Source organism: Taudactylus pleione, unplaced genomic scaffold, assembly GCF_031769625.1.
Source record: "Taudactylus pleione unplaced genomic scaffold, aTauple2 ptg000619l, whole genome shotgun sequence".
In the NCBI taxonomy this organism is placed as follows: Eukaryota; Metazoa; Chordata; class Amphibia; order Anura; family Myobatrachidae; genus Taudactylus; species Taudactylus pleione.
The window spans coordinates 4184055-4328233 of NW_028285021.1; the positions used below are offsets into that span (position 1 = coordinate 4184055).

Below are 144179 nucleotides of genomic sequence, written 5' to 3' on the forward strand. Positions count from 1 at the left end.
CAATTGTGCTGTTAACTAGTCGCATATTAGCGAATGCATAAGACCCCGAATGAAAATGCTGTTTAGTAACTAAATGCGCACGCAACCCCACCAAGTTAACTAGCGTCCTTATATCAAACCCCGCATACTCACACATTACATATTCACATACAAGGTTTCATAAGCTTTAAGGTATAAGATTTAAGTTGTTCATTAGTATAAATGCTATGAAATAAAGATTGTTTGGTATCTAAGGTTTTATACATGCTAAGTAAGCCATGTTTGGTTTTGTACTGATGCGTACTCTTTCCACAGTATTCCAGTATTATCGGTGGGGAGATCGCATCATGCATTCTCGAGTTATGGACCGCAGAGACTTCAAGCAACGAAATGTATATGATATAAATAACTGTTAGGATGTTGCATGTGGCGGGAATCTAGGGACCCTCAGTTGTCGGAGGCTGGGTTGTGTCCATTTGAATCAGCCTGTTAAATGCTCTGTAACAGATGGATCCCCCTTGGGAACCAATAGCATCAGCAACAAACGTCTCTATTGTTTTGTCTATTCCTGGGGGGTATAAATATGTGTGCTCCAACACTGGGTCTTTAGTCTTCGTGCTGAATGCTGATAGACGAGGGGTTTCTTGCTGATGCCTAACATCTGGTCCGGAAGAGCTGCGTATGTATACTGTACTTGGGTCTGTATAATTCCTTTGCGCCGAATTGTGTCTGGATCAATAGCGTATTACTGACTGTACTTTTACTTGAATAATACTTGTGCTTTGGAACCACAGATTCCAGGTCTTAAGTCTTTATTTACTGTATGACTGCGTACGCAAATTAGTGTCATCTTTAGAAGGTATAGGCAGTATATTAGAAGGCATAGGCAGGATATTAGAAGGTATAGGAAGGAGTGTATAGAGGTTCTGATCCAGTATCGTTACTGTGTATGTAGTTATATAGATTTGGTTAGCTAGAATTACTGAATGATCAATAGAAGTTACATTTTCCCATATGTCAGTTATTTTGTTTTGACGTGTTTGTTTAAATTGCTCTTTTGTTCTGTACTTTACCACGCACAGAGGACCTGATTCAACAGTGCACACTAGTTGTTTGGGAATCTGCGCAGGACCCATTCTGTGCATGTGTAGAACGGGTCCTGCTATATCGCACAGGCACCTGTATGCATCTGCCTGATTGACAGGCAGAGGAGTTTGCGGGGCAGAGATGGACTGCGTTGTTGCCTGTTTTCTGCATTCCCGGAAATGGGGGCATGTAGCTCCCGTACTCCGGGAGTGGCAAGGCTAGGATCTGCATCCATGGACACAGACTTCCTGACCTTGCAGGATGACAGAACACGGCCAGCTTCTGTTACCGCAGCCTGACCAAAGGTGCAACCATCGCGATCGATGGTTGCAATGGTGATCCCAGACTGCAAACTCCGTCGCAGCCTGGGATCGCAGATGCAGCAAGGAGATTTCAAGCCCCTTCTGCTGCATTTGCATTTTAGCAAGAACGGAATTACAAAGCTGCTTGTGTGCGACTTTGCAATTCCGTCCTATGTCGAATCAGGCCCCGAGTGTCCTCCTGCGCTTTACTTCGCACAGTGGAGTCTATTCGTAGAGCAGGCAAAAGTCATGCTTTGCAAAAATTGATATTTATTTTAATAAAATGAACAATAAACAATAACGTTTGTGGTTTTCATTAAATTACCCCCACACCAGTACCACCATATTACGTTGGGCTTATGTTTTGGGCTTTATAGGATTGGGCTTGTTTTGGGTTTGTTTTTCACTGAAGAGTTGCTTGTTTCTCATTTCAGAGTTGGCAACAGTGCCGGACACCTGCGCCAACGTGGGACTCCGGAGAGGTAAGTAATATTATAGGTGCAGGGTGTGCGGTGCGGGGCCCTCCTGGACCCGCACACCCTGCACCCATTATAGATACGCCCCTGCCTCCATAAGATTAGACTGTTTATTCTTACACCAGTGTTGGAAAAGACTTTAAGGAGGGATTCATCGGTTTGGACAGTATTCTGAAAAATTGCTATAGGAGTGCAGGGAGAAGCCAATGGGGATTTGCTCAATGTTTAAAAGTCAAAGCTGTTTTCTTGTTTCAAAATTTTTTTTACAAAAAAAAGCTATCTTACAAAGAAAAATGTCAAGTAATTGTTTATGGCAATACAGAGAGAATTGACATTCAGTAACACAGTTATTACTACAGGTGGTCAAAACGTTGAATTCTATTGGTACAGTTAGCAGCAGCTCCTGCCCTCTTACCTGAGCGTGGCTACCGCTGTTGCTGGCTGTGGCGCAGCGCATGTGCATAACACTGGCTTCTGGGGGCTACATTGACTGCAGCCCAGAGAAGCCATGTAGGGCTGCCCGAAAGGCAGAGCAGCGGCTTCCACTGGAAGCTGCTTACTGCTAATCGCAGCCCAGACTGGCAGTCCCAGGGGGAGGAGACACCTGCCCCTGGGACTGTCTGTCCTGTGCCTGACTGGCAGGTGGCGCTTCGAAAGGGGAAGCCACCTCCAGTCAAAGTGTAGCCACTGAAGTGGCTGATTTTACTGAGCGGACCGCAGCCCCTAGATAAAATCCGTCACTGACAGTTAGGGGTAAATTTACCAAAGTGAGAGTTTTTAGAAATGGAGATGTTGCCCATAACAACCAATCAGATTCTAGCTATTATCTTATAGAAGGTGCTTTTTAAAGGTTATGTAGAATCTGAATGGTTGCTATGGGCAACATCTCCACTTTTGCTTTAGTAAATTTACCCCTTAGTATTTAGACCTACAGGAGATTTCAAGATTTTGAACACTAGCAGATGATTTTCAGAGTAACGAACATAAGAGGAGAGATTCTACCTGAGGGACCTATAGTAGCATCATTTACAGACAGGGCTGTAAGTTATGTCACAGTTTACAGGAGAGATAATTACTTCAATGAGGAATTTACCTCCATGCCCTGTATTTTTTTTCTTACTGTTTGATAGAATCTGTAGGCTAACCCCTGCTATTATAGTTACAAAATGTATCTAAATTGGTCATATATTCAATATTTTGTTTTGTAAACTAATATACATTGTTGTAAGTTAATTACAGTATGCTCTAATGCTCTAATGTGATGTTGTAGCAATCAATTGTAAAGTGCAATGGAATATGCTGTCACTATATAAGTACATGTTAATAAATATAAATATACTTCCCTATGAGTATATGATATGCTACTCTATTAAATGGATGTTATAGGACTGGAAAGCATATATGCTATGTAAATCATTATGTGTGAGTACACTTGCCATGGCCGTAATGACAGGTGCACACACCTCTCCGCTGTCTGACCAGTCTGATGGTTTTTAACCAATTGATTCATGAAGGTTCTCTGACTGGTTTAGATACTAGGCCTGATTCATCACTGATAGCAACTGCAATTAGGCACGCGATCGGCCGATTGATAGGAAGTGAGCATTTGTGGGTGGTGATGGGGGGTGGTTGGCGAAACACAGGTGTCTCAGTGCGTTTAACTGCCGTTACAGGGGTGTGCATAAATTAGCCATTGCGATGCCATACGTAGCTTGGGCTTTCACTGCTTGCGATGAAGTTGGTGATCGGGTATGCAAACACAGCGGACACGCAGCGGCACAAATAAATGATTGACAGGAAGCACCATTTGGGGATGGAGAGGGGAGGGTGATCGAATGAACGCAGGCGTACCAGGAGCGTGCATAATTAAGCCCCTGCGATGGCATACGCAGCCAGAGGTCTAGACGGCGACAGGATGTTTTGCAGTTTATGAATCAGGGTCAGCTCAACCACAACTGTGGTCCGATGTTACTTGATGTTACCGATGTTTTCGCTGACTTGCGGATGTATTTAATGGGAAGTGGTAGGCTTTATACAGTGGTGGGCGTCTTGGTATAGTGCTGCGGTTGCACTGCAATCATTCATTTGCATATTTTTGCAGAGAGCGGGTGCGTGCGATTGCAGACTTGCGTTCCGTAATTAGTCAGACCCTAAGTAGGCGATGAAATATATTGGCAGTTATATATAGGTAGCTCATTTTATAAATGATTATTAGGGCTAACTATTCCATGTAGTATTATTATTATTTATTATTATTAATAATAATGATATCACTATGATTATAGGTGGGGAAAGTATATGTGGCTACTGTAGGGTAGAAGCAGGTGCTAATGATAAAGCAGCCATTGGCTGCTGCGACTTCCCTGCAGCTACCGCTGTTGTGGTACGGTTGGAATGAGGAGATACACTGGAGACAGACACATAAAATTGAGTTGTGGCAGCAGCTTCAACAATCAAGGAGGTAGCAGAGATAAGCAGAGAAGCAGCAGCTCCAGTACGTAAAATCAGGATGACACTGCAGGCAAATAGAAGTTACCAGTTATTTATCTCCCTGGTTTTCTTTCAGTTATACTTGTTGATAATGAAGCTGCTTTAATCCACCAAGATGGAAAACAATGCACACATCCAAGATTAGCAGCACCGTAATACAGCTAACAGTAACTATGTGGCCTCATGTCACCTCACCACTAATAACACCAACTACACCCAGAGAGCACACAGAGACACGAGACAACGCATCACTTTCCTCCATGGATGTTTTACCTATTCTGCCTACATTTCTGGGGAGCATTCAATATCTGCTCCATGTGCCTTGTCTGTCTCCCCATAGCCTGCTGCCCCTGTTACTGGTCTGTACCACTATGTCTGTGCTCTATATTTCCCCTCTGACTCTCTACAGCTGAGCCCCAAGGGCCCTTGTATCCATAAGCTGTTGTGTCCACTACTATCCCTGTTGCCTGAACATTGTTGGGTCTATTTATTACTGGAGGAAAAGCCTTATTTCTGGCAAAGCGTGGGTTTATTTTATTATCAGTTAGCAGAGCTCTGGATGGAAGTATGCTGTGTCGAAGCTGAATAATTGGCTGAGACAAGTTCAGTTTAAAATTTAATCGCGGCGACGCCATCTTGCGAATGGCCGCAAGACTCCATTTTGGAAATGAGATCGCAAGACACCATTTTGTGGCCAGCGTCAATTCAAGTTATAACTCAGGAGCTAAGAACAGATGGCAATGTTTTTGTTAATCTACCAAGGGCAACTGGAAAAACAAGCTTTCTGAGTAAAAGTAAATAAGAATAGACAATGGGTATTTTTACATACAAATTGGGAATCCCTGGATGCAGATAAAGTATAGTTGTGGCAATTGTAATATAATCCAGGCATTGATCTACACAATTGGATTTGTCTGAATCCTAGACAGGATGGCCCCAAACTCCACAGCTTCAGGTGGTAATACATTTGCATTTCACACAAGAGTCTGTGAGAACAAAAGAGGTTTTGTTTTCCTTTGAACACACAACAGGTGGGGGCCTGCTGACAGAGGGCACGTAGAACTACAACCCTCAGCCATCCACACTGCTGGATGTTCACTTCGTGTATGAGAGATTATGCACTTAAATCTCACCCATTAATAACTAGCGTCCTTATACCAAACCCCGAATACCAACAAACTACATATTCGCACACAAGGTTCCATTAGCATCAAATTGTATGATTCAAGTTGGTTAAGTTAGTATAAATGCTAAGAAATAGAGGTTTTTGATAACTAAGGTACTATACATGATAAGCAAGGTGTGTTTGGTTTCGTTCTGATGCGTACGCTTTTTACAGCATCCCGGTGTTATTGGTGGAGAGATCGCATCATGCAAACTCAAGTTACGGATCACAGAACTTACAAGCAACAAAATGTTTAGCTGATGGAATGTTACAGGAGGCGTTACTAGAAAGACCCCTGTTGTCGGAGGCAGGGAAAGTCTATTTGAAACAACCTGTTAAATGTGCCGTAACATATGCTTCTCCTCTGGGAACCAATGAGATCAGCAGGAAGTTTTCCCTTTGTCCTGTTTCAGTCTGGGGGGGAATAAATACATGTGTCCAAATACTGGTTTGCCAGTTCATGCTGAATTTTGGGTGTACTGAGGATATCTAGTCTGAGGTCTATCTCTGGGTCCAGAGGCGCAGCGTATGTATAACTGTACTTGGGTCTGTATTATTTCCTTTTACGCCTAACTTGTGTATGTATAGATTGCGTGTAACTGACTGTACTTTTACCTGAATAATACTTGTGCGTTGGAAACACAGATTCCACTCCTGTCTTTATTTGCGGTTATACTGCGTACGCAATTAGCATTCTGTTTAGAGGTTATAGGCAGGTTTTTGTCTTAGAGGTTCTAGGCAGGTGAATCTTAGAGGTTTATAGGCAGGAATATATTAAAGGTTAATACTGACGATTCAACAGTTGGGGGCTCTTAGGTTTATCACACTATCTGATACACGATAACACTCGGTCAGTTCTCTCTCAGCAAAAGGGTGGAGGCGCCTTTTGAGAGACACATTAGTCTTTCATTACCACAGTGTTGCTGAGAGCGTACTGCCGGTTATTGTGTAGAGGAAGCGCTGATTAGAATCCAGGGACAAGAGAGGAAAAAAAAAGTTTGTTTTTCCTCTGTTGATAGAACCTTGTGTTTAGAGGGGTGCTGCAGTATTGCGTACGCAGCTAAAACGCATTTTTGCGTACGCAGTTAAAAAAGTAATTATACGCTTGTGTGGTAGTCGCATAATTGTGTATGCGGCCGATCGCACAGTAGCGTATACGCACTTCCGGTTCTGCTGCCACGTGTTTGAACAAAGCCATTGAGGTTTACATTTTTTTTTCTATCTACCAATATCTGGGTTAACGTTTATTTTCTGCGCAGGAAAAAGTGTGTAATAGTGAGTGTATTGTTGGTAGGGGTAATTTATTCCCTAAAGTTAAGGGTACCGTATGATCCTTAAGAGTTAGGTGCAAGGGTTAGCCTAGTCGCTCGGTAAGCAGCTTTACCGTTCTAAACACAGTAGCAGGTGTACATGTTGTCTTTGTTGTATAGAGGTGCGTGAGAGTGGCCGACATATAAACTCTCATAGGTCTGGAAGTTACCTTACTAAAGCTTATCCGGGTCTGGAAGTTGCCTGTTTCAAAACTTATCTAGGTGTGGAAGTTGCCTTATCAAATCTTATCCAGGTGTGTGGACGCCGCCGACTTAAATCGTTCACAGGTAAGTGAAAGTATCTTGATTGTCTTTCACCAGCTTAAATTTTTATTGAAAAGTGTAGGAGTTGTCTCAGAATGGGAGCCACGCAAACAGTAGAAATGTTAGGCAATGATGTGCTGCTAATGGAAGCGCCGATCGGGTTGGCCCGTCGTATCATGCATACCAAGTACGGTACTTATGCAATAAGGTATTGTGATATATGGTTTAATATGACGAGAAAGAGTGTTAGACCGTTTCCCAGAATTGGTAGTTTTGACAAAAATGTGTTAGATAATGTCCAGGATCACATCAGTATGGTGCGATCCCGAGAGAAAAAGATTAAGTATTTTGAATGTTTAAAAATATGGCAGCATGAAGGGGATGCTTGGCTTAAAAATGTGCAAACGACGCAAACTAGCGTTGCGAACGCATTGCCAGAAAATACATCCACGACGCTGAGTTGCAATACGGGCGAGCCGCAAATTGGCGCGCACGTGCGGCAAAGTAGCATCATGGAGAGTATTGCCAGCAGTTCACGCTCACCTCCCCCACCTTATGTGGATGGAGACCCAGAGCGAAAAATTAATGGCTGTCAGTATACAAGCTCTGGAGAGAATGACGTTAACATCACAGCCAACAGACACGCTTGCACTTGCACACACACTCATGTCAGAACAAGTTGCTCTCACTAACCCCACTCAACAACAAACACAATTCTATCCCACTAACCCAATGCAACCACAGGTCCCAGGATATCCACCCACGTCTTTTCCCCCACAATACCCTTACCCTCCCTATCCTTACCCATATCCACCACCTTTACCCTCTGCTCAAACTTCACAACAACACATGCTTTCACCTGAATCACGGACATGTTTTAATTGCAAACAAACAGGACACTTAAGTAGAAACTGCACAGTAAAAAGAGTATGGACCCCACATCAAGGAAAATCTGGACATCCCCATAAGGGATATGCACAGAGACCAGCAAATGCTCAGCAAGCACCAGCTTCAATTGTAGCCGTAAATGCTTTATTGGAGAATGGTAGCCAATGCTAGGGGTCAGGTCATACCTGTAGTCTACAGATAGTCAGGTTAACGGGAAGTACTAGGGAAGAACCGGTCTTGATGGTTGATGTAGCTGGTACTGAATATCCTTTTCTTGTAGACACAGGGGCGACCAAGTCAGTGATGAAATCTCCCGTTAATTTACAGGTGACCAACGAGACAATACCAACAATGGGTGTGACAGGTAAAGTGGAACGTTATCCTTTAACAAGGCCCACAGAGGTTAGTATTGGGCCGTTGCATACCAGACATTCTTTTCTTCTGGCTGCCGCGGCTCCTACTAACCTGCTGGGCAGAGACTTGTTATGTAAAATGGGATGTGTCATATATTGCACCCCTGATGGTTCCCTTTGGACAAAAGATGGACAGGACACTGGATTAATGGCAAACGTAAGCCCGGTAATGATAAACTTAAAAAGCGGTAGGCAAGCTCCAAAAATTCCCCAGTACCCACTTAAACAGGAAGTGGAACTAGGGGTGTTTCCAATAATCGAGCGATTATTGCAACAAGGAATTTTAGTTCGTACAGCTAGTGTAGCCAACAGTCCCATCTTTCCAGTAAAGAAGAGTGGTGGGAGGGGTTATAGGCTGGTACAAGACCTTAGAGGTGTTAATAAGGTAGTAGAGAGCCAATTCCCTGTAGTGCCAAATCCAGCTGTCATCCTGATGCAGATCCCACCAAATTCAACCCATTTCACTGTCATTGACCTCTGTTCTGCTTTCTTCTCTGTGCCTCTCCATCCTGACTGTCAGTACCTATTCGCATTCACATACAGAGGTGTGCAATATACATGGACACGATTTCCCCAAGGTTTCATAGACAGCCCCAGTATTTTCTCCCAGGCATTGCATGACTGTTTACAAGCTTTTCAACCTGCCAATGGATCAGTTCTAATTCAATATGTGGACGATTTATTGCTATGTTCTGACTCTTTTATGTCATGTGTGAATGATACTAAACTTTTGTTACTTCATCTCTTTGTTACAGCCGTGCCAGCCCAGAGTAAAATATTTGGGACACTGCCTAACCCAGGGGTTACGACATCTCACAAATGATAGAATCCAGGCCATACAAAACATGACACTGCCGCAGAATCAACAGCAAATTCGTACCTTCTTGGGAATGTGTGGATATTGCCGAATGTGGATACCAGGTTTTTCTATTTTGGCCTTGCCTTTACAGGAACTAGTCTCTTCATCAAAGCTCGATCGCATCATACACACTGAGGAATCAGAACAGGCTTTTCTTAATCTTAAGGATAGTCTGACAAAAGCTCCTGCATTGGGAATACCCGATTATGAAAAACCTTTTGATATATATTGTACGGAAGCCGATGGTTGTGCTGCAGGTGTCCTTACACAAAAACATGGTGATGCCAGTAGGCCCGTAGCATACTACAGTGCCCAATTGGACACGGTAGCAAGATCACTCCCCACCTGTTTGAGAAGTGTAGCAGCTACCGCTTTACTGGTGAGTAAAAGTGAGGACGTAGTATTGGGCCATGATATGATTGTCTACACTCCCCATGCGGTATCTGCCCTGTTGAACTCAGGTCAAACCAGACACGTCTCCTCGGCTAGGTTCACCAAATGGGAATTAGCCCTAATCGCTCCTGCAAATATTACAGTTAAACATTGCAGTACGCTGAATCCAGCAACATACCTGCCATATGTACAACATGATGTACAAAGGGTGGAAGGAGAGGAGTTGCTGGCGGGAGGTGAGTTCGGCAGACATGATGATACTCACGATTGTATGACATATCTTAATCAGACCTTTACTGCTAGACCTGACATACATGACACACCTTTAGAGAATGTGGATGTAACTTTCTATACGGATGGGAGTTGTCATAGACAAACAGACACAGGTGAATTATGTACAGGTTATGCTGTTGTAAATGACACAGACATCATGGAAGCTAAGCCTCTTGGTCCTCCTCACTCAGCCCAGGTGGCAGAGTTAGTAGCACTAACTAGAGCGTGTGAACTGGCAGCAGGCAAATCTGCTAACATTTACACTGACTCAAGGTATGCGTTCGGGGTGGTGCACGACTTTGGGGCTCTATGGCGTCTGAGAAATTTTATGACAGCAGCAGGCACACCAGTTGCACATTCCCGACACATAAAACATCTTTTAGAAGCAATCCAACTGCCCAAAGCGGTGGCAGTGATTAAATGTAAAGCCCATACATGTGAGGATGATCCGGTGTCACTGGGCAACAACAGAGCCGTTATGTCTTTCCAAACAATTGATATGCTGAAATTAATTGAGATGCAAAATTTGTGTTCAATTCAGGAAAAATCCATTTGGAAGTCCAAGGGATGTGGGCAAGAGTCCTCCGGGCTCTGGAGGGACGGACAAGGCAAACCAGTAGCCCCCGAGGCATATTACCCCAGCCTGGCTGAGGCAACACACGGTCTGACTCATCTGGGTAAACAAGGTATGTGCAAGTTGGTGAGGGGATACTTGTGCGCACCAGGTTTTTCTTCACAAGCAGAAAAGATAGCAATGTCCTGTCTGACCTGCTTGAGGAAGAACATAGGGAAAGCAATCTCTACCGAACCGTCCTGACTGATGGACCTTTCCAGGTGATTCAAATTGATTTCATCCAATTACCACCCTGCAGGAACCTTAAGTATGTATTAGTGTGCACAGACGTATTTTCTAACTGGGTTGAGGCCTACCCAGCGGCCACTAATACTGCTGCGTTTATTGCCAAGAAAATAGTTCAGGAATTTGTATGCAGGTACGGTATCCCTAAAATCATCGAGAGTGATAGGGGTACTCATTTCACAGGTGATGTTTTTCAAAATATGTGTAAGCTGATGGGTATTAATAGCCGACTTCATACCCCCTACCGACCGCAAGCCAGTGCCAAGGTAGAGAGGACGAACGGGACTATTAAAAATAAATTAAGTAAAATCATGGCAGAGACTGGACTAGGATGGCCAGAAGCATTACCTTTGGTCCTACATAGTATAAGGACCACTCCTAGACCTCCTCTAAATCTGTCCCCATTTGAAATATTGTTCAGTAGACAGGAAGACCTGAAGGGTAACAACGAGGTAACTGTAAAGTATCTTATATCAATGAGTAAGCAGTTAAAGCAACAGCAGCAGAAACTGAAATTGTTGTCTCATGATATGCCTGAAACTAACTGTCATGATGTTGAACCAGGAGAATATGTAATGATCAGAAATTTCTTGCGTTCAGGTTGTTTGACTGATCGGTGGGAAGGTCCGTACCAGGTGCTGCTGACAAGTACTACATCTTTGAAGGTGGCCGAGAGAGATACCTGGGTCCATTCCACTCACTGCAAAAAGGTCAATCAACTGGTGGAGAAACAAGTCGAAGACAAGGCAGATAGTGTGGACCTGTCGCTCGCGAGCTTGTTCTGGGAGGATTAAAAAGGTTGTAGTGAGATACCTGAACTAAAAGAAACTTGCAGGTTTTGTTGTGACAATGGACGGGCCTGCTGTGTTCATTTTCATATTCTCTTTTAGAGTGTTCACCATCTTGGTCGGTTCGGGAATATCCAGTTTCTGTGATGGGAGACCGATCGAGGAAATGGGAGCTGATGGCAGTGCTGATGGAGTGGAGTCAGGAGGAGTGCAATGCCAATCAGGGGAGTGTCTGACCAATCTTAGTACTGTTATTGTTAAGAGAGCTGTCATTCCGGATACTCGGGGACGGTGTGGAGGTTTATCGTCTGAAGATTCCTGTATTTGTGAGCTATGTGGGTCCCTAGTTGATGTGAACTGTATCCAACGGTGCCAACCTAAATATAACCCGTACTGGGGTGGGTATCCTTTAGAGGATTATCATAGCATGGTAGGCAAAGTGTTAAATCAAACTGATTGCTGGGTGTGTTCACATGTGCCACAGGGACAGCATAATGTAGGGTTGGTGCCATTTCCGCTGAATATCACGGAAATTTTAGAATTACAGAAAGGGAAAACATTGGATGGAAAGTTTCTCTCATCCAAACCACCTCATTTCAAACTCTATCAATTCCAAGTAGATAGATCACTTTTGTGTTTAAACATAACCAACCCCAATAAACCCGGGAGTTGGGAAGTGACGGGGAATAATCAGACGATGACCTTCTCCAAAGAGCTGATGAGTCCATAAACCATGATCTGTTACGCTCAATTAAGTCTGGTGGGAAACATTTTAGGTATCGGTATACATTGAGTTCCACCAAAGAAATTATTGGTAAGGTGCCAAATGGTTATTGTGCTAAAATAATACAGCCAGAAACTTGCATGTACCAGATGGAAGAACCAGAAATAGGATTGTTTGCAAGGGAAATGTGCTTAATGATAATGATGCATACCATTCCTTATGTTCTCCCTGATAATGTATATTTCATATATGGAAGAAAAGCGTATAAATGGCTCTCCCCGAGTTCCGAAGGTTTGTGTTACCTGGGAAGAGTAGTCCCAGAAGTTATGACCCTCACACATGTTGAAATGCTGGGTATACAGAAAAACACACAGTCACCATATCTTCACACACAATATGAACACAGAGGCAAAAGAAATATGATACCTGGTGACGTGCATAAAGCCACTCAGTTAATCAGTGAGACAACTGGCTTTCAAGTTTTAGCCGCATTGGATCCCACCAGGATTGCTCGGGGTACATGATGGATGGGTTTCATGGTTGAACCCAGTAAAATGGTTCTCAAGTCTAGGGGAATGGGTCCAGGAAGTGATCGCTAGCATATACAAATTCTTGATCCTTATACTAATTGTCATCATAATAATTGGCATATGCGTCCGGGGTGTTCCTATTGTGTTGAAGTGTGGAAAATGTAAAAATAGAGTAAAACGCAAGAACGAAACTATGATGGTGGTTAGTAATGACAATATGAATACCGAGGTAAATATAGAACTGCATTACAACCCTGAACTAGGAAATACCATCATTTGATATATTATATTTAGACGTGCATAGAATGTATTATTGAAATGTTATTTTTAGAACACCTCAGATAATGTAAAGTCTCAATTCCCCTTCAAGACTGCTTTTATAAGACTGGCGCATTCCCACACCTTTCACATGATCTTCCAAGATCCGCGGTGTGCATATAATAGTAGTTTTATGTCCCCACCCAGAGACACATTATTGATGGATTAAGAACCACCTTGTGCCATCCCATAATAACACTAAATAATATGTAATTGTAAGCCTAAATTAAATTCAAAGAGTAGATTGTGATAGCATGTTGTTTGCTATCAAAAGGTGGACTGTCGAAGCTGGAAAATTGGCTGAGACAATATCAGTATAAAATTGAATCGCGGCGACACCATCTTGCGACTGGCCACAAGATGCCATCTTGGAAATGAGATTGCAAGACGCCATTTTGAGAATGGCCGCCCAAGTGCCATTTTAGATAAACTCACATTTAAGTACATATGGTGATATTACTATTAAGCACCATGCGAATGCATCTTTCCTCATTTCTCATACACACAGTAATACGTACAATTGTGCTGTTAACTAGTCGCATATTAGCGAATGCATAAGACCCCGAATGAAAATGCTGTTTAGTAACTAAATGCGCACGCAACCCCACCAAGTTAACTAGCGTCCTTATATCAAACCCCGCATACTCACACATTACATATTCACATACAAGGTTTCATAAGCTTTAAGGTATAAGATTTAAGTTGTTCATTAGTATAAATGCTATGAAATAAAGATTGTTTGGTATCTAAGGTTTTATACATGCTAAGTAAGCCATGTTTGGTTTTGTACTGATGCGTACTCTTTCCACAGTATTCCAGTATTATCGGTGGGGAGATCGCATCATGCATTCTCGAGTTATGGACCGCAGAGACTTCAAGCAACGAAATGTATATGATATAAATAACTGTTAGGATGTTGCATGTGGCGGGAATCTAGGGACCCTCAGTTGTCGGAGGCTGGGTTGTGTCCATTTGAATCAGCCTGTTAAATGCTCTGTAACAGATGGATCCCCCTTGGGAACCAATAGCATCAGCAACAAACGTCTCTATTGTTTTGTCTATTCCTGGGGGGTATAAATATGTGTGCTCCAACACTGGGTCTTTAGTCTTCGTGCTGAATGCTGATAGACGAGGGGTTTCTTGCTGATGCCTAACATCTGGTCCGGAAGAGCTGCGTATGTATACTGTACTTGGGTCTGTATAATTCCTTTGCGCCGAATTGTGTCTGGATCAATAGCGTATTACTGACTGTACTTTTACTTGAATAATACTTGTGCTTTGGAACCACAGATTCCAGGTCTTAAGTCTTTATTTACTGTATGACTGCGTACGCAAATTAGTGTCATCTTTAGAAGGTATAGGCAGTATATTAGAAGGCATAGGCAGGATATTAGAAGGTATAGGAAGGAGTGTATAGAGGTTCTGATCCAGTATCGTTACTGTGTATGTAGTTATATAGATTTGGTTAGCTAGAATTACTGAATGATCAATAGAAGTTACATTTTCCCATATGTCAGTTATTTTGTTTTGACGTGTTTGTTTAAATTGCTCTTTTGTTCTGTACTTTACCACGCACAGAGGACCTGATTCAACAGTGCACACTAGTTGTTTGGGAATCTGCGCAGGACCCATTCTGTGCATGTGTAGAACGGGTCCTGCTATATCGCACAGGCACCTGTATGCATCTGCCTGATTGACAGGCAGAGGAGTTTGCGGGGCAGAGATGGACTGCGTTGTTGCCTGTTTTCTGCATTCCCGGAAATGGGGGCATGTAGCTCCCGTACTCCGGGAGTGGCAAGGCTAGGATCTGCATCCATGGACACAGACTTCCTGACCTTGCAGGATGACAGAACACGGCCAGCTTCTGTTACCGCAGCCTGACCAAAGGTGCAACCATCGCGATCGATGGTTGCAATGGTGATCCCAGACTGCAAACTCCGTCGCAGCCTGGGATCGCAGATGCAGCAAGGAGATTTCAAGCCCCTTCTGCTGCATTTGCATTTTAGCAAGGACGGAATTACAAAGCTGCTTGTGTGCGACTTTGCAATTCCGTCCTATGTCGAATCAGGCCCCGAGTGTCCTCCTGCGCTTTACTTCGCACAGTGGAGTCTATTCGTAGAGCAGGCAAAAATCATGCTTTGCAAATATTGATATTTATTTTAATAAAATGAACAATAAACAATAACGTTTGTGGTTTTCATTAAATTACCCCCACACCAGTACCACCATATTACGTTGGGCTTATGTTTTGGGCTTTATAGGATTGGGCTTGTTTTGGGTTTGTTTTTCACTGAAGAGTTGCTTGTTTCTCATTTCAGAGTTGGCAACAGTGCCGGACACCTGCGCCAACGTGGGACTCCGGAGAGGTAAGTAATATTATAGGTGCAGGGTGTGCGGTGCGGGGCCCTCCTGGACCCGCACACCCTGCACCCATTATAGATACGCCCCTGCCTCCATAAGATTAGACTGTTTATTCTTACACCAGTGTTGGAAAAGACTTTAAGGAGGGATTCATCGGTTTGGACAGTATTCTGAAAAATTGCTATAGGAGTGCAGGGAGAAGCCAATGGGGATTTGCTCAATGTTTAAAAGTCAAAGCTGTTTTCTTGTTTCAAAATTTTTTTTACAAAAAAAAGCTATCTTACAAAGAAAAATGTCAAGTAATTGTTTATGGCAATACAGAGAGAATTGACATTCAGTAACACAGTTATTACTACAGGTGGTCAAAACGTTGAATTCTATTGGTACAGTTAGCAGCAGCTCCTGCCCTCTTACCTGAGCGTGGCTACCGCTGTTGCTGGCTGTGGCGCAGCGCATGTGCATAACACTGGCTTCTGGGGGCTACATTGACTGCAGCCCAGAGAAGCCATGTAGGGCTGCCCGAAAGGCAGAGCAGCGGCTTCCACTGGAAGCTGCTTACTGCTAATCGCAGCCCAGACTGGCAGTCCCAGGGGGAGGAGACACCTGCCCCTGGGACTGTCTGTCCTGTGCCTGACTGGCAGGTGGCGCTTCGAAAGGGGAAGCCACCTCCAGTCAAAGTGTAGCCACTGAAGTGGCTGATTTTACTGAGCGGACCGCAGCCCCTAGATAAAATCCGTCACTGACAGTTAGGGGTAAATTTACCAAAGTGAGAGTTTTTAGAAATGGAGATGTTGCCCATAACAACCAATCAGATTCTAGCTATTATCTTATAGAAGGTGCTTTTTAAAGGTTATGTAGAATCTGAATGGTTGCTATGGGCAACATCTCCACTTTTGCTTTAGTAAATTTACCCCTTAGTATTTAGACCTACAGGAGATTTCAAGATTTTGAACACTAGCAGATGATTTTCAGAGTAACGAACATAAGAGGAGAGATTCTACCTGAGGGACCTATAGTAGCATCATTTACAGACAGGGCTGTAAGTTATGTCACAGTTTACAGGAGAGATAATTACTTCAATGAGGAATTTACCTCCATGCCCTGTATTTTTTTTCTTACTGTTTGATAGAATCTGTAGGCTAACCCCTGCTATTATAGTTACAAAATGTATCTAAATTGGTCATATATTCAATATTTTGTTTTGTAAACTAATATACATTGTTGTAAGTTAATTACAGTATGCTCTAATGCTCTAATGTGATGTTGTAGCAATCAATTGTAAAGTGCAATGGAATATGCTGTCACTATATAAGTACATGTTAATAAATATAAATATACTTCCCTATGAGTATATGATATGCTACTCTATTAAATGGATGTTATAGGACTGGAAAGCATATATGCTATGTAAATCATTATGTGTGAGTACACTTGCCATGGCCGTAATGACAGGTGCACACACCTCTCCGCTGTCTGACCAGTCTGATGGTTTTTAACCAATTGATTCATGAAGGTTCTCTGACTGGTTTAGATACTAGGCCTGATTCATCACTGATAGCAACTGCAATTAGGCACGCGATCGGCCGATTGACAGGAAGTGAGCATTTGTGGGTGGTGATGGGGGGTGGTTGGCGAAACACAGGTGTCTCAGTGCGTTTAACTGCCGTTACAGGGGTGTGCATAAATTAGCCATTGCGATGCCATACGTAGCTTGGGCTTTCACTGCTTGCGATGAAGTTGGTGATCGGGTATGCAAACACAGCGGACACGCAGCGGCACAAATAAATGATTGACAGGAAGCACCATTTGGGGATGGAGAGGGGAGGGTGATCGAATGAACGCAGGCGTACCAGGAGCGTGCATAATTAAGCCCCTGCGATGGCATACGCAGCCAGAGGTCTAGACGGCGACAGGATGTTTTGCAGTTTATGAATCAGGGTCAGCTCAACCACAACTGTGGTCCGATGTTACTTGATGTTACCGATGTTTTCGCTGACTTGCGGATGTATTTAATGGGAAGTGGTAGGCTTTATACAGTGGTGGGCGTCTTGGTATAGTGCTGCGGTTGCACTGCAATCATTCATTTGCATATTTTTGCAGAGAGCGGGTGCGTGCGATTGCAGACTTGCGTTCCGTAATTAGTCAGACCCTAAGTAGGCGATGAAATATATTGGCAGTTATATATAGGTAGCTCATTTTATAAATGATTATTAGGGCTAACTATTCCATGTAGTATTATTATTATTTATTATTATTAATAATAATGATATCACTATGATTATAGGTGGGGAAAGTATATGTGGCTACTGTAGGGTAGAAGCAGGTGCTAATGATAAAGCAGCCATTGGCTGCTGCGACTTCCCTGCAGCTACCGCTGTTGTGGTACGGTTGGAATGAGGAGATACACTGGAGACAGACACATAAAATTGAGTTGTGGCAGCAGCTTCAACAATCAAGGAGGTAGCAGAGATAAGCAGAGAAGCAGCAGCTCCAGTACGTAAAATCAGGATGACACTGCAGGCAAATAGAAGTTACCAGTTATTTATCTCCCTGGTTTTCTTTCAGTTATACTTGTTGATAATGAAGCTGCTTTAATCCACCAAGATGGAAAACAATGCACACATCCAAGATTAGCAGCACCGTAATACAGCTAACAGTAACTATGTGGCCTCATGTCACCTCACCACTAATAACACCAACTACACCCAGAGAGCACACAGAGACACGAGACAACGCATCACTTTCCTCCATGGATGTTTTACCTATTCTGCCTACATTTCTGGGGAGCATTCAATATCTGCTCCATGTGCCTTGTCTGTCTCCCCATAGCCTGCTGCCCCTGTTACTGGTCTGTACCACTATGTCTGTGCTCTATATTTCCCCTCTGACTCTCTACAGCTGAGCCCCAAGGGCCCTTGTATCCATAAGCTGTTGTGTCCACTACTATCCCTGTTGCCTGAACATTGTTGGGTCTATTTATTACTGGAGGAAAAGCCTTATTTCTGGCAAAGCGTGGGTTTATTTTATTATCAGTTAGCAGAGCTCTGGATGGAAGTATGCTGTGTCGAAGCTGAATAATTGGCTGAGACAAGTTCAGTTTAAAATTTAATCGCGGCGACGCCATCTTGCGAATGGCCGCAAGACTCCATTTTGGAAATGAGATCGCAAGACACCATTTTGTGGCCAGCGTCAATTCAAGTTATAACTCAGGAGCTAAGAACAGATGGCAATGTTTTTGTTAATCTACCAAGGGCAACTGGAAAAACAAGCTTTCTGAGTAAAAGTAAATAAGAATAGACAATGGGTATTTTTACATACAAATTGGGAATCCCTGGATGCAGATAAAGTATAGTTGTGGCAATTGTAATATAATCCAGGCATTGATCTACACAATTGGATTTGTCTGAATCCTAGACAGGATGGCCCCAAACTCCACAGCTTCAGGTGGTAATACATTTGCATTTCACACAAGAGTCTGTGAGAACAAAAGAGGTTTTGTTTTCCTTTGAACACACAACAGGTGGGGGCCTGCTGACAGAGGGCACGTAGAACTACAACCCTCAGCCATCCACACTGCTGGATGTTCACTTCGTGTATGAGAGATTATGCACTTAAATCTCACCCATTAATAACTAGCGTCCTTATACCAAACCCCGAATACCAACAAACTACATATTCGCACACAAGGTTCCATTAGCATCAAATTGTATGATTCAAGTTGGTTAAGTTAGTATAAATGCTAAGAAATAGAGGTTTTTGATAACTAAGGTACTATACATGATAAGCAAGGTGTGTTTGGTTTCGTTCTGATGCGTACGCTTTTTACAGCATCCCGGTGTTATTGGTGGAGAGATCGCATCATGCAAACTCAAGTTACGGATCACAGAACTTACAAGCAACAAAATGTTTAGCTGATGGAATGTTACAGGAGGCGTTACTAGAAAGACCCCTGTTGTCGGAGGCAGGGAAAGTCTATTTGAAACAACCTGTTAAATGTGCCATAACATATGCTTCTCCTCTGGGAACCAATGAGATCAGCAGGAAGTTTTCCCTTTGTCCTGTTTCAGTCTGGGGGGGAATAAATACATGTGTCCAAATACTGGTTTGCCAGTTCATGCTGAATTTTGGGTGTACTGAGGATATCTAGTCTGAGGTCTATCTCTGGGTCCAGAGGCGCAGCGTATGTATAACTGTACTTGGGTCTGTATTATTTCCTTTTACGCCTAACTTGTGTATGTATAGATTGCGTGTAACTGACTGTACTTTTACCTGAATAATACTTGTGCGTTGGAAACACAGATTCCACTCCTGTCTTTATTTGCGGTTATACTGCGTACGCAATTAGCATTCTGTTTAGAGGTTATAGGCAGGTTTTTGTCTTAGAGGTTCTAGGCAGGTGAATCTTAGAGGTTTATAGGCAGGAATATATTAAAGGTTAATACTGACGATTCAACAGTTGGGGGCTCTTAGGTTTATCACACTATCTGATACACGATAACACTCGGTCAGTTCTCTCTCAGCAAAAGGGTGGAGGCGCCTTTTGAGAGACACATTAGTCTTTCATTACCACAGTGTTGCTGAGAGCGTACTGCCGGTTATTGTGTAGAGGAAGCGCTGATTAGAATCCAGGGACAAGAGAGGAAAAAAAAAGTTTGTTTTTCCTCTGTTGATAGAACCTTGTGTTTAGAGGGGTGCTGCAGTATTGCGTACGCAGCTAAAACGCATTTTTGCGTACGCAGTTAAAAAAGTAATTATACGCTTGTGTGGTAGTCGCATAATTGTGTATGCGGCCGATCGCACAGTAGCGTATACGCACTTCCGGTTCTGCTGCCACGTGTTTGAACAAAGCCATTGAGGTTTACATTTTTTTTTCTATCTACCAATATCTGGGTTAACGTTTATTTTCTGCGCAGGAAAAAGTGTGTAATAGTGAGTGTATTGTTGGTAGGGGTAATTTATTCCCTAAAGTTAAGGGTACCGTATGATCCTTAAGAGTTAGGTGCAAGGGTTAGCCTAGTCGCTCGGTAAGCAGCTTTACCGTTCTAAACACAGTAGCAGGTGTACATGTTGTCTTTGTTGTATAGAGGTGCGTGAGAGTGGCCGACATATAAACTCTCATAGGTCTGGAAGTTACCTTACTAAAGCTTATCCGGGTCTGGAAGTTGCCTGTTTCAAAACTTATCTAGGTGTGGAAGTTGCCTTATCAAATCTTATCCAGGTGTGTGGACGCCGCCGACTTAAATCGTTCACAGGTAAGTGAAAGTATCTTGATTGTCTTTCACCAGCTTAAATTTTTATTGAAAAGTGTAGGAGTTGTCTCAGAATGGGAGCCACGCAAACAGTAGAAATGTTAGGCAATGATGTGCTGCTAATGGAAGCGCCGATCGGGTTGGCCCGTCGTATCATGCATACCAAGTACGGTACTTATGCAATAAGGTATTGTGATATATGGTTTAATATGACGAGAAAGAGTGTTAGACCGTTTCCCAGAATTGGTAGTTTTGACAAAAATGTGTTAGATAATGTCCAGGATCACATCAGTATGGTGCGATCCCGAGAGAAAAAGATTAAGTATTTTGAATGTTTAAAAATATGGCAGCATGAAGGGGATGCTTGGCTTAAAAATGTGCAAACGACGCAAACTAGCGTTGCGAACGCATTGCCAGAAAATACATCCACGACGCTGAGTTGCAATACGGGCGAGCCGCAAATTGGCGCGCACGTGCGGCAAAGTAGCATCGTGGAGAGTATTGCCAGCAGTTCACGCTCACCTCCCCCACCTTATGTGGATGGAGACCCAGAGCGAAAAATTAATGGCTGTCAGTATACAAGCTCTGGAGAGAATGACGTTAACATCACAGCCAACAGACACGCTTGCACTTGCACACACACTCATGTCAGAACAAGTTGCTCTCACTAACCCCACTCAACAACAAACACAATTCTATCCCACTAACCCAATGCAACCACAGGTCCCAGGATATCCACCCACGTCTTTTCCCCCACAATACCCTTACCCTCCCTATCCTTACCCATATCCACCACCTTTACCCTCTGCTCAAACTTCACAACAACACATGCTTTCACCTGAATCACGGACATGTTTTAATTGCAAACAAACAGGACACTTAAGTAGAAACTGCACAGTAAAAAGAGTATGGACCCCACATCAAGGAAAATCTGGACATCCCCATAAGGGATATGCACAGAGACCAGCAAATGCTCAGCAAGCACCAGCTTCAATTGTAGCCGTAAATGCTTTATTGGAGAATGGTAGCCAATGCTAGGGGTCAGGTCATACCTGTAGTCTACAGATAGTCAGGTTAACGGGAAGTACTAGGGAAGAACCGGTCTTGATGGTTGATGTAGCTGGTACTGAATATCCTTTTCTTGTAGACACAGGGGCGACCAAGTCAGTGATGAAATCTCCCGTTAATTTACAGGTGACCAACGAGACAATACCAACAATGGGTGTGACAGGTAAAGTGGAACGTTATCCTTTAACAAGGCCCACAGAGGTTAGTATTGGGCCGTTGCATACCAGACATTCTTTTCTTCTGGCTGCCGCGGCTCCTACTAACCTGCTGGGCAGAGACTTGTTATGTAAAATGGGATGTGTCATATATTGCACCCCTGATGGTTCCCTTTGGACAAAAGATGGACAGGACACTGGATTAATGGCAAACGTAAGCCCGGTAATGATAAACTTAAAAAGCGGTAGGCAAGCTCCAAAAATTCCCCAGTACCCACTTAAACAGGAAGTGGAACTAGGGGTGTTTCCAATAATCGAGCGATTATTGCAACAAGGAATTTTAGTTCGTACAGCTAGTGTAGCCAACAGTCCCATCTTTCCAGTAAAGAAGAGTGGTGGGAGGGGTTATAGGCTGGTACAAGACCTTAGAGGTGTTAATAAGGTAGTAGAGAGCCAATTCCCTGTAGTGCCAAATCCAGCTGTCATCCTGATGCAGATCCCACCAAATTCAACCCATTTCACTGTCATTGACCTCTGTTCTGCTTTCTTCTCTGTGCCTCTCCATCCTGACTGTCAGTACCTATTCGCATTCACATACAGAGGTGTGCAATATACATGGACACGATTGCCCCAAGGTTTCATAGACAGCCCCAGTATTTTCTCCCAGGCATTGCATGACTGTTTACAAGCTTTTCAACCTGCCAATGGATCAGTTCTAATTCAATATGTGGACGATTTATTGCTATGTTCTGACTCTTTTATGTCATGTGTGAATGATACTAAACTTTTGTTACTTCATCTCTTTGTTACAGCCGTGCCAGCCCAGAGTAAAATATTTGGGACACTGCCTAACCCAGGGGTTACGACATCTCACAAATGATAGAATCCAGGCCATACAAAACATGACACTGCCGCAGAATCAACAGCAAATTCGTACCTTCTTGGGAATGTGTGGATATTGCCGAATGTGGATACCAGGTTTTTCTATTTTGGCCTTGCCTTTACAGGAACTAGTCTCTTCATCAAAGCTCGATCGCATCATACACACTGAGGAATCAGAACAGGCTTTTCTTAATCTTAAGGATAGTCTGACAAAAGCTCCTGCATTGGGAATACCCGATTATGAAAAACCTTTTGATATATATTGTACGGAAGCCGATGGTTGTGCTGCAGGTGTCCTTACACAAAAACATGGTGATGCCAGTAGGCCCGTAGCATACTACAGTGCCCAATTGGACACGGTAGCAAGATCACTCCCCACCTGTTTGAGAAGTGTAGCAGCTACCGCTTTACTGGTGAGTAAAAGTGAGGACGTAGTATTGGGCCATGATATGATTGTCTACACTCCCCATGCGGTATCTGCCCTGTTGAACTCAGGTCAAACCAGACACGTCTCCTCGGCTAGGTTCACCAAATGGGAATTAGCCCTAATCGCTCCTGCAAATATTACAGTTAAACATTGCAGTACGCTGAATCCAGCAACATACCTGCCATATGTACAACATGATGTACAAAGGGTGGAAGGAGAGGAGTTGCTGGCGGGAGGTGAGTTCGGCAGACATGATGATACTCACGATTGTATGACATATCTTAATCAGACCTTTACTGCTAGACCTGACATACATGACACACCTTTAGAGAATGTGGATGTAACTTTCTATACGGATGGGAGTTGTCATAGACAAACAGACACAGGTGAATTATGTACAGGTTATGCTGTTGTAAATGACACAGACATCATGGAAGCTAAACCTCTCGGTCCTCCTCACTCAGCCCAGGTGGCAGAGTTAGTAGCACTGACTAGAGCATGTGAACTGGCAGCAGGCAAATCTGCTAACATTTACACTGACTCGAGGTACGCGTTCGGGGTGGTGCACGACTTTGGGCCCTATGGCGTCTGAGAAATTTTATGACAGCAGCAGGCACACCAGTTGCACACTCCCGACACATAAAACATCTCTTAGAAGCAATCCAACTGCCCAAAGCAGTGGCAGTAATTAAATGCAAAGCCCACACATGTGAGGATGACCCAGTGTCACTGGGCAACAACAGAGCTGACGAAGCTGCAAAATGGGCAGCGGGGTTAAAAATGCCATCTCCAATTGAAACAATTATGTCATTCCAAACCATTGATATGCTGAAATTAATTGAGATGCAAAATTTGTGTTAAATTCAGGAAAAATCCATTTGGAAGTCCAAGGGGTGTGGACAAGAGTCCTCCAGGCTCTGGAGGGATGGACATGGTAAGCCAGTAGCCCCCAAGGCATATTACCCCAGCCTGGCTGAAGCAGCACATGGTCTGACTCATCTGGGTAAACAGGGCATGTGCAAGTTGGTGAGGGCATACTGGTGCGCACCAGGGTTTTCTTCACAAGCAGAGAAGATAGCAATGTCCTGTCTGACCTGCTTGAGAAAGAACATAGGGAAAGCGATCCCTACCGAACCGTCCCACATTCCACCGACTGATGGACCTTTCCAGGTGATACAAATTGATTTCATCCAATTACCACCCTGCAGGAACCTTAAGTATGTATTAGTGTGCACAGACGTATTCTCTAACTGGGTTGAGGCCTACCCAGCAGCCACTAATACTGCTGCGTTTACTGCCAAGAAAATAGTTCAGGAATTTGTATGCAGGTACGGTATCCCTAGAATCATCAAAAGTGATAGGGGTACCCATTTCACAGGTGATGTTTTCCAAAATATGTGTAAGCTGATGGGTATTAATAGCCGACTTCACATCCCCTACCGACCGCAAGCCAGTGCCAAGGTAGAGAGGATGAACGGGACTATTAAAAATAAGCTAAGTAAAATCATGGCGGAGACTGGACTAGGATGGCCAGAATCTTTACCTTTGGTCCTACATAGTATAAGGACCACTCCTAGATTTCCTCTGAATCTGTCCCCATTTGAAATATTGTTTGGTAGACAACCTCATTTGATTATAAGTCCACAGGAAGATCTAAAGGGTAACAACGAGGTAACCGTGAAGTAACTTATATCAATGAGTAAGCAGTTAAAGCAACAGCAGCAGAAACTGAAATTGTTGTCCCATGATATGCCTGAAATGAACTGCCATGTTGTTGAACCAGGAGAATATGTAATGATCCAAAATTTCTTACGTTCAGGTTGTTTGACTGATCGGTGGGAAGGTCCGTACCAGGTGCTGCTGACAAGTACTACATCTTTGAAGGTGGCCGAGAGAGATACCTGGGTCCATTCCACTCACTGCTAAAAGGTCAATCAACCGGTGGAGAAACAAGTCGGAGACAAAGCTGATAGTGTGGATCTGTCACTCACGAGCTTGTTCCGGGAGGATTGAAAAGGTTGTAGTGAGATACCTGAACTGAGAGAAATTTGCAGGTCTTGTTGTGACAATGGACGGGCCTGCTGTGTTCATTCTCATATTCGAGTGTTCACCATCCTGCTCAGTTCGGGAATATCCAGTGTCTGTGATGGGGGACCTATTGAGGAAACAGGAGCTGATGGCAGTGCTGATGGAGTGGAGAAAGGAGGAGTGCAATGCCAATCAGGGGAGTGTCTGACCAATCTTAGTACTGTTATTGTTAAGAGAGCTGTCATTCCGGGTACTCGGGGAAGGTGTGAAGGGTTATCATCTGAAGATTCCTGTATTTGTGAGTTTTGTGGGTCCCTAGTTGATGAGAACTGTATTCAACGGTGCCAACCTAAATATAACCCGTACTGGGGAGGGTATCCTTTAGAGGATTATCAAAGCATGGTAGGCAAAGTGTTAAATCAAACCGATTGCTGGGTGTGTTCACATGTGCCACAGGGACAGCATAATGTAGGGTTGGTGCCATTTCCGCTGAATATCACGGAAATTTTAGAATTACAAAAGGGGAAAACATTGGATGGAAAATTCCTCTCATCCAAACCGCCTCATTTCAAACTCTATCAATTGCAAGTAGATAAATCACTTTTGTGTTTAAACATAACCAACCCCAATAAACCCAGAGGTTGGGAAGTGACGGGGAATAATCAGACGATGACCTTCTCACAAAGAGCTGATAATGAGTCCATAAACTATGATCTGCTACGCTCAATTAAATCAAGTGGGAAATATTTTAGGTACCGGTATACATTGAGTTCCACCAAAGAAATGATTGGTAAAGTACCAGATGGTTATTGTGCTAAAATAATACAACCAGAAACTTGCATATACCAGATGGAAGAGCCTGAGATAGGATTGTTTGCAAGAGAAATGTGTTTAATGATAATGATGCATACCATTCCTTATATTCTCCCTGATAATGTATATTTTATATGTGGAAGAAAAGCGTATAAATGGCTCTCCCTGAGTTCCGAAGGTTTGTGTTACCTGGGAAGAGTAGTCCCAGAAGTTATGACCCTCACACATGTTGAAATGTTGGGAATACATAAAAACACACCGTCACCATATCTTCACACACAATATGAACACAGAGGCAAGAGAAATATGATACCTGGTGATATGCATAAAGCCGCTCAGTTAATCAGTGAGACAACTGGCTTCCAAGTTTTAGTCACCCTGGATCCCACCAGAATTGCTAGGGGTACATTAAATTTTAGATATATCCAGGAACTTGCTAAATTAATAGATAATATCACCGAGATGTACGATGACACATTCAGGTACACAGGGAGAGAATTGCAAGCGTACAAGAAAGAACTAGTGCAACACAGGCTAGTGTTGAATTATTTAACTGCTGTTACTGGAGGGTGAAAACCTAAACACTCAGCGCTTACCTTTACCTGATTTATGTACCTATACAACCGTAGATAGTGTGTACGTCTACAGTTCTGTATGTAACCAAATGTAATTGTAATATGTAGGAAATAAAAATAATAATAATAATAAGTATAAAGCCAATGATATAATATATAGGATGTCAAGCAATAAGAATTTATGCAAGATAAACCAGCATACGATATATGGAAAAAACTAAATATAAACCATGTATCTGATAAAAGTCAAATTTATTGAAGTTTATCAAGTAAACAGAAAAATATTAAAAAATCCCAAGCATGCAAGGGAATGGGGTCTGTAGCGACAACTATTTCTAATCACAATTATGGAATAGAAATAATAAGGGAGGGGGGGCGTGGCCTGACCGTTAATGGAGGAAGCCGCATCTTGTTAGAGCTCCGGGCCAGTGCAGAGGAAATCTAGCCTCTATAGCCCCATCCCGGTCAGCGGACACCTCCAGACCCTTGCTTACCTTCCCCTGGTTTGTTACTGGCCCAGCGGGTTGCAGCTGCGGAATCGGGAGGCGCAATAGGTGCTTCCACGGGTTGCAGCTGGCCTGCTGCCCTTTGAGCCGGGGACTGGAGCGCGCGGACTGGTGGCTGTGGACTTGCGGCGTCATCTCTGTGGTGTGCGCCCGACGGAGTCCTCTCTGCCGCACATTGCGTGACCCCCCTGCTGCTGTGTCAGGGCTGGTGTCCCTGCTTCTGGGGACTCCCGGGAGACATCTTTGGGAGGAAGCCCCAGTGTTCTGAAGCCTCCGGCGGCCATCTTTGATTCTCTCCCACGCTGATGCTGCTGCTGGTTATTGCTGCCGGGATACTGGCAGTGCAACCCCGCTTGCTGACAGGATTATCTGCTGCCTGTGACTCCCTGGAGTAAGGGGAGAGTGGTGAGTCCCTGAGGGGAGATTATATTATATTGTATTTCTATATCCCACTGCTCCACCTGCTCCATTGTCACGTGACCTGTTGGCCCTTCTCTCTATGTCTGGAGCTCCTATATGACCACCTACACATATCCAGTTTATTTTTCACTAGCCTAACAGGTTCAAACCATATCAGCTACTTAGCTTGCTCTTTCCCTGACATTTTTTACTTTTGTGCTGGTGGATATTTGCCATTTACGCTACGCTGGCTCCCTCTTGTGGTCTTCTGTGATAATTACCTCAAGTACTATTTGCAGCCACAATTAGCGAACCTCCATGTGCTATTATATTTTCTGCCAGCCTTTCACACTCTTTTTTCTGAGGCTGAAGTTCTCCTGGATGGTGCCTCTCTGGAGTTAAAGATGTTTGCTTAATATTATCACCAAACTTGCCTGGACTATTATTGTAGAGCCCTGTGTCTCACCTTTTATACCGTAGTTTGTTTTGTTTTTTTTGTATTATTTCACTATGTCGCAGAGAGGTAAGAAACCTCCACCATCCTCTGCAAATTTCTTCGGATCTAAATCCAAGGGTTCACAGAGTTCGTCATTACCCCCAGAATCTCCCTCCTCCCCTTGCTCATCCGAAGCTGGTATTGATCCTCAAATTCAAGCGGTTATGACTGGTTTGTTGGAGGGAGTTCAATCCGCATTCAAGCAAGAACTGTCAAAGGCTATAACAGAATTTAAATCAGAATTGACATCTCTTGGCAACAGAACGGACGCGCTGGAATCTAAATCGGACGACTTATGCCGCTCCCAAAATCGTCTTGATAAAGAACTCTCTAGACTTCATGATGAGGTGGAGACACTCAAAGAAAGACAAGAGGACCAAGAGAATCGTTCCCGTCGCAACAACTTACGTATCCGTAATATAGCAGAATCAATCCTTGGTCCCTCCTTACCGTCATTTCTAAAAGACTTTTTTCAACACTTAGTTCCAGCCCTTACAAGTGAAGATTGTTTATGTGATAGAGCCCATAGAGCACTCCGATCTAAGCCCTCTCCTACTCAACCTCCTAGAGACGTCATAGTTCGCCTGCACTATTTTCGTACAAAGGAACGGATCTTGTTAGCTACTCGAGACTCTCCAGTGATTCCTTTCCAAGATATGCAGTTACAAATCTTCCAGGACCTGGCTCCCTCTACTATTCAGAAACGGCGGGATCTTCAGCCAGTCACTAAGATTCTACGCCAGCATCAAATCCGATATCGCTGGGGATTCCCCTTTATGCTTCAGGTTTCAGCAAACAACACTGTACATAGTGTCAAGACTCTCACTCAAGGTCAAGATTTATTAGCCAAGCTTAATCTTCTTCCGACACCGACTTCTGATCCGGTGACTGATGCAGCCTCTCCCAAACCTCAACGCTCCCATCCTCCTTCACCGGACTGGACCAGGGTTTCCCGTCACCATGCTAAGGACTGTGACCCCACTTGAACTGTTCGGTCACTCCCTGGTGTATACTCTCTTTATAATAGGGTTTAAGCTCCCTACAATGTTCTTTTTGAATTTTGCTAGGAGGAACAGTCCTCCCCTCGTGGTTCTCTGCGACATAAATAGTTATTATTTGTATGAATATCCCGATGTTTAGATAATTTTTCTCTTTTCCCCTTGTCTTTCCCATTTTCCTTCTCCCTCCCTCCCCCTTTTTTTTTTTTTTTTGTTTCTATATACTGACACAGGTTTATGATCCCTGTTTTACAGGGATTTTTGTTTGATTTGGTTTTAGCCGATCTTATATTTAAGGGTCCAGGCAGTCCTGATTCTATTGGACGGTCCTTTCACTACCCCCCATGCTCCCTTTGATATTTTTGATTAATGTTATGTTGATTGATATTATTGCGGTCCTTGATTGGGACCCAATTTACCAGGGTTGTTACCCGAATGGGTTCTCTGTTTCTCTCCTTTTTTTGTGTGCCTTTCTTTCTCTGTGGCTCTCTTCTGTTTCTTTTTCCACTTTTTTTTTTTTCTTTCTGTCCCTAAGGGTGGCTCTACTTGGGCCAAATTTTTGACTTATTATATCTGTGTGTTATGTCAGTAGCACCTCTTTATATATTTTTCCATGTCTCTTAAATTGCTATCAGTTAATGTAAACGGTCTTAATTCTCCTAAGAAACGTACTGTTCTCTTGGGGGCTTGTAGGAGGGAGAAAGCCGATGTTGCATTTCTACAAGAGACGCATCTTACGGGCCCACATTCTCAGCTCCGAGGTAGGTGGTTTGCCCAGACCTTCTTTGCTTCAGCGAATTGTAAGAAACGTGGGGTAGCCATTTTAATTAGGCGTAATATCCCTTTTGTCCACATTAAAACGGTGACAGACCCAGAGGGTCGATTTCTTATAGTGATCGGTACTCTCCGTACTGAGATTTTCACTCTGGTGTCAGTGTACCCTCCTAATCAAGACCAGCCCCAATTCTTTGATTCTTTGTTCAGGCGTATTAGCAGAGTTGCGCAGGGCCATATTATTTTATGTGGGGATTTTAATACCATTATTGACCCCCTGTTAGACAGATCGAACCCGCCTTCAAACTCCTCGGGGATGTCTCTTCCTAGAGCTTCTCGTACTCTCCTGGCCTCCCTTAAACATTATGGCCTTAGTGATACCTGGCGTCTTAAACATCCTCACAGCAAAGACTATACTAATTTTTCAGCTCCACACCAACATTATTCCAGGATAGATATGATCCACATTTCCTCCACTATTACCTCTCTGGTTACGGAAGCCGGTATTTCCCCCTTTACATGGACAGACCATGCAGGTGTCTATATTCTTTTAGATGTACATCGCTCTCCTCGTAGGAAGCGTAACTGGCGTCTTGATGACTCCCTTTTACAACATCCCCCCGCTCTGCTAAAAATAAAATTGGCGATGACCCGCTATTTTGAGGAGAATACCTCCCCTGATATTTCCTCTAGTATCCTCTGGGAAGCCCATAAGGCTACTATACGGGGTTTTCTTATTTCTAAAACCTCAGCGGTTAGGAAAGCGGCTGCACAAGAAATTACTTCCCTTGAGTCACAAATTTCAGTACTATTGATTCAGCATAAAACATCCCCTAGCGCCTCCGTGCTAACCCAAATTGAGAAACTACGAGGTCAGCTTAATGCCCTTCTGTCTCGTCGCGCTGCGCTTATCTTGCAAAAACTTCATCAACGCTTTTATGATAAATCTGACAAAATTGATTCTTTGTTAGCCAATAAACTGCGTCGCAGACAAGCATTAGGTGCGATAGACAAACTACACTCTCCGTCTTCTGGTTCTCTAACTTATGATCCTGAGGTTATGGCTGAGGAGTTTCAAACCTTTTATAGTTCCCTTTATAACTTATCAGATTCTTCTTATCCCACTTCTGCTGGAGCCGAGGGGGTGCACTCATATTTGTCCTCTACTTTCCTTCCGAGGCTCTCAGAATCCCAATTATCTACTCTCAATGACCGTATTTCAGATGAAGAGACAATAGCTGCTATTAGATCAATGCGTTCCTCTGCCGCCCCAGGCCCTGATGGATTTACAGCCCAATATTATAAACTGTTTGCAAAGGAACTTGCCCCACATCTTACATCTCTATTTAATGATATTTTGGAGGGCGCTTCTTTTGCTCCTGATACAACTCGGGCCGACATTGTAGTGATCCCTAAACCTGATCGTGATCCTACTCATTGTATTAACTATAGACCGATTTCATTATTAAACGTCGACCTGAAAATTTATGCTAAAATTCTAGCGACTCGGTTAGCTCCTTTGCTTTCTTATTTGATACATCCGGATCAGGTCGGGTTTATACCTGGACGTCAGGCATTGGACAACACCAGACGGGCCATTGATCTGATACATTCTATTCATAAAAGGAAACTTCCTTCTCTGATTTTAGCTCTTGACGCGGAGAAGGCCTTCGATCGCATCTCCTGGCCCTTCATATTCGCTGTCTTAGACAAAATGGGATTTTCAGGCAAATTTTTAGATGGCGTTGCAGCACTTTACCGTTCCCCCTCAGCACGAGTTTCGGTTAATGGTGTCTATTCCTCTAGTTTTGGAATAACTAACGGTACTCGGCAGGGTTGTCCCCTCTCTCCCTTAATATTTGCTCTTATTATGGAACCCCTAGCGGCAAAGATCTGTTGTAATAGAGCTATCTCGGGAGTATCCACTGGCCCTTCGATATTTTAGTCTCTCTCACTGACCCAGCTCGATCCCTAAATTCACTTCTAGAGGAAATAAATTCATATTCCCAACACTCGGGTTATAAAATTAATGTCACCAAGACTGAAGTTCTTGATTTCTATATCCCTGCTACCCTAAAGCAAACACTGGAGGCCACGTTCCCTTGTACCTGGCATAAAAAAAAGATTAAATATCTTGGTGTTTTCCTAACTCATCATCATCATCAGCTGTTTCAGGCAAATTTTCCCCGCCTTCTAGATTGTATTAAGTCTGATTTGTGTGACTGGTCCAATTATTTTATTTCTTGGATAGGTAGAATACATTCAGTTAAAATGAGCGTTCTCCCTCGGCTCTTGTATCTATTTCAGACCCTTCCGATCTACATCCCTCCATACGTGTTCAAATTCCTTCAGTACCAAACCTCATATTTCATATGGAACCGGAAACGCCCGCGGATCAGACTAAAGTTGCTTCAGCGGCCTTCTAGGGGTGGGGGTTTGGGAATTCCTGATTTTAAAAAATATTATTATGCTGCGCAGCTCTCTCATTGTGCTCAGTGGTGTAACTTCAGTGCGGGGAGGGGTACTGTATCCTCCCTCTTGTGGATCCCTAAGATTCATCGTCCCCGGACAGTTTCTTCTCATCCTGTAATTTCCCGTTCTTTAGCAATTTGGGATTTAACCAATAGATGTTTTAAGTTAGCTCCGGCCCTGTCCCCTTTGATACCTCTACTTCATAATCCATCTTTTCCTCCTGGTTTATGTAAGTCATCTTTTACTGCCTGGTCATCGAGCAATATCTATTATGTAAATGATATTACTATAGATACTAATTTCCCACAATTTTCTGACTTCCGGGATGGAGCAGCGGTTCCATCCAAAGATTTTTTTCGGTTCCTACAAATTAGACATTTCCACTCCAAAATTAGCTCGATTCTGATTAGCAGACCTTTGACTTCTTTTGAGTCCTTATGTTGGAGAAGACCCTCCACTAGGGGTCTTATTTCTACTATTTATTCCTTACTAGGGGAAGAAGTAAGCTCTAATCGAGACCCTCATGAGTTAGCGTGGGAACGAGATTTGGGACACCCTATAGATGCTGAGGATTGGACGGAGATATGGGACAATGCTGCCACCAGCTCTATTTGCGTCAAAATTAAAGAAAATGTTTATAAATTGCTATACCGATGGTATTATGTACCATCGCGGCTACAAGCAATGTTTCCCGATGCTTCGGATAGATGTTGGAGGGGTTGCGGTGGAGAGGGCAGTTTTTTGCATATCTGGTGGACTTGTCCCAAACTATCTAGAATATGGCAGGAGGTTCTTGCTCTCCTCTCGCACCTCTTTGATATTACGATTCCCTCTGATCCTCAGCATTTTCTACTTCCCTTGGGTCTGCCTTCTCTGTCCCGGTGTCAGAATAGGTTATTCCGACATATAGTGTCTGCTATGACCTGCCAAATTGCAGCGGATTGGAAAAACCCTCATCCCTCTCCGATGCAGGCAATATTATCACGCATCTGGTATATATACAAGATGGAATATATGACAGCTTTATTACGTAATACATCCAAAACCTTTGATAAAATATGGTCTCCTTGGCTGACATACCAAAATGTTTCCTCTCCATTTAACAATTAATTTTTTCCTTTTATATTTTTTCTCTAATATGTTTAATCTGAAAGAAAGTGATCCTATATGGAGTCCGCCCACCCTCTTCTCCTCTTATTCTCCTTTGTCTTTCCTAAAGTCTTTCTTTTCCTTTTTCCTCTTTATTTTTTTCTCTATTTCTTAAACGGATTGCCACACCGTTGCTGCAAGATTTTTCTCTTGCTTCTGTATTCCTTCTCTTTTTTATAATGAGAAAATTTTCTACTATATCATATTATTATTCTGAAATAGTACAGTTCCCATTATAAAAGTATGTTATGTGTTAATCCTTATTTTTGAATATTGGAATGTACTGTTTTTTCTGTGATTTGCTCAATAAAAAGAGTTTACAAAAAAAAAAAAAAAAATAAGGGAATATCCCTTAGTATAGGAGTATTCTATAAAGGGTATAAAATAGGGGGGGGGGGGGGGATCTGACCTAATTTGAATGTCTGTGCAATCCAAAAGACCAGACTATACTGGTACTAGAAACATATCATATAACATATAACATAGATGTATAGAAGACACTGTTAGGCAGTGCACAGGGGGATACGCTGAGTAGCGTTTTACTCACCCTGTAGTAAATATTTACATATACACAGTGAAGAGGTTCAATTGTGTCCAACAGGTGGATAAAGTCCTGTAATGTCCTGTAATGTCTGTGGGGGAATGCCCCTTCAAAGCCAAACCCTGGGGTCCGTAGAGTGTGGAATGGGGATGCGGGTATGATCAGGGTCCTGATCTGCGTGTCCGCTATGGATCCTGGGTAAATTACCTTTCGTTTTGCTCGTGGATGTCTCTCCTGGACTCCGGAAATAAACCAAGGTCCCGAAGTGCTGGGGGTCTGCCGGCAGACTACCAGGACGGCCGCGATGTGCACTGAGCGGCTCGTGCTGGGATCAATGATTCTGCAATCGACACGTTTCACCTGATGGCTTCCTCAGGATAGCAGATAACATGATCCTCCAGCCTGGGCTCTTTTTATGCAGTCTTGCTATGATGCCATTTCGGCCATTTTGAAAATGGGCTATTATAGCGTGTTTAGCCCTTCTCATGTTTGTTCTTATAGCAGTGTTGTACAGGTCGTTTTTAACCAGGTGTTAAAGGCTGTACCTTCTTAGTTAGGAAAGTGCATGTATATATATATATATATATATATATAAAGAAGACATAACTATACAAAGGGGACATTACATAAAACATAGAATGTGTTTAGCACAGAAATAAAACATCAATAAATTTAAAATATTGTGCTATAAAATATTGGTCAGATTTTTTTAAAAAACATCTCATAGAATACGCTCCTAGGGCTAATTAAATAATATATGAAAACTTTGTAGAGAGTACATCCTCCAATCTACAGTGAGGGGGTGGGGGGAGGTAATAGTGCTACTCTTAGCTCTATTGATGGTCTAAAATATTGGTCTAGATCCTTAGGATGGGAGATGACCAACTCCCTGTTGGTGACTAGGATATGTCTAAATCACTAAACCCAAAGGAGGGGGGAGAAGGGGGTTATGATGTATATACGTATAATGTCTATGTGCAAGTATTGGATGGTAATGGCATATCATAGTGCACACACTGACTGTGGAGTAAGTTATATGGAATAGGGCAAGTGGGAGGTGGATAATGAAAAGGTTCGAAGTGAAGAGACCTATAGCAGATAGTATTACCTAAGAAATGGTGCAATTTCCATATCAATATTCAAGCCTCTTGGGGTGAGGGTTCCCATTTCGTATATGGTTCTAGTTTCTTCTCTACTGAGAACTTCATCTATATTCCCTCCTCTCCATGGTGGCACTATCTTCTTCAATCCAACAAATTTTAAATCTTTTGGGTTGCTATTATGCTTTTCTTTGAAATGTAATGGGACGCTGTGATTATCCTTTTTGTTTTGAATATTGCATAAGTGCTCCTGTATTCGGACATGTAACTTTCTTTTTGTTTTGCCCACATACTGTAGGCCACATGGGCATGTGAGCACATATATAACTCCTGTAGTTTGGCAATTGATCCTCTCCTTAATGTTGAAGATTTTATTATTGTGAAAGGATTTAATTTGTTTCGTAATCTGTGTGTTGTTCCACTTTGTCTTCTTGCATGCCGTACACATTCCGCATCTTGAAAAGCCTGTAGTTATAGGGGTCTTTCTAGAACCCGTCTCTTTTAGATGACTCTTGACAAGTGAGGATTTGATGGTGGGGGCTCTCCTATAAATTATCCTAGGGTATTCCGGTAGATGTTTTTCTAGGTCCTCATCTGCTCGTAATATATGCCAGTGTTTTTTTATACTTTTTTCCAGTAAGGAACTCTGTGCGGAATAATTGCAGATAAACATGAGATCTTGTGGATTTTTTCTGGGTAAATCTTTGTGCGTGAGGAGAACTTCCCTATTAATGGCCATGGTTTTCAACCTTTCTTCATCCAGATGTTGACGTTTGTATTTTTTATCAACAAAGTTTTGCATTAATGTTTCCGATTGTACTTCGAAATCTTCTCTTTTTGAATAATTTTGCCTGATTCTCCTCAATTGACCTCCTGGGATGTTTGACAACCATGTTTTATGGTGGTTGCTAGTGGCCTCCAGGTAGCTGTTACAGTCTGTGGGCTTGATGTATGTTTTCGTGTGAATTTGTCCTTCCTCTATATAAATCGTAAGGTCTAAAAAATTGATGGTGTCCTCACTAATCATACTTGTAAACTCCAAATTGACCGTGTTCTGGTTAATCTTCTGTATGAATAATTCCAAGTCTTCTTTCTGTCCCTTCCATATAATAATCACATCGTCGATGTACCTCGCCCATAGTTTAAGCTGTATTCCGTAACTTTCGTCGTTCAAAATATTTTCTTCTTCCCACTGGGACAGGAAGAGGTTGGTGTATGATGGCGCAAATTTGGTACCCATCGCTGTCCCTTTGCGTTGTATAAAGAATGTATCTCCATACCAAAAAAAATTATGACATAAAATAAAATTAATCGCTTCTATAATGAAATCAATTTGTAATATATTAAGCCCTGAATCCTTTTCCATACGTTTTCTCACATTTGTACACCCTTTTTCATGCTCAATGCACGTATATAAAGCTTTAATGTCACATGTCGCTAAAATGCAATCTTTTTCCCAAGTGATGTTCTTCAAGATATTCAGGATGTGGGTGGTATCCCTAATGTGTCCTTGCTGTTGTATAACTAAAGCCTGTAAAAATTTGTCCACGTATCCGGATAAATTTGCTGTAAGTGACCCTATCCCTGCCACTATGGGTCTACCTGGTGGTTTCTTTGTGTCTTAATGCACCTTAGGTAGGTGGTAATATACAGGGATAATCGGGTCTTCTTTTTTGAGAAATTGATATTCCTTGGTGTTTAGAATTTCTGAATCCAGAGCTTTTTTAAGGAGTATTCCCAGTTCTTTTTTATATTCGGTAGTGGGATCTTTTTTGAGTGGTTCATAGGTTGATTTATCGCGTACTTGGTTCAGGGCTTCATCATCATACATTGTCCTATCCATAACGACGATGCCTCCACCTTTATCCGCAGGCTTAATCACTAACTCATGGTTTTCCTTTAAAGATTTTAAGGCTTCTGTTTCCTTCTTTGTTAAGTTTCTTCTCTTCTTCTTTATTTTATTGGTCATGCTCTCTATGTCTTGTTCTACTAATCTTTGAAAGGTTTTTACAAGTGGTCCTTTCAAATATTGAGGATAGAACGTAGATTTTGGTTGTAGTTCTGTGTGCTTGAATATATCCCCTCGTTCTTCTTGTGGGGTATTCGGTGGTTTGTTAGACATCTGGTTTTGGTTAAAATATTTCTTTAAGGTGAGTTTACGTATGAACCTGTGTAGGTCGATAAAGGTGTCAAATTTATTAAGACTATTAGCCGGTGCATACTTCAGTCCTTTTTGTAAGATGTTTATTTCTGTCTCGTTCAGTGTCCGTTGGCTTAAGTTGAATATGCCTTTTGATGCTTTTTCTTTGATTCCCTCCTGTTGTTGTTCCTTCTTTTTGTTCTTAGTTCCTCCTCGCTTTCCTAGCTTGTATTTGAACTTGTTCTTTTTTTCCTTTTCCCCTTGTTCCTCTGTCCCTGGGAACTTTTCGGGATTGCTCCAGCTTGTATATGTGTTCTGTTGTTGCTCTGTACCAGGTCTAAAAAAGCATCCATATATCCTTCCGCTTCATCTTCTTCATTTTCTTCATTCGAGGGCTGATCCCTCCGTGAGTGGAAACTGATGTTTTTTCCATTTAAACAATTCATTAGTGTGTGTTCCGACATCAATGATTCTTCTTCCACATTCCTTTTTCCTTGGTTGAAGCTATTAATGAGTTGTTGTTCACTTGGGTATCTACGTTCTTCCTCTCTCTGTTGTTTGTACATATGCCTGGTGGGATGTCCTTGTTCTACTTGGTGGTTTCTAAAAACTCTTGATTGTGCAGTATGGTTGTATTGCCTGCTTCCTTCTTTTAAGTATGCCTCCCTATTGGTATATGGGTATTGTTGTTCCCTTCTTTTTTGGGGTTGATGTTGCTCCATATTTGGGCGATGGGGGTATCCATATTCCGCATATCTGGTTTTAAATGGTCTTGTACCCTCTTTTTCCCAATTTCGCCAGTAAGGACGTTGTTGTATAAGTGGATTAGGGTTTCTTTTCTCCATATTCCAATTCCTGTAATCTTTTTTGTAGTCCTCTACATCCCTTGCAAATTTCCTCTTCTTTTGTTCAATTACATCTTCTTCAATTTTCCTTAATTTGTTCTTTGTTAAGGCCTCTAATTTTTTGAAATCCTCAAGTTTTTTCAGAGGTTCCACTTTCTTGTTGATTCTTTCAATTTCTTTTCCCAGTATTTTCAGAGACTGTTCTCTGTCTTCTATAACTAACCTCATTAAATTGTGGGAACATACATCCAGAGTCTCATTCCACCTTCTTTGAAAGTCCTCATTATTCGAGTGGAAGGTGGGTTTTTTAATTATTCTTAGTCCCCTAGGAATCATATTTTGTTCCAAATATCTGCTAAGGGTGGTACTTTCCCACCATTGTTTTATTTCGGTGGTTTCTAATCTTTCTAACATCAAATACAAACTGCAGAAATTCTCTTCTGATATTTGTGCATTATCTCTATGTGTTTGTATGTTTGATGGGATAAAAGATTCCAGGTGTTTATATCTTTCTTCTCTATTTAAGGCCATTGGTAGTCTAACCAGTCTTGGGAATCTGTAATAGTTACCAATTGGAAGTGGGGTGGTAATGCTGCTGTCCCCAATGTAGTGCTACAAACAGTATAAAACAAAGGGAAGGGGACTGCGCTCTACCACTGTAGTCAGGTAAAATATTGGTAGCTGCTGTGTGTGGTGAGGGCACTACGTACCTCACTTAAAATATGCACCAATGAAAACCTAAACACTCAGCGCTTACCTTTACCTGATTTCTGTACCTATACAACCGTAGATAGTGTGTACGTCTACAGTTCTGTATGTAACCAAATGTAATTGTAATATGTAGGAAATAAAAATAATAATAATAAGTATAAAGCCAATGATATAATATATAGGATGTCAAGCAATAAGAATTTATGCAAGATAAACCAGCATACGATATATGGAAAAAACTAAATATAAACCATGTATCTGATAAAAGACAAATTTATTGAAGTTTATCAAGTAAACAGAAAAATATTAAAAAATCCCAAGCATGCAAGGGAATGGGGTCTGTAGCGACAACTATTTCTAATCACAATTATGGAATAGAAATAATAAGGGAATATCCCTTAGTATAGGAGTATTCTATAAAGGGTATAAAATAGGGGGGGGATCTGACCTAATTTGAATGTCTGTGCAATCCAAAAGACCAGACTATACTGGTACTAAAAACATAACATATAACATATAACATAGATGTATAGAAGACACTGTTAGTCAGTGCACAGGGGGATACGCTGAGTAGCGTTTTACTCACCCTGTAGTAAATATTTACATATACACAGTGAAGAGGTTCAATTGTGTCCAACAGGTGGATAAAGTCCTGTAATGTCCTGTAATGTCTGTGGGGGAATGCCCCTTCAAAGCCAAACCCTGGGGTCCGTAGAGTATGGAATGGGGATGCGGGTATGATCAGGGTCCTGATCTGCGTGTCCGCTATGGATCCTGGGTAAATTACCTTTTGTTTTGCTCGTGGATGTCTCTCCTGGACTCCGGAAATAATTTGGAGTAAAGTGTTGCACTTATGTCACCAATGATACCAGCGACCCTAAGGAGGTGATAGACCAGAAGATGGATGAGATTCTGCAGCTAAAGTGGGAATTTCGTAAGAAACATAATGCATCAGTGGCTGAAGCAGGGGAAAAGATAGAAGGATGGGTGTCATGGCTGAACCCAGTGAAATGGTTCTCGGGTCTAGGAGAGTGGGTCCAGGAAGTGGTCGCCAGCGTAGGCAAATTCTTGATCCTTATACTGATTGTCATCATAGTAATTGGCATATGCGTCCGGTGTGTTCCTATTGTGTTGAAGTGTGGAAAATGTGAAAACAGAGTGAAACGAAGGAATGAAACTATGATGGTGGTCAGAAATGATAATATGTATACCGAGGCAGATACAGAGCTGCACTACAACCCTGAGCTAGGAAGTACCATCATTTAAATGTATAATATTTAGAGATGCATAGAAGATATTATTGAAATGTTATTTATAGAACACCCAGACAATGTAAAGTCTCAAATTCCCCTTCAAAACTGCTGTTATAAGACTGGTGCATTCCCACATCTGTCACATGATCTCCCAAGATCCGCGGTGTGCGTATAATAGTAGTGTTATGCCCCCGCCTAGAGACACATTATTGATGGATTAAGAACCACCTTGTGCCATCCCATAATAACACCAAATAATATGTAAATGTAAGCCTAAATTAAATTCTAATAGCAGATTGTGATAGCATGTTGTTTGCTATCAAAGGGTGGACTGTCGAAGCTGAATAATTGGCTGAGACTAGTTCAGTTTAAAATTTAATCGCGGCGACGCCATCTTGCGAATGGCCGCAAGACTCCATTTTGGAAATGAGATCGCAAGACACCATTTTGTGGCCAGCGTCAATTCAAGTTATAATTCAGGAGCTAAGAACAGATGGCAATGTTTTTGTTAATCTACCAAGGGCAACTGGAAAAACAAGCTTTCTGAGTAAAAGTAAATAAGAATAGACAATGGGTATTTTTACATACAAATTGGGAATCCCTGGATGCAGATGAAGTATAGTTGTGGCAATTGTAATATAATCCAGGCATTGATCTACACAATTGGATTTGTCTGAATCCTAGACAGGATGGCCCCAAACTCCACAGCTTCAGGTGGTAATACATTTGCATTTCACACAAGAGTCTGTGAGAACAAAAGAGGTTTTGTTTTCCTTTGAACACACAACAGGTGGGGGCCTGCTGACAGAGGGCATGTAGAACTACAACCCTCAGCCATCCACACTGCTGGATGTTCACTTCGTGTATGAGAGATTATGCACTTAAGTCTCACCCATTAATAACTAGCATCCTTATACCAAACCCCGAATACCCACACACTACATATTCGCACACAAGGTTCCATTAGCATCAAATTGTATGATTCAAGTTGGTTAAGTTAGTTTAAATGCTAAGAAATAGAGGTTTTTGATAACTAAGGTATTATACATGATAAGCAAGGTGTGTTTGGTGTCGTTCTGATGCGTACGCTTTTTACAGCATCCCGGTGTTATCGGTGGAGAGATCGCATCATGCAAACTCAAGTTACGGATCGCAGAACTTACAAGCAACAAAATGTTTAGCTGATGGAATGTTACAGGAGGCGTTACTAGAAAGACCCCTGTTGTCGGAGGCAGGGAAAGTCTATTTGAAACAACCTGTTAAATGTGCCGTAACATATGCTTCTCCTCTGGGAACCAATGAGATCAGCAGGAAGTTTTCCCTTTGTCCTGTTTCAGTCTGGGGGGGAATAAATACATGTGTCCAAATACTGGTTTGCCAGTTCATGCTGAATTTTGGGTGTACTGAGGATATCTAGTCTGAGGTCTATCTCTGGGTCCAGAGGCGCAGCGTATGTATAACTGTACTTGGGTCTGTATTATTTCCTTTTACACCTAACTTGTGTATGTATAGATTGCGTGTAACTGACTGTACTTTTACCTGAATAATACTTGTGCGTTGGAAACACAGATTCCACTCCTGTCTTTATTTGCGGTTATACTGCGTATGCAATTAGCGTTCTGTTTAGAGGTTATAGGCAGGTTTTTGTCTTAGAGGTTCTAGGCAGGTGAATCTTAGAGGTTTATAGGCAGGAATATATTAAAGGTTAATACTGACGATTCAACAGCTGGTTTGTGTAAGATGACATATCCATCATGTGTGGAGTGGGTAAACCAGGTCTCTGGTTTATTGACCAGGTAAAAACAGGTGGTTTTAGGCACAGGGTGAAACAGGTACAACGTTATAGTGGCAGATGCAGCCTGGAGCGTATACAATGAGGCCGAGCATTGTAGTGCACCAAGCTGTAACAGCGCATATACCCTATTGGTGTATAGCAGTATGCTCGATGTAAGCAGTGGTGGTATAGGATATTGGAAACTCTGTGGGGGCCTGTATGGTGCTATAATGGAGGAGAGTCTCAGGGCGCATCCTCACATACAGTACACAGTAGTAGGAGAAAGATGCATGGAGAGGCCACGCATGCACAGTAGCGCATATCGGAAGTCGGCCCTCCTGAAGAGCTGCGGTGGCTCTTGGTGGAAGCCGACTCTTACCTTATGGATGAAGACCGCATTGAGCATTCCTCATCCAATATATTTGATCAGCAATAGGGCTTTGTCCTATACATCAACCCCGTAATCTCTTTTTTCTCCACCAAGTGGTATTTCAGTTCCACTGTGCAGGCATGATCCCGCTAACCTGGTCACACATCCATGTGCATATTCCCTTAGACTGGTTTGGCACAGCGGGGAGTAAACCCTTACCACTCTGGGCCAGTATTGCCAAGGCAGCTTAGTATGGTTCAGCTGCTTCTGTGATATTTTATTGATAACAACTAGCATTACCTCTGTATGGTAATAAAAAGACTCCATATGTCTAAAATATGCATACCACATTGTTCATTGCCAGCTTCTGGCTAATGTTACCACTGGTTTATACGTAGCTTAAAATATATTCTAATATATTAGATGGTTCTGTAGACGTCTGAAAGCCATGTATACACATCATTTGTGAACTTCTAATTTAGGGACAGATTTATCAACAAGTGATATTCTTGTTATCACACGTTACTAATCTTAATGGTGCTCCAACCAATCAGCTCCTAACTGTCATTTTTCAAACACATGATAGTTGCGAGCTGATTGGTTGGAGCACCATTTAAGATTACTAATGAGAGATAACAAGAATATAATTCATTGGGAAATCTGGGTCTTCATATGGTCACTTCTAGGAAAATATGAGTCCTGTTATTTTCTGAACACCCACTTACGGCATTAGGATGGCTTAGGCCAACCTTACACATTATGTTGTTGTTAATTCTGTCCCTATTAATCTCAAAAGAAAATCCAAACAGGAAAAGATTTAAAGAGCAAACAGTTTACGTTTGGACAGAGAGAGCTGTGCCAGGAGCTGCGTCGCCCACAACTGTATGCGGTCGCTGGGGGGGGTAGTTATAGGGACAACAAAGTGGATACTGTAAGGAGGGATTATAGAATCACAGGACAGATTTGGTCATTTCGGCTGTGCTGCTCAATGGGTGAAGACAGGAATAAGTAGGACACGGAGTCTGGTGGTGACTGGTGAGCAACCTCATAAAATGACCACTATGAGGATTCTTCTCCCTCAATAAGCTTTCTTTCTCTCTACATTTAATATACAGACATCTACTGCATAATGCGATACACAGATATCTAGACACAACATACCTTTATTGCATCCTTACATACAACGTTGTATGTAAAATAATGTCATAAACTCTTTCCATATAGAGATGTCAGTATCAATACCTGGCACACTGGCATTAATCCATCCCAATATAAGAATTCAGTGTACACTGCCTTAAAAACCCATTTGTACAATGACATCAGGACATTTAACTATGCCTAAAATAGATGTGTAATAGGAAACTAAATAGAACGCAGTTACATTACTAGGGATTATTTTTTTCTCCACTTTGTTGCATTGTTCTTTTTGATGTGTATCAGGGGCTAGAAAAGTATTTTAACATGGGACTTTCAACATTATCTTTCCTCAAAATGTTAATTTTCTATGTTTATGCATTCTCAGCATTACATGTAGTACATATAGCAATCACTTTACATTCAGTAGCTATAAAAAGTATTCACTTTCCCATTTTATGGAATTCAAATAAATTAATTAAGCAAGTGTAACCGTTAATCAACACAAAATACAGTATAAGGTGGAATATATACAGTATATATCAAACAAACTTTTTTTGAAATATAATAAAGTTATGAGGCTTTAAACATGAGGATACTGCATTTTGGGCCTATTCTTGTAGTAGAATTCCAACAGGTTGGATCAAGACTGCCAGTAAACACCAATTTCCATGACGTTCCACAGATTGTCTATAGGATTGAAGTCTAGGCTTTGAATGCATTACTCTAAGGCAGTGGTCCTCAAATTTGGTCCTCAGGACCCCACACAGGTCACATTTTCCAGGTGACCCAGCAGCTACACAGGTGTATTCATTACTCACTGACACATTTTAAAAGATCCAAATGTGGAGCTAATTATTTCACTTGTGATTCTGTGAGGAGACCTGGAAATCATGCACTGTTTGGGGTCCTGAGGACCGAGTTTGAGAACCTGTGCTCTAAGGGGTATATTTGGTGGTGACTTTCCAAAGCCGCCATTTGTCGGTGATTCTGCCCGCGGGATTGAAAATTATAACATATGCAAAATATGCCTGGTTGTGCATTTAATATCTTTGCAGTTTGAAACCCTGCGGGCAAAACTGTCGACAGTTGGTGAGGTCCTTGGTTGTTTGCATGCCTTGGGAAATTGTCCTTCTGAAGCCTCCCAAGTTCTAGGGGAAGAATTCTATGGTTTTGGGCACCGCGATAATTAATGGGCGCCCGTCGGAGCAATTCAATTGTTTGCTGACCAGTGGTATGAATTCCCAAATAAATCAATCTTGATTCCATTAGGCAAGAAAATAAAATATGAGGATGCAGAAGTCAAGTTTCCTTTTTGCAAACAGATGTTATTTTAAACAGATACATTGTTGATGTAGTTAAATTCTTCATCTAGTTAGAAATGGCAATTGGCAAGAAATGAAATCCCAAAGCAGACCTTGTTTGTACTGTAATAAGTGTAATTGTGTTTCGGGTAAATACTCACAGACAGTTCTAAGTACCTGATCCAGAGATGGAGACTATGCAGATATTTATGCAGGTTGAGCGATTGTTTGCCATGGGGTATATGTGTGAAAGCCGCACTGGGAACGCGCAGCGATTGAATTGCAATTACACTTATACAGAGGATTCACTCACAAAGTGAGTGACAGGTAGTCAGCGTTTGGGGGAGGTAAGGGGTGGTGTTTAGGAAAATGTAGGGTGTCTGACCGTTTAAACATGGTTTTCAGTACTGCATAAATTAGCCACGGCGTCCTTGCTCACAGCTGGAGAGCCACTGTGTCTGCGGCATGTTAGACTTATTCAGAAGACCGATGGCCACCTGATCTGCATTCAATGTTTCCGGTTTTGTGCGTGAGCAGCAGATGTGAGATGCTCTCAGTGGGCGTCTCTAAGTACTGTACAGCAAGTGAGTCATTAGTGTATTTTCACAATTGCAATCTGTGAGATATCGCAGTCGTGATGGCGGTAGCGTACATCTCTGAATCAGACCCTAAGGGGCATATTCAATTGGGGGCGAGAAAAGCAATAAACCCGCACCTGCGAGATTTTCCTGCAGGTGCTGGTTTTTTGCTATTCAATTAGGTGCTTTTTTTTTCTTTTTTTTTGTGCTCCGGGAGCTTTTTATTCTCGCACCTCCAGAGCAAGTGTGATTTTTCCTAAAATCGATAATTTTAGGCAAAATCAGCAGGACTTGCTCTGGGACCCCAGCGGCACCCCCCTGAGGACTAATTAAGCAATTGAAAGTTTCCAATTAGCTTAATTAGTCCATAATTACTTACCTTCTGCAGCACTGTCTTCTGCATCCAGCGTCGGAAGCCGGGTCAGTGTGTGTGAGTGTTTGTAAGTGTGTATGAGTAAGTGTGTGTGTGTGTGTATGAGTGTTGTGTGTGTGTGCCTCCCAGTGTGTGTGGCCCCCCCCCCCCAGTGTCTATGTGCCCCCCGGAATGGGCGCTGGGAGAACTACATCTCCCAGCAGCCCTTTCCCCTCCCACCAGCCCCTGGAGCCTCCCAGCAGCCCCCTCTCCAGTGAGAAGATAGAGGGAAGGAGCCACGGAGACCACCGGAGACCCCAGGTATCGGGAGCATGCATAGAGGTTTTTTCCTCACTAAACCTCGCGCCCAATTGAATATGCCCCTAAATCTGCCTGTGGTCTGTTTCCCCACACTGCATCCTTGGTCCATCTGACCCAGCATTTGTTAATGCTGACATTAGTGGTCATAGGAGCTCATTCAGACCCGTTCGCTAGATACACATGCTCGTACCCAGCATATGCAAATTCTGCTAAGTGACAGCATGGCAGGCGATCGCTCGGCAAGGCATAAACACGCCCACTATGTCTTGGCATGCGATTCATTTGTGTATGTAGATGCCCATGAGCGTGTCTTAAGACGCCCACTAGCACACGTCATCTCCAGGAAGTGTATGCAACCATCGGTACATCGAGAACCATCAGAAGTGAACGCAGCGCTTGACTCTACCCTACAGTGGTTGACTCTACCCTACCGCAAGCACTTCAGTGTAAAATACAACCAAGTGACGTGTACAATGATGCATCTTTGCTAATTATGCACAACCGTAAAACTCCAGTTTGATGGCAGACACGCCTGCGTTCACAGCACCACTCCCCCGTTCACAAGCACCTTCCCCTGTTACCACCCACAAACGGCGCTGTCACTCAAAGTAGCGTCCAGTCTGTGTACTACGAGCGCACAATTCCCGATCGCAGTGACTGGTTCGCAGATGCATAGTATGCCGCATACGCAGATGGGCGACTATCGGCCATAGCGTGCGTACGCAGCTTAGCGAACGGGTCTGAATCAGGCCCATAGTGCTAAATCATTCATTATTTTGACTGGCGCTAGTGCTACAGTACTTACATGTTATGTTAAACACACTGCAGACGGCTCTACAACCGCTTGTGTGTACAAACCCACTTTTACAAACAGCCTACAGTAAATTATCTTGGTATTAAATTAATGCACATTTCGAGTTTTCAAAAATATATAATAATAATAATAATAATAATGTACAAATAATGTGATAATTGGTTAGAAAGTGATTGACTAGTAATTATTTCCTGCTCCCATCAGCCATTATATTATTATAAAGTAATATTTGCCATGTACTGTAGTTTTCACACAAACATGAACAAACAGGTTTTAGGATGTCAGTAATTTCTGATATATTTCCGGGGCTCAGGGTAGAGTTTGATGTTAATGGAACAAGTAATCGTAAGTATAAGTACAATTTCATGTACAGACAAGTCTCCTGCAGTATAAATAAATATTCTCATCTATTAATTGCCACCTAATAATCATATATCACAAACGTCCTTTAGTTGCAGGCTTTAAAGACAACAAGGATCTCTTTCCCAAATGCCGTTTTACAGCGTTTAATAGCAGAGTGCAAAGCTTGCCACTAATACCCCTTTCAGACAGAAAAGCAAATCACCGGGTTAAGCATTTCTACTGGTAATTTGCTGATCAACACGGGTCCTTTTTCTGTCTGACAGGGTCCACCCAGATCGAAATTCCCGGGACTTCGGCCCTGGATTTACCAGAGTCAGAGACCCAGTAATTTCGACCCGGGTTGACCCTTTCAGACAGAAAAAATTCTGCTGTTGATCAGCAAATTACCGGGTAGAAATACTTAACCCTGTAATTTGCTCTTCTGTCTGAAAGGGGGTCCAGGCTGGGACCGGCAAAATAACCCAGAACTCAAATGCGGGGTAAAAGCCGTTTTTTGGCAAAAATTCTGTCTGAAAGTGGTATTAGGGATGTGTCGGTATCCAATGAATGGTATCACTTTCCAGTTTGTCTTTTAATCAGTGGCTAGCACAGCACAATACTGTACTTGTATAGTATAGTAAAATATTCTCAGAAAAAGGCAGTTTTAGTTATGTATAATTGTAAGTGGACACATTTATATTATTTTGTTTAATTGGGGCATTTTGTATTTTTAAAGGGGGCAACAATTCTTATTACTTCATTTATGGGGGCACTTAGTATTTACTTAAAATTATAGGCCACATATTTTATTAAATTCATTATTATGGGAGCAATATACTTATACTACTCTGATACCCACAGCCCAGGGGAACCAGGTAGTGCCCAATGCACTACCTGGTACCAGCCTTATCTCCAGGAAAGGAGGATTTGGTACACATTGATCCTGACCCACGTCCTCTCTGATGTGTGCATATTAAACACGCTATATGTCACCATTTCTCACCCTCCAATTTGACAAATATTACATCCAGCAATTTGGAGGCCAAAATCAGGGGGAAAATGTTGCAAATCTATTATGGTGCTGCCCTTGGGGACAATTCAATTATTTGTCATGTGTGCACATCACTCGTTTTACCCAATGGGGTTACAAGGTAAACTGACCAATGTTGTGCCTGCATTATGCCGCCGTTACGAGAGTCCCCGCCCTTTGCCGATGGCACATTGATAGCAATTTTCACAATTGAATTTCCCCATTAGTGTCTAAGTTAACATTCATAGAAGTGTCCATTGGTGTGTTCATAAGTGTTCATAAGCTTGTATGTATTCAGTGGTCTCACAATAAGACACCTCTCAGGGATAATAGCGTAACTGGTGTCATTTTTAAAGTTTTGTATATAAATTGGTAATAACGATTAAAAAAAGGCAGTAGCAATAATAATATAAATGCAATACAGAAAAGCACATAAAAATTTCAGACATTAAAAAGGGAATTTGCAAAAGATGCAAGAGGCTATGCACAAACCTATACATTAAAGCAGTGGCGTAACTAGGGCAGGGCTGCCGGGGCTTATGTCCTGGGCGCCAAGGGAGCAGCGGCGCGGGGGGGGGGGGGGGCGGCGCTGGCCACGGCACAGGCCCGCCCTAGTCACTCAGTGTAGTGCAGACTGCAGTGATTGCGGTCCGCAGTACACAGTTCCACACGCATCGCCGCCGGCGCTGTGTAGTACACTCGTACTACCTGGGGCGGCGATGTGTGTGTTTCAGCAGCCAATGAGAGTCAGACAGACTCTCATTGACTACTGCGCCCACTGCCAGAGCCGGGCTGGAGCTCACTCATGAGCTCCACCTTCCGGTTCCTGCAATGGGTGATGGGAGAGACGTCGTGACATCTCTCCCAAAGTACCGAGCAGGACAAAGCAGGAGGACAGAGGAGAAGACAGCAGCAGGAGGAGCAGGAGCGGGGATTCATGTAAGTTAGTGAGTGTTTTGTGTCTGTCTATCTGTCTGTCTGTTATGCACTACTGGCCAGGGGCACTACAGAAGGCACTGTATAAGGGGCCACAACATATGGGGGATCACTACTGGGGGCACTGTATGCGGGGCACTACTGGGGGCGTTCATAAGGGGGACCACTACTGGGGGCACTGTAAAAGGGGCACTACTGGGGGCCTGCATAAGGGGGAGCACTATTGGGGGCCTGCATAAGGGTGATCACTATGGGGGTACTGTATAAGGGGAACTACTGGGGGCCTGCATAAGAGGGACCACTACTGGGGGCACTGTAAAAGGGGCACTACTGGGGGCCTGCATAAGGGGGAGCACTATTGGGGGCCTACATAAGGGTGATCACTATGGGGGTACTGTATAAGGGGCACTACTGGGGGCCTGCATAAGGGGGACCACTACTGGAGGCACTGCATAGGGGGGACTGTATAAGGATGCCAGACTGGGGGCACTGTATAAAGGGCACTACTACATTGGGAACTACTACAGTGGGTATTGCAAGAGGGGCGCAACTACTTGGGTCATTAAGGTGCATATGTAATGGAAAGGAATGTTCCCAGAGTGACGAGAAAGATGTGTGTGTCATGTTGACATGCCCCATTTATCAGTGGCCACGCCCCTTGTGGCATGTGACCACATCCACTTTTTTTCCCACCAGGGGAGGCTTCATTTTTAATTTCTCTTTCATCCACTAGGGGACACTGGAGGTGCTTACGCTGGGGTATAGAGGCGTGGATAGCTGGAGCTGGCACTTTAATTTATTTATAAGTGTGAAGCTCCTCCCCCTCTATTCCCCACCAGCCCTCAGTTTAGAAAATATGCCCTAGGAGCTGGTCACTACAGGCTGTGCTCCAGCAATACATTTAATTTTATTTATTTAGTTTTAAGCATCTTTTACACTACAGGTACCCTTCGTCACCTATATCAAAGGTGGGGTCCGGGTACTGGGCGCCCTGGTTTTTTAATATGAAAATAAAAATCAGGAAGGACTGCACAGGGCTTATTCTAAAAGCACCTGACAGCTCCTTATCGCCCCAGCAAGCCTTCACACAGCATGAAGCTAAAGAAGAGAAGGCTTTGCTGCATGGAGAGAGAGACTTCAGGGACACGCAGTGAGTAACAGCTGCGCATTCCCCGGCCCCCTACACGCTGCCCGGCGCTGACACAGTTTAGTAAGCTGTGTCTGTTGACATTAGGAAGCGCTGCAGCGCTGCTCCCGGCTCTAATTCCCCGCTTATGCCCGCAGTGTAGCGCGGAGGGGGGAAGATATTGCCGCTAATAGCAGCCATAATGGGAGCCCTTAGGGCATGTAGAACGGGCGGAGTCTAGCCAGGGCGCGCGCTCTCTCTCCAGTACACGCGGCAGAAAGCTGTGTAAAACAGCGTGCCTGTCGTTTTCTTCAATGAATAACTGCACCACCTCTCCCTGGTTCAGGAGGTGTGCAGCATATGTAACAGAAGGCTGGATTATCTTGCTCCAGGCATCCCTAGACTACAGGATCCTTCACAAAGAGGGCTGTGAGTGCTACTGGGGTGCATTTAGTAAAGAGCAGGGAATTTATTGCTGTGGGAGGGTGTCTCCTCTCTTAATCAGCCTTCTGTCTCTGTATACTGTCTGCATCTGTACAAGTATACTGTCTCCTTATTTCTGCACTGTCTGTGTGGGTGATGTATAAATGTCTAAGGCTTCTCAAAAGATGTTTGTTTGTTCCAAGTGTAGCAACAAACAGACCAAGCCACATTTTATGACTCTAGGCAGCCTGGTACAGGTTAGCCTATGGCCACACCACCCTGAACACGCAAATCTCGTCTGATCTTGGAAGCTAAGCAGGGTCAGGTCTGGTTAGTACTTGGATGGGAGACCGCCTGGGGATACCAGGTGCTGTAGACTTAAAAGGGTACCACTGCTACTATTCACTTCACTTCCTACTCAGAGGCGTCCTCTTATAACCGTCCTCCAATCAGAGGATTCGGAAGAGGTACTCCTCGCACATGAGAATACCGAGGAAGGTGAATTACAGGAAGTTTTGAATGATGTCGGTCAAAACTTAGAATCTGCCTCCACGGGGGTGGAACCTCCAATTCTGGCGGCAGGCGGGTCCTTAATGTACCTGAGGATATTGTTCCTGCTTCCCAGGAGTGTGAGTTATTCACTGAACCACCAAAAAGGTCGTCAGTTTTCCCGTTCTCAAAACAACTTCAACAGCAATTTTCAGTGGCCTGGAAACATCAGCATAAGAGGTTCCAAAATTCCTCGTCGATTCCCGTCCAGCTATTCTTTTCCGTCATCTATGATGGAAAAGTGGGAAACCTTCTACCCTGTTGATGCGTCTGTTTCCCGGCTCTCAAAAAAGGCTACGCTTCCAGTACGGGGGGCTACATTGCTGAAGGATCCTTCTGATCATAAGTTGGAGTCAAAGCTAAGGTGTATTTATACTGCAGCAGGGGCTCAGTTTAGACCTATGCTTATTACCGCCTGGGTTAACCAGGTTGTGGTTTGCTGGACTGATCAGTTCATTTCGGGTTTGGATCTACTAGCAGAACACATCCGTGAGTCTGCAGTTTATCTAGGAGAAGCATCCAAGTATATCAGTCAGTTCAATATCCGCTTATGCTATTTCTGGCCGCAGAGTCTTGGCAGGCCGACGTTACCTGGTTGCGTTCTTGGCAGGCCGACGCAGAATGCAAGGATTTACCATTCACTGGTGACATGCTTTTTGGGCCGGCATTAGATGGATATCTTGGGCCACTGGGGGTAAGTCTTCCTTCCTCCCTTCAACGGCTCTGGTTCCCAGGTGAACTTACAGAGGACGCTCGTTTCAGTCCTTTCGTGTGCCACAGACCTTTTGTGGTAGATCCCAAGGTGCTCCCACTCAGACAAGGGGTGGTAGAGGTCTACTACATACAGTTGCACGTAGATGGGACCCGATGCCAGCTGAGCAACAGGTGGCATGACGGTCTTCCGTCCCACCTGGGGTCTCCTGCGGTGGGAGCTCGCTTATAGAATTTTCAACTAGTTTGAAACCAAACCTCTTCAGACCCATGGATTCGCAAACTGCTTTCCCTGAGGTACCAAATAAACTTTGAATTCTCCCCTCCAGCTCAGTTCATCACTACGAGTCTGCAAATACCTACTGAAGGTTCTACAAGAGACTAGCCAGTCTCTAATAGTATTGGCTGTGATAGTTCCGGTTCCAGTGAATCAAGATGGGGTTTTACTCAAACCTTTTTGTAGTGCCCAAACCCAATGGTTCGGTCAGACCCATCTTAAACTTCAAGTCCTTAAACTGGTACATGAAGATGTATCGTTTTAAAATGGAGTCTCTTCAGTCTGTCATAGCAAGCTTAGAACCAACAGAGTTCCTTATATCCCTGGATATCAAAGATGCCTATCTTCATGTTCCAATTTGGGAACCGCATCGGGCCTTCCTGCGCTTTGCTATATTGCAAATCACTATCAGTTTTGGGCTTTGCCATTCGGATTATCCTCTGTTCCACGCATTTTCACCAAGATTATGTCAGTTATGATTGCTCATCTTCGGTCATCAGGACTGAACATAATTCCTTATTTGGACGACCTATTAATCAAAGCTCCATCAGAATTCCTTCTCTTGGACCACACCTCACTGACTTACTGTATCATACTCTAATCACAGCAGGGTTGGACAAATCTCATTCCATCCCAGAGACTTCAGTTTCTGGGGATAATTCTGGATACGGCATCACAGAGGATTTTCCTTCCGGAAGACAAAGCTCGGGATATCCGGTTGCTAGTTCAGTTCATTCTCAGACCAAAGAAGGTGTCCATGCTTCTTGGCGTCTTTTGGGGAAGATGATAGCTGCCTTCGAGGCACTATAATTCGAATCGACTGATCCGTTTGAACCCGGCTACCAGGGTAGCTCTCCTCTGGTGAACACAATCCGACAATCTCTTAGCAGTGGTCCTCGACTATCAATTTCAGGGTCGTTGGCCTCCTCTGGAACAACGGTGGCCCATAAAGGTGTTGGAACACAGAGCGTTTTCCAATGCTCTCATAGAAACAACACAGTTCTGACGTCTCTTCTGGTAAGAGTTCAGTCAGACAATGCGACAGCCGTTGCATACATCAACCGCCTGGGCAGGACTCGTAGTTGCATGGCCATGCGAGAAGTAACTCAGATTCTCAGGTGGGCTGAGAGTCAGTCGGCGATCCTGTCGGCAGTTTTCTTCCCGAGAGTAGACAACTGGGAAGCAGATTACCTGAGTCATCAGGATATCCATCCTGGGGGATGGAAGCTTCACCTAGACGTGTTTCAGGCTCTAGTACAGTGCTGGGGTCATCCTCGGGCGGATCTTATAGCGTCTCGATTAAATCATCAGCTCCCAGTATACGTGTCAAGGACTCTGGATCCGCAGGCGGAGGCGGTCAACGCTCTGACAGTGCCGTGGACTTACGACTTCGTTACCGGTTTCCTCCGATTACACTTCTTCCTCATGTACTAAAAATAAAACACGAGTCGGCCTCAGTCATTCTCGTGGCTACGAAATGGCCTTGGCGTAGTTGGTTTTCGGACCTTCGGTCCCTCTTGGCAGACGAGCTGTGGCCCCTTCCTCTTCACCCAGACCTTCTGTTGCAGGGTCTTTTCGCACACCCCAACTTAGCACAGCTGTGTTGATTGGGTGGCTCTTGAGACCGATATTTTGAGATGCAGAGGCATCCCAGACTCTATTATTCCCACCATGCTTCGCGCCAGAAAGCCGGTTTCGGCTCCGCATTATCATAGCATCTGGCGATCTTATATTTCGTGGTGTTCCGGTCAGGGCCTTCCATCTAGGACTTATCGATTATCCCTGTTTTTGTTTCTTCTCCAGACAGGATTAGATTCTGGCCTTCACCTTGGAACTTTAAAAGGGCAGGTTTCTGCTCTTTCCATTTTGCAGACGTTCCTTCAGGGGGTCTTGCGTGTGCAGCCTCCTTTTGTGCCTCCAATAGCACCCTGGGATTTGATCTTGGTACTCTGGTCTTTCAGTCTTCCATGTTTGATCCCTTGGAGGAGGTTGATATTAAGTTTTTGTCTTGGAAGACGGTACTCCTCCTCACTTTGGGCTTCGGCTCACAGCCTCGGAATTGCGGGTTCTGTCCTATAAGCTTCCTTACCTTGTGTTTCATTAGGGTGGGGCGGAACTCTGGACAGTAGCTGCTTTCCTTCCTAAGGTGGTGTTGGCTTTCCACATAAACCAACCTATTGGGGTGCCTTCTTTTGTAGAGGATTCAGGTGTTCCTTCTACCCTGGTGGTTGTTCGAGCTTTTCACATTTGTTTCTTGGACGGCGTCCCTCCGCAGGTCGGAGGCTCTTTCTGTCCTCCTATGATGCTGTTCGGAGGGCTTGGCCAGCTTCCAAAACAGACGTTGGCTCATTGGTTTATACTGACTATCCGTCAGGCTTATGTCAGCAATGATAGTCGGCCTCCTTGGTCTTTTTCGGCTCCTTCCACACGTTCTGTGGGTGCGTCGCGGGCGGCCGGTAGAGGTGCCTCCACCTTGTAATTGTGCTGTGCAAGCACTTGGTCTTCTGTTCACACGTTTGTGAAGTTTTACAGATTTGATAAGTTTGCGGCTTCAGCATCAAGTTTTGGCCGCCTTGTTCTGCAGGTTCCTCAGAGCGCTCCCGCCCGTAGGGAAAACTTTGGGACGTCCCCAGCGTAAGCACCTCCAGTGTCCCCTAGTGGATGAAAGAGAAAATGGGAATTTGGTACTTACCGGTAAATCCTTTTCTCTGATTCCACAGGGGACACTGGACTCCCACCTCAGCGCTCTTCGCCTGTCTGTTCAATTTGTTCCATGCGTAGTATGGTTTTTTGTTGTGTGATGTTCTACTCCCTTTCACTCTTGTTGTTCTCCATCTCCTCTCGGTCTTCATTTTCTAAACTGAGGGCTGGTGGGGAATAGAAGGGGAGGAGCTTCACACTTCTAAATTAATTAAAGTGCCAGCTCCAGCTATCCACACCTCTATACCCCAGCATAAGCACCTCCAGTGTCCCCTGTGGAATCAGAGAAAAGGATTTACCGGTAAGTACCAAAATCCCATTTTTGCCCAGGGCTCCATATACCCTAGTTACACCACTGCATTAAAGTTACCTGACTTTAGAAAGCACCAAAGCACTAGTATGCTGCAAACATTTATGGCCTATGGAACTATGAATGGGCACTTATACGGGCACCTGGGGCCTGATTCAATGCGGACGCAGTGATGATGTTGAATTGCCTTGGAGTGATGTTTTTTGAAAGCGCATGAGTCTGAGTCATGATTTTGTACGTACAGAGTCGCAGATCGAACTTAGGAGCTCATCCAGACCAGCTCACTAGATGCATTCTTTCGCACCCAGCTTATGCAAATTCGGCTAAGTGACGGCACGGCAGGCGATTGCACGGCAAGGCATAAGCATGCCCAATATGTCTTGACATGCGATCACTTTGTGTATGCAGACGCCCACCAGCCTGTCTTAAGACACCCACTTGCGCACATCATCATCTCCATGAAGTGTATGTAGTACATCGGGCACCATCGGAAGCAAACGCAGCGCTTGAGGTTGACTATACCCTACCGCAAGCACTGCGAGCAATTCAGGGTGAAATACAACCAGGTGACATGTACAATGACGCTGCCTGTTAATTATGCACGCCTCTTAACGGCGTCGAGACGCTCAGGCACGCCTGCGTTCGCATCTCCACTCCCCCGTTTCTAGTGGTCTGCCCCTGTCACCACCCACAACGGCTTCTCCTGTCACTCACTCTTCTGGGCTGTCTATTCGCAATGAGCGAATGCTTCACAAGCTTTCACACTGGTTTGCGCTTGCGCACTGCGATGCATGCATAGAATGCGAAAATCGGCCAGCTACAAGTGAACGCTTCTTAGCATCCGGGTCTGTGTCAGGTCCTTAGTGTTGTGGGCATGTCGGCAAAAGCAGTTGCGTACAAATGCCCTGTACAGCTCACATTGGAGGCCATACTCAGACGGAGGAGCTGCATCTGCTATAAGACTGGTGCAGGTTTCCATGGTGCGACCAATGGTGAGTTTTAGATATGCACCAATCAGTATTTCAGCATCTAGGACACTGACAGTGGGAGTCTCAGTCTGTGCACATTCACACTCACTGATGTACACCAGGGAAGGGCTGCGCCCCACTCAGGATCAGTCCCCTAGTTCTGTCATTACTAAGCAGTACTTTATAAGCTTCTACAACAGGAAAGGTAGTTATATCCTCCATCTACAGAGAAATCAGGTGCACCCAACTCTCTTCTCACTCCTTATAGAGTCCATAGACACTCACATAGATGCCTATAAGTCCATATCCATCTGTATTTCAACTAACAAGTGACATATCTTTGATATTCCTATTCCAGGTATCACATCATATGTTTTTAACCTTCTCCTACTCTACAGTTAAAAAAACTTAGGGGCCCATTTATCAATGAGTTTTATCATACACAACAAGATTTAAAACTTGTTGCGTATGATAATGGTGCTCCAGCCAATCAGCTCTCAATTGTCATCCGTTTGAAAAATGACAGTTAGGAGTTGATTGGCTGGAGCACCATCTATCATACACAATGAGTTTTAAAACTCGTTGTATATGACAAAACTTGTTGATAAATGGGCCCCTTAATCTCAAATTCTCTTTATGTGCCTACATGTATGTATCATGTCAAATACTCTACATTATTCACACTTCTCATCATCCTTCCAAGCTATCGGAGTACCTATAAACATGACAGTCACTTACAGCAATCGAGTGGCAGATGCCAAACTGGGTACCTTCTCCCGTCTGCTTCTCCGTTGGCGAGGCAGTATCTACAAATTACTGTACCAAGAGTTCCTCATCTTCATCGGCTGTTACTTCATCATCAGTGCTACCTACAGGTATCTGTCTGGTTATACCATACAGCCTATGCAGACAATGACATTTATCTGTTATACACTTAGACTTTCAGTAACCATTATAATGGATGGATTCGCAGCATAACTACAGTCATTACTAGTATCCATGGGTAACTGAGTGGACTATCAGTTTGGTTTGTTCTGTACCTACCTGCTTTTCATATGGTGTTTCTAAGGAAATTAATGGAGGCTGGAGTCCACCATAGACTACTGTAGATATACCATAGGTAGTGGAAATACAGGCAGTCAGCAGATACATAGTTACCTGATCTGTCTAAACTGCAATGTGGCTGTTCACCTCTGTGCCTAAAGAATAAGATCCCTGCCATTTGGTAACTCACATATATGGAGAATGTGTTTCCTGAACTAATGCTGGGTACACACTTAGCGATGTATACCCAGCTTGACATCGCCGGCGACGGGACCCGGCATGCGGCAAGTGCATACACCATACCATTCTGCAGCATGGCATCGTTAGCGACATCCCCCTTTGGCCCTGCAGTAGGGCCAACGGGCAATGTCACTAGCGACCCTTGGGAGCGCGCATATCATGGGTACACACTAGACGACGTACCCGATATGCCGCTCCGATCCGTTGGATCGGACGACATATCGTCTAGTGTCTACCCAACTTAAGTGTGAGAGGTTGCACCAGTCATCCAGATTACTCAGGATAAGACAGGGGCGTAATCAAAACCAAATAGAAGTTTCTATTAATGTTACAGTAGCCCCAATGAAGTAATCATTGCGATTAGATAAAAATAATAAATTACCAATCATTATAAACCTCAAAACTCAGATAATGATTCCTCTCTTTGAGCCAGAAAATGCAGTTAAACCTCAGAAAACCGCCGTTTTCAGAGGATTACCGCAATGTATATGTATCTCCATATGTAATATAGCCATATGTAATAAAAAGGTCCGAAGCAGATATCGGAGCCCATATGAGGCAACTACGGAAAACGTAACTATTCATGTTTAACTGATTATTATGGCCAGATAACCGGGGGGGCGACAGGGGCGATCGTCACTGGGCCCCCACATGTTAAGGGCCCCCACACCCATCGGGGTTAAAGTGGACCGGAGGAGACTGAACCAGTTCCGCCTCCTCCGGCCAACCTAACCCCGGCGCCGCAGGGAGGCTCCATTTACCAGGTGCCCGCTGTAACCAGTGGGCGCACGGCTCCCTCCCTGCAGCGGCAGCCGGAGTCGGAGGCTTGAGCTCAGATGAGCTCCAGCCTCCGGCTCACGCAGTGCACTATGGCAGAGACGTCATGATGTCTCTGCCATAGTGCAGAGGAGCAGCCGAGCGGACTGCAGTGGACGTGGGGCTTACTTAAGGTAAGTATTTATTATTTATTTTTTTAGTGCAAGCTGCCTACTGGAGGCATTACTGGCGGGGGGCATTACTAAAGGGGACATTACTCGGGGGGGGGGAGCATTACACCTGGGGCATTACTCGGTAAGGGGGGAGGCATTACTACTGGGGAATTACTACTGGGGGCATTACTCGGCGGGGAGGCATTACTACTGGGGACATTACTATTGGGGGCTCTACTAGAGAGGGAGCATTAGTATTGGGGGCAGTAATAGAGAGGCATTACTACTGGGGGAATTTCTACAGCGGGCTCTACTAATGGGGGAATGACTACTGGGGGCATTACTATTGGGGGCACGACTACATGGGTATTACTACTGGGGGGGGGAGGAGGGTTAGGTTTAGGGTTCCCGGGGGGGGACTTAGGGTTAGGCACCCCCCGGGAGGTTAGGTTTAGGGGGCGGGGAAGGGGGGGTTAGGTTTAGGCACCCCTAAGGGAGGGTTAGGGTTAGGGGTAGAAATAGGTTAGTATATACTTACCTGGGGACGATCGGGATTTCCGCCTCTGCCGGGTTGCCGCTGTTGGGATTCCAACCGCCGGGCATGGGTCCGGCGGTAAATCATACCGATTCCATACTAGCATCTAGGACAGCATAAAATAGTTATAGGCAAGCTGACACTGACGTACCCTGTCCTGACACCCACTGCCCCCATCACATATAATGACACAGAGACAGTCAGGTACCTCTCGGGCAGTGATGGTGTCGCACACCCCGCATTACGGCCCTGCAACCTGATAACCTCCCAAATGGCTGCATTACTCTTAGGGGTAAATTTACTAAAATGGGAGTTCTATTAAGAAGCAGCCCATAGCAACCAATCAGAATCTACTTCTCATTTATCTAGCACCTTCTAGAAGATAATACCTGGAATCTGATAGGTTGCTATGGGCAACATCACTTCTTAATAGAACTCCCATCTTAGTAAATGTACCCCTTAATCTCAGTAGTAACATTACTTAATAAGTTTCATCATTTAAAGAGACATGTATCTGTAATAACATATAAGCTTATCTTTAACACAAGCATTAGAAGCTATAAGAAACAAATGTACCAGAAAGCAGGAAGGAGCAGGGAGGTGTAAGTGAAAGCTTGGAGGGCTGTCTGTTGCCAATCATTGGCATATAGCAGAGGTTCCCAAACTCCACTGTTACAGTCCAGGTTATAAAACTATCCATGCTTGAGCCCAGAATCCAGATGGTTAAATAAAATTGATTGAGGTACTAATTAAGTCTGCTGTGTTCAAGCACAGGTATCCTTAGAAACGTTGAGTTTGGGAACCTCTGGCATATAGGTTTATATTTATGTCAAGACGAAAAGCTCTATCTGCAGCACAGAAGGGTGTTTACACCGGAAATAGGGTTTTCTCTGTATAGTCTCAGTTTGGCAGGTGTAGCAAATGGTTTTCTTGGCACAAACTGCATGCAGCAAATACTCCACCATCTAGACCAGGGATGGGGGACCTTATTTCTGTCTAGGGCCATTTTGATATATATAGCATTTGCGGGCCTGGTGCAGGCCGTGCCCCCTCCGTGTGATGTCACACGGGGGCAGGGCCACAATCGCCAGTGATTAAAGCAATGCCCGGAGCACCCTGAGGATGCTCTGGGAGCTGTAAAGCCAGCGGTGTGACCATCTGAAGCATCCTAAGGATGCTCCTGGCGGCACTGCTGCATAGATTCTGGCTGCAGGTTACCATTCTAGGCACACGGCTAGCCAGATGAGGCTAGCAGAAAAAATCTCCGAGGGCCAGACCAAATGATTCCTCGGGCCTTATACAGACACGGGCCTGAGGTTCCCCATCCCTGATCTAGACACTGCCGTTATGCCCTCCTTCCTGATCGCTGAGCCATCACCCTGACTATGGTCCTCCCTACATTCCAGTGACCTCATTCCATCTGTACTGCAGGCTCCTTCTCAATGAGCAGCAGAAGATTCACTTTGAGAAGCTGGCGTTGTATTGTAACAACTATGCAGAGTTGATCCCTGTATCGTTTGTCCTAGGTAAGAGCAGGAACATTACATACATAATATATGAAATATTCATAATAATGCATATTGTGAAGATATTACCAATGAGGTCTGCATCTGTATTAAGTCAAGAAACCCTGTGAAAAAATTATCTGAAAAAAGTGATATCTAATTTTAACACAAGGGGGCTTATGTAATAGGGTGCGAGCTGCACCAGCTGCGGGAACTCCTGCGAGTCTTCCCGTGTTTTTAAAGCAGCAATCATTGTAAAGGCAAAACCAGCTTGGTTTTGCCTTTAAAATTATTGCCACTTTAAAAATATGAAAAGACACTCAGGAGTTCCGGCATTTACTGCAGCTCGCACCCTATTACATAAGCCCTAAGGTGGCTGATTCTGAGTTGGAAGAAGAGCAAAAAAAAAAAAACAAGTAAATTTGCACCTGGACAAACCGTGTAGCCAGGGCCGGTGCAAGGTTTCTATTCGCCCTAGGCAAAGCTTCACATTACTGCCCCATTACATTCTTTCAATTAATTTACATCAACCCACCACACTTACGTGTTTACCAAAGCATATGACAACTGGGTGAGTCATTTTTCATATGCACATCCTGTCTGTAAATGTATTACACTTCGTTGCAAAACCAGAACACCCAATATGCCCATTCACATCAACCTCATTTACCAATTCACACCCCACTCAGAACCCATTAACCCACTTCTCCCCATAGGTGCGGGTTTTTAGAAGTGGCAGTGTTGCCCATAGCAACCAATCAGATTCTACTTATCATTTATCTAGTACCTTCTAGAAGATAATAGCTAGATTCTGATTAGTTGCCATGGGCAACATCTCCACTTCTAAAAACCCGCACTTTAATAAATATAATCCCAATAATCCATTAATCAATTCACCCTCCCAGCACCCATTAACACATTCATCCAAAATGTCAGCACCTAGTAACATCCCTCCAACAGTAACCCATTTACTCATTCCCCACCAGCTCCCGTTAATCCATTTGCCCCACACCAAGCACCCATTAACCCATTCACCTCAAGAATTGATCACTCAGCACTCATTAACCCGTTCCTCTCTAAGGGCTCTATTTACTACAATCCGCATATTGAATGCGGATTGTAGTGTGATATTACCGAGTGAATTCGCATTGCGAATTCAGGCAATATCACAGGGATTTACTATAAATCCCTTGCAGGGACAGAGCTTGCGATAAAGCTCTGTCCCTGCGGATCCCATCCGCACTCTAGTCGCGGTATTTTCGGAAAAAATACAGCGACTAAGAGCACGTGCATGCGCCGACCCACCGTCGCTGCTACCCCCACCAACGATAAGCCCCGCCCCCGCGATCGCGGACCCCGCGACCCCCCCCCCCTCCCTTCATTACACTTACCTGCATCCTTCTGGCCTCCGGTGATCTTCTCCGGGCTTCCCGATCAGGTGATCTCCCATACTGCACTGGGACCCGATCACCTGATGACCGGGCCGCAGTGCACTATGGGAGACCAGCTGACCGGAGAGGAGCCCGATCACCGGTCCCTGGATTCAGGTAAGTAAAAAAAAAATGTTTCCATTTTTTTTTTCTTTTTTTTACAGCAATCAGCTTGCGGCCTGTTTAGACCACATGGCTGATTACTGGTACTGGCTCCCGCCTCTGCTCTCCCCGTTAGAGCAGAGTGGGAGCCCGGTAACCGGGGGAGACCCTGGATAATGCCACCTCCAGGTGGCGTTATTATCAAAGGGCTTTCCCCGATATTTTTTTACAATTCATTTTTAGTAACTCTAGTCGGATCACATTTCCCATTACAGTTATGGGAAATGCGATCTGCTTTACTAAAAATAAGTGATACTAGGGTTGGAGTAGAATTTTACTAATTCTACTCCAATTGCCCTGTAATAACTACAGGTGAAACTAAAATAATGTGAAAAGGGTGTGAAAACACCATTTTTCACTTTATTTTAGTAAAAATAATTTTAATAAACAGAGCCCTGTGAATTAATCAGTTCACCCTCACAGTATCCATTAACACAGTGGTTCTCAAACTTGGTCCTCAGGACCCCACGCAGGTTGCGTTTTCCAGGTCACCCAGCAGGAGCACAGGTGCATTCATTACTCACTGACACATTTTAAAAGATTCACAGGTAGAGCTAATTATTTTACTTGCGATTCTGTGAGGAGACCTGGAAAACATGCACTGTGTGGGGTCCTGAGGACCGAGTTTGAGAACCTGTGCATTAACAGATATGTCCACCCTGTCGCCACCCATTAACCTCACCCATTAATCAATTCACACACTCAGCACTCATTAACCTGTTCCTCTCAAATCCATTAATCAGTTCACCTGTACAGCACCCATTACCACATTTGTCCATACTGTCAGCACCTCTTAACCCCCCCCAGCACCCTTTGATCCATTCACCACTGGAACGCAGCACATTATAACCTCACCCCTTCCCAGCACCTATTAAGCTATTGACTCCAACCACCCATTAACCCCCCACCCCTCTGCACCTATCAACTTCCCCCCACCTAGCACTTGTTAATCCATTCAGCCCAGCACTCATTACCCCCCCCCCCACACTCTCACACCTCACATCGTCAGTATGATGATGACCAGCTGCCTAGCTGGCCACACAATCAACCATAAATTATAAGTATTAAAAATGTTTTTCTAGTTTTCTCATATAATTATAATTTTTTCTATTATGTATTTAGGAGACAGTGGGGCTGATAGTGTATGGGGCGTACACACGCACTTGGCTTTGGTCACACATCACTGGTTACAGCTCCTCTCCTTCTCAGTATAGGCCCTTCAACATTTTCAGGCCCAAGCCCAAGTGGACCCTAACCCAGCCCTGGAAATGGTGACCTTTTGATCCAAGCTGAGTGAGATCAAAAAGGCTGTTTATGATGTAACAAATCACATGGTTAGTATACTAATGTGAAAAATCACCTCCTGCATGCATGTTGCCATTGCTATCTATTTATAATCTATCTTAAAATAAGCTTACACTACACAGTCATTAGGCATATTAACAAATACAGTTCATAAATAACCGCTTTATAGCAAGTGACATGATCATCTTATTGAGGTTATAATTCACATACTACCTGCATTTCACCATTGCTATCTATCTGTCTACATTGGGGCCCATTTATCATTGTATATTTGAGGTATAATCCCCGAAACCACTCGATTCTGGGGGTTAATTGCAAATATTATGTTTCCCCCGGAAACTGCTGTAATCCCTCCATTCCTGCAGGCAGCCACCTCCCCATATAGGTTTCTATGGGGGATGCGATGCTGCCAAATGTACCAACATCCGGAATGCGATACATTCCGGATATTGGCCCCGGCAGCTAACGCCATCTGAAGATGACGTTAGCCGCTGTAGCCTATTGGCTACACCGCACATAATTAGCCGGCGGAGGGTTCCTCTGCAGGACTGCACATGCGCAGCTGCCCTGGCAGCTCTCCGTGTCCCTGCATGTGTCCGATTATACATTAATAAAAGGGGACCATTGTGACATGTTATATCAGCAGATACAGTTGATAGTTCTCTACACAATGGTGACCTTTCTACCAAAGCTGTCTGACATCACAAAGGCTATTTATGATGTAACAAGTCACATGGTCAGTATACTGAGGTGAAAACTCACCTCCTCCATGTATTTGCCAGTGATATTAATCTTTATAATCTATTCATAATCAATCTATCATTTAGGTTAAAATAAGCTTATATTACAAGGTCAGTATACATAACAACAGATACAGCTGATAACTAACACGTCTATAGCAAGTCACATGATCAAGCTATTGAGATTATAAATCACATTCTACCTGCATTTCACTAATACACACACTCACACACACTCTCTCTCTCTCTCTCTCTCTATATATATATATATACAGGTTGATTCTCCCATATACGTTATTCCAAAAACCGGAATATTTCGGTGCATATGTGATGTCACGACGTGACCTGACGTCATGACGTCACTAGTATCAACGGCCAATGACTAGCGGCCTGAGCGTGGTCCACACGTTAGGCCACCCCCTGCATCACCCTCCGGACCCCCAACGGCAGCCGCCGGACCCTCGTGACAGCCGCAGCACCCGCCGGACCCTTCCACCTTACCTGCCGGTCCCTTCCGCCTCAGTCACCGGACCCCTCACGAAACCCGCCGGACACCTGTAGCACTCGCCGGACCACCGCAACACCCGCGTGACAGCCCCGCAGGACATCTGTAGCACACGCCGGACCACCGCAACACCCGCGCAACACCTTCCGGACCCACCCGCCGGGCCCCCCCCAGGTATTCCGAAAACCGGAATAATCCAAAATCCGAAATGCTCCTGGTCCCGAGCATTTCGGATATGGGAGACTCAACCTGTACTTATTTTCATATTTAACATTTAGTTTAAAGTAATCATACCTTATATGGTGTGAAGTAAATTTGAAAGTTCTCTACAAAAATGTCAGCACCCATTAACCTCCCCCGCCAACACCTATTAATTCATTCACTCTCAGCAGCCGCATCTATTAATACATTCACTCACAGTACCTATTCATCCATTCACCCCCAGTACCCATTAACTCCCCCTCACAGCACCCATTAAACTCTTTTCACCCAACACCTATTAATCCACTCTCAGCACCCATGGTGTGAAGTAATTTTGACAGTTCTCTACAAAAATGTCAGCACCCATTAACCACCCCCAACAACACCTATTAATTCATTCACTCTCAGCACCCATTAACCCCCCCAACCCGCACCTATTAATACATTCACTCCCAGCACCCATTAATCCATTCACTCTACATTCCTCCCTATCACCCATTAAACAACACCCCTTCCCCCAGCACTCATTAGCTCAATCACTTACCAAGAAGCCATTAAAAAGTTCACTTGCTTGACTGGCTCCTGTTCATTCAGCTCCTCGATCTTCCTCTTGTACAGACTGAGAGACGGAGCTTGCATAATCGGCTGTTATACCAGCCATACACCGTGCGATTTTCTGGCGTAAGATGTGTTGTACAATTTCCCTTGAAATTCTCCATACGATGTGGTCAAATGGTGTACGATTGATCGTTACAATCATACTATACGATGCATACATGTGTATCACATTGTACACAATAGATCGCAATCTTACGGTTTTGCAATAAGATCTACGATCCAGCTATACAACGGCAGGGAAGAGCATCGGCATCGTAAACACATAGAATCAACACACGATGCGCACGATTGATCGTTACGATTGATCGAAATCGTCCACATCATGCAAAAAATCACACCGTCTATGGGCCGCATTAGAGAGAAGAGGAGGAGAGGAGTAGGAAGGGTTGGGCCAGAGGAGCAGGCTGCAGCAGATAGAAATAAATAATAACTGTCCATCACCAGCAGTAAGCATGATAAGGCCATCATTTTTATCCCAGACAGCCTCAGCGGGCCACCCCCTCAGATCCCGGCACCCTTAGGCAGCTGCCTAATATAAGCACCCTCTTTGCATGTTGCAATGCAAGGGCTGCAATTATATTTATTTTTTTGGCATGCAAGGTAATTATTGGTTGCTCTTGCATGTAGCCCAGAAATACTTGACAGCTTTATTTTTACACTGCAATTTAGATTTGAGTTTGGAATCATCCCTCTCACATCAATGGGTAAAATTTACTAAGCGGTGTGTTCTAAATCCTGGCAGATTTTGCAACCCACCAATTTACTAAGGTCTGCTGCAAAACTGCAGAGAAAGCACCTGAAAACAGCAGACAGAAATTCTGCCAACTAATAGACCTTAGTTTGGGTAAGGCAATGCACAGACCACTATAATCTGTGCAGGCTTAATTATGTTTAAAAGTATAGAAATAGTTATACATTTTAAAAACAAATCCATTGGGTCCCCCCCTCCCCCAATCAATAATTAGCCCTTGACCTCTGAGCCTGGTCTGGTTTTGGAAAATAGAGGGGAAAAAACTGTGTGAGGTTCCCTCTATTTTTTTTTTTAAAAGCACCAGGCTAAACCAGCCATGTGGATAACACTATAGCAGGGAGACACACCAGCATGGGGTCCTCCTACCATAATATTAACCAGCCCCAAACTGATCAGCCCAGGATTGTAATCCATCTGAAAGGTGGGAACCCCCCCTCCCAAGGGACAACCAGCCATGGGCTGAAAGGATTATTCCCCGCACCCCTGGGCAGTGGGTATGAAGTTAGTGGTAATATAACATATATTGCTTTTTACAGGCCCCGGCACGATGACACTTATAGAACCACAAGTGCCAGCATGTCTGGACATTAAAGGCCTGATGAAGCTTGTAGTTCACCTGTAAAAAGACAACACACACACACACTGAATACCTAATGTTGTAGTATTTTATTAAACTGAAAACCTCCCCTACACATCCCTTTTTCTCCAATTTAATACTCAAAAAATCCATGAAGAATATCCTCTTCGATCTATGTAGCATCCATGGGTGTTGGCAAAAAAAAAAACAGGGTCCCGTTGTGAGTAACAGGTTGCTTCCGGTCACTCTCCATAGAAATTAATGGGAAAGCGCTGATTGGCTGACACCAAACCCGCCACTTTGTACATTTTGCCCTAAATCTAGCTGCACATATTAAATCTGCCCCATCTGCAGTGTGTGACATGGTTTTGCCAAGGTATAAAGGGCCTCATTCAGACCCACTCGCAAGCGGCTGTCCGCTCGCAAGTGGGTCGAATGTGTGCACTGCGCATGCGCACGACGGAGGGAGCTCCGTCGTGCGCATGCGCCAGACGTGACGAGCGAAGGACTTTCCTTCGCTCGTTGTGTCTGATCAAAGGGGGCGTGCTGTCGATGTTGATTGACAGCACGCCCCCTTTGGTGGGCGTGCCGGGGGCGTGCCTGCCAGACGGAGGCGTTCCCAAGGGAACGCCTACCGTCAGAAGCCGGCCCCACTGACATCACTAGTGATGTCAGTGGGAGTGATTTTGGCTCTGATAGAGCCAAAATCACTCCAGGGCTTGTGGTCGAAAACCCCGACCACAGGCTTCTGGTCGCACTGGCGATGGTCGCGATGGTCAAGACCATCGCGACCATCATCCTGCACGCTCGTATGTGCTGTGGGTGGTGACCCACAGCTATACAAGCGTCCAGGAGGACGCTCCATTTTTATGGAGGACGGCCCTCATTCAAAGCGAGCGCTCTGCTCAGAGCGTCCGGCTCTGAATGAGGGCCAAAGTTACTTGCTTGTTTTTGCTTTGCTCCCAACTCAGGATCAGCACCAACATGGGTAACATTGCTTGCTGTGAATACTGACAAAGGAGCATTTATTCCTGATGACATCACTACTCTCCAAACATAACTATCAATTACAGGAGATTATAAAATTATAATTGATGTACTGTAATAGTAATTTACATTTTTACTTTACACATCAGCAGTGGTTTTCAGTGTATGTCTTTTATAGAGGATATAATAAGCTTGCAGAAATATTGTATTAAGAAAGACACTGTGACGTCTATGTACTAAGCCTTGTAGAGAGAGAAAATGGATGGAGATAATGTACCAACCAAACAGCTCCTGTCATTTTACAGGCTGTTTGAAAAATGACAGTTAGGATTGGTTGGTACTTTTTATCCATCCACTTTATCTGTTTCAAAGGCTTAGTACATAGACCCCTTCAGTATTTTATGTAGAAACGTTTACATATGATAATAAGCTTCTTCTACACGTTTAACAGCAGCCATATCTCTCCTTTACTATTACTGATGCACGATAGCAGTTAGCACCGAATACATTTACTGTATACTGTAATCTGATCATTGTTTGAGATTAGCCCCAATTTTTATATAGATCTTAATCTGTATACATTATACTTATTACATGTGTAATAGTCACTAGAGGAATGCATAAGCAAACTATTGCCCAATGGTAAATCTGCTGCCTACACATGCATGAGAGATTTAAACAGGTTTATAAACAGATTATAAAGTCTTAACTGTGCTAAACAATGCTGTTCTGCAATATGTCAGGCTCTGACTGTGTGCGGTTTATCTGTTCCCATTAAGACTGTGAGTGTGCCTCCCATGTGTATAATTCAGACTACTTCAAAGGGAGAAACAGCAAAAGAGAAAAAGTAAGGCCAAAACACGTATGCAGTCATCTTTAAATTAAGTAATAATAATCCACTCTGCTCTGCAGGGTTTTATCTGGGTCATGTGGCAGTCTTTTTTTTAATACACTTTTTAACTTCTTCAATGATGAGAGGATGATTTGTCTTCATTATTATGCAGCCCCGCCAGTAAAATCCGTGACTGCACTGGCTACACTGTGACTGTCAGTGGCTTCCCATTGGAAGCACTACCTGCCAGTCACATACAGGACAGGAAGCCCCAGGGGGAGGTGTTTTCTCTCTGGGACTGCCAATCCGGGCTGCAATTAGCAGAGAGCTAAAACGTCCATGGTCAGACAGAAACAGGCCAGAAACGAAGCCGAAATCAGGAATGCACAGTAATAATCAGAAGTAATAAGACTCGGAGCCTATACTATAGCAAAGGAGAAGTGTCCAGGCCATACTTACTTACTTTTATTATCTACTCCCCGGGAGATGCCCGGAGAGCAGACACAGGTGGCCGCTTCAGGGGTGGGGGCGGATTCCTACAACATCATGCCCAGCCCCAGCAAACTGCAGCGAATCGCGAGAGCATGAGCAGGGGGTGGGGCAAAATTATGCATTTTTGCGTCATTTGGCCCAGCTTCCTTCATACGGATCCACGATTCCTGGCAATTATCTCCCCACCCTGCCCAATTCACTAGGAAGTGGGCGGGATGTGGGAGATCCAGATACTCTTCCGGGGGTGTGTGGGGCTCCCCGAAAATTTGTGAGCCTCCCGACACTTCCGGGGGAGTAGGTAAGTATGATCCAGGCTTCTCCTTATATAGTGACAAATTTGTACTGCCGTCACAGAGCTGGTATGTTACCAACCTATTTACTAAATACCCTTTCTGATGTATACCTAAAATAGTTTTGGTACTCATATGGCAAATTATTTCCAAAATACAGGTCACTACACCGATATTTCCGCTATGGGTTCAGGTCAGATCTACTTTTCTCTTTACTTGCCGTTAGGTTTCTATGTGACTCTGGTGGTCTCCCGCTGGTGGGCCCAGTATGAGAGTATACCTTGGTTAGACCGCCTCATGTGCTTGGTGTCCAGTAATGTACATGGCACAGACGAGCGAGGGAGGATGCTGCGAAGGACACTTATGCGCTATGCCTCTCTGTGTGGGGTCCTTATCCTGCGCTCTATTAGTACTGCTGTTTATAAGAGGTTCCCCACTCTACAGCATGTTGTGAACGCTGGTAAGTATGATGCTGGAGCCTAGGTAACATCTACTAATGGGAAAGGAACATTGAAAGTGTTTCTGTTGCCTACACACAGTGCAGGCAGCCATTTTGTATATTTGTTGAATAGAGGCAGCCATTTTGGGGGCTGTATCATTATCCAGCAAAATGCACCCCGTTGTTTCACTAAGAATTAGGGACATATTTGAGTGCCTCATGCCTCAGTGATGTCAATAATTCCTAGTACATGGAAAAATTGCCTGACTCTGTTGTGTGTTGACAGATACACTTTGGTAGGCAATGCTTTCTTGACAGCCGGTCTGAGCCATCTTTATTTGTCCATGTTCTCTCACGACAGGTTTCATGACACCGGCTGAGCATTTAAAATTCGAAGCCATTTCCTCTCCCCACAACAAGTTCTGGATTCCATGTGTCTGGTTTTCTAATCTGGCAGTGACTGCTAGGACAGAGGGACGGATCCGTGACAGCATGGTGTTGCAGCTCATACTCAAAGTGAGAGGGTGCATTATGTATGTCACCACAGAGGCTGGGCTCATGAATAGAATATATTCATTGGAGTGACTATAATGAGACAGTCTCAGCTGTCTCAAGCAGCAGAAAAATAAGGAAATTAATTTTAGAACTGTTAAACTTATTGCTGCTAAAGTGTATTTTACCATCTGGGCAAATCATTAACATGGTAATATGAATTTTATAATTTGTTTTATAAATACACCATTTCAGGTGCTGCCTTAGGCAGCAGAATCAAATGGGGTTTATTCCAAACAGAGTTGTAACTAGATATTTTGGTGCCCTGTACCAGAAAGAGAATTGATTCCCCCTCCCCCACTCAAAATAGGGACAAAAATATAGGGGCAAGGCTTCATGGGGAAGGGGGTGGTCACAGAATAGTACCAATTTATATTACACTGCACAGTAGTGTTCGTTAGTCACATTACACCACACTGTAGTGTCCGTTATTCACATTACAACACACTTTAGTACCCCATGTACACGTTACGCCACACAGTAGTACCCTTTATACACATTGCGCCACATAGTAGTGTTCCTTATACACTATATACCACAGTAGAGCCCCTGATACATGTTACACCACAGTGGAGCCCCTTATACATGTTACGCCACAGTAGAGCCCCTTATTACACTTATGTCATGGTAGAGATACACATATACCATGGTACCAGCAATGCTTGTTGCAGATCTCTGGGCCTGTTTCAGCAGCATATGCAATGGCGATTACGGGCGCAGATTGGTTGATTGTTTGCCATTGCACATGTGTATAAGCCGCACTGCGTGCACGATTGCATTGTGATTACAGACACACCGAGAAATTCATCACAAAGTGAATGTCGGGCTGTCAGCATTTGGGTGTGGTGAAGGGGGAGTGTTTTTGGAAAACGCAGGCGTGTCTGTCTGCTTGAACGCCAATTCATGGGCGTGCATAAATTAGCCACTGCGATTGCATACGCAGCATGAGAGCTCTCTGCTTGCGGGGAGATTTGTAGTGTTTGCAACTGGCCAGACTTGTTGTAAATGCTGTGTGACCGATGTGCGTCAATGGTGCCCATGTTTCCACAGAAGAGTGATACTAGACGGATATGAGAAAGCAGCAGGGGGCGTCTTTTTGCTGGCTGAGCTTTGGCAGGCATTAGCATATTTTAACAGCTGCGTTCCGTGCAAAATTGCAGCTGCGATCACATTAGCGTCCGCTGCTGAATCAGGTCCCCTGTCAGCTTCCAAAGCCACACTGATACCCCTTTCAGACATCTCGAGATTCCCGGGAATTTGGCCTGCCTCAGTCAAATTCCCGGGTAGCCGTTTCTGTCTGAAAGGTACTTTTTGTTAAAGTATAACAAAAATACTTTATATTTTTGGGATATTTGTTAGTTTAAAATCAGTGGTTCTCAAACTTGGTCCTCAGGACCCCACACAGTACATGTTTTCCAGGTCACCCAGCAGGTGTACAGATGTATTCATTACTCACTGACACATTTTAGAAGATCCACAGGTGGTTATAATTTCACTTTTGATTTTGTGAAGAGACCTGGAAAACATACACTGTGTGGGATCCTGAGGACCGAGTTTGAGAACCTGTGGTTTAAACGGATCAACCCGGGTCCAGTGGCCCGGGGATCTGGCCCGTTTAGCTTGCAGGGTTGAGCACAGGTCGCGATGAACCGGTTTGCGCCACATACTAGCTGATTTGCAGGCTTCAGCAGAGCTTGGAGATGACATCTCCAAGTGTCCACTGCAGCCAGCGCCGGCCCAACCAGAACGGAGCAGCATACCGCACCTGCCCTCCCTGCCTCCGGACAGCTGCGGAATAAGGTAAGAGGGTCGTGGAGGTGGAGGGAGGGAAAGAAGTGCTGCTCACCTGCGCCGGAGAGCCGTGTCAGTGCTGACCCGGCTCCGGTGTCAACAGTGCGGGTCGGCGCCACGGTGTAAAAGGGGGTCTGTCCTGGGTCTGATCCGGGTTGGAAACGTGTTACAAATCCTGGGTCAGACCTGGGACTTTGGTGTAAAAGAGGTAAATTAGGGGGACCAGAGGTGTAGCATGTGGCCAGGGCGCCTGGAGCATGTGCGTGATACGGCGCGCCCCGCCATGTGTGCCAGGGAGGAGGCGTGTCCAGCATGTGGGGATTAATTAAAGGGAAATAAAAATAAATATTAGGGGCAGCATCAAACTGGGGCATAGAGGGCTATATATATTCCAACCCACTAAGTCAGGGGTTCCCAAACTTTTTTGAATCACGGCACCCTAGGAGTACCAGCATTGTTTTCACGGCACCCCTAAGCCAAAAGTTTGTTATTGAGAAATTCAGAAAAAAATGTAGTGAAGTAATAAAGTGAAGTAAATTGTGCTGACCTGTCATCCTTAGGCTCAGTTATGTAGTGGGTGACAGGTTTGCACTTCTGTTTGTCCCCATATTTACATTACATTGACCATAAATAAATAAACACTGCAATAGACTAATAGAGGTGAATTTACTAAAGTGAGAGCTTATAGAAGTGAGTTTTAGAAGAGATGTTGCCCATAGCAACCAGTCAGATTCTAGCTATTATCTTCTATTTGACAGCTGCTTCCGAAGTCCGACTTCAGTGTGCCCTCTGGCAACTTCGTCACCTGGAGCTCGCGCTCCGGTGGAACCGCCCTCCCTACGCCCCTGAGACATACTTGCCTACTCTCCCGGGAGTCGTGGGAGGCACACGATATTTCAGGGAACCCCCAGCACCCCCGAAAGAGTAGGAAAATCTCCCGCATCCTGCCACTTCCTAGTGAAGCGGGCAGGATGGGGAGATTTTCCAAGCTATTTGTGGGTCCGTAGGGAGGGGGCGGGGCTAAATGACGCGAATTGTGTAATTTAGCCCTGCCCCCTCCTCATGGGCCCGCGGATCGCGGGGCTTTCCTGTAAAGGGGGTGGGTCTAATGACAGCTCCGCCCCCCAACGATTACAGCAGCCAGGTCCCCCCTCCCGGGAAGGTGCAGCAAAAAGTCGGTAAGTATTCCCTGAGAGGGACATTGCAATACATGGACAGACAATGAGCTGCCTTTCATCTAAAATATCAGAACCCAATATATGAGAGAGACACATGCCACATAGGAGCAGACTGGTACTTTGGGCTTGATTCAGCATTGCACCCATGTGCAATGTTGAACGCAGATTCACGATTATTGGGAATCTGGGCATGTGCAGGACCCATTCTAAAAAAGTGCAGAATGGGTTCTGCGTGATCGCATGCAGGCCCCCTGCTTTGCCTCTGACTGATTGATGGGCAGAGGCATTTAAGGGGCGGGAACGTAGGCTTACTCACCTCGGTCGCAGTGCTGGGATCGCAAATGCAGCAGGGGTTGTCAGACATCTCCTGCCATCTCCTGCTGCATTTGTATATTAGCAAGGACGGAATTGCAAAGCGGCTTGTGTACAGCTTTGCAATTCGGTCCTAAGCTGAATCATCCCCTTCAGGGGCGTACTTATAATGGGTGCAGGATGTGCGGGGCACAAGGGCCCCTGGGTCCAGGAGGGCCCACACCGCACACCCTGCACCCATAAAACTTAACTCTCTGGAGTCCCACGTCAGCTCCGGTGTCTTCGCCTGTAAAAACGTCTGGAAAATGTCCGGCGCGGCCTTTGACTATGACTGCATTAAATGTCTATGTGACATTTAATGCAGTTATCCTCCTTTACAAAGGGAGAGAAGCCAGTCCCAGCACCAGATTACCAAAATTCAAATGTTTACAAAAATATATAAAAATGATACAGTCAGGTCCATAAATATTGGGACATTGACAGAATTTTCAGATTTTGGCCTCTATTCACCACCACAATGGCTTTGAAATGAAACAAACAAGATGTGATTTAACTGCAGACTTTCAGATTTAATTTGAGGGTAATTACATCCAAATCAGGTGAACGGTGTAGGAATTACAACGGTTTCTAAATGTGCCTCCCACTTTTTAAGGGGCCAAAATTAATGAGACAAACTAAACAATCCTAAATCTAACATTCACTTTTTAATACTTTGTTGCAAATCCTTTGCAGGCAATTACAGCCTGAAGTCTGGAACGCATAGACATCACCAGACGCTGGGTTTCATCCCTGGTGATGCTCTGCCAGGCCTCTACTGCAAATGTCTTGAGTTCCTGCTTGTTCTTGGGGCATTTTCCCTTCAGTTTTGTCTTCATCAAGTGAAATGCATGCTCAATCGGATTCAGGTCAGGGGATTGACTTGGCCATTGCATAACACTCCACTTTTTAGCCTTAAAAAACTCTTTGGTTGCTTTTGCAGTATGCTTCGGGTCATTGTCCATCTGCACTGTGAAGCGCCGTCCAATGAGTTCTGAAGCATTTGACTAAATATGACCATATAATATTGCCTGAAACACTTCTGAATTCATTCTGCTGCTTTTGTCAGCAGTCACATCATCAATAAATACAAGGGAACCAGTTCCATTGGCAGCCATACATGCCCATGCCATGACACTACCACCACCATGCTTCACTGATGAGGTGGTATGTTTTGGATCATGAGCAGTTCCTTTCCTTCTCTTCTCTTCCCATCACTCTGGTACAAGTTGATCTTTGTCTCATCTCTCCATAGGATGTTGTTCCAGAACTGTAATGGCTTTTTTAGATGTTGTTTGGCAAACTCTAATCTGGTCTTCCTGTTTTTGTGGCTCACCAATGGTTTGCATCTTGTGGTGAACCCTCTATATTCACTCTTGTGAACTCTTCTCTTCATTGTTGACTTTGACACATATACATCTACCTCCTGGAGAGTGTTCTTGAATTGGCCAACTGTCGTGAAGGGGTTTTTCTTCACCAGAGAAAGAATTCTTTTGTCATCCACCACAGTTGTTTTCCATGGTCTTCCGGGTCTTTTGGTGTTGCTGAGCTCTCCGGTGCGTTCTTTCTTTTTAAGAATGTTCCAAACAGTTGATTTGGCCACACCTAATGTTTTTGCTATCTCTCTGATGGGTTTGTTTTGATTTTTCAGCCTAATGATGGCTTGCTTCACTGATAGTGACAGCTCTTTGGATCTCATATTGAGAGTCGACAGCAACTGATTCCAAATGCAAATGTCACACCTAGAATCAACTCCAGACTTTTTACCTGCTTAATTGATAATGAAATAACGAGGGAATAGCCCACACCTGTCCATGAAATAGCTTTTGAGTTGATAGTCCCATTACTTTTGGCCCCTTAAAAAGTGGGAGGCACATATTGAAACTGTTGTAATTCCTACACCGTTCACCCGATTTGGATGTAATTACCCTCAAATTAAATCTGAAAGTCTGCAGTTAAAGCACATCTTGTTTGTTTCATTTCAAAACCATTGTGGTGGTGAATAGAGGCAAAAATCTGAAAATTCTGTCAATGTCCCAATATTTATGGACCTGACTGTATATTATTTATATTGGGTATATTTACTAAGGTGCAGGTTTTTAGAATCGGAGATGTTGCCCATACCAACCAATCAGATTCTAGCTATTATCTTTTAGAAGGTGCTAGATAAATGTTAAGTAGAATCTTATTGGTTGCTATGGGCAACATCTCCACTTCTAAAAACCTGCACTTTAGTAAATATACTCCTTAGGGTCAAGACATGTGTCAAGTAAAATAGTTTTTTATGGTTGGACTCACTTTTAATTAAACACACAAAAAACACAAATATTGTTAGTAAGTAATCAGATTGTATCTATCTGTAGATATCTAAAGGTATATCTGGACTCAGTAGGTTTAAAATAACAATAGTTCAATGGTCCATGTTACCAAAATTTGCTGTTTATTTATAAAACATAAATACAAAACTATGAAAGGACAACACGGGCAAAATTATAGTGGATGTGAGGGAAAGGATGAAAGGGTGGTACAACAATTAAAGACAATATGAAATCATGCCACAGTCACCTCATCTGTAATATGTCTTATAAATCACTTCAGTCCTGATATTCCGTATACCTCTGCTGGGAATTAATTCCTGATAATAATTTTGCTAGGTATGCGTAAATCTCCAAATGTGCCTCCTCTGCGCAGGCGCATGACCTATACAAGTGCTGTACACAGGGCCGCCATCAGAAATGATGGGGCCCGACACTGACAAAAAAGTCAAGCACCCCCCCCCCCTCCATGTGGGGCAGAGGTGGGTGGTGCTCTGGATAATGTGGGTGGAGCTACTTTGGGGTTATATATACACACACAATAGATCCGGCACTCTCAGTTTTAAATGCATTATTACTTGCACAGTTGCCCTCCTCAGGATCAACTCACGCCACATGTAGTAATAGTAGAAAGACGTCACTCTGAGTCTCTCAATGCAGTGAAAAACTGTGTACTTTACTCAACATTTCGGGGTGAGACTCTCCTTCCTCAGGACACACAGTCTCCCCTCAGTCTCCAGAGATCTCTCCTAAAGGACACCATTTGTTAAAAATAAACTCCACACGTGAACTATGCAAGGAAAGGCCAGTAGCGGTATGCTTGCTGGGGAGACGATCACAAGCTGCAACCTGAATCTTATTCTCCAACTTTCAACTGCTGCACTGATTATCACAAATTACAGGGAGAGAGTATTCAGTTTACCAGAGCAATACATTCCTTAATAGCAACATATAATTTAATTAGGGCTAATTCAACATACCAGGAGAATTACTGCACGTAAAACACCAGGGCCGTAGCTAGGGTAGTGCGGCTGGTGCCATCACACAGGGAACCACAGGTCAGGGGGCGCTGTTTGGGCCTGTCAAATCTCTGCAGCAGTGGTGCAGAGCCTGCTGCAAGCCAATCCACAGCTCGTGGACTGGCAGCCAATCAGGAGCGGGCGCTCCTGATTGGCTGCTATCCCGCGAGCTCTGATTGGCTCAAGGACGGTGAACTATTTGAAGTGCTGCCAATGCTGTTTCTACCTTAATGCCGACCGCACCGCTGCCGCAGCCACCTGGGCCACCCTCTCCCCAGGCCCGGTACTGGAGTCCCGGCAGTCCCCCTCTGATGGCGGCCCTAGCTGTACGGGTCTCTGATCCCGCACGCAGAGCGTGTCTGGGCATGGAGGGAGCTGCGACAGCCTCCGTTTCTCCAAACAGAGGCATGTCACCGCCATTGTGGGGGAGGGAAGAGACCAGGATTTTCGTCGGCTGACGATGATTTTCTGGCCTCTTTTGTGCACCTGCATCAGTTGGCTAGAATGCCCCCATGGTCACTCAGCCGGGCAAGGATCCCGCAGATGATCCAATGCTGCGTCCTTGGATGCAGTTCCTGCTCAGTAATGGATGCAGGAGCACCAGGAGGAAACCCATGCAAACACAGGGAGAACATACAAACTCCACACATATAGCGGCCTATTTATCAAGCATTGAAAAGTGTGGAGAAGTGAACCAGTGGAGAAGTTGCCCATACCAAACAATCAGCTTTCAAGTAGCATTTATCAAGTACAGTCTATAACATAATAGGTAGGAACAGATTGGTTGCTATGGCTGGGCAACGTCTCCACTGCTTCACTTCTCCACACTTTTCACTGCTTGATAAATAGACCCCATAGTATTCGGGCAGGAATTTAACTCATGACTTCAATGCTGTAAGGGAGTAATGCAAACCACTATGCCAACCATGCTGCATTTTTAAAAAAAAGTGTGACCTTGCAGTGACTAATTGGGATTTTTAACCCTTCTCTGCCTCAGGAGCTGAACTCTTTGCGGACACGATGTGGGAGGTTATTTGGATACGACTGGATCAGTATTCCTCTAGTGTACACCCAGGTGCATCTTTCACTGCTAAGTTAATCTTTATACTGCCACTTTTCCTAAAAGCTGTCAACACTATTGTGCTGATTCTCAGTCAGACGCATCGGCGGCCCCCTCTCCGGATAGAACAGAGCTGGTCCTAGTCAAATTAGTACCCTAGGCAAAAATGTGGGTGGGGCCTCCCCTCCTCCCATGGGATCCTGAAAAGGGGTGTGGCACTTAGAAGGGGCATGGTCTCACTGTGCTGTAGCCCCTTCCCCCATTGTGCTTTGCTCCCAGCACCCCTCAACCAGCACAGCACTCATCTTAGCACCCCTCTCCCAGCACAGATCACAGCACCCCTCACCCAGCACAGTGCCCCTCTCCCAGTACAGCGCCCTTCACCCCTCTCCCAGCACAGCACCCCCCTCACCTAGCACAACGTCCCTCACCCAGCACAGCACGGTGCCAGTACCCACCCACACCCAGCACCCCTATCCCAGCAGTGAGCACCACAGCACCCCGGCCATCTCCCAGTTCCAGACTTACTTTACTTGAGCACAGGCTGCCGAGCCACCAGACTCAAGGTACAGCTAGCCATGGGCAGCAGACATGCTTTTCATGGCTCAGGATGGCAGACGCCTCTTGGTGCATGCCGCCCAAGCGCTAACCACTAGCCGCCGTCCAGGTGTCCCGCCCCCGCAAACCGCCACCAGCAGGTTTGCCTCTGCCTGCTTACTGTTTGCTGCTGCTGGGCCTGATCGGAGCTGTCAGCTGAGCTCGATCGTGGAGGCTGAACAGCGGCGGTAGCAGCTGCCAGAGTCTCTGCCCAACTGGCACCAGGTGCCCCGGCCGGCCCTAGGTGGTTTTGGATGCCCTTAGGCATCCAAATGCCCTAGGTGCTTAATTTGCCTATGCCTAAGGCCAGCTCTGCCAGACAGCCGCGGCAGACTGCCTACTACCTTATAGTAATGCGAGTATCCGCCTGTGTATGCTGCGTATCCATACGTCTGCATGAGGAAGGTCAGCCTGCCCACTCCTTTTCCAGCCTCAGCCATCACCATTAGTACTGAGCCTTGCACCCACTCCATGCTGGGTGCAAAAGCTCCTTCTGAAATAGGCGTCCCATCTCTGTGTGCACACTATGGATGAGTACGGAAGCAGGCCTACACACGCACAACACTCCCACAACATGGACCAATTTCATGTGATTGCATAGTCATTGTCCAGTTACCGCCCATTTCATGTGTAGTCCATTAATAGAAGGATCATCAATCCGTTCGCACCTGCAATCTCTGGGCCTAATTCAGACCCGCTCGCTCGCGAGGCGGCTCCGTCGTGCGCATGCGCGAGACCCGAATAACGACGGCCAAGCCATCGTTATGGGTCTCGCACCAAAGGGGGCGTGCTGTCGATGGTAAGTGACAGCACGCCCCCTTTGGTGGGCGTGCCGGGGGCGTGGCTGTCCAGACGGAGGCGTACCCACAGCTATGCGAGCGGCCAGTAGGCCGCTCTTTAATTCAGAAGGCCGGCCCTGATTCAGAGCGAGTGCTCTGTCAGAGCGTCCGGCTCTGAATCAGGGCCTCTGTTCATGTATGCATGGTGCGGTGCATGCTCAGTTTTCCAATATCCGTCAGCTTCCTCTGCATTTTCACTTGCGTTAAACTCAGGCCCTGTATGTGCCTTGTATACCAGTAATGCATTAATGTCAGTAATGTTTTCTTAATCTGCATTACGACCAGTCTCTTCCTGTCTCCTTAGGTGGTCACAGTTGCTGTATACAGCTTTTTTCTGGCTTGTCTGATTGGCCGTCAGTTCCTAGACCCCCAGAAGGGCTATCCTGGACATGACCTAGACCTCTATGTGCCAGTGTTTACCCTCTTACAATTCTTTTTCTATGCTGGCTGGTTAAAGGTAAGTCAGGGGTGTAGGACACACTCTCCTATACATGAAGATTGCATCGGTCTGAATTTTATAGACAAATAAGACTCATTATAATAAATAATATATAATAACTGTGTCTTTGTGAAGGTGGCTGAACAGCTAATTAACCCCTTCGGACAAGATGATGATGACTTTGAGACCAATTGGTTAATTGACAGAAACTTTCAGGTAAAATGACAAAAATAAGAAATCTCAGACTGAAAGTAATAACTTTCCCACTTGGACTGGTGTCCCTGCAGCTGCTTCTTGTCTTAGAGGTCTATGGACCTGATTCAGAGCCGTTCGCATCCAGCGTATGCAAATTTGTCAAAGTGACGCCATGGGAAGCGCTCGCTCACCAAGGCATAAGCACACCCACTTTGGCTGTGCGAGCGATCGCGCTGTGTATGCAGACACCCACTAGCGTATGTAGAGACTACCACTAGAGCACATCATCTCCAGGAAGTGTTTTAAAACATTGGTACATCGAACACCATCGGTAGCGATCGCAGAGCTTGTGGTTGCCTTACCCTAACGCAAGCACTGCGAGGACTTCAGTGTAAAAACCAGGCATGTGACGTGTACTGTGACGCTGCCTGTTAATTATGCACGCCTTAAAAACGGCGTGGAAACACCCAGGCATGCCTGCGTTCGCACCTCCACTCCCCCATTATTAGTGTCCTGCCCCTGTTACCACCCACAAACGGCCTCTCCTGTCACTCATTTCACTGGACTGTCTTTGCTGGGAGAGCGAGCAGGCTGCAATCACACAGAGTAGTTCGCGCACATGCAGAACGAAGCGTGCGCATGCGCGTACGCTTACCATCAGGCCGCTTGCGAGCACACAGCACTTGCGAGAGGCTATGAATCAGGTCCTATATGCATTGAAGCTTTTACTTAACAGGCTCTTAGATACCACACATGGAATCGGTATGAAATACCGCCGGCCGCATGGCGGTTCGATTACCGGCAGCGGCAGCCCGACATCAGCAGAGTCCCGAGCAGCGGAAGCCCGACAGCGCTGGAAATCCCAATCGTGGATAGGTGAGTATCTACTAACCTAACCCCCCTAACCCTAACCCTCCTTAGGGGTGCCTAACCCTAACCTCCCGCCCAAGTGCCTAACCCTAATCCCCCCCCTATGTGCCTAACCCTAACCACCCCCTTCCCCGCTGCCTAAACCTAAGTCCCACGGGGGAGTGCCTAACCCTAAGTCCCCCCTGGGGGTGGCTAACCCGAACCCTCCCTCCCCCTAGCCTAACCCTAACCCTCCCGGGGGGGGGGGGGTGCCTAACTCTAAGTCCCCCCCAGGAGCCCTAAACCTAACCCTCCCCCCCCGCGCGGCTGTCCGCTCGCGGTGTCCGGCATCACTATGATCGGGATGCCGGGCACCGATCTCCCGGCGTCGGGAAAATGCCGGGCGTCTACATCTAGACGCCTGGCATTTCACCCTTGCCGGGATATGACAGTCGGGAAGCCGGCTACACTAAATGTATCTGTAGATACAATTGTTCCCATACAGTAGAGTATCTGTGTCACATCTAAGGGCACCAAACATAATTGATGGTATAACTATAAAGGCCTTTGTGAAACATAAAGAAACAAATGAAAATGACAATATAGACACTTGGATATATAGAAATGTAACATTAGGATTCTATTGGTGCTGCAACATTTTATATACGTGTTATGGCAATGTGATTGCTATTCACTGTTTTTCTCTACCAGGTATCGCTGTTAGCAGTGGATGAAATGCACCAGAATCTTCCTCCATTGGAAAAAGATCTCTACTGGGATGATTTAGACCCTCAGCCACCGTACACTGCTTCTACCGTAGACACTCGTAGGCCGTCATTCCTAGGCTCTGCCTTCGATATAAGGTAATGATAGAGACTCACACTGTAAACCTGATGGCTTTGTGAAGGTTGAGAGGTGTTGCTTAATTGTAGATCGACAGTTAATGAGAACCAGTGCCGTAACTAGGGTATTTGGAGCCCAGGGCAAATTTGAAAAGGGAGCCCCCCTCCACCCCCTAACAACCCGATATGTGGCGTGGTCACTTAAAAATGGGACGTGTCAACATGACACACCCCTTTATTTTCACACTGAACATTCATATCCATATGCACCTTAACCCCAGTAGTACCCCTTATACAGTACCCCCTGTATGCAGTTGTGGTCCCTCTTATGCAGGCCCATAGTAGTGCCTCTTATACAGTATCCCCAGTAGTGGTCCCCCTTATACAGCCCCCAATTAGTTCCCCTTACTCAGTGCCCCCAGTAGTGGTCCCCCCAAATGCAGTGCCCTACGTAGTGTTCCCCCTTATGCAGTGCCCCCAGTAGCAGTCCCCACAATGCAGTGCACCCAGTAGTGATATCCCCTTATGCAGTGCCCTTTATATAGTGCCCCCAGTAGTAGTCCCCCCCTATGCAGTGCCCTTTATATAGTGCCCCCAGCAGTAGTCCCCCCCTATGCAGCGCCCTTTATATAGTGCCCCCAGCAGTAGTCCCCCCCTATGCAGTGCCCTTTATATAGTGCCCCCAGCAGTAGTCCCCCCCATGCCGTTTTCCCAGTAGTGGTCCCCTTATGCAGGCACCCAGTAGTGATCCCCCCCTATCTAGTGCCCCTTGTAGTGGTCCCCGCAGTGCCCCTAGCAGTAAGCCCCTTATATAGTGCCCCCAGCAGTAGTCGTCCCCCCTCCCATGCAGTGCCCCCAGTAGTGGTCCCCTGATGCAGGCCCCCAGTAGTGACCACCCCTATCCAGTGGTCCCTCTAGTGGTCCTTCCTGTTATTGCCCCCAGTTGTGGTCCCCCCAGTGCAGTGCCCCTAGTAGTAGGTCCCTTTTATAATGCCCCCAGTAGTAGTTCCCCCCCAAGTAGTGGTCCCCAGTTGAGGTTCCCCCTCCCGATTAAGTGCGCCCTGTAATAGCCCCCCCAGTAGAGGTCCTCCCAATAATGGTGCCCCCAGTTATAGCCCCCCCAGTAGAGGTCCTCCCAATAATGGTGCCCCCAGAAGTAGCCACCCCCCCCCGTTGTGCCCTCACCCCAGTAGAGGTCCCCCCAGTAGTAGCCACCCCCCTCCCCCGTTGTGCCCCCAGTAGTGCTGACAGGTTTTTTTTTTTAAATATATAAAAACATACTTACCTGAATCCACGCTGCTGCTCCGGACCGCAACACCGCTCCCGCCCGCCAGTCCTCCCGGGCTGGTGCGCTCAGCATAATGGGAGAGACGTCATGATGTCATGACGTCTGTCCCATTACCCACTGCAGGAGCCGGACTGGAAGTCCGGCTCTTGCAGTGGGTGCTGCAGCAGTCAATGAGAGTCTATCTGACTCTCATTGGCTGCTGTTTAACACACGCATTGCCGCCAGCGCTGGCGGCGATGCGTGTTATGCACAGCCTGAGCCCGCCTCCTGGCGCAATTGGGCAAGCGCTCAGAGGGAGGGAACGGGCTCAGGTGTGCAGCACAGGACCGGCGCTGGAAGCCTAGTCTGTAAATGTGTAGCGCTGACCGCACTCACTGGTGGCTAACTAGGAAGGGCCGGACCATGGCCAGCGGCGCCCCCCCCGCGCCGCTGGTCCCACGGCGCCCAGGGCACGCACCGTGCTCGCCCTGCCCTAGTTACGCCACTGATGAGAACACACGGTAGGGTGAGAGAGGATATTTTTGCTCAATAAAATATTAAATTCTATAATTGTCTTATTTGCACTAGATAATAGCATGCTATTTTCTGGTTTGTTGTTATGGATTTATATATTGGTACAAAGAACAATATATATTATATATACACACACACACACAATTGGCTTTGCCCATGGCACTCAAACATCCGCGGTGCCAGTGGTATGTGACCACACCATGTAAATAAAAAAAAGCATACAAACTCAGCACTCACCATTATATTCCAAACTGTACTTATAATTCCAGGGAATGTTCGTTCCAAAGTAATGCAATAGTTTGTCAAGCTGACCAACCACATCACGGTCTTCCCATTGTGGTCAGTCCCTACGCTGACTTTCAAAAATATTTCGGTAAAATAATATGCCTCTCCAGTGAAATATTAAAAGCAATTGAGAAAGAAAAGATTTTTTTATGAATAAAGAAATTCAAAAAATAAACACAAATAAAATTAACCTCACTCTCCAACGTGTTGTTTCCTTATCTTGTTTTAGTATACCCTTGTTATATGTATCCACTATAAGGAAAATTGTACTCAATGTTGCAATCCCCATATGGAAATATACAGTATCAACATTTCTTGAGTCAGGTTTCAGAGAACACTGATAATATATGTAGGATTCATGAGAGAGTAAATACTGAATTAAACTAATCACTGTGTTATATGAAACCTGACTCAAGAGATTTTGATTCTGTATATTTCCATATGGGGGTTGCAACATTGCAATTCTCCTTATAGTGGACACATATTATAACAAGAGCATACTAAAACAAGATAAGGAAACAACACGTTCCTGGAGAGCGAGGTTCATTTTATTTGTGTTTATTTTTTTCATTTCTTTATTCATAAAAATCTCAAAAAAAATTTTCTTTTCTCAATTGCTTTTAATATTTCACTGGAGAGGCATATTATTTTACTGAAATTAATAAAAGTTATATTTGAATATGATTTTTCTAGTGCGCCAACAAAGAGACATTCTTTCTTCTTTTCGCCATGCATAAGTTCATATATTGGGCCATATTCCATTAGGCTGCAGAAAGCCGTAATTTTCGCCATTTTCACTTTTCCCCATATTCAATTTCAAAGACTTTTCGCAGGTGCGAAAAGTCTTTCTCAAAAAACGGGGATAACTTTTCACCATAGAATAGGTGGCGAAAAAAAGTGCAGAATTGGGGTTTTGGGGTGCAGACTTTAAAAAAGTACCCTGCAGCCCTCGGAATGTCCCCTAAAAGTAAAAAAAAATTAAAACGTAGCATAGGACACCCCCAAAAAAGTGGTTTAGTTTTGGGGGTGAAAAAAAAATACATTGGGGTATAAACTTAAAAACTAGCAAAATAGACTCAGGGGGGTCCCCAAGTATGCAGCAGGTGTTTTTTTTGTTGCGGTTGGTTGCGGCAGGTGGATTTTTGACGAGTTTTTAAAGTTCACTTTAGGGACTTCAAAATATGATTGCACCCATTTGCATGTACCCCAAATTTGATGGGACAAGTTGTTTTCCAAAAAAATTAAAATGTGCTAAATCCTATTCTTCAGCACATTTTCAAAGACGCATAAAAGCACTTGCCGACACAGTTTAAAAAACTCAAATACCTTTAGCAGGCCAATTCGGGGGTACCCATAGTGATCCCCCATGTCAGACCATCTTTTGGGGGGTGACAGGCTGATTTCCCCAAAAGTGACAGGACTTTTCGATACTTACCTTTTCACTGGGTCCCGTGTTTGCTGATTCCTAATTGAATACGGGGATACGCGGGCACGTGCCTGATACTTTATCCCAAGGAAAACCTGCGATGACAGCGAAAAGTCTGACCTCAGACTTTTCGCCTCTAATTGAATACGGCCCATTGTTTCTGATACCAGCCCCAGAACCATTATAAGGTATTGACACCGTAGATTGAAAATACTGGGGTCATATTATCAACAACAATAATACAATCACCTACTAGTGCAGAAGTATCCCCCTCACCCCCAATCCTTGACAAAAACGCACTGTTCACTCCCTGACACAGTTTTAAAACAACCTGACAGGCAGGGGCTGGCTGGCAACTTTTAGCCTGGGGGGCAAATGCATGCAGGCGGCCCTGGCAGAGGTGTAGCGTGTAGCCAGGGTGCCCGAAGAACGTGCGTGCTATGACGCAACCTCAAGACCCCCCCTTCAGGTGTTCCAGGGAGGAGGCGGGTCCATATGGGAATAATGTAAAGTAAAAATAAAGATATGGGGCAGCCCCGTCGTGGTGCCCATATGCAGTGCGCCCCTGTGCCCCAGGAGAGGACCCCCTTATGCAAGCCTCCAGTAGTGCCCCCAGTAGTGATCCCCCCTATACAGTGCCCCTAGTAGTTGTCCCCTCCCCTTGTAGTGCCCCTAGTAGTAGTAGTCCCCCTTGTAGCGCCACTAGTAGTAGTAGTGCCCCCAGTAGTAGTCCCCTTGTAGTAGTAGTACCCTCCTTGTAGTGCCCCCAGTAATAATCCCCAGTAGTGGTCTCCACCTTGCAGTGCCGCCAGTAGTGGTCACCCCTTGTAGTGCCCCCCCTCTAGTCGCCCCCCCTTGTAGTGCCCCCAGTAGTGGTATCCCTCTGCAGTGCCCCCAGTAGTAGTAGTCCCCCCCTTGAACTGCCCCCAGTAGTAGTAGTCCCCCCCTTGTATTGCCCCCAGTAGTAGTCCCCCACTTGCAGTGCCTCCAGTAGTGGTTCCCCCCTTTGTAGTGCCCCCAGTAGTAGTAGTCCCCCCCTTATATTGCCCCCAGTAGTAGTAGTCCCCCCCTTGTATTGCCCCCAGTACTACCACTGTAGTCCCCCCCTTGTATTGCCCCCAGTAGTAGTAGTCCCCCCTTGCAGTGCCTCCAGTAGTGGTTCCCCTCCTTGTAGTGCCTCCAGTAGTGGTCTCCCCCTTGTAGTGCCCGTCCCTCCCCCAGTAGACACACGTAATAAAAAAAAAACAACAACACTTACCTGAATCCCCGATCCCACCGTCGTCATCCACTGCTCCGTCTGTCCTTCCCGGGCAAGGCCGCTCTGCATTATGGGAGAGTCGTCATGACGCCTCTCCCATTGCCCACTGCGGGAGCCGGAAGATGGAGCGGCTCCTGCAGTGGGCACAGCAGCAGCAGCTAATGAGAGTCTGACAGACTCACTGGCTGCTGATCAATACAAACACACAGCTGCCGGTGCCGGCGGCTGTGTGTTTGTCACTAAACCTAAACCACACACGGTGCAGTCTGTGTCACAGTGACACAGACTGCCCGCATGATGCTGCGGCCCGGGGGGCACATGGCACCCTGCCCCCCAGCCCAGCCCACCACTGCTGACAGGTGTCTGCAATCAGCTGCTTCTCAGTACTGGCTAAAAGTAACACCCGGCCTGGATTCTCCCCAGCTACAACCCTGCACACTCTCACACACCTCAGGCATGCTGTCTCTGCCGCACCTCATATTATATATATATATATATATACATACACAGGGCCGGCGCTGGGCTGTGCTGTGCTGCACCCAGCGCCGTCCTGTGTTGCCGCCTCTTCCCTCCTCCGCTCCCTCCCAGCTGAGCTTAAATATATCCCATAGCGCTGGGAGGGAGGTGGGCGTTTCCTGCGCCCTCCGGAAACAGTAGCGCAACGGGCCGGCTTGCCCATGCCTGGAACTGCTACTGTATGTGTATATGTGTATATATATATATATATATATATATATATATATATATGACACAGTTCATGCCCGGCAGTCCTGCTTATGTACAACATTCCGGGTGCTCTTCCAGTATATATATATATATATGTATATATATATATATATATATATGGGCACGGGATGGCGGCGCTCGGGATCCTAACCCTATCTTCCCGGTGCCTAAACCTAACCACCCTCCCTAGTGCCTAAACCTAACCACCCTCCCTAGTGCCTAAACCTAACCTCCCCCTTCCCGCACCCTAAACCTAACCCTCCCTCCTTAGTGCCTAACCCTCCCCCTAGTGCCTAAACCTAACCTCCCCGTACCCTAACCCACCCCTTAACCCAAGTACTTACCGTCGGGATGCAGGTGCCAGGATTCTGACAGGTGTCGGGATCCCAGCTCGCCATTCTAAGTGCTGGCATCAAATCTGTCGGGATTTTGACCAGATCCTATAAAATATATATACAGTATATATATATTATAAATAATATACAAACTCGGCACTCACTTAATTTTCAAACTGAAATTCCTTTGAATACAGAGAATGTTATTTCCAAAATATTGTAATAATTTGGCAAGCTGACCAACAACTTCACAGTCATTCCCATCTGGCCAGTACCTACGCTGACTCTCAGATATAGGATCTTCGCTCTGCCACATTTGGCTAGCACGCAAATTTTAAACATGAGTTTGGGTCCTGGCTTAAAGAGACAGGACCACACCCAGGGCCTGATTCAGAGCCACTCGTTAGCGGCCGCTCGCTCGCTCCGAGCGATGTTCGCACATCTGCGCATGCGTATGGGTCGTAATGCGCATGCGCCAACCAGTCAGTGCGGTCGGAAATCGTGTGCTCGTAAAATAGCGAGGGGCTTGTAATTTGAGTGACAGGATGAGGCGTTTGTGGGTGGTAACAGGGGAAGGTGCTTGAAAACGGGGAGTGGAGATCCGAACGCAGGCGTGCCAAACGGTCAAAACGGGCGTTTTAAGGGTGTGCATAATTAACAAAGCAGCATCATCGGCCACGTCACTTGGTTGTCTTTTAGCCTGAACTGCTCGCATGATTGCGGTAGGAAAATCCAAACACAAGAATTGCGAGCAGTTCATACACCTTTCGATGTACTCGATTAATCTAATAAATAGCGGAGATGATGTATGATGTGAGCGGCCAAGGGGCGTCTTTACAAAATAGCGAGCGCATGTTTCGGACGCTCGCTCAGACATAGAGGCGTCAACAGACCGCAAAGAGCGAGCGCTCATTTTAAATATCCGGCCCGTTTCTGAACGAGCGACCGCAAATAGCGTCCGGCTCTGAATGAGGTCCCCAGTCTCTTTAAGTCAGGACCCAAACTCATGTTTAAAAGTTGTGTGCTAGTCAAATGTTGCAGAGCAAAGATCATATATCTTAGAGTCAGTGTAAGGACTGGCCAGATGGGAAGACCGTGAAGTGGTTGGTCAGCTTTACATTCACTGTATTCAAATGAATTACAGTTTGAAAAGTAAGTGAGTGCCAAGTTTGTATGATATGATATGTAGATGGTGTGGTCACATACCAAGGGCACCCCAGATGGTTGAGTGCTGTGGATTAAGCCTGTTATATAATGGGCCGGCACTCCACAATCATGCATTAAATACTCGCCCTGGTGCCCTCCTGGGTGTTCATCTGAACAACCATACATGCAACACAGTGAAATAGAGAGGCGGCACTCACGGGTCTTATAGTAAAAAGAATCAATACGGCACCTTTGTCAGCTTGTTCAACATTTCAGCCAACCATGACTTTTGTCAAGAACACAATGCCTGTATACCGGCATGTCTGTGATAGGTACAGCGTTAATCTCCATGCCATCGGGAGCCCAGGGTGTGACGTCATCTGTGTGCGCACCCAGTGCGTCCATACACACGATGACGTCACCAACGTCAAGTGGCAAACACAGGGTTACTAGAAGGGGGTTTCCAAATGCTTGATTTTAGAGTGAGTGCGGCCAGACCATGAAGAGGGTAGAATTAGCACTTATCCAGCTTTAATATGCGTCATACAAAGTATATTGTGTGTCATAATTCCAGCATATAGAGGACCAGCAATCACAGTAAGCCATTAAATGCAGCAGTAGGGCCATCCAGCCTGAGATTAATGTTTTTATTTTAGATGTAGGCACCATTCCAGAGTATTAGAGCAAGTCTGGGAGTCTGGGGGAGCAGCAGAATAACCTAGCACCGCCCTGGACATATATGTACATATTGGGCACTATAGCAGCACATCCCTAACAGTGAATGTTTTCCAGATCTCCTACTTGGTGCACAGGTTATTTATTACTGACTGATACATGTTAAAATATGCACAGGTGGTGCTAATTATTTCATTTGTGATACTGTGAAGAACATGCAGCACTAGTAAAAGTCTATTACATTACTATTTTTATTGTGGTCATGGTGTGGGCTGGGGAAGGGGGGTTTCCAGGCAGACAGAAACCCCCCCTGCGTTTGCCTATGAACGTGATAATGCATCGCACTGGTACAGACCTTCAGACACAGGACAGTGCTGACAGGTCTAGCGCCCCCTGTGTATGCTAAGCTATTGCCTAGTGTGCAAATGTGAAACAATAATGCATTTTTTGCAAGCACCTATGTGAGTGGTCCTAAGTGAATATAGTGGGGTGTGGTGATATGTGCAAATGACCTAATGTGAAAAGAGGTGAGAATAAGCCCACAAATGGAACTATAAAAGACAGGGGTCTAGTACTGCCCTGGTCCACTGTAAAAGAGAGAACATGTAAACTCTACACCCAGGCGTTCAACAGGGTGAAAACAATGCAGGTAGGAGTTCCAGGTGTTTTTTTAAAACATTTTTTTTAAAGTGGCTTAAAATCCCTAAAAACAATTAGCTATCAGGAAGTTGTATGCACCCCTAAAAATAAGATCATTTATTTGCTTTAAAAATATATATATATAATTTTTTTTTACTTTTCTTAAAAAAATAGAAAAATCCGCCATTTAAAACTTATAAAGAGCTCCAAAATATATGGCTGCACTTTAGTTTAAGAATATGTTAAACAGAATGGCGAGTTTACATGGTGCAGGGGTTTGGGTATTATTCTAGATGTATTGCCTTAATAATTGCTACATTGGGATTATCAAAATTGTTATTTAAACAGTTTACTTATTAGCTAAGGGTTGGGAACGGGATGCCGGCTCAGGGATCCCAGCAGGGTTAGGATACTGACACTTGTTGGTCAGTATCCTAACCCTCTCCCTACCATAATCCTCCCTCCCCAGTGCCTGAACCCAACCTCTTCATTCCTGCACCCTAAACCTAACCCTCCCCCTAACCGAAGTCCTTACTGTTGGGATGCTGGCACCGGGATTCTGACAGGTGTCAGGATTCCGGCGCCTGGCATTCCAAGCAGGGACTTGCAGTCAGGGGAGGCATAGCCTCCCCTATCATACTATCATACATATTCATGAGATTTGATATAAAAATTATTAGAATACAAAGAAGATATTTATAACTTAGAAACATCTTGTTTATTGTAATCATTTTTTAAAGTTAACACTCACCAGCTTTGTGGAACTCCCTGGGACTGCAGGAAGACGAGAGATGAGGCAGCAGCAGCGCAGCCTTGCTTCTGTATAGTCAGATACTGCTTGCAGAGCTGGGGGTGGAGCCACACCACCAGCAGTAAGCTGCACAGAAAGAGAGCTAATAGTGGCATGCCTCTTGAGTATGGGAGGCATGTCTTGAGCACTGATGGACACCTTTTCATGTGACCAGGAAGTGTTTAGAGATCGGAGTTCAATCAGCAGCAGCAACAGAAGACGAGGTAGGAGAATCAATGGACACTGAAGCTTCGTGTAGTGAGGAAAGAGTTACAGTGAGCAGGGGGTGAGACAGGCTCCCAGCACTCAGACCCATCTCCATGTGTGCCTCCCCAGCCATTGAACTCACCGCACGTCACTGATTCTAAGTGCCGGCATCCTGACTGACGGGATTTTGACCAGATCCCTTAGCTAATATAGTACCATTGCAGGGTAAATTGAAAAATAGTAATACTGTAAATTAGTATGATATTAAAGATGTCCTTTTACTTTACTTTCAGTTTGCAAAAAGAGGACTTGGAGTTCCCACCTCTTGAGCAGATTAATGAAAATGAGGAGGCCAATCACTCTACGCCACTGATCGGCCCTCTTGGACGTCTGCTGGGAGTTCACTCTCCAACTCCACCTCGCTCTAACTCACGTCTGAGCTTGCTGATGAGACGCAGGAGTGGGGTCCCTCCTGGGCTCCATCATTTTACACACCGTGATATAGGAAATCTCAGGAGTGGGGAAGCCCTTCGTGATCTTAACGTTTTCATGTCCACCCCTTTCTATGAAAGGCCAGGGTTTTATAGTGCCCCTCAAACACCACTTAACGGTTGTCCAACTTTCAATCCTTCTCGATTTCCTGTCCAGGGAACTCCAAACATTTATCAAACACAATGGACCAAGAAGATGGAAACATCTAGTGAAATAGCAGACGAGACAACAAGTCTATCTCCTGCATCCAAAGAGTGCTTTGTATGGCCACCGGGCAATATGGAGAAGCAAGAGGAAGCAATTGAGGAGAGCAGTGAAAGCACTCCTACCTTAAAAACCACTGACCAATCTGTGCAGAGTCCTAGACCATTTCCCAGAAGGTTAGCAAGAGCCCAGCGCGTTTCTGCATTACTCCTGGAAAACCAAGCACTAGCATCACCTGATGTCATGCACACCTCAGGACATAAGGTCTCGAACCCAATCTTTTCATTTTCACCTTTGAATTCCCCAAGTTTGCAGAGGGCTTCCAGAATCTCTTATGGGCAGACTGACACAAACTGCGAGGGAGGCACTAAGGAACCACATGGAAGTCAGTGTCCATCTCCCAAGGATTCAGGAATCAGCTTAGCAGAGGGTGACTTTACGCAGCTCATGGAGGTAATAATGGAGACTGGTGAGCCCTCTGAACATGAAGGAAAAAGTGGATAATAAACAAATAGTAGAAAACAGAAACCATTCAGTACAATAAGCAGACACCTTATATGGTCCAGTGTGTTTAAGAGGCCTCAATCAGCAGTTACACCTATGCAGTGCCCACAGTCTGCAGAACATGATGTGGTTGTGCCAATCTTAACACTAGATGGTTTGTCCTTTGGTATAAGTTTACATACAAGTGATATCTTGCTTTCCGAATAGTCCCATTAAAGACAGCAGCTTCCTATAAATATATATTTTATATACAGAATATCTGCAATCAGTAAATTGTAGAATAAATGTCATTTTAGAAAAAAACTAATTATTTATTTTAACACACTGCCAAAGCTTATTTTATCAACATACACAATGTATAGAAATGAAAATACTAATGGTGTATACACACGGTCAGACTTTCCTTCAGATTTGTACAATAACAATTTTAAAAATCGTTCATATCTGAAAGAAAATCTGACGTGTCCCTGCAACGATGAACGATGCGCGTTCCCGTCTGTGAGATAACCATATGACATCTGATGTGTTTGCAGTCAGATTTGGTTGATTTTCATTAATTTTAATAGTCAAAAATCGTTCATAGTTCATGAAATCATTGGTAAAAATCGGTCAAATCGTTCGTAGTTCATGGTTCGTCTAACAGATCTGACCGTGTGTATGCACCATAAGAGCTGTATTAGGCAAAGAAATTATTACGCAGTTTGTAGACTACAATAAATTAAAAGGCGAAAAGGGAAAGAAAAGCATGGAGAGAACTGCAAATGTCTAAGGTTCCTTCTAAAGTAGAATTGGAACATGTGTATGTCAAAGTATCAGATTATGTCAATAGAAGGGAAAGAGTTTAATGCAAGTCCGTTTGCGGAGCGTAAAATAGCAAGCTTTGCATGCAACTGACCACCCACAATTGAAGGCTCGGACTCAAATGCGAATTGGGTTCTGATTTTTCACTTTAAAATTTGTGGTTATGGCTAGCATTGGAGCATTATACTACACTTATGTAAATGTACGTATATAGTCTGATTAAGGTGTGAGTAAAGCTAACGAGAGCAGTCAACTTTTGCCCCTCGGCAAAATCATGTTGCATTTCAGGTGAGGCAGATTTAGATTTAGGAGGGGCATGGCCAAATCAAAATCTAAATTGCAGTGTAAAAATAAAGCAGGCCAGCGTTTGTGGGCTACATGCAAAAGTAGCCAGTGTTTACGCCACATGCACGCGCACACACAAAATAAAATCTATATGCACCCCTTTCAGTGCAACATGGTTTGCCCAATTACAACGTTGCTTTCTTTTGTTGGTTTACTCCCAACTCAGAATCTGGCTCCTAGGGGTATATTTACTAAAGTGCAGGTTTTTTAGTAGTGGATATGTTGCCCATAGCAACCAGATTCTACTTATTTATCTAGCACCTTCTACAAGATAATAGCTAGAATCTGATTGGTTGCTATGGGCAACATGTCCACTTCTAAAAACTCAGTTTAGTAAATATACCCCCTAGCCTCAGAGCCAGCACTTCTAGCTTTACTTAACAGCAAGTCATTTTAGGACCATCTATAAAAATACCATATTAATACAGAATCTACTCCCACTTGCATCTAAAAATGGGGTAAATAAACGTACTTACGCTCCTGAAACCTCTGGGAGACTTCAAATTTTTTAGGGAGTCCCCAGGGCTCCCAGAGGAGTGGGTGGTGGTCCTACACAGCAGCAAAATCCCATGTTATTGCAGGGTTCACCTAGGTTGATGCTAGGCATAGAAGGGGCAAGGATTGGATTCCTGGATCGATTGACCTGGTTAGCTTGTAGGGTTTAACAGTTGCTTGGAGATTGACCAGTGACAGAACCTGCAGTAGTCTGGGCCCTATTGCAGCCCCATTCTCTGCACCTGTGAGATCTGCTGCAAAATTGGACAGGTGTGGAGGCATATATTGGATGTTATATTTGCTTCCAGGTCTCCAGTAGGATTGTGTCAGTCTGGAGCTAGATTCTCAGGATTGGACAAGTGTGTACTGATCTTTAGTCATAAAGCAAATCATTCATTTGATATGAATCAATCATTTATGAATTACCAACTGCAGATAAAATGGAGTGAGGTGCCTGATGGGGTAAGGGTGACAGGCCAAAATTCTAGTCCTTACCTGAAGACGTTATTCAGATTTTTTCTGAATATGTTGTTGTTCAGGACCTTACTGGAAGATGTTATCCAAAGTTGCTTAAATAAAGCAGGAACTACTCAGTGTAGTAATGTAGGACAAAATGGCTGCCAGTAGCTGGGCATCCTTTATATAGGATTGTGACATCTCAACACAGGCAGCAGCTACAGATGACTAGCTTGGATCAGCTCTGGGCCCAGATGCCCTGCAGCAGCTTTCTGGTGAGAATATAATAGCAGGGGGTCATTATATGGCAATTTAACTCAGTGTGTGGAGAGGGTTGGTCCCCATAGCAGCCACATGCTCTGCACCTACTATAGCTAGGTCCTTGGAGCAGGCTTATGTATTTAGGTGTACAAGACTGATCTGGAGCAGTGGCTGGGACACCAGCAATGATTCAGACACCTGCTCGTAAGTTTTATGCTACTCATTATACAATCCTGTTATTTTTGCTTTCATGCAAAATTTCAGAATTCTTTGACCTGGAACTTGGCCGGTATGAAAAACATTACAATTATAACATTTCACTCTAGCCAGCAGATCATTTATATTACAAAAAAAAAAAAACGCAATTCTGCAGACAGTATGCTATTGGGCTACTTATGGTAGTTTGTTGAAACTGCACCCTGACTTGTAACTTGGGAGGCTGCATTGGTGAATCATGTACTTGATATGTTCATTTAAAGTCAGAACTGCACAAGGCGGCCATGTTTGAATGTACAGTGGTTAGTTAGTTGTGCCATGTGACAGTCCCAAATTTATGTATGCTTGCATTGCTGCTCATAAATTGAGCCAGAGAATAGACTATTCCACAGGTTCTCAAACTGTCCTCAGGACCCCAAACAGTGCATGTTTTCAGGTCTCCTCACAGAATCACAATTAGCTCCATCTTCGGATCTTTTAAAGTGTCAGTGACTAATGACCACACCTGTGCTCCTGCTGGGTGACCTGTGTGGGATCCTGAGGACAGAGTTTGAGAACCACTGGACTATTCTAACCAGGTTATGCTCTCCCCACATTTGTTTTTCATCTGGTGCTTTGGTTTTCTCCAAAGGTTCACAATAAATTAGCTTCTAATAAGCTTGGCCCTAGTGTGCACCTGGAATTCCCATTTCTCTGTATACCTCCTGTAACAGTTATTGGACTATATACACATTGAACAAATGTTACTGAAGCCTCAAAATGGAAATCACAGATTGTAATATTTGCTAATTTAGTATGCAGGATAACCATGGCTGAGAAGCCATAGACTAATACAGAACGTTAGCTAAAAAGGACCTGAGCATAAATCTTCAAGTTTTATTATGTTAAATCCAGTGGAAGGCCCAAAACAGGCTCCTTGGGTCAAAGTTCTGCCCTGTGTACACCAACGGGATGTCTGACCAGGACCTCAACCCCTCTTAAACCTGCCCAGATCCATCTGGATCACCTCACGTTGTTCCATTCCAATCGGTGCAGGGGTGTCCAAATGCATAACAGGACAAACAGACCAATTAATGATATATACAAGATTGCTTCCCCTTCCACATCAACCAGTATTGGCAGTCAGACCTTACCATGTGAATACTTGTAGAATAACTTTATTGGTGGCAAAAATATAGCAGAGAAACAGAACATAGGGTTTAACAAATAAAACCAGAACATTTATAGAGAAGAGTGCATGAAGCAGGACATGAAGGTGGGAGATCAGTCATGGCTCTCCCCGAGAGTGTGTTTATCAAAGAGGTATTCAGCCATGCCATTCTGTGGGGCTCCCATTCTGCGCAAGTTGGTCACATGGTCTCCAAGCTCCTTCATGGACTTTACCTGCTCATCCAAGTAGTGCGTTTCAATGAAGTCACAGAGCTGTGGAGGAGAGAGTTTTACTAAGTACTTAGAGATTATATACAAACCAAAAAAAAAAAAAAAGAGTTCTGCAGCGATGAAGGTGGCTTGCCTGGCTCATGAAGCACTGACTGGTAGCTACTGAACATTGGAAGAAGGTCTTAAGGACCAAGGAAGCAATTTGAAAAGCAATTTGTTTATCACAGGGCTATTGTAAGCCATCAAGTCGAAACTCCGTTCCTCAATATGAAGTTTGCCAAGCGGCAACTGACTTTCTGGCTTGTTTAAGCTCAAATTTAAGTCAAATCTTATTAGCATTGTACCTCATTGTTGTATGTTATAAAGAATTGCCCTTTTCAATTTAGGGCTTAAATGCTCTGGGTAGCAGCAATTCTTACAAGCCACAAATTCTTAAATAAAACCTGTGACAAATTGGTCATTGCACAGCAAAATAGTGACCCAAAATGAATCTCCAGGCTATGTCAGAACCATCACTAAAGGAACAAGACAACAGGCTTCAAATCATACAATGGCCAACAGTCTCCAGGCAAGTTTGAGATTAATTTGACAGAAGGGTGAAAGTAGCCTACAAGTGCACCATTTATGGGAACTACTGCAAAAGTGATTGGGGGGGGGGGGGGGGGAAAAAGTTGGTTATATCTGCAATAGGGGGTTACTTTAACAATTTATTTTACAGTGGTCTCAAACAAAAAGGATTCTATGATCTATTTAATTTCCAATTAATACTTTAGTTTCAGTACATTGAGACTGCAAATAATTAAAAACTGAAAATTGGGATGCTCTAAGATTTGACAATAAGTGTAAGAAGAATTTGTAATAAGTGTTCCCTACATTTTAATGCTTGTTCTATACTATAGACGGTATAGATTCTAACCTTGGCCATATGAGTGACAGCTTTCTATTGCTTTCAGTGATAAATATTGAATTCAACACGAGCTTCCCTCCAGTTAGTGGAGTCTCATACTCACATGAGGGTCATTCCGTTCAGTAGCCAGTTTGTGCAGATCCAGTAGGGACTGGTTAACGTTTTTCTCCAGTTGCAGGGCGCATTCTAAGGCTTCAAATCCACTGCCCCACTCATCACGATCTGGCTTCTGTAACCAGACATTGGCACTAGTTAATCAAAATGTCAACTCTAGTGAGACTAAGGGCTGTATCTGGAGCGAAAAAGCCATTCTCTGCGAAACTTGCAGATTGTCACTTTCGCCAATTTCACTTATCCCCGTATTCAATTGTAGCATTTTTTTTGCCATGGGCGAAAGAGTTTTGCCTATGATTACCTGGCGGAAAAAAAGTGCAGAATTGCGGTTTTGGGGTGCGGAAACCACCCTGCACCCTTTGTACACCCCCCCCCCCCCCCCCCCTTGACACTAACTGCGTCCAAACTTAAAAAAAAAAAAGAAGAAGAACCCAAAAAAATCACTTGAACTTTTTTACACAAATTTTCAGAGTGGGGGTACAAATTCAAAAACTAGCAAAAATATGAGATATGGTAAGAACTTACCCTTGTTATCTCTATTTCTACGAAGTCCATAGGGTTCCACAGGATACCTTGGGGTATAGGTGTGACGTCAGTCGCAGGGCACCAAAGAGTTAAGCTTTCAGCCTCCCAGGATGCACTAGGTCCCCCTCCTATACCCCGCCCCCAGGCCAAGGCACCTCAGTTAGTTACCAAGCCATAGGCCGGAGGAGGAGAAGGAAGAGAGAGAACAAAGATCTGGACACATACAAGAATCACATTCTCACCAGAGGGAGACGGAAAACCGGTGACCAGAGCAAAGCCCATCTGCAGCACAGGTGCGACAGGGCGGGAGTCCTGTGGAACCCTATGGACTTCGTAGAAATAGAGATAACAAGGGTAAGTTCTTACCATATCTCATATTTTCTACTTCAGGGTCCATAGGGTATCCACAGGATACCTTGGGGATGTCCCAAAGCAGTATCCTTTAAGGGTGGGGACGCTCCTGTGCAGAAAGGAGAATCCGCCGCCCGAAGGAAGCATCCTGAGAGGCGAAGGTGTCAAACCTGTAATACCTCACGAAGGTATGGACAGAAGACCACGTAGCAGCCTTGCAGATCTGAACTGCCGAGGCACCACGTCAAGCTGCCCACGAAGGACCCACAGACCTAGTGGAATGAGCCTTCAGAGAAGGAGGGACCGGTAGGCCTTCATGAAGATAAGCTTCAGAAATAGCCATACGGATCCAGGCTGCCAAAGTTTGCTTTGAAGCAGGCCAACCCTTTTTACAGAAGCCATAGAGGACAACAAAGCGTCCGACTTCCTAAACAAAGAAGTGCGGTCCACATAAGTCCTTAAGGCCCGCACAACATCCAAAGAGGCCTCACCCACGGAAAGACCCGGTGAGTTAAAGGCCGGAACAACTATTTCCTCGTTAACATGAAACTGGGAAACAACTTTGGGAAGAAACTTGGGCCGAGTGCGGAGCACTGCCCTGTTCCCATGAAAAACCAAGAAAGGGGGTCTACAAGAAAGAGCCCCTAACTCAGAAACACGTCTGGCTGAAGCAACGGCCAGAAGGAAAACAGTCTTAGCTGTTAGCCATTTAATATCCACTGAGCCCAGTGGTTCAAACGGCGGTCCTTGGAGAGCCCTCAGGACCACAGCCAAATCCCAAGGCGCCACAGGTGGAACAAAGGGCGGCTGAATACGGAGAACACCTTGCATAAAGGTGCGCACATCCGGGATTGTAGCAATCCTACGGTGAAACCAGACAGATAGGGCCGAAACCTGTACCTTCAAAGAAACAAGGCGAAGCCCATGATCTAGTCCCGCTTGCAGGAAGGCGAGAATCCGAGACAGACGAAACTCCCGCGGTGCATAACCTCTCGGTCGACACCACTGGAAGAACATATGTCACACGCGATGGTATATCCTCGCGGAAGACGGTTTCCGAGCTCGTAACATGGTACGCACCACAGAGCTGGAAAACCCCCGGGACCTCAGCATGGCCGTCTCAATAGCCACGCCGCCAAAGACAGCCGAGTCAGGTCCGGGTGAAGACAAGGACCCTGAGACAGAATGTCCGGTCGTAGCGGCAACCGCAGAGGACTGTCCACGGACAGACCCTGAAGGTCTGAGAACCAGTGCCGTCTGGGCCACGCGGGAGCTATCAACAGGAGCATCCCTCCTTCCTGTTTGAATTTCCGGACTACCCGTGGAAGAAGGGAGACCGGAGGGAACAGGTATGTGAACCTGAACGTCCACCGGACGGACAGAGCATCCACCAGAGACGCCCCTTCGTCTCTTGTGCGAGACCCGTACACCGGCAACTTGTTGTTGTGCCGGGACGCCATGAGGTCGATTTCTGGAAGACCCCACCTGTCCACCAGTAGTTGAAAAACGTCCGGGTGCAGGGACCATTCCCCTGGATGAACGTCCTGGCGACTTAGAAAGTCCGCCTGCCAATTTAGCACTCCCGGGATGAAGACCGCTGATATGGCCGGAAGATTGCGCTCCGCCCAAACCAGGATCCGAGAGACCTCTACGAGAGCCTCCCGACTGCGAGTTCCTCCTTGCCTGTTTATGTAGGCCACGGTGGTAGCATTGTCCGACTGGACCTGCACCGGGTGACCCTGGAGAAACCGCTGTGCCTGCAGGAGAGCATTGAAGACCGCACGGAGTTCCAAGATATTTATTGGAAGCTCCGCTTCTGTCGGCGTCCACCTGCCCTGGAACAAGTTTGGACCCGAAACTGCTCCCCAGCCCCGAAGACTGGCGTCCGTTGTCAACAGGACCCAATTTGGAACCCAGAACGGACGTCCCTTGTTGAGGTGGGTCGTCTTTAACCACCACGCAAGGGACAGGCGAACCTCCGGGGTGAGCACAATCGTCTGGAACTTCAGAGACTGAGGCAGCCCGTTCCACTTGGACAGGATCAGGTGCTGCAGAGGTCTGGAGTGAAACAGGGCGTATTCCACCATGTCGAACACCGACACCATGGAGCCCAGTAACCTCATCGCCGAGTGTAAGGACACCCGGCGGCTGTGCAGACAACTGCGCACCCTTGACTGTAAAGCAGAGATCTTGTCCTCCGTCACGAAGATCCTTTGCTGTCCCGAGTTCAATAAGGCTCCAAGATGCAGAATCCTCCGAGACGGGATTAGAGTGGACTTCTGCCAGTTGATTAGCCAGCCGTGCCGTTGCAGCAGTGCAATGGTCAGGTCCAAGTGGTGTAACAGGAGCTCTGGAGATCCTGTCACCAATAACAGGTCGTCCAAGTACGGCAACATGCGGACTCCTTGCAGCCGCAGAGAAGCCGCCATGACCGTCATCACCTTGGTGAAACACGTGGTGCTGTCGCCAGGCCAAAAGGTAACGCCCGAAACTGGAAATGGTCGCTGCGGTTGCAAACCGAAAGAACTCTTGATGGCGCAAAAGAATAGGGACATGCAGGTAAGCGTCCTGTATGTCCAATGACACCATGTAGTCCCCAGGTTCCAGCGCCAGAATGATGGACCGTAGGGTCTCCATCCGAAACTTCGGGACCCGCAAAGACTTGTTGAGTGCTTTGAGGTTGAGAATCGGACGATATGACCCATTGGGTTTCTGTACCAAAAATAGATTTGAATAGAAACCCTGGCCCCTCTGGGAGAATGGAACAGGCACTATAACTCCAGCCTGGAGCATAGTGTGCAATACCTTCCGCAGCTCCGTAGCCTTGTTCCGGTCTGATGGTAGACCCGTGGTGAAGAATCGAGCCGGGGGTCTGTGCCGGAAGGAGAGGGCGTACCCGTGAGAGACCACCTCCAGAACCCAAGTGTCTGTCGTAGTGAACGACCAACACCGGGAGAACTGCAGCAGGCGGCCTCCCACCCTGGGATCCCCCAAGGGGAGACCCGGACCGTCAGGCCGCAGGCTTGTCATCTGGCTTGGGGGCCGGACGTCTGGTACTCCATGCCTGTTTCCGGGGCTTGCCCGATTTCTTAGGGCCAGCCTGTCGAGGAAACGACTGTGGTTTGGGCCTGCCCTGGGCCCTAGATGACCGAAAGGACGATGGTCCAGAACCAGAAGGAGCAGCGGCCGACGGGAGACAAGCAGATTTGGCTGCCGCCAGCGTGGCCACAATCTTATCCAGATCCGGACCGAAGAGAACTTCTCCGGTAAACGGCAACGCTTCCAGACCTTTCTTGGATCTGCGTCCGCCTTCCAGGATCGCAGCCACAAGGTGCGACGAGCAGCTACCGCTGCTGAAGAAATTCTAGACACCAGAGTACTAATGTCTAGAGCCGCCTCGTTGATGTAGGTGGCCGAATCACGGAGATTGCCAATCAACTCCGCTTGTTCGGCCGGACAGTCGGATTCAAAAGAAGCCTCTAATGAATCCGCCCAGCGCTCCATCGCTCTGGCAACCCAGCAAATGGCCATAGCCGGCCGTGCTGCCCCCCCTGCAAGGGAATAAGCGGACTTCAGGCAGATTTCTACCTTGCGGTCCGTAGCATCCTTAAGGGAGGACATGGATGGCATCGGCAATGTGGCACTACGGACAAGACGGGTCACGTGAGAATCCACCTGTGGAGGGGATTCACACTTAGCAAAATAATTATCCGCGAACGGATAAGCCACTGCCAGGCGTCTCTGCGGCTGGTATCTTTTGCCAGGTTGTTTCCACGCCTCCTCTAAATGGTCCACCAACTGACCCGAAAGAGGAAAGACTGTGGCATCGCCCTTCACATCTTTGAAAAAGGCATACTTAGATTTAGCCGCTGGGGGAACTTCGTCCTCAATCACCAAGGCTGTGCGGACCGCCCGAATAAGTCCAGGAATATATACTTTGGACTTAGCATCAGTGTCCTTAGTATGGAAAGGTTCCTGATCGTAAGGATCCAGAATCTCCCCATCATCAGACGTCCCTTCGTCATCCTCATAAGGAGCGGACAGAGACGCCACCGGCCTTTTATGAGGCCGCATCACAGACTCCCCTTGCAATACATCCGACAAGTGCTGTAAAGAACTCGTCAGGGAGTTAACCCACGCTGGCTCCTGAGAACCCGGGTGCGGGGAAATAGGGAGACTGTGGGGTACCACCAATTGTCGTGGGAACCCCTGCATGGGTGACGACACCACAGACTGCTGGGACAAACCCATCGGAGTAAACGCGGGCTGCGGAGCTAACTGGCCCACTAAAGCTGTTAACGCCTGAGCGAAACAAGCCCAGGGCGGCTCCTGTACCGGTGCTGTAACCGTAATAGGCCGCGCCATGGACAACACTGCCGGCAAAGGCCCTCCGCGCTACCCTCCCCCTCCGCTAACGGTACTTTGCACGTGGTACACTGTAGCCGGAGGGGAAAATCACTTTCAGACATGATGGCACCACGTATGTGACCTCTCTCACCAATTAAGTATTAAATAGGCGAGAGACCACCCTGCAGCACCGCACCGCAAGGGCTTTAGCAGAAAGAACAGGGACAGTAATAAAGCTGACAGTTTAGTGAAGAATAGTTACAGGCAGCGCTAGCACAGTCACATACAATGCAGAGAAATAACAATTCCTGCACTAACAGCGCTGATCACTCAACTACACAGACACAGGGCCTGGTAGGACACAGCGCTGCATACACAGACCTGAGCCACAGCGGAGGAGAGGTATGCGGGGGGACCCAGACCACGATGCTTCCTTCCAGACTTCCAGCAGCGTTCACCATGCGTTGCAGAGAAGATGGCCGCCGAGGAGCAGAGAGAAGCTGGCCTGGGGGAGGAGCGCTGACACAGGACCAGTCAGCACAGTGCAGAGAGGGCTGTGTGCAGCGGGGGAGGCGCCGGCTGTGAGACAGGGAAGGCGCGCTCCCCTGGCATGCATTTAACCCCTGGGACGCCGCAGCGCTACCGCTCTGCTGCGGTCCGCTGTCCCAGGGGGTAGTGGAAGCGCAGGTTGGTCGCCTGGCTCCACGCTGCAGCCAGTCCCCAGGGAGCCCCCTGCCTGGGGACTTAGGACCATGTGATCAGCGGGGACCCACCGCGGGACCCCGCTGCTTACCTCTGTCCCCCTTGAATCCGGCCATGGTCCGGAGCATCTGGGGTCACCGCTAGCTGTGACCCCAGACGCCCACCAGCATCCCCGGATCAGTACCGGCGTTCTGGTACCGGCGGGGTGTAGGGAAGACAGCATGGACGTCAGGACTGACTGTCCATGCTGTTCATCCAGTTGTGCAGCCACAGCTGCATGAAGAATAAGCTTCAGGGGCTCTTCTAGCCCCCACTCCAACAGGTGCACCCGACTCCGGCCGGGCACCAAACTAAACTGAGGTGCCTTGGCCGGGGTATAGGAGGGGGACCTAGTGCATCCTGGGAGGCTGAAAGCTTAACTCTTTGGTGCCCTGCGACTGACGTCACACCTATACCCCAAGGTATCCTGTGGATACCCTATGGACCCTGAAGTAGAAATAGCCTTTGGGCGGTCTGCAAGTATGGGGGAGGTGTTGTGGTTTGCAAGAGTTTGCTGAAGGTGTTATTTTGTGCATTTTAATGCTCGACTTTAAAGTTTTAAATATGCTAGCATCCATTTTTATGTACCCCAAATTTGATGGTACTACCTATTTTCCCAAAAAAACTTGTGCAAAATACTATTCTTCACCACTTGCTGAAAGAGGCTAAATAGCACTTATTGAGACAGTTTAAAGACCCCAAATACCTTTAGCAGGGCTATTTGGGGTACCCATAGTGAACCCCCATGTCAGAGCATCTTTAAGGGGGTGTCAGGTTGATTGCCCCAAAAGGAAATTTCGCCGATTTGGAATTGAATATGGGGATACGAGCACAATACTTATTCACTGCCAAAACCACAGATGGCGAAAAGTCCGGCAACTGACTTTTCGCTCTAAAATGAATATGGCCCTAAGGGAGTATATGCCTATCCAGTTACCAAGGCTAGTCAGGTATAGTATCCCAAACAAAGTTAGGAATCCTTATAAAGAAGGAACATCTTACCCTCTACAGTAAAGGATTCTTAGTCCATGTGACTGTTCTAATTTAGAATTGTTGACACTAGATCACCCTCCCTTTTAGTCTGAAGGCAGGTATAGGTATAATTCCTTACCAACCTAAACTTCATGGCTTTATGTAGTAGATTCTCTACCTTTTAATTACTGAGTTATAGTATATAACCATTATGGTCTTGATTCTCATTTTGAGATAGTTGTATTTTGTCCTTTTTGGACTAGAGATGTATGAATTATACATTTTTATTGTAAGACTGCAAAATGTACATAAGTGCATATGGCCATTTGCATACAACACAAGTGCACTGTATAAGACTTCAGTGATAACTGCAACCTGACAGCTCTGTATAACAGCTGCCAAGGAAGCCTGTAATAGCATGTTCATGGAAATACCCCATGCTCAGTGGATGCACAAACACAAGCTCTGCAGCTAGACAAGATGGAAACACTGCATAATTAAAAAAAAAAAAAAAAAAAAGCCACCTCAGAGCTGCATACACAGCTAATTAGTGACAATACAAGACAGTCACGTCCTACTGGAAGAGGATTTTATTTGTCACATTAAAAACAATCTAAAAAAACGTATGTCAGATAATTAGTTAACATTTACATCTTGGCATCTGACACAACTAAAGTTAACCCAAAACAGGAAGTGTGTAATCTAGTTAAGCTGGTATCAGGTTGTAGGATCAACCTCAGTTATAACAATAACTACAGTACCAGTCAAAAGTTTGGAGACCTTCTCATTCAAAGGTTTTTGCTTATTTAAATTTTCAACATAGAACATACAACTTTCTTTGTTGTCTAACCAACATGTCAATCATTTGTCGACCTATTTAGTTTTGATCTAGGGCTAGTCAATCTTTGATAGGTTGATCTATTAACTGTCGACCTATTTGGTGTCAAACTTTGACTCTTTTATAGATTGGGTAGACAAAAAAAAATTGATCAATTAGTTTCGATCTAGGAAGCGTTGATCTATTGTTACTGTCACACTTTACATTGTCTAACTATTAGTTGTCGATCCAAGTACTGTTGCCCTTATATACCTTAGATATTTGATATATTACATATTGATCTGTCACATTTGACTATATTACAGTCGAACTAATGTTACTATTGATCTACAGTAAGTTGATCTAGGCTCCGTCCATCTAGCATGGTCGACCTATTTATTGTTTATCTAGACACAGCCGGTTAATCCGCCCCCAGTTAAGCTGCTGCATCCAGCAATGCGAAGGCTAGTCATACTGCAGACTACCGAAAGCAGCTCTGATACTAGTTTATGATACTCTATTCCACAGGTTCTCAAACTGTCCTCAGGACCCCAAACAGTGCATGTTTTCCAGGTCTCCTCACAGAATCACAAGTGAAATTAGCTTCACCTGTAGATCTTTTAAAATGGGTCAGTGAGTAATGAATACACCTACTGGGTGACCTGAAAAATGTGACCTGTGTGGGGTCCTGAGGACAGAGTGAGAGCCATTGCTCTATACCAGGGGGTTCTTACCTCCAGTACCACCAACAGGTCATGTTTTGTGGATCTCTTTACTCAAGCCCAGGTGAGCTAATCTAATTTGCTGGGCCAGTAATAATCCCAAAGACAGAAATCCTCAAATGATGGCCTGTTGGGAAAACTAGAAAGTTGAGAACCACAATCCTATACTAATTTAAAAAAAAAAAAAAAAAAAAAAAAAAAAATATGATATAAAAGTCTACTTGCCTTCACATCCTGCAGGAAGATCCTTCCTCCACGTTGGTTCTGTTGCTTCATAAGTTTCTCTGCATGTTCACGCTCCTCATGGGATTGGTGCAGGAAGTATTTTGCAAAGTTCTTTAATGCCACATCATCACGATCAAAGTAATAGGACTGAGGGAACAGAAAAAGCTCAACTTAACATTGGTATTAACATATAGCAGTAATGCTTTAATGTCTCCACTTTTGGAAGAGTAAAAAGGAGACAAGTTTGCAGATACTGTGTTACAGTTTGAGACTAGCTTATAATAGGGACTACCAAGTGTCACATGGAATGCATTCTGTTAAAACAAACCGCTCTAGCACCTTATGCAAGTGATTTTCTACCATATTAAATTAAAAAAAAAATAACTTAAAAAAATAAGTGTAAAATGTCCAGTACAGGTATGGGAAAATACATAGTGTCTGTCAGCATATACACTTATTCCAGGGCACATCCATATGTCTGTATACATGTCTGCGTTCATTTTGCAGAAGGTTTAATCCAATACAGATAGAAAAAATAAAATTTAATGGATAAAAAAAAAAAAAAAAGTTTGTCACTCACTAGGCAATAGTGATAAGAGGATCACACAAGAGAATTCTAGTTTCATACCACTGTCAGACACATACGATAAAACTGGGTTTGTGTTGAAATTGGCAGAGTTGCAATAAAAACTTTCCCAGGTGTCAAAGAAAAAAAAAAAAAAAAGCCACCCTTTTCTCCTTTTCAAACAGTTTCAACCCAGTGCATTCAGAATATAAAATGTAATTTCTCCTGCGGCTCTTATGGAGTGTAGTAATTTCCTGCTACCTGGGGTAAGCCTCTGACCCATCGGAAAGATACCCAGGACGGCCCATTCCAGAGTAAACGGCACAAAATTGACAAGATGAATCAGCCTCCTGCTGTACTCTCCACTAGAAACCGTGGACTACTGGACACTCCCATAGACAATGATATAGATTTTCTACCATATTTAATGCACTAGACCAGAGTTTTCCAAATTTGGTCCTCAAGGCAATCTAACAGTCCAGGGTTTAAGGCTATCCATTCCAGTACACAGATAGTATAGTTAATTCTAGGCCCAGCACTGGGCAGGGTACCGGACAGTAAAAAGGGCAGTCGATGCACCCCCTCATCATTCTAGGGGCATGCACAGCACATAGACATGCTGGGCTGCCACCAAGCTCTCCCCTCATTGAATAGATGCAGTGCACATGGCATCTATTCACTGGCAGTGAGTGCGCTTCACCGCAATTTTTTCCCCCACAGGACATTGCAGCCTGCATGTGGGGATGGCACCCGGCAGGCTGTTGGTAGTTAGGGCAGGGTGCAATTTGTAGTTTTACCTGGACTGTTAGGGCACTTTAAGGACAGTGTGGGAAACACTACATTAAACACTGAAAGTTAACAAATTGCAGTCATCTTAACACTTGTATTCCATGGAAGCTCAGTCACCAGTTTAGTTCTATCACTATGGGCTATTTGCTCAGGTGGGGTGACAGATGACCCTCTGCCCCAGACACATCCACTAGCTTAATAAAGTTCCCCTCCCCTTGCCTGTTATTTGTCCTACCAAGTCTGGTGTTCTAGTAAGGTTAGTACTTATAAAATAGTAACGGCTAAACCTAGCATATCATTCTGTTCATGTTGCTTTGCACTTTGTGATTACATCCTTATAACTGGATCTGGGCAGAATGGCTGATTACTACACAGGAATCGGTCATTGATCTGTGTGTTGGCAAAACTCAGCTATGTAGACCATTAGAATTAACAGCACTGATCTGGGTGAAGGGGTGGTCAGGAAAACAACTCAACGCAAATTGAATAGTGCCGGGAGCAAGCTCCTGGAGCAATTCATTGTGCTGCGTGGTCGAAGAATGCTTGTTGTTGTGCCTTAACAAGGGTGTTAAGGCACATTAACTGGCATTCTCTGACCAAAGTGCCAGGCGCGGGGCTGTTAGCACCACACTAAGCAGAAAAATAGCTCAATGCCCAGCACTTCGATCGGATTTCTTCTCTCATCCCAGGGGGGAGGGGGTCACGAGAAGAAATACTTAGTACGCCCAAACAGCATGGTGTATTAATTAAAATTCCAATGCTTGTGCAATATTCATAGCAGGATGGATGTATTGGCTGTCATTAAGGGTCAGAACAAAGGTCATATTAGGGTGGATGTCCTGATTAGTCATTAAAAAGGTACTCCTGCTTTGTGCCAGGTCACATCATGGTTATAGGCACGCTTATTCCCATTACTAGCAGTCAATGATCAAGCGTAAAACAAATATGTGCTTGTGGGTTTAGACATTAAGGAAAGTTACCATCACGCTTCAGTACTAGATTTGACAGACTTCGAGGCTAAAAGCAGTGTAACTATATTGAATATGAACAAATCCAAGACTATTCCTTTATACTGATATTTGGTTCAGCCCTACAATACTGCTCTATGCCCAGCAGAGAGCACTACAATCAGATCAGCCAACCATGCATCGCACATGGCACATACCCCTCCCATCACACGTACACAAATCTTGGAGGTCATTATGTCTTTGTATATGAATCACCACACATGAGGCGACAAACATCTTAACATTTAACTGTTTCAGTACAATATCTACCATTATATAGACTGTTGCACATCACCTTTAAACACAGATTTTGAATGCATGCCTTTAATTTCTCACAAAATCCATTGCACTATGAGGGGTTTGACAGAGGTCTGATAACACTAATGCTGCATGTACACAGTACGATGGCAACTATCAGATAACGATCAGACAATCATTGGATGAACATCCAACACATGCAGTAACCCAACGATTATAACAGCCCACGAACGTAATTCACGGGTCCCTATAGTAAGCAGGCTAACTGGTCGATATCGACCAGGTCTGCCTGCTTGTACAGACAGGTAGTTGGTCGATAAACATACATGGCCATGCATCAACCATCGTATAGTAGTTTACAGGGGCCAGAAACTGTTAGGATCGTTAAAGTTAAAATCTGACAGTTTATCATGCTGTGTGTAGGCAGCATAACAGCCATTCTTGGGGAAGCTATACATTTATTCAAACATGACACAAGAATGAATGTATCACAGGTTTTAATGTTCACAAGAGATGCACTATAAATCCAAGCATAACCATAAAAGAATGAAGGTTCTTTAGTACATGCAAGCCAACTCATTTTTGATTATTCCTGAACAGCACATGGGTTTCATCATTGATGTCATCTAGTAAGCTGCAGCCTGCTACACTAATGGTAGACCACAACCTTCATCTACAACAGGCATGGAGAACCTCAGGCCCGGGGGCCTTATAAGGCCCTCAGAATCACTTGTTCTGGCCCTCAGCTTTTTTCTGCTAGCCTCATCTGGCTAGCAGGGTGCTTAACATGGCATCATGCAGCCAGAATCTATAAAGCAGTGCCGCCTGGAGTCCTTATGAAGCTTCAGACTGTCACCACTGCTCTTACAGCTCCCTGTAGCATCCTTAGGATGCTCCAGGCATTGCTGTAAGCACCGGCAATTGTGGCCCGCCCCTGTGTGATGTCATGTCACAGAGGGGCATGTCCTGCATATAATAAGATAGAGATATATCTCTCAAAATGGCCCTCAGCAGGAAAAAAAAAAAAAAAAAAAGTTCCCCACCCTGATCTACAACAACATCTGTTTGGGACTGATATTCAAACATGCACAGGCCTTACCATCAGGTGTATCATTGCAATTCAGTGTCTGCCTTGCACTATAGAACATGTGTCACTACATATACCCAAGGGTGCAGAACATCACTCCTACAGAAAAATACACCCATTACATAGGAGATATTTAGATCAACACAAGGGTGAAGCCACACCAGTGCTATAATAATATTCCACTCCCTAGCAGTTATACAGGGTGCCCCAAAGCTGGAATCCTAGTAGACTTATGATAGGTATAGAAATAGCCAGCCATTAGGATGCCACTGTTGGTATTGTGACAGCCAGCATTACATACCCATTTATTACCAATGCATTGGGCATGAGAGCACCAGAGTCTGACTCAGCAGCTTCATATTTAACACAAAGAAGAATTGTCAGTGCTTTCACCAGAACCACTTGTATCCATGCACAGATGGTGAAATAAGGAAACATTGCACAGCAACACTGCTTTTATGGATTGATCCTTCAAACCCCCAGGATGAACATAACAAAAAAAAAAAAAAAAAAGGGGACATATCAACCTTTTCAAAAACTCGATCTTTAATGCCCATCCCTACACATGGGTCTATGCCAGACTAGAGTAACACATGATGCAGCATCTTGTTTGTTTAGAGAGTGCCAGTTAATGGGAGCCAGCAGTACATTGCACAGATACAATAACAGATATTAACCGTAGTAGTCATCCCTGGTACCTTGGCCACTAAGATGCGCATCTAACCCATAGACACTGACATCTGCTAATCTGTAGAACTTAAGGATCAGCAGGCACGCTGGACTTGGCATGCTCACAAGTGGAAGCACATCTCTGCCTACATGCCAGTATAGTGTGTATATCAAAGCACACCTAGCTCACACTGCAGTATTACGCGCCCCGCCACCCTAGTATAAGGGCAGATCGCGGCTGATGCTGGCAGAATACGCACCATGGATAGGTACACATAGGATGCATTACAGCTCCAGGTTGACCTGGCGGTTGATTGCAGCCTCACAATCCTGGTGGTAGTTCTGGCGGATCTGGGAGCTCATGGTGTCTCGGTTGAGGGTTCCGTCCAATCACTGTTGAGCGGGGAACCACAAAAGCTTCTAACTCCTAACGGTGCAGCAGCGGTGATTAGTCTGACGCAGTGCCCGCAGCTGCTGCCTTTTATACTCGCGTTACGTCACCTGCCCAAGCACTGCCAGGGGAACTGTCCCGCCCCCTGGCTGGCCGCGTGAGGGGAAATCTGTCGGCCATCTTTTTCCAGGGCAACTGTCATGTCTTTTATTTGCGTAGCTTGTGTCCGCGCTGGATATAATCAAAGACTATAGTAGTACTGCCTGGTGATAAAAAGACCTACAGACATTGCGTGCGGCTACCACCAGCACGCGAATCTTACGTTTTCAGCTCAGATGCATATGGTACACTGCCCTTTTCAAAGATGACGCCTTGATGATTACTTAACATGGTGTCTGACGTACAAGAGTTAAACGTTTGTGCAATAGCATATCATGCTAAACATATTGTGGTGTTGTGTCACTGCATTTACAGTTGACTACATAGCTGAGATACTACAGACTTAATTAGTGTTAATGCATAATTGCCAACAAACAAACTTAATTAGCACTGGCACGTAGTTATACAGGTTATGTGACTTAATTAAAAACAAGTTAGACACAGACTGGACTTAAGGCCCTCATACATCAGCAATTGATTGCAGCAATCGTGCAATTTGCAATCGATTGTGTATAAAAATCTTTCCCTTTTTCAATCGATTGTGGCAATTCTGCAATCTGCAATCAATTGAAAAAGGGAAAGATTTTTATACACAATCGATTGCAAATTGCACGATTGCTGCAATCAATTGCTGATGTATGAGGGCCTTAACATCGTTCACCCATTTGCGATATAACTCATTTAATAGAATATACTTGAATGTTCTATTCTCTGGGGTCTATTCAGCATTGATATTTTTACATAAAAATACGGAAACTATGATGTAGCTATTTATGTAGCTCCCCTATTCCAGTGGCAAACGCCGGATTTCTAGAGGGGGGTTTCCAAATGCCCGATTTTATAGTGAGTGTGACCAGTCCATGAGGAGGGTATAATTAGCAGTTAACCAGCTTTAATATGTGTAACACCCTCTAAGGGATGGTATTTGTAAATACACCCCTCTCAGTGTTAGAGCTTGCTTCCTGTTGTAGATATTACATGCCTGAGACCCGGATCAGTTTTCAGGTAAAGGAGGGGCTGGAGAGATAGACACGCAGGGGTGGGAAGACTGGGTGTGTAGCTGGCAGAGCAGAGGGAGGAGGGGGAGAGAACAAAGGGAGTTGGGAAGAAGAATTTGGGAGAGAGCAGACATCTTTGGGAAGCTTCAGAGCTGGAAGCAGAAATGTAGCCCTCGTGCTCCCCTGGCAGGGGGAGATTGGCGGGCCGTGGTGACTGCCACGATGCCCATCTAACGCCAAAGGAGAAATAGGTCTGGAGGGAGACCACTGAGATAAAGTCTGTGAGAGACCACAGAGAAAGAGCTGGAAGGTTGCAGTGTGAGCCACTCAGTGAAGTGTTCAGCACCCATGAGAGGGGTAAAAGACGCAAGTATATGTGTTGAAGAGATGGGGAAGAGGAATTTCCCAGGAGCTTTTACTGTTAAGGTACCAGAGGAGTCCCTTATGCATAAAAGCTCCCCAACAGCCATTAAAGGGGGGGGTCACTGTGGTAGCAGTGTTTCTACAGGAGCCATTCCTGTAGGATATAGATGGGCAGCAGCTGAGAGTCTGATAGCTGCAATAGAAAAGTCTGTATATTGCTGTCCCATGTGAAAGAGAAGGGGAGCAAAGAGAGGCAGACTGTGTATGAGACACTCTGTATATTGTCTTAGAAGAGACAAAGGAGAGGCAGAGTGCAAAATAAGTTATGTGAGATGTGTGTGAAGCTGTGGAACTACAGGCACCAGCCAGCATAGGGCCAGGTGGACCTGCATGTATGAAGTGAACTACAGGCACCAGCCAGCAAAGGGCTAGGTGGACCTGAAGTATGAAGTGGAGAACTACAGGCACCAGCCAGCAAAGGGCTAGGTGGACTTGCACGTATGAAGTGGAGAACTACAGGCACCAGCCAGCGAAGGGCTAGGTGGACCTGCACATATGAAGTGGAGAACTACAGGCACCAGCCAGCGAAGGGCTAGGTGGACCTGCACGTATGAAGTGGAGAACTACAGGCACCAGCCAGCGAAGGGCTAGGTGGACCTGCACATATGAAGTGGAGAACTACAGGCACCAGCCAGCAAAGGGCTAGGTGGACCTGCACATATGAAGTGGAGAACTACAGGCACCAGCCAGCAAAGGGCTAGGTGGACCTGCACGTATGAAGTGGAGAACTACAGGCACCAGCCAGCAAAGGGCCAGGTGGACCTGTGTGGGTAAAATGCAAAGCATTCATTGTGACTATGCTTAAAGACTGTGCTGGTGAAGAAGAGTGTGATGTAATGTAACCATATCCATAAGATTGTCATATACCATCTGACATGCCAAGTATATGAGCTGGAGGGAGAGGAGAAGCTGCTGTAACCATATTCTTGTTCTGTAAAGTCATGTGCAGGAGGAGAGAAATAAATTGGTTTATTTTTATAAGAGAAGGTCTGGTGCCCAAGTTATTCAATAGAACTGTTGCTGCATGTGTCTATCTATACCAGTATCTATATGTGTGACTGTTATAAAGCCTGCATGGGCAGGGACCCCCTTCTCAGGTATTGCCCACACCCTGGAGAGCTAGCCTGAGGCAATAGGAGGTGTATCACTCCAAATGCACCTATGTACCACACCGCACACTGAAGGGGGGTTACATATGCATCATACAAAGTGTATTGTGTGTCATAATTCCAGCAGATACAGGACCAGAGATCACAGTAACCCATTTGGTGTGGCAGTAGGGCCATCCTGCCTGAACTGAATGTTTTTATTTTAAATATGGGCACCATTCCAAGAACATTCAGCACTAGTAAAATTCTATTATATTACTATTTCTATTGTGGTAATGGTGTGGGCTGAGGAGGGGGGTTTCCAGGCAGACGGAACCCCCCCCTGCGTTTGCCTATGCTATTCAGCAAGGGGATAATGGAGAAGATAACGCAATTATCTTCTCCATTACTTCCCATCTCGCAGAGTTCCGCACTGTAGGGATCAGCCATTGATCTCTACAGTGCTTTAACACTTTTTGCTATTCAGCAAAGCAAAAAGTGTTAAATCACTCGATAAATATTTCCTTCAGATAACGCCATTCAGAATGGCGTTATACGAAGAAAATACCTAAATATCCCGAAAACTACAGGGGCAGAGGGGAATTTTCCCATAAGTCCCTGCAGCATTTTGTAACCCCACCCAGTCTCCATCCTTGTGTCCCGGTGATCGGCAGCAGGTAAGGCACTTTAGAGGCTTTTAAACGCCCCGAAACTGATTGATATGTGTATACAGGCTTTATACTAGCCTGTATACATGTATATTTATGTGCGATTATATTTAACATTTATATATAAATGTTAAATATAAAAGTATATAAATATACATGTATACAGGCTAGTATACAGACTGTATACACATATCAATCAGTTTCGGGAGGCTGGAGCTGTACTTACCCCTCCCCTGTCACCGGGAAGCCAGGCCGGAGACTGTTCCCGAGCACATGACTGAGCATGCGCAGGGAACAAACAGAAGGGATTGTTTTCGGAATCCCGAAAACAATCCATTTTGTGACATCGCAGGGACAGTGTGCTACCGCAACCGCTGTCCCTGCTGAAAATATTGCTGCATAGCTTACTTATTTTATCATAATTGATAAAATAGCGTGACGATGTTGTCCGATAATATTCTGGGCAACATCGTCACTTTTGCTGAATAGACCCCTCAGTGTCTGATGTTAATATCACCTAAAAGCAATGATAGGGATGAATTCAGTTAGGTGCTAGTTTGGTCCCATGAGGTAAATTCACATTGCGAATAACATTGCAATTCAATTTCAAACTCGCATTTCTTTTTAAGAGTAAATTCATCAGTTTTGTTCGCACCACCCTGAGCAAGTGAAAAGGTACTTGCTTTAGAACTAGCATCAGAACCCCTTTGACACCTCCCCTAATGACTAATACTGCTTTCAGACCTAAATTCCCGGCTTGGACCTGGGACACCAAGCACGGGTTTAAGCCGGGCTACCCTTTTCACACTTAGGGCCGTATTCAATTAGCCGCAATAAGCCGTTTTTGGCGAAAAGTTTCTGCCGATGATGTCATTTCGCTAGGCGAGAACTTATCACTGTATTCAAATACAAAGACTTTTCGCCGGTGCAAAAAGTCTGTGCCTTGTAACCAGCGCAACAGATTCGCTTCTGAATGCAGGAGGAAAAAATTGCAGAATTGGGGGTTTGGGGTGCAAAGTTGCGGAAACACCCCTGCAGCCTTGGGACAGTCCCCCAAGGTAAACTGCGTAAAAAAAAAGTAAAAAGAAAACTTCAGATCACCCCAAAAAAGTACTTTCGTTTTTGGGGTGAAAAAGTCCAAAGTTGGGGGACAAACTTAAAAATTAGCGAAATAGACTCCAGGGGTTCCCCAAATATGCCCCAGGTGTTTTTTTTATTGCAGGTGTTTGCTGAAGTTGCGTTTTTGAAAACCTCACCTTTAACCATGCCTGCACCCATTTTCATGTACCCCAAATTTGCTGGGACTACTTATTTTTGCAAAAAAACCTGCTAAATGCTATTCTTCACCACTTGTGCAAAGTTGTTAAATAGCACCTAATGAGATAATTTAAGCACAACAAATACCTTCAGCAGGGCTATTCGGGGGTATCCATAGTTATCCCCCATGCCCGTGCATCTTTTGGGGGGTCAGGCTGATTTCCCCAAATCTGACAGCACTTTTCACCTTTTGAGTTTCGCCGGGAAGGGTTTTCGCGTCCTTTGGAATTGAATAGGGCAAAAAGCGGGCGCGCGCATGTAAAGTGTTTTCACCAAAAACAAGCGATGTAGGCAAAAAGTCCGGCAGACGAAACTTAGCAGGCTATTCGCCGGCAATTGAAAACGGGCCTTAGGGGGAAGACCCGGGTTATTCCCAGGTCTTCACACTTCACATTGGAGCCGGGTCTTGCAGTGACCTGGGTCTTCCGGCATTCAGTGAGCGATTGGAGATGATGTCATCAGTCCCCAGCCAATCAGTTTGTTTTAGGCATAACCCGGGTCATCAAGACCCAGGATACACCTTGTACTGTGAAAAAATCCTGCTAGTGAGCAGGATTGCGGACCCAGGACTGTCAACCCGGGTCGCACCTTTCAGACTTACGCCAGACCCGGGTTGATGAGCGTTCACGTGCAAAAACCTGGGTTTTAGGCTTAAGTCTCAAATGGGGTATAATCATACTTGCCTACATTATATATCTCCTCCCTGGGAGAAGCCCGGGGAGGAGATTCTGTTGTCTAGTCTGGGGGGCGGGGCCGGAGTGTACAGTCATGACCAAAAGTTTTGAGAATGACACAAGTATTGGTTTTCATAAAGTTTGCTGACCTTTTTGTCAGATGTTACTATGGGATACTGAAGTAAAATTACAAGCATTGCATAAGTGTCAAAGGCTTTTATTGACGATTACATTAAGTTTATGCAAAGAGTCAAAATTTGCAGAGTTTCAATACCTCTGCAATTCGGCCTGGCATGCTGTCCATCAACTTCTGGGCCACATACTGACTGATGGCCGCCCATTCTTGCCTAATCAATGCTTGGAATTTGTCAGAATTTGTGGGTTTTTGTTTGTCCTCTTCAGGATTGACCACAAGTTCTCAATGGGATTAAGGTCTGGGGAGTTTCCTGGCCATGGACCCAAAATGTCGATGTTTTGTTCCCCTAGCCACTTAGTTATCACTTTTACCTTATGGCAAGGTGCTCTATCATGCTAGAAAAGGCAATGTTCATAAGCAAACTGTTCTTGGATGGTTGAGAGAAGTTGCTCTTGGAGGCTGTGTTGGTACCATTCTTTATTCATGACTGTGTTCTTAGACAAAATTGTGAGTGATTCCACTCCCTTGGCTGAGAAGCAACCCCACACATGAATGGTCACATGATGCTTTACTGTTTGCAGTTGGCTAGCTATACTACAATGTTTATCTTGTTTTTATATTACATCTACTTATGTTTCTGATCATCCATTGCATATAAGCCTTAATTATAAAACCAATGTAAAAATAGAAAACTATGGCCCTGATTCAGAGCCGGACGCTCTGACAGAGCGCTCGCTCTGAATCAGGGTCGTCCTTCTCTTTTTTTAGAGCGGCCTCCTGGCCGTTCGCATAGCTGTGGGTGACCACCCACAGCTATAGCGAGTGGCCAAAAAGATGGTCGCGATGGTCAAGACCATCGCAACCATCGGGCTTGCGACGAGACCCTTGTGTTAGGGTCTCGTTTCCGCAAGCCCAAGAGTGCTTTTGGCTCTGACAGAGCCAAAAGCACTCCCACTTGTGATGTCAGTGGGGCCGGCCACAGATGGTAGGCGTTCCCATGGGAACGCCTCCGTCTGGGCAGCCACGCCCCCGGCCCGCCCACCAAAGGGGGCATGCTGTCACTCAACATCGACAGCACGCCCCCTTTGTAGCGAGACCCGGAGCGATGGCTTGCCCGTCACTATCCGGGTCTCGCGCATGCGCACGACGGAGCCGCCTCCGTCTTGCGCGTGCGCACTGGGCCAACATCGACCCGCTTGCGAGCGCTCGCGAGCGGGTCTGAATCAGGCCCTATATTAGTAAGCATTCAGCATTATAAATGTATCCATGTTTACCCTATTCAGCAAGTGTGTATAAGTAGCAGTTCAAATATCAGTAGGGTTTCCCTCTGCCTGGAAACCCCCCTCCCCAGCACACACCATGACCACAATAGAAATAGTAATATAATAGAATGTTACTAGTGCTGCATGTTCTTCTCAGTATCACAAATGAAATGCTTAGCATCAACTGTGGAACTTTTAAAATGCGTCAGCCAGTAATAAATTTACCTGTGCACCAACTAGCAGATATGGAAAACATGCACTGTTAGGGGTGCACTGCTATAGACCATCAATAGGGTTAATAATTAATACTGTATAATAATACGCTATCCAGTACATAAGGAGACCAATATGTACATATATGTCCAGGGCAGTGTGAAGTTCTTCTTGCTGCTCCCTCAGACTCCCGGTCTTGCTCCAATGCTCAGGAATGATGCCCACATCTGAAAAAAAAACATTCTGCTCAGACAGGATGGACTTATTGCCGCATCTAATGGCTTACTCTGATCGCTGGTCCTGTATATGCTGGAATTATCCAACACAATATACTTTGTATGTACAATATTAAAGCTGGATAAGTGCTAATTATGCCCTCTTCATGGAATGGCCACACCCACTCTAAAATCAAACATTTGGAAACCCCCCTCTAGAAATCCTGCGTTTGCCACTGAGAGCATAGAGTTACCATAAACTGTCCTCCTACATAATACCATGTAGTATTTTTGGAACACTGGGCCTGATTCAGACCCGCTGAGCGCTTGCAACCGGGTCGATTGTGGCCCAGAGCGCATGCGTACGACGGAGCCGGCTCCGTCGTGCGCATGCGCGAGACCCGGATAGCGACTGGCAAGCCGTCGCTCAGGGTCTCGCACCAAAGGGGGCGTGCTGTCGATGTTGAGTGACAGCACGCCCCCTTTGGTGGGCCAGCCGGGGGGTGGCTGCCCAGACGGAGGTGTTCCCATGAGAAGGCCTAACGTCTGGGGGTTGCCCCACTGACATCACAAGTGATGTCAGTGGGAGAGCTTTCGGCTCTGTTTGATCTGAAAGCTCTCTGGGGCTACCACAAGGCTCTCGTCGCAAGCCGATGGTCGCAATGGTCTTGACCATCGCGACCATCTTCCTGGCCGCTTGCTATAGCTGTTGGTGGTCACCTACAGCTATGCAAGCGGCCAGGAGGCCGTTCTAAAAAAAAAAAAGACCGGCCCTGATTCAGAGAAAGCGCTCTGTCAGAGCGTCCAGCTCTGAGCGTCCGGCTCTGAATCAGGGCCACTGTTTGAGTCTGATACAAAGAAAAACCTCTGTTTGTGCTTTATTCAGAACTGGGATAAGTTCATGGTCATTATAGAAGAGATTGCTTGTACAGCCCTAACTTTATTTCATAGTTGTCCTGAGGCTTGTCTCTTATCTACAAATAAACGGTAAACAGTTATCATGTTCCAGACAATGTTTTCGTAGTTGATCAATGCGCATGCATGAAACGCTGGGCAAAGTCTTACTGCGCACACGTGAGTTGAAGTTTTAGACGGAATTCACAAAGTATCTTTCAGTACAATGTCCAGAGCAGCCCACTGCGATCTATGGGCTTTTCTGGGTAGAGTCAGGGAGGTGGCCAAAAGTGAATGCAAAAAGAGGCCGGTCAGTGAGTTTGTTATGGCAGTTCCAAGGGTGTGTCTGTGATTGCGGCTGCATTCCCAATTGCAGAACCACAGTCTCAGAGGCCATATTTAGAGAGAGAGATGTACCTGAAACTGCGCAGCCTAGGACTTACACAAGGAGCCGATGTGCGTCCGATGTAATGTTGATGATGGTGTGTTCTCAACCCCCGGTGGATCTACTCACAATGCAGATGAGGAAAGGAGGTGTAGCAGCATTTGCTCGGTCCGTTGCACGCTAGTTCAGACAGGGAGTCTATTGGTAGGCTTTTACATATTTTCCCACATAGGTTGCATGAGATATCGCAGCTGTGAATGTAATAGAGTACAAAGAAAGATAGGGCCTGATTCAGAGCCACTCGTAAGCGGCAGCTCGTTCGCTCCGAGCGATGTTTGCCCAACTGCGCATGCGTACGGATCGTTATACGCATGCGCGAACCAGTCAGTGCGGCCGAAATTCATGTGCTCGCAAAATAGCGAATGCCTGCTAATTTGAGTGACAGGATGAGGCGTATGTGGGTGGTAACAGGGGAAGGTGCTTGAAAACGGGGAGTGGAGATCCGATTGCAGGCGTGCTTAAAGGTCAAAACGGGCGTTTTATGGGTGTGCATATTTAAAACAGCAGCGTCATTGACCACGTCACTGTGTTTTTTTAAGCCAGAACTGCTCGCAAAATTGTGGTAGCAAAAACCAACCACAAGAATAGCGAGCAGTTCATACCCTGTTCGATGTACTCGATTAATCTAATAAATAGCGGACATGACGTAGGATGCGAGCGGCCAGGGGGCGTAGTTTCCCAAAAAACGACCGCAAGTTTTGTTCGCTCGTTCAGACCTAGAGGCGTGTACAGACCGCAAACAGCGAACGGTTCATTTGAATAGCCACCCCTATTTTCAGGACGAGCGAGCGCTAATTGCGTCCGGCTCTGAATCAGGCCCATAGTTCAAAGCGTTGTCAGATACCTAAATTTAATGACATAAAAAATTATAAAAACATTATATATAAATAAATATTGCATAGCAATTACATCAACATAAAACATAATTTAATAAAAATCATATTTCACTTATAACAAAATCTCAGTCACGATTGATATATGTCTGTAAGAATTGATAAGAAAAAGACTATGGGCCCGATTCTGACCGGTCGCTAAGCTGCGGAAGCACGCTGTGGGCGATTATTGCCAGTCTGCGCATGCATCACAGTGCACGAACCAGTCACTGCGATTGGGAATCGTGCGCTCGTAGCGCAAAGACTGAGCACTACTTTGAGTGACAGATAGTGACGTTTGTGGGTGGTAACAGGGGAAAGTGCTTGTGAACGGGGGAGTGGATGTGCGAACGCAGGCGTGTCTGGGCGTCAAAATTGAGTTTTATGGGTGTGCATAATTAGCAAAGATGCGTCACTTGGTTGTATTTCAGCCTGCAGTGATCGCAGTGCTTTTGGCGGGGTAAGGTCTACCTCAAGCGCTATGTGCAACCGATGGTTCTCGATGTTTCCGATTATTCATACACTTCCTGGAGATGACGTGTGTTAAGAGAGAAAAATGGGCGTCTTTATACCGGTGTGCGTTCGCTCTGCCATCGCTCTCTAAGACATAGAGAGCATCTTTACACTAGACAGTGCGATCGCGGAATTTGCATACCCTGCCCCTTTTGGCTGCAAGAGAGCGCAGCTTAGCGTCCGGGCCTGAATCGACCCCTATGTTACCAAGTAGCTGTCTCTTACTAGACAGTAACGCAGTTATTATTCTGTATCCACTTATATGAACAAATTGTGCCCACAGCGTTTCTTTGATTTTAAAACTAACACATCTTTAGTTTCATAGGATACTTCATACAGAAGGATATCTGACAAGCTGAAAGTGCTGAAAATCTCCAGTAGTGCAGACTCTCATTCAATCATCATTTAATCTGATATATGACAAGTGGGAGATGGTAAATGTTCGTTATTGTCTCTAATACGTAATTTCTTGTATCAAACTAATTGTTTTCACAAATTATGTATCTAATGTTGCAAGAAAGAACCGAACATTGATGCAGTCTGCCAATTTACAAATGTCCTGTTTCTCCCACAGTACTGCACTTAGGGCCTCATTCAGAGCCGCTCACAAAATACGAGCGCTCACTCTGAATGAGGGCGGACGCTTCTATGTTCAGAGCCGGCCTGCTGGCCGCTCGCTAGGCTGTGGGTGACCACCCACAGCTTTAGCGAGCGACCAGGTTGATGGTCGCGTTGGTCAAGACCATCGCGAGCATCGGGGCTTGCGACGAGACCCTTGTGGTAGGGTCTCATCTACCGCAAGCCCCGGTGAGCTTTCGGCTCTATTAGAGCCAGAAGTTCACCACTGACATCACGAGTGATGTCAGTGAGGCCGTCCCCGAACGGCAGGTGTTCCGTCGGGAACGCCTCCGTTTGGCCAGACACCCCCCCACCCCGCCTACAAAACGGTGCGAGCTGTCGATCACCATCGACAGCCACCCCTTTTGTAGTGAGTCCTGGAGCGAGAGAATTTCTCTCTCACTCCGGGGCTTGCGCACACGTAGTGCGGCCGCTGCGCGTGCGCAGGACCTCAACATCGACCCGCTTGCGAGCGTATAGGCGCTTGCGAGCGGGTCTGAATGAGACCCTTAGTATGTAGGACTTGTAGATAGTGAGAAAATCAGGTGACTGTTTTAACTTTCACCACCGCCACTCCCAATTCGCTGCATATGTTGTGCATAGCCACAGGGCTAGAGAGTAACGACAAATATTAGATATATGTATTATCTCACCGCCTTGGTTTTCTCTTTCATGGCCCGGGTTATATTTCAGCCTGAGGTGTTAGTGGCAATGTTTCACCGCCGCCGCTCTCCGTCTGTGGCTCAAATTATAGAAAGCCCTGAGGGTTATTGATGGTGTTAACCGATCAGCACTTCCAAGCAAAAGAAGGAATAAAAAGGAGTCTCTACGCGTTTCTCTGCCTCCAATAGTTTCAGCGGCTTCCTCAGGAGACAACTCTGAATCAGGCCCATAAAGAGCTTGACGTTAAGTTGGACTTACGACCATTCGCGTAGCATGAAATCTGCAATTTATCACTGTGCATGCCCCTAAAACACGCGTGCAAATGTGCAGTGCTGTAGCAAGGCGATATTATGGCTTGTGCCAGCCCCTGACTACAGCACACGTGATGTCAAGATGTCACCCCCATGGAGCGGGACCACAAGGTAGTTCAGCACTGTCCCAGGACGTCCTTTGGATACTCTAGATGGCTGTACAGGCTGCAGGGCCTGTTGATGGAGATACATAATCATGACTGCAGCGACTGTGCAAATTCCTTTCTTCGAGTATTCAGCTGGGTACAGCCATTGTGCTAATTTCTAGTTCCAAACAGTCCGATACAGGTACTGTGCTAGTTCCTGGCTCCAACTAGTTGGTGGGCTACAGGTACTGTCAATTCCTGGTTCCATGCAGTCGGTGGGGTTACAGCCACTGTGCTAATTCCTGGCTACAGGCAGGCAGTGGGGTAAAGGTACTGTGCTAGCTCCTGGCCCCAGGCAGTTGGTGGGGTACAAATACTGTGCTAATTTCTGGTTACAGGCAGTCAGTGGGGTACAGAAACTATGCTAAATCCTAGCTACAAATGGAGTACAGCCACTGTGCTAGTTCCTGTCTCCAAACAGTTGGTGAGGTACAGTTACTGTGCTAGTTCCTGGCTCCAAACGGTGAGATACAGGTACTGTGCTAGTTCCTGGCTCCAAACAGTTGGTGAGATTCGAGTACTGTGCTAGTTCCTGGCTCCAAACAGTTGGTCAGATAAAGGTACTGTGCTAGTTCCTGGGTCCAAACAGTTGGTGAGGTATAGGTAATGTGCTAGATCCTGGCTCCAAACAGTTGGTGAGGTACAGGTACTGTCAATTCCTAGTTCCATGCAGTCGGTGAGGTTACAGCGACAGTGCTAATTCCTGTCTACAGTCAGTCAACGGGGCACAGGCCCGGTGACAGGTGGTACAAGGGGTACACCCATGCCAGGCCCGAGGTTCTGAGAGGCCCCAAGGGCTTGGGGCACAAACAGCATCTGCTGCGGGCCCGTGGCTGTTAGTAAAGAAACAATTTACTGCTCCACCGGCCGCCTGTCTGACTCATGTAACTGAGGAAGAAAAAAAAAAACGTATTAGCCCCCCTAACTACAGCCACTGTGCTAATTTCTGTCTCCAGGCAGTCAGTGGGGTGCAACCAGTGTGCTATCTTCTTGCTCCAGGCAGTCGGTGGGGTACAGGTACTGTGCTACTTCCTGGCTCCATTCAGTTTGCGGGCTACAGGTATTGTGCTAATTTCTGGCTCCAAGCAGTTGATGGGGTATAGGTACTGAGCTAATCTCAGGTTACAGGCAGTCGTGGTGTAGAACCACTGTGCTAATTCCTGGCTACAGGTAGTCAGTGGGGTACAAGTACTGTGCTAGTTATTGGTGCAAGACAATTGTGGAGTACAGACTCTGTGCTAATTTCTGTTTCCAGGCAGTCGGTGGGGTACAAATACTGTGCCAGTTTCTGACTTTAGTCAGTTGGTGAGGTGCAACCACTGTGCTAATTTCTTGCACTAGGTAGTTGGCGGGTTACAGGTACTGTGTCAGTTCCTGGGTCCATGCAGTCGGTGGGTTACAGCCACAGTGCTAATTTCTGTCTACAGGCAGTCAGTGGGGTACAAGTACTGTGCTAGTTATTTGTGCAAGGCAGTCGTTGGTTACAGAGTCTGTGCTAATTTCTGGCTCCAGGCAGTCGGTGGCTACATGTACTGTGCTAGTTCCTGCTTCTAAGCAGTCGGTTTGGTACAGGTACTGTGCTAGTTCCTGGCGCCAGGCAGTTGGTGTGGTACAAATACTGTGCTAGTTCCTAGCCCCAGGAAGTCGGTGGCATACAAGTACTGTTCTAGTTCCTGGCTACAGGCTGTTGGCGAGGTACAGGTACTGCGTTGCATGGCTCCAGGTAGTTGATAACCATGGGCACAGCATTAGGTCCAATCTCTTATTACAGGCACTTTGCTAAAGATGACCATACACTGTGCACTTATCGTCCAGATCATGTGTGCAATTATCATTCAGAGAATTTGATAATTGCACAGTGTATGGCTGTGACTGTGCACCAATTATGGCTCAGTCAGGCATGAGAAATCCTACAGCAAGCCTAACTGATGCCAAAATTGGTGCTCAGTTCTGGTAGTGTATATACTCACATCAGACAGTTGATGTTGAAGTATTGAACTCGCTTTGAGGGATACTTATGTATCCAACTCGCAGTGAGGGAAACGTGACACCAGAGCAATTCATCATTGCTCCGGTGAGAGGACAGCTGCTCCAAAAAGCAGTTGTCCCCGTGGGTAATAGCTTACTTGCTTGCTCGCCTTCGTCCCGGCTACGCATGAGTGGCCCGAGATCACGCATCAACAAAGCCAACAGGGGGGGGGGGTAGTGAGGAGGCAGCTGAGGTATCCGCTTGAAACCCTCTTGCATCCCCGGAACTTCCTCCCATAGGAAGGAGCGGGGATCGGAGAACAAGCGCCGTCTGAACATGGCGCTTGTTCTCGGAAGCAAACTCCGAAAACTTTCAGTTTTCAGAGTTTGCTGAATATCAGGGTAGCCCGGTAACCTAAATATGCGGAAACTAGTGTTTTTGCATGGTTAACGGGCCATTTATCGTATGATGAATAGGCCCCATAAAGACCAATTATCTGACAGTGTATGGCAATGTCACATAATTGGTCTGCCTGTCTAATGGAGAGTTTTATCTCAGTCTATGGCCAGACCAACATAAGTCTTGGATTCATGGAGTAGTACAGTGCCAGTTTCTGGCTTCAGGTAGATGGTAATTGAAGGTGCAGCACTATTTCCTGGCTCAGTGACTTCACTGTGGAATATACCAAAGGTTCTGCCCTCTAAGCATGCCCCACTACAGCATCTTATTGGAATCAAGACTCGAAAAGTAGTCAGCGACAGGTAGCATAGTACAAGAGATAGAAAACAAGTCAAAGGTCAGTCTCACTGGCAATCACGCTTAGTCTGAAAACAATCCAAGGTCAATAACATGTAGTGAAAACAGAAATAATTGGAAGAGTTAAGGCCCCATACACGGTGCGATTTCTCACACGTGTGGACGATTTCAATTGATCGTAACAATCAATCGTGCACATCGTGTGTTGTTTCTGCGCCATTACGATGCCGATGTGTGTCCCCGCCATCGTCTAGTTGAATCGTAGATCTTAAGGCCCCCATACACGGTGCGATTTTTCACACGATGTGGATGATTTCGATCGATCGTAATGATCAATCGTGCACATCGTGTGTTGTTTCTGCGCCATTATGATGCGATGCGCGTCCCCGCCGTCGTCTAGTTGGATCGTAGATCTTAAGGCCCCCATACACAGTGCCATCTTACGGGAGAATCGTAAGATTACGATCTATAGTGTACGATGTGACATACATCGTATGCTGTTTGTCACATCGTACACGATAGAGATGCATGTAGCATGGACCAGGGAGATCCGTGCTACATGCATCTGTGTGATTGACACACAGCACGGACGGGTCAGTGAGACCCGTCTGTGCTGCTGTGTATTTCAATTACACAGATGCACGCACAGACCAGGAGATCCATGCTACTTGCATCTGTTTCATTGACACAGAGCACGGACGGGTCAGTGAGACTCATCTGTGGTGCTGTGGTGAAGAAAAAAAAAAAACCTGTGTAAAAAAAAAAAAAAAAGCTGGCCTGCCCCCCCCACCAAAAAAAGAGCAACCAGCCCCAGGATTTTAGTGACCCAGGGCTTTTGGTTGTGCTTAAATTCAGGGGACAAATGACATAGGGGTCCCTCGTACTCAAGCACAACCAGCGCCGGGCTAGTCAGAACCAGCCCTGTTTGCCAAAATACGGGGGACAAACAACATAGGGGTCCCCCGTTTTCTGCGCAACCAGCACTGGGCTCTGACCCGGTTTTGGTTCTGGAAATACAGGGGACAAAATGAAATGCTTAATAAACACAATACTCACACACTGTGAAAATAAAGTTTTATACATACATACACACCAGTGGCGTAACTAGGGTATTTGGAGCCCAGGGCAAATTTGTAAATGGAGCCCCCCCCCCCCCCCATGTGTGCGCGGTGGAAAAATGGGCGTGGTCACGAGGGGAAATGACACACACCCCTTTCTTGTCACTGGGAACATTTCTTTCCATTTGCACCTTAATGCAGTGCCCCTTATACAGTCCCCCCTATGCAGTGCCCCTAGTAGTGGTCCCCCTTATGCAGGCCCCCAGTAGTGCCCCTTATATAGTACCCCCTGTAGTAGTCCTCCTTATGCAGCCCGCCATTAGTTCCTCTTATACAGTGCCCCCAGTAGTGATCTCCCATATGCAGCCCCCCAGTAGTGATCCCCCATATGCAGTGCCCTTTATACAGTGCCCCCAGGAGTGATCCCCCCTTATGCAGGCCCCCAGTAGTTATCCCCCCTATGCAATGCCCCCTGTAGTGGTTCTCCCTTTTCAGTGCCCCCTGTAGTGGTCCCCCCTGTGCAGTACCCCCAGTAGTAAGCCCCTTATATAGTGCCCCAGTAGGAGTCCCCCTTGATGCAGTGCCCCCAGTAGTAGTCCCCCCGTAGTGCCCCCCCCCAGTAGTAGTTCCCCCCAATGCAGTGCCCCCAGTAGAAGTCCCCCCTATACAGTGCCCTATATATAGCGGTCCCAGCAGAAGTCCTCCTTGATGTAGTGGCCCCAGTAGGAGTCCCCCTTGTTGCAGTGCCCCCTGTAGTAGTCCCCAGTAGTGGTCCCCCCCAATGCAGTGCCCCCAGTAGTATGCCCCCCAGAAGCAGTGCCCCCAGTAGTAGTCCCCTCCTTAGTAATAGTGCCCGCCCCCCAGTAGTGGTCCCCCCCCGAAGCAGTGCCCCCAGTAGTTGCCCCCCCCGATAAATACTCAGACATTAACCAATAAATAAAAGTAAAATACTTACCTGAATCTACACTCCAGCTCCCGCCGCCGTCCGCACGTCAATCCTCCCGGGCACTGCAGGAGCCAGAAGGGAGCCGACTCTTGTAGTGGGTGCTGCGGCTGCAGCAGTCAATGAGAGTCTATCTGACTCTCATTGGCTGCTGTTTAACACACACATCGCCGCCAGCGCTGGCGGTGATGTGTGTGCAGCAGTAGCAGCCAATGAGAGTCTGTCTGACCTCATTGGCTGCTGATTCACACACACATCGCTGCCGCTCGGCGGTGATGTGTGTGCAGTAGCAGCAGCAGCCAATGAGAGTCATCTGACTCTCATTGGCTGCTGGTTAACACACACATCACCACCAGTGCTGGTGGCGATGTGTGTGTTAGCACAGCCTGAGCCCGCCCACCTGCCACCCTCCTCCTGGCGCTATTGGGCAAGCGCTCAGGGGGAGGGAAGGGGCTCAGCTGTGCAGCACAGGACCAACGCTGGGAAGCCTAGCGCCTGTCCTGTGTAAATGTGTAGCGCTGACCGCACACACTGAGCCGGCTCCGTCATGCGCATGCGCTGTGGGGCAACATCGAGTCTGATTGAGACTGAGACTCTGAATGAGCTCCTGTATGCAGCCTTTGGAGGATACCTTATATTTGTGCTTCAACACCATCTCTGGATGGCAGAGGATTTCCCCAGGAACTACTCATCCATTATTGGTAAAGTTCTGCTGCCCTGATACAATTCACCATTTCAATGAGAGTCAGTCCTAATACCATTGACTGTAGCTATTAGTAACTAGGAGCGGATCAAGTGGATCTCTATGTACTTTATTGCAATAAACCTTGTGCCTTATTCTCAAAGCACTTATTTCAGCTCATTCAGAACAACTATTTATGTTTATTTATTTTTCTACTTCAGGGTCCATAGGGGTCCACAGGGTGACCTTGGGGTATAGCTGGATCCTGGATCCTCGGGCACCACGGAGTTAAAGCTTTCAGCTGCTCCCAGGATGCACTTGGGTCCATCCTCCCCTATACCCCGCCCCCGAGCCACAGGCACCTCAGTTTAAGATGGTGCCCGGCCGGAGTCGGGTCACCCTGCGGAGGGGGGCTGCAGGAGCAGCCCCCTAAAGCTTTTAATTTTTATTTAACTTAGTTACATTTATTTTTAATAACAGTTTTTTCTCCAGAGCGGCAGCGATGGGCTGTCTATACACTGCCGCTCCTTCTCCCTGCTGGCGCCGCGACGCCAGCACTGAACTGGGGATCGCGGCGGGGGAAGCCAGAGTCTGTACTAGCCGGACTCTGGTTTCCCCCGGGACTGCTGCCGGAGACGCCGGGGAGATCCAGGTAAGCCGCGCACCGCTGATTAGCGGCAGTGCGCGGGTTCCTTTTAAAAATGCAGTCCCATGCCCCCGGTTCTAGGGGACAGACCGGGGGCGCTAGCGTTGGCGGCGGGCTCCCCCTCCAGTGGAGGCATACCCCGCCAGACCACTAGACCACCAGGGTGAATAAGGCAAGCGGGATGCCGGCAACCTTGGGGGTTAATATGCTAGCCAGGACAGGAAGCCTTCCCTGTCTAGCAGCTCTTCCCTTCAGCTCAGCGCGCCTTTCAGCTCAGCTCGTAGTCTGGCGTCGCTGAGCTGCAGATACTCGGGCCACTCCTCCTTTGAGGTCTCCAGCAGCCATTTTCTCTGTGGCAGCGCGGATACTCTCGGGGAGCACGCGGACCGGTCCCCCTGTGTGCCTCTCCCCCGACAAGGACAGTGTACACAGCACTATAGCCCTCCCAGACACTGAATCTGGGCAGGTTGATTGTAGTGGAAAGGTGCAGTGAGTATATCTTCCTGCATGGTATGTGACTTTTGCTAGTGCTGCCTGTCTGTGCTAATTTCTACTTACTGTCAGCTTATACCTATCCCTTTTCTTCTCCTACAAACCCTACAGGTGTGCGGCGGAAGGGTGTTTTTACTGACCTCACTTGTATTGATCACGTATTTGTGAGGTCCGTCACATACGGTTGTGTGCTACACAGTACCATATTGTGGGCTGTTGTCCAGCACACTGGTGAGTGCGTACGTTTTCTTCCTATGTCATAACTGTATATTTAATTATATAGTCGGTCATGTCTGAGGAGGAGATTGAGCACTCCGTGGCTCCGGTATTGTTCTCCTACAGGCGCTGTTCTGCAGGAGTGGATAGTGAGGATTTGTCACAGGACGGCCTGTGCGGACAGTGCCAGGCGATCCCTGGTACGTCTAAACCCCCTATGTCGCAGGAGCCACCATGGGCAATGTTTTCCCAGGTGCTGGTGTCCATCGCGGACCGTCTGTTGGTCCCGACTGCCGTCCCTACTAGGGCGTTGCCCCAGCCTACCATCCCCCTTTCCCCGGGTGTCCCACAATTATTGCAGACTCCCCCGGGGTCTCAGCCTGTTGGTCCCTATGTGGGGTTGCCAAAGTATATACAGTCCACCCCGGTGGCGCAGCAGGCTGTGGTGACGTTTCAGGCTCCTGTGGCTTCTCCTCCACCCTGGGTGGATGCGCTTTCCCACACTGTCCAAGATTTGGCGGCAGCATCTTCGGCTTTTCAGTCGATGTTGCGCAGTGACGTGCCCTCCAGGGCGTCTAAACGCACAGTTATGGCGCAGGCTGCGCATTTTTCAGACTCTGAAGGGTCCTCGGATGATGGCGAGGTGCAGGATGACTCAGCTTCAGATGCCTCAGTCCAGGAGGTAGACACTAATTCTTCCATCAATGTGCGGGCTCTGGTTAGGGTGGTGCGGGCCATTCTTCTGATTGAGGATGAGGCTCCCGCTCCCAAGTCGAGGTATCCTAGTTTTAAAAAAGCTAAGGTTACTTCTGCAGCGTTCCCTTTGTCTGATCAGTTGACGGATCACATGGCGGTGGCCTGGCAGACACCCAGTAAGCGATTCCTACCACAGAAGCGGTTGGCGTCCAATTATCCGTTTCCGGAGGCAAATTGTAAGAAATGGGAAACTCCGCCTGCGGTTGATTCCCATGTAACACGCCTCATCAGGAGTGCCACTTTGCCATTGCCGTCTATATCCTCGCTGAAGGATCCTACGGACAGGAAGGTGGAGACTTGTCTGAAGTCTATTTATTCTCTCTCAGGGGCTGTAGCCCGGCGGTCCATGGCCATCTCCTGGGTGGCCAAGGCCATTGAGGGTTGGGCCAACGCCTTGGAGGATACGTTTACAGATGAAGCTCCGGATGTCCAGAGGGCGTTGTTAGGACAGATGAGAGATGCCGCTTCCTACATTGGAGAAGCATCTTTGGATGCTAGCTTGCTGACCTCTAGGGTTTCAGAGGCAGCAGTGTCTGCTCGCAGATCCTTGTGGTTGAGGTCTTGGAGAGCAGACGCTGATTCAAAGAAAGGCTTGGAGGCCTTACCTTTTAATGGAGAGTTACTATTTGGTCCGGACCTGGACAAAATAGTAGATACCCTGGCAAAGTCCAAGTCAGCCTTCCTCCCTTCAGCTACGACACCTGCTAAGGTCCGGAGCTCGGGCTTTCGCTCCTTTCGGGTTCAGGGCAAGGCAAAAGGTCAGTCCTTCCCGAGGCAGTCCGCTACCAAGACCGCCTCAAAGCCAAAGAAGCAAGCCTGGAGTGCTAGGCGCCCTTCTTCCAAGCAAGAAGATTATATGGTTTCCCTGGATATCCAGGACGCCTACCTCCATGTGCCTATAGCAACATCGCACCAACGGTTTCTGCGGTTTGCTATTCTCCACAACCACTACCAATTCAGGGCTCTACCCTTTGGCCTCTCCACGGCACCAAGGGTATTTACCAAGGTGATGGCGGTCATGTCGGCTCACCTTCGGAGCCAGGGGATACAGTTGCTACCGTATCTAGACGACCTCCCCTTGCTGGCAAGCTCCCCGGAGGTACTGATCCAGCATCTCCACCTGACGGTCGCTTGTCTACAGGCGCACGGGTGGTTGATCAACTGGAAGAAGTCCTCCCTCATCCCATCACAGTGGATGGTTCATTTGGGGGCCCTTCTGGACTCTCGTCAGCAATGGATTTTTCTGACTCCAGAGAAGGTCTCCTCCTTACAGCTGCAGATTCACAGTTGTCTGAGCAAGGGCAGAGTGTTGGTGCACTCAGCGATGAGAGTTTTGGGGTCCATGGTGTCGGCATTCGACATGGTGGAGTTTGGCCAGTTCCATTCCAGGCCCCTGCAGAGGCTGATTCTTTCGGAATGGAACGGATTGCCACACAGGATCCGCTCTCAGATGCTGGTGTTGTCCTCGGAGGTGCGTCTGTCCCTGGCCTGGTGGCTACAGACGGCTCATCTCCTCGAGGGGCGCCCCTTTTGGATCCCGGAGTGGGTTCTGCTCACGACAGATGCCAGTCTCCGGGGTTGGGGGGCGGTGACAGGCTCCTTGTCACTTCAGGGTCGTTGGTCGGCGGAGGAAGCGATTTTTCCCATCAACTTCCTGGAACTGCGGGCAGTGTACAGAGCCCTGCAGTCGTCCGGCACCGCTCTTCACGGAAGGGCCGTTCAGGTGCAGTCGGACAACGCCACCACAGTGGCGTACATCAATCACCAGGGAGGGACTCGCAGTCGAGCTGCGATGTCAGAGGTGTCCCGCGTCTTGGCTTGGGCGGAGCGCTATCTTCCAGCTCTCTCGGCAGTCTTCATCCCGGGAGTCCTCAATTGGGAGGCGGACTTCCTCAGCCGTTACGACGTGCATCCCGGGGAATGGTCGCTTCATCCAGAGGTATTCCAACTACTCCTGGACAAGTGGGGGCTGCCGGAACTGGACCTGATGGCGTCTCATCACAATCACAAGCTGCCCGTATACGGGTCAAGGACAAGGGACGCAGGCGCAAGTCTAATAGACGCGCTGTCGGTGAAATGGTTGTTTCGCCTGGCTTACTTTTTCCCTCCGTTATCTCTGCTGCCTCGGGTCCTGCGCAAGTTCAAGCAGGACGGAGGCACATTGATCCTGGTGGCCCCAGCGTGGCCCAGAAGGCCGTGGTACTCTGATCTGTGGAGCCTGTCCATCGATGCTCCGTACCTCCTACCTCAACGACGGGACCTGTTGTCTCAGGGGCCCTGTCTTCACCCGGATCTGGGTCGACTATCTTTGACGGCGTGGCTCTTGAGACAGCCGTCCTGAGGTCTCGGGGCTTTTCTAGCTCCGTTATTACCACCATGCTGAGGGCGCGCAAGCCTGCGTCCGCGAGGATCTACCACAGAGTGTGGCACACTTACTTTCAGTGGTGCGAGGCCAGAAGATATGATCCCCAGGTGTTCCGGGTTTCACGTATTCTGGCTTTCCTTCAGTCGGGTTTGGATTTAGGATTACGTCTTTCCTCACTGAAGGTGCACGTGTCTGCTCTGTCGGTGGGGTTCCAGCGCAGGATTGCTGCTATGCCGGATGTACACACCTTTTTCCAGGGTGTTTTAAGAATCCAGCCTCCCTTTGTGCCACCTGTGGCCCCCGTGGGATTTGGCGGTGGTTCTTCGGGCCTTACAGGGTCCTCCTTTTGAACCCTTGGAGTCAGTGGAGCTCAAGTGGCTAACTTTTAAGACGGTTTTCCTCTTGGCAATTGCTTCTGCCAGGAGGGTTTCGGATTTGGGGGCGCTTTCCTGTCGTCCCCCTTTTCTGGTTTTTCATCAGGACAGAGCGGTGCTTCGCACTCGTCCTGATTTCCTGCCTAAGGTGGTTTCCAGGTTCCACATTAATCAGGAAATTGTTGTACCAGCCTTTCAGTCGCCTGATCTTTCGGCTAGGGAGGCTTCCTTAGATGTTGTCCGTGCACTCCAGGTTTATGTGGACCGGACTAGTTCTGTGAGGAAGTCGGATTCTTCGTTTATCCTCTTTGGTTTTCACAAGAGGGGTTGGCCTGCCAACAAACAGACTCTAGCCCGTTGGCTTCGTTCTGTTATTATTGAGGCTTATATGCAGGAGGGTTTACCTGTTCCAGCCTCTGTTAAGGCTCATTCCACTCGGTCTGTGGGTCCTTCTTGGGCTGCTAGCCGTGGCGCCTCTGCTGTTCAGCTGTGTAAGGCGGCCACCTGGTCTTCCATTCAGACTTTTTTGAGGTTCTATGCGTTTGACACCTTTGCCTCTCAGGATGCATCCTTTGGGCGCCGGGTTCTCCTATCAGCACAGGAGCGTCCCCGCCCTTAGTTGGACTGCTTTGGGACATCCCCAAGGTCACCCTGTGGACCCCTATGGACCCTGAAGTAGAAAACAAGAGATATGGTAAGAACTTACCTTTGTTATCTCTGTTTCTACGAAGTCCATAGGGTCCACAGGGCACCCGCCCTGACGCACCTGGCTTCATATGGGCTCTGTGACTGGTCACCGGTTTTCCATCTCCCATTTCTGTGAGTATGGTTCTTGTGTGTTCCAGTCTTCCTTCTCTCTGTTTCGTCTCCTCCTCCGGCCTGGGCTGCTTACCAACTGAGGTGCCTGTGGCTCGGGTGCGGGGTATAGGGGAGGATGGACCCAAGTGCATCCTGGGAGCAGCTGAAAGCTTTAACTCTGTGGTGCCCGAGGATCCAGGATCCAGCTATACCCCAAGGTCACCCTGTGGACCCTATGGACTTCGTAGAAACAGAGATAACAAAGGTAAGTTCTTACCATATCTCTTGTTTTATTAATGTATTAAATTATTTTTTAATTTGTTTCAACTGTCCAACAGTGTTATATTTTATGTGGTTTATAGCGCAGGTGTTCTACCTATTTACTATTACTGTACCTTAGACGGTCTGACAACCCTATACACCTGCAGCTTCAGGTCAGCGCGTTAGAATTGTTTTGCAGTAGCCTATGTGTCTGGCATACATCACAGACACCTCCCACTTGCAATTGTATAGTAAACCATTTATTTTAAGTGCAACAAACACATTCGCTTTTAGACATCAATTAAATTACAAACATCTCACATACATAAAAAAAAATAATATTAAACGTGCTCACAAAAGTATAAATAGTGCTCGAACAATGAAGAAAGTGCCAATCAATGTCAGCGGAATGTTCACAAACAGCCAATAGCAAGCAGTCTGATACTTCTAGCAACATCATCATAATTCAGTATATGTACAGTATTTGTCCCTGACCACCCGCAAACAATACAGTTTTCCAAAGTGTATATGGGTCATTCCATGAAATATAGAACACTATATACATGAAAATGTAATTTCACATAACCGTATATTTATACTGCTAAAAGATCATAGTGCATTAATGTCAGTGGCGTATCTAGGGGGCAGGGGCGTCTTAACAGAGGAGGGGGCTCGTGTGCAGTCTCTGTGCGGGGCCCCCTCCTCTCTCCGCGGTGGCCGGCAGCCGACTGATGCGGCTGGCCAGCCACCGCAGCATTAGTAGACTATACTGCGCATGTGCAGAACAGTGGAAAAATGGCCGCGACGGCTATTTTCCGGTGTTCTAAGCAACGCTGAGAACGGCCGCGGGACCACGGATAGGTACGTTTAAAATAATATGGGTGCAGGGTGTGCGGTGCGGGGCCCCGCACACACTGCACCCATTATAGATACGCCACTGCTAGGGGGGGTCGAGGAGGGCTCGCACCCTGGGCGCCTTCGGACCAGGACACTGGTCAGTGTAGTACAAACACGCGGCAGTGTGTTTGTTTTGTCAGCCAATGGGAGTCAGACAGACTCTCATTGGCTGCTGCGCTCACTGCCGGAGCCGGGTTGGAGCTCATTCATAAGCTCCACCTTCCGGCTCCCGCAGTGGCTGATGGGAGAGACATCATGACATCTCTCCCATAGAGCAGCGCAGGCCAGCCGGGGAGAAAGAAGGAGCGGACGGTGGTGGGCACAGAAGCAGGAGTGGAGATTCAGGTGGGTTTTTTTTTTGGGGGGGGTTTGGTGTCTTTGTCCTTATATATGTAAGGGGCACTACTGGGGGCACTGCATAGAGGGGACTACTACTGGGAGGATTATATAAGGTGCACTACTGGGGGCACTGCATAGGGGGGATCAGTGCCACTACTGGGGGCACTGCATAGGGGGGACTACTACTGGGGCACTGCATAGGGGGGATTACAACTGGGGGGACTATGTAAAGGGCACTACTGGGGGCAATGCATAGGAGGGACCACTATTGGGGGCACTGCATAGGGGGGACAACTACTGGGGGTACTATACAAGAGGCACCACTGGTGGCACTGCATAGGGGGGACTACTACTGGGGGCACAATATAAGCTGCACTACTGAAGGCACTGCATAGGGGGGACCACCACTACTTGGGCACTGCATAGGGGGGACTTTTACTGGGGGCACTACTGGGGGCACTGCATAGGGAGGATTAATACTGGGGGCACTATATAAGGGACACTGCATAGGGGGGACACTACTGGGGGCACTGCATAGGGGGGACACTACTGGGGGCACTGCATAGGGGGAACTACTACTGCGGCACTGTATAAGGGGTACTGCATAGGGGGACCACTACTGGGAGCATTGCATAAGGGGGACCACTACTGGGGGCACTGCATAGGGGGGACTACTACTGGGGCACTGTACAAGGGGCACTGCATAGGGAGGACCATTACTGGGGGCACTGTATAAGGGGCATTACTGGGAGCACTGAATAAGGGGGACCACTACTGGGGGCACTGTATAAGGGGCACTACTGGGAGCACCGCATGGGGGGGACAACTACTGGGGGCACAGCATAGGTGGGACCACTACTGGGGGCACTGTAGAAGGGGCACTACTAGGAGCACTGCATAGGGGCACTAAGGTGCATATGGAATGGAAAGGAATGTTTCCAGAATGACGAGAAACCTGTTGCCACACCCCCATTTTCCAGTGGCCACAACCGTAGTGGCATGTGACCACGCACACTTTTTTATCGCTCGCACCTACTTGGAGGGGAGGGGCTCCGTTCTTTTATTTGCCCTGGGCTCCAAATACCCTAGTTACGTCACTGATTAATGTAACTGTCACATTGACCTCAGATGACGTAGTGAACGATGGTGACTGGTTCTATGTTGAATATGATGAAAAGAGTTACCCAGGTAAGGTCCGGAAGTCGATGCGTAATGAACACTTCCGGTCTGGAACGCATGGCGGGCTGTGATTACATCACTCCCCATCGTGGCTAAAAGTTTGGCTGGAAAAACGGAACCCAGCTGTAGGAAATCTCTGTGAGGATCTTTAGTCTTATATTCTTATAGGTATTATTATTATTATTATTATTATCATTTATTTATATGGCGCCACAAGTGTTCCGCAACGCCTTACAAAGTACAAAAACAAATTGTATACAAGTGACTTACAGAACAATACAATACAGGACATGGATAATATATATTGCTACATTAGTGATCATATCACCCAGATAAGCAACAGAGCATAAGCAACCAAGTGTTAGGTGCCCTAGTGGTGAGTAAGAAGTAAATGACACTATAGTAAGGAGAAGCACAAGAGGGTAGATGGCCCTGCTCGTGAGAGCTTACATTCTAAAAAGGTGGGGGAAGACAAACTGGGTTGACACAGATGGGGACGAAGGAGCATGTAGCAAGGAGTTAGAATGATAGCTGGAAGGCTTTGATGAAGTAGTGGGTCTTGAGAGCCCGTTTGAAGGATTGCAAACAGGTGGAGAGTCTGATGCGGAGTGGGAGAGAGTTCCAGAGGTGGGGAGCAGTGCGGGCAAAATCTTGGAGGCGGGAGTGGGAGTGGGAGGAAGTAATCAGCTGGCATGAAAGGCGGCGTGCATTAGTTGAGCGAAGAGGGCGGAGAGGAGCGTGAAGGGAGATGAGATCAGAGATGTATATGGGAGAAGATTGGGTGAGGGCTTTGTGGGCGAGCGTGAGAACCTTAAATTGGACTCTGAAAGGGAAGGGGAGCCAGTGTAGGGCTTGTAGGAGAGGGGAGGCAGATGCAGAATGTTTGGAGAGGAAGATGAGCCGAGCAGCAGCATTAAGGATAGACTGGAGAGGACAGAGATGGGATTTGGGGAGGCCAGATAGGAGGAGGTTACAATAGTCCAATCTGGAGATGACCAGTGAGTGTATGAGGGTTTTAGTAGCATCCTGGGTGAGATAGGGTCTGATCTTAGAAATATTTTTGAGATGGAAACGACAGGACTGTGAAAGGTTCTGGATATGTGGTTTGAAGGAGAGGGATGAGTCCAGGATAACTCCAAGACAGCGCACCTTGGGACTAGATGAGATAGTTATTCCATCAATTGATAAAGAAATAGTTTGAATTGAGGTGATGTGGGAGGGTGGGAAGATGATTAGCTCTGTCTTAGACATATTAAGTTTAAGAAATCGCTGGGACATCCAGGAAGAGACAGCAGAGAGACAGTTGGAGATACGAATCAGAAGAGAGGGGGAGAGATCAGGGGAGGAAAGGTAGATTTGAGTATCATCAGAATAGAGATGATAATGGAGGTCAAAAGAGCTGATGAGTTCACCTAGAGAGGAAGTATAGAGGGAGAATAGGAGAGGACCAAGAACAGAACCTTGGGGAACACCTACTGTAAGAGGCTGTGGGGGGGAAGAGGAGTCATGAGAGGAAACTGAAAAAGATCGGTCAGAGAGGTAGGATGACAGCCAGGAGAGGGCAGTTTCGCGTAGACCAAGGGAGTGAAGGATATTCAGCAGGAGAGGGTGGTCCACAGTGTCAAAAGCAGCAGAGAGATCAAGGAGAATGAGAAGAGAGTAGTGGCCTTGGGATTTGGCAGCAAGGAGGTCATTGCTGACTTTTGTGAGGGCAGTTTCAGTGGAGTGGAGAGAACGGAAGCCAGACTGAAAAGGGTCAAGGAGGGAGTGGGAGGAAAGAAAAGTGGTAAGGCGGTTGTAGACAATCCGCTCAAGGAGTTTGGAGGCAAAGGGGAGGAGAGAGATGGGACGGTAGTTAGAAAGAAGGTTAGGATCAAGGGTAGGTTTTTTAAGAATGGGGAGACAAGGGCATGTTTGAATGCAGAAGGAACAGTGCCTGATGAGAGGGAGAGGTTAATGAGGTGGGCAAGGTATAAATAGGGGAACTTACTGGGGATATCACCAAGCTTCTGATGAAGGACACTGATCCGAAACGCGTTAAGCTGGTGATATAAAGGACAGGAGGGAATAATATCTTACCACACATTTGGACCCTGGACGCCCCTATTTTCCTTATACCATCTGGGAGGGTAACCAGTCGTGTGGATATCCCTTGATACAACATGTTGGTGTGACATGCTTGGTATTTGTTTTTTAAATGTGAGTGAGATGTTCAAATAAACCTGTTTTTTGGTGTTTTTATAATATTACACTATGTATTCTTGGTCTTCTTATATTTGAGAGAGAACAAACCTGGAAAACATTTGGGAACAAATATCTCTGAAGAACATATATGATTTAAATGAAGGAGAATCATCTATATTGAACTGATGAAGAGTAAGAACTTTTATTGAACAATATTGAACTTATATTGACTGTGATAAGTGCCATTGTGAATTATTCTTTTAATACAACATTTGTTCACAATTGGGCTAACACTCACTTGCACCTTGCATATAGCCCCCTTCTGTTCATCCCAGTCGCAAGCAGACGTTAGTGGAAGAATGACATAAGTGTTGCTCAGGTACTGCACCGTGGGCTTAGTTAGAATGGACCCATACCTGTGAGATGCACTTAGGTTTGCATTTCTATATAAATCACACAGGTGCAAAGAGAGGAACACAAAACAGGAAAGTGGTGTCATCTTAGACACCAGAACTAAAAGTGAGCTAGAGAGGTATATGACAGAATTTAGATCAGTGTGTAAGAGCCCTCACTGTGAAATGGGGATACAATGCTTGTGACCCTCATAAAAATAGGAAGTTACCTTTTTTGGCCATAAGATCCATTGTCATCACTCTGTTGGCTAAGCAGTCATGAGATGGGTTAATTTAAACTTCATCAGCAGTGGATATAGCAATATTTAAATCTGCATTGATGTTTTTAATGTGATATATATATATATATATATATATATATTGTGACACAGTCAGATTAGGGGTTCCCTCTCCTGGGTAGAAGGACTCCTTTCTTACACACACCCACAGCAGCAGGGAAGCAGCACACCAGTCTGGATGCCAGTCTTTATTGTACAATGTCAGAAACAACATAAAGAAAACATAAACATAAATCCTAACCCTGTTGGGGCACTAACTTCACAGGTAGTTCCCTCACTACCAGAACCTGGCAGGGCCTAATGCCCTCACCAGCAACCAAGGCACAGCACAACACTCACAGTTAGGTTTCCAAGAGTCTCTGAGCAAACTCCCTGCCTGCTCTCCCAGGTGAGACACTCAGCCCTAAACACACTAGGCTTATATTGGCCACTCTCAGGTGGAAACCCTAACAAGCCTGTTACCAGGCTGCGAGAACCAAAACCTGGAGTGGCCGTGGGTGGAGCCCTCCCTCTCCTCTCACCCACAACCCCCTGGTCCCAAACCGGCTTTCAAAAAGCCGAGACTCAAGCCTGCTACACTGCAGACTTTCTCCTGGGGATTTAAAACACATAAGACAGGAATCTGGGATAAATGTCCCTGTCACAGACCACTTTACCAGTGATCCTATCACATATCCCCCCCTTTGTTTCGACCTATGGGGCGGAACAACTAAAGCCCCCAAACAATGAACGCGTGACAACAACCCTGGCCTGTGTTCCACTGAAAATTTAAAAGTTTGTAACGCCAAGAACCATCTCGTAATTCTCGCATTACTGTCCTTATTTCCGGACATCCACTTCAAAGGGCATGGTCAGAGATCAATTTGAACTTTCTTCCAACCAAGTAGTACCTGAGAGCCTCTAATGCCCACTTTATGGCCAACGCCTCCTTCTCCACTGTGGCATCGGGTAGGCATCGAATTTTGAAACACTGTTCAACTTTCGGAAGTCATTGCAGAAACGCACACTCCCGTCGGGCTTTGGAATCAACACAATGGGACTTAACCATTCACTATGTGATTCTTCAATAACCCTTAACTCTAGCATATTTTTAATTTCTTTCGACACCGATTCCCTTTGTGCTTCTGGTAACCTATAGGGTTTTAGATTAACTTTAACCCCTGGGTCAGTGATGATGTCATGTTTAACGACCGAGGTTTTCCCAGGTACGTCAGAGAACAGCACCCTATTTCTGATCAGAAACTCCTTGACCTCTCGTTGTTGAATTGCCGACAGGGTTTTTGTCATTGTCACTTCGGGAACTAAGGGCCCTGGATTTACTGGAGGGGCTCGGACGGCCGACAGTACCGTTCTATCTTTCCAGGGCTTTAACAGATTTATATGGTATATCTGTTCCGGCTTTCTTTTATTGACCTGTCCCACTCTTTCTAAACACTCAGGGCAGGATGCGCAGAAGTCAGATACCTCTTTATGAAGCCTGGGCCAGAAAAACCTCTGCATTATTCGCTCAGTGGTTTTCTCTACCCCTAGATGGCCTGCCGTTATATGACCATGGGCCAGATCCAACACTGTTCTTCTGTAGGCTTTGGGAACTATTAGTTGTTCCACAATATCTTCCCCCTTCTTAGTCACCTGATATAACAAATCCTGACACATTACCATGTGGGGATAGGACAAAGGACTATCAGGGTCTACGGGTTTACCATCAACTACTTTTACATTCTCCCTGGCTTTTGCCAAAGTAGGGTCATTCAACTGCTCCACAGCAAAGACCTCTCTTCTGACCTCTAAATCAGGCAGACGATCCACTGGCCCAACAACACTTCCCACCTCAATGGGAGGCACATCAGTTGGCGGGCCACCGTCACGCTCCGCATTCTCTAGTTCGCCAACCATAGTAGGAAAAGGGAATAACTCTGACTCAGAAGAAACTCCCTCCTCCACTATATCGACAACCTTCTCAAGTGGACCGGGGTTGTTCACTTCTGGAACAAAACGGCTTTCCCACAATTTCCAGAAGTAAGCAAAGTCTCTCCCCAATATTGCATCGTACATCAGACCAGGCACCAAACCCACAGAAACTATAGCAGAGCCACATGGTGTCTCGATGTTCACCTCGGCAGTAACATAATATCGATTATCCCCATGTATGCAGGTCACACCAACAGTTTTCCCCTTATAGTAACAAAAAAGTGAAATTCTCAGATGTAGGCGCTCTAAAAAATAATAAACAAATCAGAAACAAATATAAAAAGGATAAAGAATAATAAATAAAAAAACACCAAATAATCCTGGGTTTTAGCCTCCGATTATGTCCCAATCCTGCATCTTCTCTCTATCACTCGACAATTCCGAGAAGTACATAAAAAGAGAGAGAGAGGGAAGCAATCGGTCGGTAGTTCTTTAACCCAATATTAAAATTTCTCAATTTTGACAGACGGGGAAGGAATGTTCCTAGTACGCACCCTACTCACATATATATATATGAGAGGTTAAACGTATAAGGGGTATCTTTGATCTTCCAACTTTAACCACCGTCTGACCATACTATGTAACATTTAGTAATTAAGTGTTGGTGAGCATACCATACTCACGTGGAATTCTGGATGTTCTTTCCCATAGGGGTATCTTTTGATCAATCATACAGCTAGATCAGAGTCAGATTAAATCTTTTTAATTCCCAAATGGGTATATAAAAGACTAAACAGCCTCACAGTGGGTCCTATATAGTCAAAACAATAAAACAATAAAAACTGCCAACGCGTTTCAACCCGCAGGTCTTTTTCAAGGCATCACACATCTACAACTCTGATCCAGCTTAAATACCCTCCCCTCCATCTCCATTGGATGGGGCAGGGTCCTAATCAATTAAGATATAAAGACAATAATTGCAGTACAACATAATAACAAACAAACATCTCGATTGATATTGATCTAATTTTAAACATTACAGAAGTGTATATTCATGACATCACATAATGTAATCCCCCATAAATACTGAATTTTAAAATTACCACGCTGCGTTCCACGGCTTGGAACGCATCCTTTCCGCCAGAAGTACAGGTCCATATTATTACTAGAGGCCAAATGACTTTCTTACAGTACCCACTAATGAAAGCAGGTTCAACCGGCAGGAGTCTGTGCTCCATCTACTTCCGCGTTCCCCTAAGGGAGCGCTCGAGGTACGGGCGCTCGCTAGAGGAAAAAATGTACCCCTCCAGTGTCGGGGTGAGGACATCAGACTAATCCGGCCGGCATCCTCCTCCCGTCTGCTTCCACATTGTTCTGTTGACACGCACGCTCAGGACATGCATCACGTGGTATCCCCGGCGTGCGTCCCACGGCAATGGGAATAGATCTCATTTCCGCGTTCCACTCCTGGAACGCAAATGGAATATCTATATAAAGTGCATTGTGCCTATATAATAAAACTCTGCTTGTAGAATATCACGTATTGCTCACCAATAGTGGCTATATCTAAAATGATAATAACCCATATCAGTCCATAAATTCCTCCCTTTGGCTCAAATCAAAAACCATTTTAATTCAAAATCAGAGTTGAGCCCCTTGGGTGCAAGGGTTCCCAGCTCGAAAATGGCATGCATTTCTGCCCTGGCCAACCTCTCCTCATCATCACTCTTTCTCCACATACTTGGTACATGTATAATACCACAAACAAATGTTAAATGGGCTGGATTCCGGCCATGTACGCAATCAAAATGTGCCGACACACTATGTGTCGGCAAACCTTTTTTGATATTGCGTACATGTTCCGCTAAACGTTCCTTCAGCTTCCGTGTGGTTCTTCCCACATACTGTATATTGCAGGAACATTGTAATAAATAAACCACATTTTTACTATTACAGGTAATAAATCTATTAATTTTTCGTATAGATTTATTAGAACTAGATGTATACTCGGTAATCTTTGTTTGTTCCATTTTACAATGCTTGCACATAGAACAGTCTCCACATCTGTAGAAGCCTTTTGAGGTCACCAGACTTCTCGTCAATCTAGGTGGAATTGGTAAAGCACTCTTGACTATCTTCTGTTGGATGTTGTCTGCTCTTCGATAAACAAATTTGGGTCTTTCTGTAATAAATTTATTAATTTCCTTATCTCTACTCAAAATATTCCAATATTTATTAATTATTTTTTACAGACTTTTATGTTGTCCGTTAAATTTGGTTATAAATGGGATTATATTGTCATCCTTCTGATCTTTTCTACCTTCTTTGTTTAATAAGGAAGATCTATCTACACTAGCATATTTGTTATAGGATTTTTCCACCTGATCCTTATTATAACCTCTTTTAATAAATTTATCCCTCATATTTGAACCCTGGGTCTCATAATCTTCATGTTTGGTACAGTTCCTACGAACACGTTGGAACTGACTATTTGGTATAGCTGCTAACCAATTAATATGATGGTTGCTTGTAAAATCAATGAAAGAGTTACTATCAGTAGGTTTCGAAAAAACTCTTGTGCAAATGTTACCATCCTCAATGAACACCGCTAGGTCCAAAAAAATTACCGATTCTTTACTCTTAGTATAAGTTAATCTGATGTTTTTAGTATTAGAGTTCAAATACTCACAAAAACTATCCAACATCTCACCATCACCTCTCCATATGAATAAGATATCATCTATATATCTCATCCAGGACACCAGGCTCGCACCGCATTCATGGCCCTCATGGACAGATGTTTTTTCCCAGAAAGCCATGAATAAGTTAGCATAACTCGGTGCGAACCTGGTGCCCATCGCAGTTCCTTTGGTCTGTAAATAAAAATTTTCCTGAAACCAAAAAAAGTTGTTTGTCAATATGAACTCAATACTATCCAATATAAAGTTCATCTGATCAGATTCAAAATCTTCCTGTTCCAAAAAGTATCTGATAGCTTCTATACCATGAACATGTTCGATAATGGTGTATAACGAGGTGACATCTGCTGTCACCAAAAACATATCTTTGTCCCATTTAATTTCTTCTAACTTTTTAATAACTTGGAGGGAGTCTTTCAAGTACGAAGGAGTCTTAACCACTAATGGTTGTAATTTATGATCAATAAATTGAGACAAATTTGAAGAGATAGAGTCCACACCTGCTACGATAGGTCTGCCCAGGGGATGATCTTGATCTTTGTGTATTTTTGGTAATGTATATAACACAGGGATGGATGGGTGTGTCACTTTAATAAACTTACATTCTTTGTCTGTTAGTACCATTTTTTCTCTGTATTTTAATAACAGATTATCTAGTATCTTACTAATACTAGATGAAGGGTTACCTCTCAATCTTTTATAGGTGTCAATATTAGATAACTGATTTTCAATTTC

At 45.7% G+C, this 144179-nt stretch overlaps 2 protein-coding genes and 1 pseudogene across 2 annotated transcripts; 2 read left to right on the forward strand and 1 right to left on the reverse strand.

Moving 5' to 3' along the window:
* Positions 1-50824: 50824 nt before the first annotated feature.
* On the forward strand, positions 50825-50942 carry LOC148479658 (5S ribosomal RNA; annotated as a pseudogene).
* A 5859-nt stretch (positions 50943-56801) lies between these two features.
* BEST1 (bestrophin 1) lies at positions 56802-92384 on the forward strand. The gene is made up of 9 exons (XM_088454485.1): positions 56802-56953; positions 60258-60352; positions 69448-69681; positions 70022-70176; positions 77861-77938; positions 79664-79816; positions 79934-80014; positions 81554-81705; positions 91266-92384. Exons 1-9 carry the CDS (start codon positions 56802-56804, stop codon positions 92170-92172), a joined length of 2007 nt encoding a protein of 668 aa, XP_088310611.1. The 3' UTR covers positions 92173-92384.
* Positions 92385-95887: 3503 nt separating this feature from the next.
* On the reverse strand, positions 95888-110697 carry FTH1 (ferritin heavy chain 1). Its single transcript, XM_088454486.1, is given in 5 exon segments — positions 95888-96168; positions 97137-97262; positions 105848-105994; positions 110483-110509; positions 110511-110697. Coding segments are annotated over 5 exon segments (534 nt in total). The 5' UTR covers positions 110586-110697; the 3' UTR covers positions 95888-96009.
* Positions 110698-144179: the final 33482 nt, after the last annotated feature.

Excerpts from the sequence above, each read along its gene's own strand:
- BEST1 (XM_088454485.1), top strand. The coding sequence starts at position 56,802 with ATGACAGTCACTTACAGCAATCGAGTGGCAGATGCCAAACTGGGTACC. Across the intron at positions 60,353-69,447 it reads CCCTGTATCGTTTGTCCTAG|GTTTCTATGTGACTCTGGTG; the intron begins GTAAGAGCAGGA and ends ACTTGCCGTTAG. Across the intron at positions 81,706-91,265 it reads GGCTCTGCCTTCGATATAAG|TTTGCAAAAAGAGGACTTGG; the intron begins GTAATGATAGAG and ends CTTTACTTTCAG.